The sequence below is a fragment of the Acomys minous genome, assembly GCF_964271855.1.
Source record: "Acomys minous genome assembly, chromosome: 2".
Taxonomy (NCBI): Eukaryota; Metazoa; Chordata; class Mammalia; order Rodentia; family Muridae; genus Acomys; species Acomys minous.
Genome location: NC_140484.1, coordinates 23,611,089 through 23,755,267, shown reverse-complemented (window position 1 = coordinate 23,755,267; position 144,179 = coordinate 23,611,089). Strand labels below are relative to the sequence as shown.

The 144,179-nt window shown below is 42.7% G+C and overlaps 2 protein-coding genes across 5 annotated transcripts in view; one reads left to right on the top strand and one right to left on the bottom strand.

The window, feature by feature from the left end:
• Positions 1 to 665, bottom strand: part of PPP1R3C (protein phosphatase 1 regulatory subunit 3C) — a 4,909-nt gene extending 4,244 nt beyond the window's left edge. For both annotated transcript variants that reach the window (XR_014775824.1, XM_084763978.1), the window contains exon 1: positions 515 to 665. Coding sequence is in view for 1 of the 2 variants with exons in the window: in XM_084763978.1 (XP_084620104.1) it covers positions 515 to 528 (14 nt within the window). In the remaining variant the exon portion in view is untranslated. The remainder of the gene's footprint in view (positions 1 to 514) is intronic.
• Positions 666 to 81,463: 80,798 nt separating this feature from the next.
• Positions 81,464 to 143,717, top strand: TNKS2 (tankyrase 2). 3 transcript variants are annotated; one of them, XM_084763759.1, is made up of 27 exons: positions 81,464 to 81,967; positions 91,251 to 91,475; positions 95,180 to 95,275; positions 97,225 to 97,261; positions 98,213 to 98,288; positions 98,586 to 98,680; positions 101,343 to 101,409; positions 103,930 to 104,116; positions 105,174 to 105,295; positions 108,204 to 108,295; positions 108,391 to 108,469; positions 111,520 to 111,691; positions 113,381 to 113,460; positions 117,342 to 117,487; positions 118,297 to 118,462; positions 119,502 to 119,721; positions 122,763 to 122,872; positions 123,648 to 123,836; positions 126,589 to 126,841; positions 128,086 to 128,168; positions 129,714 to 129,834; positions 135,076 to 135,173; positions 136,701 to 136,775; positions 138,057 to 138,162; positions 139,520 to 139,706; positions 140,925 to 141,081; positions 141,630 to 143,717. In XM_084763759.1, exons 1-27 carry the CDS (start codon positions 81,769 to 81,771, stop codon positions 141,690 to 141,692), a joined length of 3,501 nt encoding a protein of 1,166 aa, XP_084619885.1. In that variant the 5' UTR covers positions 81,464 to 81,768; the 3' UTR covers positions 141,693 to 143,717. The 3 variants fall into 3 exon arrangements, with proteins under 3 accessions (XP_084619885.1, XP_084619887.1, XP_084619886.1); XM_084763761.1 differs by lacking the exon at positions 123,648 to 123,836; XM_084763760.1 differs by lacking the exons at positions 108,204 to 108,295; positions 108,391 to 108,469.
• Positions 143,718 to 144,179: the final 462 nt, after the last annotated feature.

The following is a 144,179-nucleotide window of genomic DNA, read 5'->3' as shown; positions in this document are numbered from 1 at the left end:
TCTGCATTTATAGAAAGTTTTGGCATTGGGCAATTCCATGGAATCCTAAGTCCCTGCCAAGAGTTTAAAATGATAATTTGCTGTCATTCTATGTCTCGTTCTATGACAAACTAGAAGACAAGTGGGGAAAAACAAATGAATGCAAAATCGTCCAGTAACTTCTGCCTCAGCCTAAGCTACCTCACCAGCAATGTCAGGGTGCAAAGTAAACTGTCCCCAAGTGCTTGGTTTTTTTAACGCAAAGGCAACAGAGTCACTTCAGGAAGGAAATCTCAGCTAAAGCTGACTCACTAAGGCAGCTTCTGCATTGAGATACTGATTCCCAAAACAGGCGCTAAGAAATACCACCCGAACTCCACCCCTTCAAGGCCCCTTTGGGACGATTCAAGTTAGCCATCAACCTGGAAGGTCTCTATCTGCAGACAAGACAAAAACAGCACAAAACACAGAAGCCCCCAACGTCCCCCAGCTGCAGGCTCCCCTCGGTTAGGGCGTGGAGTTGCACTGAACCTACCTGGTGCAGCTCATTGGGTCGAGAGGCAGCGGCGACCGCGACAGCCGCACCCAGAGCAACTTCGCTCACAGCACCTAGCGGATGCAGCGCCGCGGTCCAGCCCGCCGACTGATCGGCAGAGGCCCGGGAGGCAGCTTATCAGAGCCGGACCACGTGAGCAGGTTTCTCGGACCAATCAGCGGCCTGATGGCCGGGCCAACCAGCTCGCAGCTGGGGCACGAGCCCCTGTCCCCTGAACGTGATCGCCGCGGGGCTGGCTGTGACCGGAGCGTGCTGGAAGGCCGGCGCAGTGTAGGGGAGCCCTGGGCCAGCGGAACCCAGCTGCTGTCCTGGAACCGCGCGCACAGCACGTAGCGCACGGCCACAGACAAGCAGCTGGCCTCTCCCAGCTGTGCGAGCCTGGCGGGATCTTATGTGGAAGTGCATCGGTCTGTGCAAAGTTGAATCTGAGCTCAGAAAGTTGTGGCTCCTTGCTTTGCGTGTTCAAACACCTTGGTCCAAGCAGAAAGAAGTTGGCTGACGTTCCTTTCTCCACAAACAACACCACACAGCCTCTCAAATGTTAAGAAAACACGTGAGGCCAAGAAACAAGGTGACCCTGTGATCTGTGATCTCTTCTCTCCTAAGACAGAGGCAGAGGGCCAGTCTGGACAGCCTAGCGAGACCCTGCCTTCTGAATAAGCAAACAGACACTTTGTATGTTGATCTCTTCGGTTTTCTTCTTGGAAGAGAAAACTATAGGCCAAATAAAGTTACTGACCTTGCTCCTTGCTATCAGACACATCAGGCAGCCCAAATCCCTGAACAGAGTTCTGACATCCTCACGCAGGAGGCAAGAATCGACAGTTCACTTCACGACCCTCCCAAGCCAGCTGCTTTCATTTGCGGTTTCCTTATTTTATTTTGAAACTTGAGGGATCAAATCAGCTGTGCAACTAAGAACTACAAGCTTATTAATCAAGTAAAATTTGTTCTTTCTTTGATATTTTAATTACATCATTTTCTCCCTGCAAATGCCCCTATATACCTCTCTCCCTGTTCTCTTTGAAAAATCATGGCCTCTTTTTTTTTTTCACTAGTTTTTGTTATCTGCATATATGTACAAATTGTTTTTATAAAGCCTAGCTCTGTGTGGTTGTCTAGAAGCCAATTAGAATGTGCAAAAAAAAGTCTGTGTCATTTAACTGTCAAACACGAGAATTGTTACAGTGGAGTGGAGAACAAGAAACCCGTGCTCACGGGTTAAGAATGCCTTGCTGTTCTTTCAGATGCCCAGAGGTCAGTCCCCAGCACCCAGATGAAGAACTTGCACTCACCTTGTAACTCCAGTTTCGGGGGATATGCCACCCTCCTTTGGCTCCTGCAGGGCCTGCACACATGTACACATACAAACACAAAAACACACAGTAAGTAAAAACAAAATTATTTTTTTTAAAAAAAAAATGCATGCTGAACATCATAAGGGAAAATAACTGGACATTTTTAAAAGATTTATTTTTCTTTTATACAGATGAGCATCCTTACCCGTGCGTGCGTATGCATACCACATGCATGTAGTACCCTCAGAGGTCAGAAGTGGATGTCAGCTCCCCTGGAATTACATGTGAGCCACCATGTGGGTGCTGGGAAGCAAACCCTGGTCCTCTGCAAGAGCAAGTGCTCTTAACCACTGGACCGTCTTGCTAGCCCTTGGGCTTTATTTCTGAAATAAAGCATCTGAGTAGTGGCAGGTCTTGTTGCCTGTCTCCAGTCAGCCAAAACCACATGAAAGGCCACAGTGTTTGGGGTTTAATCCTCACCCGAACCCAGGAAAGTTCTAGCCTCAGTTTCCTGATGTGCGGCACTGAGATGATAACTCTGTTCTGAGGAATAGGTGAAATGCATTTATTTCATTTTATTTATTAGCAGTGTCCAGTGTGCTCAACCCACGTTAGATCTCAAGGGAGTTCATGATTCTCCTGTGCTGTTTCTAGTCTCACCTCGGCAAAGTTAGCCCCTGAGTGAAATAGTGATCCCAGCCACCGTTCGAAGAGTCTTATCACGTGCCAAACATCTGCATTGTTAATACTCACATCATCCTGGCGGCGCTGCCTGTCACAAATACCGTCCTAGAGAAAGGAAAGCCACTAGGAGATCAATACACCTGGCCAGGACCTTCCAAGCAGAGCTGGGATCAGAACCGGCGAGATGCAGGATTGGTAACTCCTGTCTGCCTCATTCTGTCTTCCTTTAGTTAGTTAGAAGAGTAGGGATAAGGGGGCTTTGTGCGTGGCTGGCGTCAGAAGCTTTCTATTTCACAGTTGAGAAATCTAAATCCTGAAGAAGCTGCTTGCCGAAGACTGGTTAGGTCCGAGGCAAAACCAGAATCCTGTGCAGGCTTTCTCTCTACACAAGCCACATGTTGAGGTTAAGAGGGGATATTACCAGCTAAAGCCAGGCAACAGCACACTATAACAAGAATGTGAGTCGGGCGTGGTGGCGCACGCCTTTAATCCCAGCACTCGGGAGGCAGAGGCAGGCGGATCTCTGTGAGTTCAAGGCCAGCCTGGTCTACAAAGTGAGTCCAGGACAGCCAAGGGTACACAGAGAAACCCTGTCTCAAAAAAAAAAAAAAAAAGAATGTGCTATGATTCTCCTGAGGGGGCAAAGTTGTGCAGGACTAGGACATTGAATAGTCTCAGCCGAAATGTTAGTTCTTATTTGGGAATGCCGACAGAGGTAAAATGTTTTTGTTTTTGTTTTGCTTCTCTGTAGCTTTTGGGTTGCTTGTTTGTTTGTTTGTTTGCTTTGTGTTTTGGTTTTTCACAATAAACACAGAAGGTTTCTGTAATTAAGGAATAAATTTGAAAAGATTTTCAAGCTCTCAGATTCAGATGACATGGAGTGCCTCCGTGCTGGGCATTGGAAGCTTTTTACATACACTTCCATGGTTCCCTCCCACCACCCTCTCTAAGTCTCTGCTTTCTCTCCCGCCCCCTGGTGTTGACTAATGTTGTCAACGCAACTTTCTGTTTCAACTTCAAGGGAAATTTTTCCAGAAAACAGCACTCTTTCCTGAGAGAAGTCATGGTAACCTGTCCGCTTGGTGATCTGGGCCTCCCCTTCAAGCTCCTAGCTGGTTTTTACTGCCTTTCGTTACAGGATTAGAGGGACTGGAAAGGAGTCAGTGTTTTTTAGTTGGGTATTGCGTCAATGAAGAAGGATTAAACCAGGAGTTATGAAGAATTTTATTATTTGTGGGCTTTCTCCAAGTGTGGTTTGGCAGCACTCAAACGCTGCTTTGTCTTGCTCGTCTTCACATAATAAATCTATCAGCCGGGCCTTTTTAATTGGTGCAGTGTGTTCAGCACCATGCTGGGGGTTACTAGGAGTCACAAGCCACTGGCCTTGAGAATATTCTAGACTTTATTTGATTTTAAACTCAAAAGGTACCTCAAGAATGAGGGACTGTGTAGTTTGCACAAGTGGGGCTGTCCAGCCATTAGTTCAATACACCATCAGAAAGCTGCATTGTGCTTGTGGGAACCTCACCCTGGGATCCCGCAGTTACCAACTCATTTTCTTTTTCTTCTTTCTTTCTTTGTTTCTTTCTTTCTTTCTATGTGTATATGCATAAGCCTGCTTGCACATGTGTATATTAGGTATGTGTGTACATGTTCATGTCTGTGCGCACGCGCGTGCGTGCATGCGTGCGTGCGTGTGTGTGTGTGTGTGTGTGTGTGTGTGTAAATGTTGAATGTCTTCCTCAGGCCCCCACCACCACCTTTTTTGTTGAGACAGGGCCTCTTACTAAACCTGGAGGTCACTGATGACCAACAAGCCCCAGAAACTTAGCTCACGATAGCCCCAAACTCTAGCACTCAGCCAATCCTCTGCCTCAGTCCCCCAAGTAGCTAAGACTATAGGCACACACTGCCAACAAAATAACATGAGGGTTTTTGTTTGTTTGTTTGTTTTTGTTTTGTTTTTGTTTTTGTTCTTAGTCTCTTGGATTTATCTTGAGCAAAATGGACATCTGAGTGCTACAAAATGAGGCAAGCAATGAATAAAGTACAATCTGGGAAGGGGCCGTTCACCCCTCTTGACGGTGGCATATCCTAACTGCTGTGATGTCTCTGTATTCACTGAAGGGTGACGGTGAGCCTGGCAGCAAGCGCTTTTACCCACTGAGACATCTTGCCAGCCCTTTAAAGGCTTTAATGTGACTACCTGGAAGATGAAAGAGAGGAAGGGACCGTGCAGGGAAAGGAACAGAAATCAGCCAAAATGGAACTGGATTCACAGGAAGCATCAAAAGAAAAATCAAAGTGAGAACAAATAATATTCTGAAAAAGAATAAGAAGAAAGTATTTTAGCTCTATCAGCTTAAATTGTGCTATAGACTTTTACAAAAATCAACATCGGTACACAAATGCAGAGTTATCCGTGAGAGGAAGGGATACATACATAGACAGGCTTTCATGTCAGGATTTACTGTATGCTTCAGGAGAGCATTTCTAATAAGGAGAGAGGGAGATGGATTACTCAACACGAGGGCAGCTGACCAGCCTCGGAGCGGGGATTAGAAAGATGTGTGCAGTAAGTGGCTTTCATTCTCTGTGGAGAGGGGCCTAAAGATGGTGTAACACCATATATAACTAACACATGCCAGTAGGAAAGTCCTAGTCTGTTCTATGTTGCTCTAACAAATTGCCAGATGATGGGTAATGCATCAAAGAAAAGAAATTCACTTGCCTCTGAGTTCTGGTGGCCAGCAAGCTCAAACAGCGTGGCAGAGGGCTCCGGCAAAGGCCGACTTTGAACTGCATTACAACACAGCAGAGGGTGTCCTGTGGAGGAGCGTACTTGAGATCAGAGAGCAGGAGCATGCACAGGGGACAAGACATACAGCGAGGGAGGACAAAAGATGAAGGGGGACAGAGGGATAAACTCCTCTCTTTTATAACCAGCTCTGCCAAGAACTAATGCCTTCTTGGGAAATCTACTCTGCTTCTGGAGATCAGCTTAGCATCAGTCCCTTCGGAAAGCAGTCATGACCCAGTCACCTGCCATCAGGTTTAACCTCTCAAAGGTCCTGACACATCTCAATACCATTACATGGGGACAAGCTTCAACATGAGTTTGATACTGCTGGCCTGGCCTCACCCACCCTGGGCACTGCCATGTTGGTGATTTGGAGATTTTCTACTTTAACTCATAACTTTGGAACAAAGGGGAAAGTATTGGATGGGAGAGGGATTTTTTTGTTGTTGTTTTCTTCAATGGTGTAGCCACCATTAAGTTGTTTGTGGCCTAGAAATAATCATCCACCTGTATTCATTCAAGCAACCCTCATTCAGTTCAGGTTCACACACACACACACACACACACACACACACACACACACACACACACACACACTCACACATACTCTAATGGTTATAATTATTTTAAAATCTGTAATTAAATTGTCTCTTCCTTTTAGACAAAGTTGCAGCCAGGTGTGGAAGGCACACACCTTTAATACCAGCACTAAGGACGCAAAGGCAGGCAAATCTCTCTGAATTAAAGCCAGCCTGGTCTACATAGTGAGTTCCAGGACAGCTAGGGTTGCATAGTGAGGCCCTGTCTCAAAAAAAAAAAAAAAAAAAACCAGAAAAGAAGAAAATAATTTCCCAGGTAAGTGCCTCCCTCAGGCACTCCTGCAATAAATGGGAAGAAACACTGAGCACCACAACTGGACAGTGTGAAGAGTAAGAGTCTTTGGAACACAGTCCTAAAAAGTATGTCTTCACCAAACCTCTCCCCGCAAGGCTCAGGGATACATGTGGAAGAGGAGAAAGAAAGATTTTAAGAGTCAGAGGAGATGTATGGCACCAAGTAAACAGTGTCTTCCAGACATAACAGGACTGACACACGTATGAACTCAGAGAGATGATGACAGCACGAACAGGGCCTTCACAGGTTCCAGCCCAGATGAGGCCCCAGCACCGAGAGAGTGAAATGGACTTGGGGCCAAACCCTGTCTTAGTTACTGCACTACTACTTATAAAACAAGGCATTTATATGGGTCCCTGCCTCCAGAGGACCAATCCATGACCATCATGGCAGGGAGCATGGTAGCAGGCAGGCATGGTGCAGAAGCAGTGGTCAAGAGTTCACGTCTGATCTGCAAGCTGCAGGTAGAGAGTGCAAGACATGACCTTTTAAAACCACCAAGTCCACTCCTAGAGACACACCTCCTCCAAAAGGCCACACCCACTAATCCTTCCTAAATAGTCCACCAACTAGGAACTAGACTTTGAAATATATGAGCCTGTCATTCTCATTTTCATTCAAACCACCACACATAACCTAACCAAGAAGCTATTTATAGTTGATGCCCACTGGCAAAAGGAAGATTAGTTTTCTCCAATGGAGTGTCACAGGTCAATCAGCCACGCTCCAGAGAAGACCCTATGCTCAGGAGTAGTTGGCCACACAAAAAGAACTCGATTTTTCTTTGTGTGTATGTGTGTGTGTGTGTGTGTGTGTGTGTGTTATTTGGGTTTTTGTTTGTTTGTTTGTTTTGATTTTTGTTCTGTTTTTATATGGTGTTTTGTTTTGGTTTTTGGTTTTTGAAAGAGAGAGAGAGAGAAAGACATAAAGTTGAAGGGGAAGGGAGATGGAGAGGGCCCGGGGGGAGCTGAGGAAAGTGGAAAACATGATAAAAAAAAAAGTGAATGAAAGCTGGGCAGGTGGCGCACGCCTTTAATCCCACCACTCGGGAGGCAGAGGCAGGTGGATCTCTGTGAGTTCGACGCCAGCCTGGTCTACAAAAGTGAGTCCAGGACAGCCAAGGCTACACAGAGGAAACCCTTTCTCAGAAAAAAAGCAAAAACAAAAATATAGTGAATGAAAACAGTTTTAAGATAGGTAGAAAGGAGAGAGTATGGGAGTTAATATGGTCAATGTACATGATACGTTTGAAACGGAGACATATTTGTGAAACTCATAACCATGTTTTCTAAAGGTTAAAAGAAGTGTTAGAGCAAAGGCTGGATCTGCTTGGTCTGGGAGGAGCGGCAATGTAGCTCCGTTTCCTCCCGTCTGAGTCAGACACACCCCTTCCTGCCTGATTGGCTCTCCGTGCTGTGTGGGCCAATGCTGCCTACGCTGTCCTTACCGGGTCTAGGCAGCTAGTCACACCTTTGGTTTAGTCACATACTTCTTTAAGTCTTTATGTCCTGTGACATCTAATTCTGCTACTTTGCTTTAAATATGAGTAGCTCATGAGACGTAGCAGCTGCCTGCGTAACCAGGCTGCTTTATTTACCAGGCCCATATGGCCCAGTATACAGTTTTCTATTCTATTATGGGATGTCTGCGTTTAGCTATGAACTTTGGCTATAGGAAGCGTTTCAAAACACCTTCAGCAGAAGTGAGCCGCCCACTTGTAAGGTACCACAACACTTCCTTTAAATGTAACAAAATTAACCTCCTTGCCTAACTAGCTGTCCCCTCATACTCACAAATGACTCACATCACCCTGCTCCCAAGGCCAAACAGAATTGCTGATAATTACTTGCTCCAAGTGGTATTCCGTGCTCTGTGTTCCATTCTTTGTAACTAGAATTGGGACATAAAGCTTAAGAAGAAAAAGCAGATCTAGTCTAGGCCAGAGCCCTGTGTCAGAGAACTGTTTCCGCTGGCTGCTGCACACCAAGGATGTGATGGAAACTTCCAGCTCGGGAGCCTGGAGGAGGCAAGCAACTTTCCAAATACCACACAGTCAATTATTTGCAGTAGGGCTTTAATATTTTGTTTAAAATTGAGCAAATCTTCTAGAATGTCACCCAAAACTTCAAAAACACTCCTCAAAGCCAACTTTCCTCCAGGTGTTGTTTGCAATCCATTAGCTAACTATTGGCTTTTTTTTTTTAATGAGCAGCTGTTAAGCTGTTGTTGTTGTTGTTGTTGTTGTTGTTGTTGTTGTTGTTGTTCTGAGACAAATCTTTCCACATTGCCCTTGGCTGGCCTGGAACTCATTATGTAGACGAGGCTGGCCTGGAACTCACAGTGATCTGCCTGGCTCTGCCTCCCAAGTATTGCACCACCACACCCTGCTGCAACTATTAAACTTTTAAACCACTTAGAAAAGTTAGGATGATTTGAGAGCCACCAAGAGAGAGGTAAGTGCTTCCAAATGCCCTCACTTCCCCAATCAAAACAGGTTAGTCAAAACATGTAGTCAAAAGTGCTGCTGCTGAGCAAAATAGCATTTGGTTTGGTTTTCCTGTGCATTATTGAGGTTGGTTTTTTATTTTTATTATTTTTAGATTTATTTATTTTATGTATGAATTCTCTGCTTTCATAGACACCTGCATGCCAGAAGAGGGCATCAGAACCCAGTATAGATGGTTGTGAACCACCTTGCAGTTGCTGAGAATTGAACTCAAGACCTCTGGAAGAACAGATAGTGCTCTTAACCCCTAAGCCATCTTTCCAGCCACCTACTATTGAAGTTTTAGAACTCAGACAATTGGTGGTTGAAAAATATTTTCATTCTGAAAAAGAACAGAGGGAAGAAAATTCACAAAGTAAGAGCAGATTATCTATCCAGCATGCTACATCCTCTTACACACCTAATGATATCACTGCTAGCTATAATATAATATAATTATAATATAGGTCATATTTGCTCTACTTTGCCTTACTTATTTATTTAGCTTTCTAAGACAGAGCATCAACTATCCCATGTTGGCCTAGAAGAGTGGTTTTCAACCTTCCTAACACTGTGACCCTTTAATACAATGCCTCATGTGGTGGTGACCCCCAACCATAAAAATTTTTTTCTACTTCATAACTGTAATTATGCTACTTTTATGAGTCATAATGTAAATATCTGTGGTTTCTGATGGTCTTAGGTGACCCCTGTGAAAGGGTCACTCAACCCCGAAGTGGTTGAAATCCATAGGTTGAGAACCACTGGCCTAGAATTTGTCATACAGCTGAGAATGACCTTGAATTTCTGGTCCTTCTGTCTCCTCCTCCCAAGTGCTGGGATTACAGGCATGCACCACCCTGCCAGGATATAATGTTCATTTCAAATTAAATGGTATTATTATTATTGGGCATTTACCCCAAAACCTCTAAGTCAATATATCACAGAGACATCCACACATTCATGTTTGTTGATGCACTATTCACAATATCCAAGAAACAAAACCAGCTAGATGTCCATAAACAGATGAGTGGATAAAGAAAATCCAATATATACATATGGTAGAATTTTATGTAGCCACAAAGGAAAATGAAGTCATATCTGCAGGAAAATAAATTGAGCTGGAGATCATTATATTAAGCGAAATAAGCTAGACTCAGAAATACAAATGCTGCATACTTCTCCTCATATGTGGAACCTGAATTTTGAATTATATGTGTGTGTCCATATCCATGTATTTATGTATGCACATTTATGGGTCATGAGACTAAAAGAGGATCCTGAGAAGTGGGGAACAGACCTTAAGGGAGGTGGAAATTAAGAGACGGCAATGGAATTCATATTACAAGAAAGCAGAAGTGGATACTAGCTAGAAGAAAGGAAAACAGCTGGCAGTGGGGGGATGGGAGAAGAGTGGGAGAGGGGAAATAATGAAAGTGAAAAATGTAATGACACTTTTATATGGAGATGAGATGATTGTGAGAAACAATGACCTTCGCTTCATAATAAGAGTACCAGAGACTCAGAGCAGTGACATTAAAACAGTTCATTTTACGATCTTGTAAAGTAAGAGGTCAGCCCAGTGTGGCAGGCACAGCTGACTGGGTGCAGAGAACAGATTTTTAAACCCCACCCAAGCAAGTAACTTCCTCCTTTCTCATTGCCAGGTAATTAGAAAAGTACGATCTTACACGTCGTTTTCATTGCATCTTTCATTATTTATCTTTCTCTCAGCAAAAACCATGTGTGGGTTCATCTCTGTCAGAGACATGACCTTGCAGGCAAGCTTGGCCATTAGGAACACTATACTTGTACTCTCAACCTCAAGTTTGTGGGTTGGCTTTTGGGTTGGGACAACAGTTACACTGGCAGGCATTAGTAGGGGTCTAGGATTTTCCATTCTTTTGTAGTTGGGCCCAAGCTGTCTCAAGGTACCTTTGAAAATGGACTAACAGATTTTATTTCTGACAATAATGAAACCCATTATTTTGCATGATAACTAAAGGATAATCTTTTTTTAAAAAAAATAAGTCAGACTGAGAAAAATAAAACAATAAAATCACTAGCATTATGTTAACAAGAACAAGAGGTTCTTGCTTAATGCAAAACCGAAGATGACTCGTTATCACTTTTTTTTTCTTGTCTTGCTTCCACCCCGCCCCACCCCCAAATTCAAAGTTTGAGTACTATTTACTGAACAAGTCTCCTCCATGGTTGATATTGGAAGAGGTTATTATTTTGCAAAATCTAAACAGAAAAGCAAAGTTCGATTAGTAGTAATTGGGGTCAGGACTTGAGCAATAACATTTTATGTGTGATTGGCCCCATCTGTGCGAGTAATGTCCTTACAACCTTTATTCTATTTACTCTTCATTAAAGCCCTGCAAAGCCATTCATGATTCCATTCTGTCAAAGGGGACCCTGAACTACTGTGAAAAGAGTCACAGGAAGTGGACAGAATCAACTTTCCAGGTCAAGACCCAACCTCACGTGTACATTAGCTGGTCATTCACGGACACTGCACTAGGGTGGAGCATGAGCGGTCTGTTGGTCACTTGCCTCTCCATATTCATTCTGTCTGTAAGTCTGTCTGCTTCTACTGCCTTGCTCTTCCCCATGTCTCACTTGAACTGAATGGCCTTCTTGCTGTCTATCTTGTCCCATAAGTCATTCAAGGGTGGTCACAACCAACAAATAGCGCTGACCACAAAATCTAACAGCAATGACCCCCAAACTAAATCTACCAAAACTAGCAAGCAGTCGCATAATGGGATTTGACACCTGTGTCCAAATACTGTTCCCACCTGGAGAGTCCCTTCTCCACTCACTTTTCAGAGGTTCATCTTAGAAGTCATTTCTGCAGGAAGTCCTCCATGCCCTCCCCGACCCTAACAACCTTCTCTGTGTTTTCCATAAGGTCCTAGGGAATTTCTTATCATTTTGTGGAGCATCAACGTTGATAAAAGTTGGTCCTGTGTTTGTCTCCCCTGCTGGACTGTATGCTCCTTGAGAACAAGGTCAATGCCTTATTCATCTGCATATCTCCAGCACCTGAAATCAGGTCTATCCTGAACACATGCCCACCAGGTGAACTGGATGCATTATTAACTCGATGCGTATTTCCCAATGCCTCACAGATAACTGAGAAGATGCCATTGAACTGACATGAATGCTGGGAGTCGGCAAGTGGAGAGAACATTGACTGTCAAAAGATGCTTTGAGAAGCAGTCTAGAGAGGAATGAGGACCCCCCCAAAAAAAATCATAAATAAAGATAGTGTGCTACTAGTTTGGCAGGCAAGAGGAAGGGTTATTTCAAAAGTACCACAAAGCAGTGCCAAGCGAACAACCCAACAAACCAGACTTGGGAGTCCCAGCAAAAGTACAAGCTGTCCTAGGACATGCCAGATTTGTTTTCAGGTCACAAGCCAGTCCCCAGGACAAGGACCAGTGGATACTTGGGTTTCTTTAAGCAATAACTCATCGGGAATTTTTTTTTGAAAGCCTTTCTCCTCCTCTGGTGGCCCTTTACTGCCTCTGTCTGTTGTCCACCTTCTCCTTTTCTTCATCAGCCTCCCAATCTCCTTCCTCCTCTTTTTTCCAACATCTCCATTTGCACCCTTATCTTGCTGTTTGTGTAAAACCACCATTGACTTTCAAGCCTGTCAGACACTTCTGCTGTGTAATGAATGCACACCTCTAATTGTAGAAAGTGCACAGATCAAATGAGTGCTCACCTTGCTGGGCTATGATCTCCTGTTTGTGCCTGCTGTTCCTTCTCCTGGGAAGTCCTTCCCCTTACCATCCTTCAAGGTCCAGCTCAAATGTCCATTGCTACATTTTCCTAGTAACAGAGACAGAATGCCCTGTTCTCTTCTCTGTACTTTAGAGATGAGTTTGTTTAGACAACTAAAACAGATTTTGTAGCACTCAGTGGTTTTACTTTATTTACTTAACTGTCTCCTTTATTAAACTATGAACCCTTGAGGACAGGTACCAAATATCACCAGTGTCCATATCCCTTCCACCTCACAGTGCCTGAACATCGTAGGCACTCAGAAGAGGCTAGCTTATATATTCTGGATTCTAAGCCAACCACAGTGGCCCATGCTTGTAATCCCAGCACTTGGAGGCTTGACGCAGGAGACTTGCTATGCATTTGAGACCGTTGTTAGTTCTGGGCCAATCTGGAGCACAGAGTGAGACCCTGTCTCAAAAGAGAAGTGAAAGGAAGTAGGAGGAGAGAAGAGGGAAGGACTAAGAAATATCTCAGTTGGTAAAGTGCTTGCCTTATAAGCATCAAGACCTGAGTTTAATCACTAGGAAAGGGCAGGGCTAGCAGCATGCATGGAAAGTGACAGAACTGTGGGGACACAGTCAGGTACATCCCTGGAGCACATTGGCCAACCAGCCTAGCCTCCTTGGCAAGCTTACCTGGAGAATAATATCCAATGTTTCCCTCTGGCTTCCACATGAACGTGCACACCTATGAGCATATGCACATGTGCATTCTCTATTCTTGTTGTTGATTTTGTTCTCTAAAAGAGAGATTATTTTTAGTCTTAATATAAGACTATTATTAAGCAAATACCATACTTCTGGCATATAAGATGATCCACAACTTTTCTAGTTAAAATATACTGGAATATACTCGCCGTATAAGACTACCCTCTTCCAATGCACACCCTATGCAGCCCTTTAAGGTATGCTCTACACTCGACCCAAAGACTCATACCCTCCAAGTCAAATGGGCAGCTTCTGGTGGAGAGCCAATCCACGCTCACGTTCTCCTCCTGGGGGTACAGGGAGATGTGTGCAGCTAGCTCTTCCCTGCTTCATACTCCCAGCACAGAGCAGGGAATTGGCCACAGCACTCCCCACTATATGCGCTAGACATATGAAGCAAGGGGGAAGCAAGCTGCAGGTGGGTACCTGGCGCATAAAATGACCCCCAACTTAGGCACAGATTTTTGGGGGACAGGGGTTAAAAAGTCATCTTATACCATGAAAAGTACAGTTGGTTATACAGTTAATTAATATGAAATTTCCATGCATGTGTCAAAAGACAACTACAGGGTGTCCTGAGGAACATGACCTAAATGTAGAAAACTCAGGGAAGGCTCCTTGGTTGGGTAGTTGATACTCAGGCTAAAATTAGATGAAAAGAGAGCATCAGCTGGGTAAAGGGACAAGTATGCCAGACCAAAGGAAATGCTGCACTTGAAATACAAGGTGGTTTGGAAAGGGGCCTGTTGTAGACTTCCATGTAGTCCTCCAAATGCTCCATTTTTACCATGTATTTCACGCCTAGGGGGCCTCACTCACACAGACTTTGTCAATGGGTGTCTCTAAGCTATAGTTTCTGGTTGAGTTTGGTCAACGGCAGGAGAGCAGAAGGTGGGAAGGAAAGTAAAATTGAAGGATTTATTCCCCAGATTCCATCTTGACATATGGCTAGGGTCGGCCACTCCCTTTTACTCAAGATCATGGCTTCCATAGGAGGATCTTCCCCATAGAGCAGCTCCACAGCCTCTGCAAGGCTCCTCCACTTGCCCTCAGCACTAGAGGTAGCAACAGCCCCTGAATTAAGCCCCAGAGAACTGCACTTGGCAGAGCCCTCTCCAGTCCTACCCACCATCCTGTAATCACCCACTTTGATGATGCTCTTCTCCTGTCAGAAGTCTGACTGGCTTACAGGGTAAAAGAGAAGGTACATCAAGCAGAAGAAGGTTTTAAATTGTGAGGACTTCATTCTTGTCCTACTAGCCACGGGGAGCCATTGAAGATGTCAGTGGGTGAGGTAGATGCTTGTTTTGTTTGAAATGATCTGTTTCACACCTGCTCTGTAGAGTGGTGAGGAAAGAGGTGCAAGAGAGGGAACAGGAAGTCCAGGGAGGAAGCAATGAAGTCACGAAGGTGGCTAACAGTGGTCACGATGGGATGACTTGAGATTATGACACAGAACTAGAAGGAATGGGGGAACAATGAAAAGTGAGCAAGATCTCAAACACACCCCAACATAGCTGCAGTGGCCAGGGAGATTAGACCCCAGACCCTTCATCCTGCATCCAAGGCTGCCCAGCTCTTGTCACTGAGTTCCTCATGCAGGTTAGATGGCCCAGTGAAGTCACCTCTTATCCCAGGGTACTTTATGCCTGATATCCTCTCTCTAGCATGTTCTGCTTCTCATGCAAATCCTACTCATCCTCCAAGGCCCAGCTCAAAGATAAGTGATCCTATCAGAAAAAAAAAACTAATATAAACTGTTTCCCAGATACATGATTGTGTGATATCAACATCAGCTCATATAATAATCTGTTTTCATCCACTCCATTCTACAGCTGATGGTTGGAGGCTCAGAGAAATTAAATGATTGGGATTACACCAGGTTGGGTTTGAACCCAGGTCCGGATATCCTCAGGATGCCGTAGTTGATCCTGATCTAATGCTGCTTCTCCAATAATAAATAGTTAACTCCGGTGATGACTCACTGAATGACAGGCATCGTACCAAACTCCCTTCAGTTTATTTGATTTTCATAAAAAGCTTAGGTGAGAAGGCCAATTGAAATACTACCTTTAGGGATTGAAACAAGAGCAAAGAAAGCATGGAATTTCTTCAAATGCAACCTCACCCACAAAACTCCCTCCTCTTAAAGGGCACTGCAAGGCACATCACTGCCCACTGCTTCGCATCAGTGCTGGGTACCCTGTACCAGCATTTTATAACAGACAAGGAGGCCAATCTGTGGTAATTTACCATCCATTCAACCAAATCACCTGCCTGAACTCCTCCTCCCAGCCGTTCCCTGACAGTTATTTGCTGCAAGCAATCACTTGCAATGGCTTAGTGAGCGTCGAGAGCCTACCACATGCCATCAGGGAAGTCACTTAGCAATGAGGAGTGACAGAGTGTCACTTGGCATTTGTTCAGACTACACTGCTGGGCCCTCCAGCCAGGGCAGAGCGATCTCTCAGCCACTGGACCTTCTGAATCATGCTCAATTCAAGCCTAAAGACTGCGTTTAAAGGATTAGATTTCTTAACAATTAAGTCATTAAACAGTAAGTGCATCCATGAGGTGGAGAGTTGTCAGCTTTAGAAAAATCACCACGTACACTTTATTCTTTCCTGCTATACAACCTTGAGCCCATGAATGTCTTAAATAAGCTTTGGGTGTCTCATCTATAAAATGAAAGTGGTAAGAACTTCCTGCATTTGGGCTGTTTAGAACATTAAGTGAGATGATATTTGAAAAGCATCAGTAGAAAGGTGCCTGGGAGTAAACACAGTCGTAACTAGAGGCAAGCGTGGTACATTCTGCCTCTACAGTTTAGAAAGATTGCTAATGAACAGGGGGTTCAAAAAGAAGCCAAAAGGATTGTTACACACACACTGTCAACGTTGCTGGAGGAGTTTGACCTATGAAGCCTCAATGTATATGTCAGGTATGGAAGAGAAAGCAAGCCTCTCCTCGGCTCCAATGCTGAAATAGGACCGATGACAAGAAAAGTGATAAAAATAATAATAATAATTTTTTGCATGTATTTATGAATTTGTGTGTGTGTGTGTGTGTGTGTGTGTGTGTGTGTGTGTGTGTGTACACATGCCATATCATATATGCAGAGGTCAGAGGTGAAGGGATCATTTCTCTCCTTCCGCCATGTGGGTTCCAGGTATCAAACTCAGGCTGTGCAGCTTGACGGCAAGAGCCTCTCCTAGCCAACCCAAGACACAAACTTTGATTCACTAGAAGAGAAACCTTTCCAACAACTAGGCTCTCCAACAGTGAACTACAGTGAACTAGAAGCCCGGAGTGTTTGCTCATTAGACTCAGTTACAGTCTGAATCACTTCAATGCCTGTTTCCCAGCTGATGCCATTGTCTCTGGAGGCCAGAGATGTGACCTATCTGGAAGGAGTGGGTCACCAAGGGTGGGCCTCTAGTCCCAAACCTGCTCTGTTTTCTGGACTGTCACACTGTGGACAGCCTTCACCCTCACACTCCGCTGGGGAAGATATCTCCTGAGCCATCCCCATTTTAATGAACGGAAACTCTCTGAAATGGTGAATCAAAAAAAAAAAAAAGCTTTCCTCTTATCTGAGTCAGATAATTTAATCAGAGTAAGGCAGACGTGACTAACATGGGCTTGCTCAGGCAAAGCCTGTGAGCTGTGGCGGAGATGAAAGGGCTTTGTGAGGAACCAGCCTCGAAGACAGGAAAGTTTCATTCAAGGCAACCCTGATTCTACACTCAAACACAAATTGGGAAGTTGGATACCAAAGGATTCAAGGATTCTTAACACCAGGTCATTGATTCTGGAGTCCAAACTAATCCATCAGCAGCAGTGACTCAGTCCTGCGCACATCCAGGTAGACACCACCCCTGGAACTCTACTTGGAGGATTCAGGGCTGTCATCTTGGCCTCTCTCTAGGTAATGAGCTCACCATTTTCTAAAACTGGGTGAGACTCAGTTCTCATGGAATTGTCTTTAATTAGAGAGCAATTTCACACTCCTTAGTCAGTCCACAAAGGAAGATAATTCTACAAGTGTAGTGTAGATAAGTACAGGACAGTGACTCCCACAAGACCCTAAACTCTCAGTTTTAATCTGTTCATTCATAAAATCTGCTGGGTAAGACAAAATGCCAGGTGACTGAATATGCAAGGTGAAATAGCTTCAGGCCTGTCTTTTAGAACTTAAAGAGATGATATGTAAATTAGTAAGACAAAAGTAAACAGTGGGATTTCTATAAGGTCCAGATAGAGTGATCCAAATATGCAAATAGAAACTGTTTTCCTTCCTTGCACCAAGGGAGGGGTAGGACACCATGCAGCGGTAGGACATCATGCAGGGGGGTAGGACACCATGCAGGGGGGTAGGACACCATGCAGGGGGGTAGGACACCATGCAGGGGGGTAGGACACCATGCAGGGGAGTAGGACACCATGCAGGGGGGTAGGACACCATGCAGCGGTAGGACATCATGCAGGGGGGTAGGACACCATGCAGGGGAGTAGGACACCATGCAGGGGGGTAGGACACCATGCAGGGGGGTAGGACACCATGCAGGGGGGTAGGACACCATGCAGGGGGGTAGGACACCATACAGGGGCTAAGACACCATGGAGAGTAGGTAGGCCACCATGCAGGAGGGGTAGGACACCATGCAGGGGCATAGGACATCATGCAGGTGGGTAGGACTGGACGGATGGAAAACTATGATCTTTAGTTAGGGGTCAGAATGAGTCAAGGCACAAAAATGGAGCAATGCAGAGCACTCAAATTAAATCACTTAAGAGTGGGGTGTGAGTAAGGAGTGAGGAGTGGGGTGAAGCCAGATCACCAAGAATCTTTAAAATTCATATTATGAGGAGCTGGAAAAATGGCTCGGTGGGTAAGAGCACTGGCTGCTCCTCCAGAGGACCTGGGTTCAATTTCCAGCACCCACATGGCAGCTCACAACTGTTTGTGACTTCTGTTCCAGGGGATCGGACACCCTCATATGGATATATGCAGTCAAAACACCAATGTACATAAAATTTTAAAAACAAATTCTAAAAAAAAAAAGTCATATGAAGTTTGAGGTTTCTGCTTTGAGCAGTAGGAGCTGTTGAAGGCCATGAACAGGGAGCTAAGCATGTGTACGTTAGCTCACGTTGTCCTTCCCTTAGCCTTGTGGGTACACAGCATTATAGCCCTGTTCTACAAACAGAGCGCACTCCTAATCTCCATGCCAAGAAAACCTTGTGAAGATGTGGTGACCCCATGACAAGATACAACTAATACAATAAGCCAAATCCCAAATTAAACATTAGCACTATTTTACAGAGAAGAATTCCTTGGCTGTCTCTTTGAGATCTAGGAAGGTGAAAAGCACACTGTTGCACTCAGTAAGCAGTAAGGTTGGCGTTTGTGAGAAGGAGGGCACGGTCCCCGGCGTCTTTGGGATGTCATTTCACTTCAACACCAAGCAGTGTCTCTAATTCCTCATTCAAGGCCGGCCAGGCCGGAGCATCAGGGGCTCAGCATTACCCTCAGATGACCTCTGTCCTTTAACCCAAGGGAGTATGTGGGTCAAAAGGCAGTTTGGAATCAGAACTAGTTTTCACGACCACACTCCTTAAAGAAACTCAAGCTAGCGGATGGCATTTCACACTCTGATTTCCCATTTTGAGGGTTTCTCACTTCACATGAGCAATAAGAAACACGCCGGTTAATCTTTCACATTTCTTGTTTTGTGATTTATCTCCATTAATCCTAAACAGGGTCTGCTCTCCTGAGTTCCTGAAAACGATATGTGCAGACTATACCATGCCACAGCCCACGGTGTGTGTTAAATCAGAAGGTTCTATAAAGCCAAGTGGAAACCGGGTGTGTGGGATGCTGCCTCACCGTCTCTTCCTCAATGGAAGTCATTAGGGCATGCAGAAAAATGACATCCAAGAGTGGGAACAAGAAAAATGCCAGTAAACACTGCTGCAGACAGTGAGAATGGTGGTGAACGTGATGAGGGTGAGAGAGCCACAATAACCAGTCACAGGTGAGTGAGGAATTGTGGGTAAAACCCACCATAAGAAATGAAGTCTAACTTTATAAGGTCTGTTTGCAACAGGGAAGAGGGGGAGATGCCGTTTCAATGGCAGCATGGAAGTTTTTTATTTGAAAACTCCCCTACTCACCATTGTACCTTAGATGAAGTGTTTAACACTGGAAGAGCTGTGGCACCAAGCTGCCTTCCCAAGAGATCCTTCGAAAGAGCCTAAGTCCAGAGAACTTCTCTCCCAGTCCTGTGAGTGACACAGCAAGGAGTTGCTCTGAGCCAGATGGTAGGGGAGGTAAAGAGTGAGCAGGGTACCGAGAGACTGCCCACTAAAGCTTCCAGAACAGCATAGTAAGAAACAGACAGGACAGAGCAGCCCCTAGGAGAGTGTGGATCAGGCTGGGGGCAGGTAAAACCACAGACAAGCCACAGTTGAACGTAAGGGTTTATGAAGCCCATCATCCTGTGAGCCAACCAGATGGCCCTGTAGATATCATAATACCTGGGGCTCCCTGCCTTCATTTTCTATGTTTCTACAACACAACACCTAACACTGGGTGGAAATTTCCTTCTCCACAGTTCTAGAAGCAGAAAAGACCAAGACCAATGCTCCAGTAAGAGTATCTGCCTCCACAGTAGCACCTCTCTGTTGAGTCTTCCTAAGGGGAGGAGCAATGTGTCTCCACATGACAGAAAAAGCCAACAAAATGTTGGGTGAAGCCTCTTTACCAAGGGCCTAGTCCCATTGGTGAACTTCTTCATAGGCCTTTAAAGGTCTCCCAGCTCATCCACCATGTTGACTACTACCTGTGAGCTCATGGAAGCCAGAGCATCCTCCAAGCTTCTAGAAAGAGAGGGAAAGACAAAAGCAGTAGATAACCATATGCAGGGGTCCCTGTTTGTGTGCATAAAAACAAGCACTGGCAGGAAAAGTCACCCCATGCACCATGGGGGACAGCGTTTGTGGTGTTTTGTAAGGACCATGTCCTTATCAGAAGTCTGCTTTGTCTGACACTAATGTAACCACTGGGGAATCCTTTGTTTTTATCTTACTTTATTGTTGCCTATTGTCTTTGGGTGCTGGAGATCGAAACTGGGCCCTGAGGGCGAAGCACACATTCCACTATTGAGCCACCTCCAGCCCACTCAGGCTCTTTTGAGCTCAGTTTTCCACAATATATTTTCCCTGCCTTTTTGTATGTAGAGAGCATGTACGTGGGGTAGTTTGTACTTAGTTTTGTTTTGTTTTGTTTATCACATCTCACAGCCTATTCCTCTAATTAGAGTGCTTAGATCATTTTCAGTAATGCAATTACTTGATTGGATTTAAGACTTGTTGTTTGGGGGCTGGAGAGATGGCTCAGTAGTTAAGAGTACCGACTGCTCTTTCAAAGGTCCTGAGTTCAATTCCTAACAACCACATGGTGGCTCACAACCATCTATAATGTGATCTGATGCCTTCTCCTGGCTTGCAAGTGTACATGCACATTCATACATTAAATAAATCTTTTTTTTAAAAAAGACTTGCTTGTTTTCTATTTGTCAGTTGTTTTTGTTGATGCTGTTTGGTTTTTGTTGTTGTTTGCCTTTCTTTTGATTAACTGAATTTTGTGCTGGACCAAGGGCTTATTTTCCACATTTTAGAAGTTGCTCTAGAGTGGTTAGTGTGTATATTTCCCTGATTATAATATACTTTTAAGTAACATTAGCCACCTCACACGTAAGAGCGCTTCAGCAAAGGCATTTCTGCTTCTCTCTCCCATTCTATGATTGTCTGCTACATGTATTATTTCTTCTCTTCTGCCTGAATTATAAAGTCCACAAAGCATTCCATTTCTCCCTCTTCAGTGTTTAACCAGTGAATTCCATTTAATGACTCTTTTCATTTCAGTTATCAATTTTTCATATCTAGAAGTGTCATTAAGTTTGAGGGTTGTTGAGTATTTTTTTTCCTCTCCTACCATTTTATGTTTTTCTTGAAATACTCAGAAAAGGAGCAGCAATAGAAGTTCTGCTTTGCTTGATGGGTGCTTCCCAAGTAGAAAATTGCCATTGACTTAAGCTTGTTGGTAGCAAAGAACTTGTGAATGCTTTTCCTGATAGCAAAATGATATTAGCTGAACCTCTCTTTCTTGCCTCAGATCTATTGGCCAAGAAGTATTAAACATCTGGCAGGGTTTTGGAAAGCCTATCCTGTCTCTTGTTTATGAGGTGTGCTTTCATACCTTTTAGTTGCAAGCTAGCCATGGTTGCTTGGCAGCTAATAGTTGAAATTGTCTCTCAAATAGAAGAGCGTTGTCTGAACCATGCACTCCACTGTCTTCAATGGTGGTATCTAAAGCCACCCCACACACATGGGATTCTTGGCTTGCATGATATGAAGCTGTGGTCTCTCCTGATTCGTTTATTCAGCAAATATTTAAACACTATCTGTTATGTGTTGGCTACCTTCCTAGGTACTGGAGGTGGAATGGAGACTCAAGGAGGCCAGTGGGGCAGAGGAAGAAAAGTGTGACCGCTCTGTTATAACCTTGTGGGAAGGCGAAGGCTACCCATACACAAACGAGGTTAAGGGGATGGAAGGACTTTGGAAGGAAGCTTCTCTTTGCCAGTTTTATGAGGAGCTAGTGAAGATCTCTCTAAGGATGTGATGTTTAGAAAGCACTGAAATAAATCAAGAGTAAGCCATGGAGGTATGTGGGTTTATATAATCTAAATGCTATGGAGGTGGTTGTTTTATTGCCTTCTTTAGGGAACAGTAACAAGGGGGAAGGTTTGGACACAGTTGGTATAGAAGAAAATTAAGTATTTTCCTGAGGCTGGTTGCATCTGTACACAACAGCCTATTGGTATTAGTAAAACACACTGTGTCCTAATTACTGCTTCCAAAGGTTAACATTTTTAATGCATATGTTAATGTATATGCATTTGTGTATGCATTACCTGAGAATTTCATCAAATGCAGAATCCGCTCCAGGCTTTCAACTGACTCCATGATGGAAGTACCATTTAAGCTATAAAACTCAGCACCACCTGCCAAAACTAAAACAAAAGATTAACTCATGAAAGTCCATAGTTGTGGGAAAGTCTCTAATGTGCTAACCTTGCTTTTTGGCTTCTGTAGTTGTGCTTCTAGCTAACTGTTCTTGTTAAATAAAGTATGTCAACCCATAACATGGTTTTGGGGCTTAAAAACTCTGGGCTACACTGGGATCCCAAACACCCAGTGTAGTTGTGGCTCAGCTTAGTCCTGTGTTTGAGGAGTCCTCCTGGGTGGACACCCCACAGCACTGAGAGGCTCCCGGTGATGCTGACACTGAAAGTCCTCAGTCTTCTGGCAACCCCAGTTCTTGGCAGAGATGATCTGAAAAGCAATTTGATAACTGATAGCTATTTTCAGAAGAGTTGTGACATGAAAATGTGGTATTTGCAGGAGGGAAGAAATGGCTAGCCCTGAGAGGATGAAATTTAAATCTAAGCTCTCCCTATCCAGAATTTCATTCTGTGAAATTTAATCGGTGTTGTCATACAGAAAGCCAAAACTCCCATAGAAAATTGTGTATAAAGAATAAAGGGCCAGAAACCATAGTTGTATGGTAAACTAGTTGCCTAGAGAACTCAAGGACCTGGGCTCAAACCCTAGCAACACACACACACACACACACACACACACACACACACACACACACACACACACATCATAAATAAATTAGCACTTAATTGAGTAAAAATCCCAGTGGTCATGGTTCTTGCATGACTGGCCACCTATCAAAATCTCACCTAAAACACGTATTAAAAAGAAATGAACCTCAAATAACAACATTGCACTATATTTTTTTAAACCTAAAAGAAAGGATTTTGAACCCCTTCACTCACCTTCCCCCTGGTGCAGCAGTTCCCAGCATCAGCCACTTGAAAGACTCTCCAGAGTCCTTGCTCCCATCCCTAGAGCATGAGAGAGACCCAGGTGTCTTTGGTTCTCAGTAGAAGTAGCTTGGAGAACCAACCCAACTTGATCCATTTTCTTTCAGTGGAGAGGAACTGTGCATAGGAAACAGGGGGCTCCATCAACGAATCCAGTAGAAATCAGCTATGATGCCTGTGTAGCCTTGATCAAGCTACTCACTCTATCCAAACTGGTGCAACACTGGCCCATGGGATACAACAAATTCAGGAAGGGACACTCTCAGCAAACTTAAGTAGGTGAGGTAACACATACTTGAACTATGTCAATTTCAAAGCATCACATTGTACAGGTTGAATATAAAGCTACGCAATTTTATTTCTCAATGGAAAGCAAATAGTTAAAGGAAGTAATAATGAGGAAAAGTTACCTGGAAGGACAGTTTTCCCCACAAGTGTGCACAGAGAAAGGCTGTGTGGGTCTCGGCAAGAAGACAGCAATGTTATCTGGAAGACTGGAAGAAGGGCCTCTCCAGAAACCAACACCCAGTGGCAAGTGAACCTTGTGACTCTCAGACCCCAGAACTACAAGATAATATATTTCTACTGTTTAGTCAAGAAAATAAAAAGAACTTCAAAGATGTGCAAGGTTCTGCAGTCACGAACATGGAGTTGAGGAAGCTGGCCGGCTGTTGGCCGGTTCTGTTAAATCAAACATTTCTCCACTGCTGCTGATTGACCGTGTTGCCACGCCATGAATTTCAGGAGTGGGACTGTGGAGTCTGTGGCCAGGGGAGAGAAAGAATTGGTTGGATTTTTTTGTACTGTGGAATGCACGTTTAAAGGATTAGGGGTGTGGAGAAGTCCTGCAGCGTGAAAGTGCTCACACAGACTCAAACAGGGAAGTTAGAACAGCTGTGTGTGTCAGTAAAGCATGTCCCTCGGATGTAAGGGTGGAGGCTGGGGGCGGAAGCAGCCTCTGGCCAGCAGGAAGGCCAGGCAGCGGCCAGAGTCAGCAAGTGCTGTGTGGGCAGATTGGCTCATCCCAGGAAAGTTGCTTCCAAGAGGTATTGCAGGAAACCAAGCGAAGGAGCTCAGCAGCCAGTGAGCCACAAAAACTGGGTCAGGGTGGTGGAGTGCTCACGGAAGCATGCACAAAGCCCTGGGTTTGATCCCCAGAACTGATAAGCCAGACACATGGCTGTAATCCTACCATTATGGAGCTAGAAGCAGGAGGACCCAAAACTCAAGGTCAGCCTTTACTCCAGGCCAGTCTCAGATATGTGAGATCCTGTCAGTGATCATCGTCGTCGTCGTCATCATCGTCATCATCGTCATCGTCGTCTTCCCCCAATGAACGTACTCCAACCCCTTACATTTTAATATTGTTTCAAAATTCTCCTTTTCTTACTGTTGCTCACTTAAAAGCTAGCAAGAGAGTGGGGCGACCTCACAGATGCTAAGGACTCTTGCTGCTCTTGCGGAGGGCTTCAGATCACCACCCACACTTGGCGACTCACAGCCTCTTGTAACTCCAGTTCAAGGGGATCTGATCCCTTCTTCTGGCCTCCATGGGCACCTGCACTCACATGGTACACTTACACACACTCAGGTTCACACACATACACATAATTTTTTTTAACTTGTAAGTAATGTGGCATCACACTCAGTCACAACCTAGAGGCACAACCTAGACGTAACCGTTTCTGTATAGTTTCCCTTTTATGGTATACAGCATTAAAGAGGATGATCTTCTTTTAATTAAAAAGAAAGAAAACTACCAAAAGCACCTCTTGGGAGTGAAGATCTATTAGGCAGGAAAATTATAGTTTAAACTTATAATTCTCAAACTTTTGCTTACAGCAAAGTGATCTAGAAGGCATCAGAATGCCCGTGCACTCCTAAGGGCCTGCATCTGAAGAGTCTGTATTTGGGCAAGCTCCAGCTAATGCGGGGTCCACCGGCCACCCTCTGGTGACTGTTGCTCAGATGGGGATCCAGGACAGGATAAGGGACAAGAATGCACAGACTCCTAGGAGCAAATGAATTTCCCTCTCATGAACGTTGCAGTGTTTTGTTGTTATTTGTTTGTTTTGGTTTTTCAAGACAGGGTCTCTCTGTGTGTTAGCCTTGGCTATCCTGGACTCACTTTGTAGACCAGGCTGGCCTCGAACTCACAGCAATCTGCCTGCCTCTGCCTCCCGAGTGCTGGGATTAAAGGCCTGCGCCACCACGCCTGGCAACATTGCAGTGTTTTAAATGGATGTTCAAGTGTGCCACGCCTCTGAGGCAGATTGCTTGGCTTCCTAGTCTATTTCTCACTGTTTGGAAATACTCAGAGAAACATTTAAGGCCATCTTATAATGGAATCGTAGACTAAGTGGCTCGCTGAACAAAAGCCATGGCAGGAAGTGTGGTTCATATGGATGCTCTTGGGAGGTGTTATCATTACTTACCAATGTCTAGCATAAGATTTCCTATGGGGTAAAAAAAATTCTTTGTTTAAAACGATTATTTGGAAATCGTGTTTTCAGATTGTTTTGTTTTGTTTTACAGTTGTGTATGGAGTAGAAGTACTAGATAATTTAGGTAATTTAGGGGCTGAAGAGATGGCTCACAGGTTAAAAGCACTGGCTTCTCTTTCAGAGGACCTAGGTTCGAGTCCCAGCACCCACATGGCAGCTCATAGCTGTCTGTAACCCCAGGATCTGACCCCCGTCACAGACATGCACCTAGGAAAAACACCAATGTATATAAAGTGCAAATAAATTTTTTTAAATATAAGTTTTTTAAAAGATAGTTCAGGGGACTGGAGCTCAATGACTGAAAGCACAGATCCTCTTCTAGGGTTCGATTCCCTGCACCCACATGGCAGCTCACAACCACATATAATTGCTCGTCCAGGAGATCTGATACCCTCTTCTGACCTCCATTGGCATTCAAGCACACAGGTAGGACACAGATACACAGGCTGACAAAACACTTATACACACAAAAAAAATTAAAAATTTAAAGATAGCAAAGGCTCATCTGGCAAAGGCACCTGCCATCAACCTGGGTAGCTCCTCAGGACCCACAAGGTAGAAGGAAGGAACCGACTCCTAAAAGGTTGTCCTCCATGGCATGTGTGCTCACTCATGCATGCAAACACAACACACACACACACACACACACACACACACACACACACACACACACACACACACGAGAGAGAGAGAGAGATGATAGAGAAATGTGATAATTAACTCTCTCCCAAAATTCATAATAAAAATGTTAGAAATTGAGAGCTTCAGAGCCAGTGGCCCGTGTCCACCAGCCTGGAGGCCCAGAGGCAAATATATTCATCCCTCTGTGCATCTTTTCTTGTCCATCCAGCAGAAGGTTGCATTCATTGTCTGGTGCAGCTAAAACACAAGAAACCCAGGCATGATGAGACACCAGCAAGCCTAGCATCCTGAAGTCACCACAAGTTTGAGGCTAACCTGGTCTACATGGGAGTTCCAGGCCAGGCAGGGCCCATTATGAAACCTTGTCTTAGAAAATCAAAAACTAAAACAAAACACTGATTCAGAGTGAGGTAACTCACTCAGAAAAGTGCTTCCCTTCAAGTCAGGGAGCTTATTTTGATCCCCAGAAACCAGGTGAGAACTTGGGCATGGTGGCGTACCCTTGTGATCCCAGCAGTTGGGAGGCTTGAGACAGCTGAATGGCCAGGGTTCACTGCTGTTTAAAAAAGAAAATAGTGGAGGATCTGGGTCCTGGGGTCCTGCTCAAACTATGGCACCAGCCAAGGAAAACATAGGCAGTAAACTTCGAACCCCTAACCAGACCTAGCCAATGGACAGGACATTCTCCACCGTTGAGTGGTGAATGAGATCTGACTTTCACAGGAACTCTGGTGCCCCATTTCTGACCTGGATGGGGAGGCCTGGTGGCACTCAGAGGAAGGATAGCAGGCTACCAAGAAGAGACTCGATACCCTAAGAGCATATATAGGGGGAGGAAGTCCCCCTCTGTCACAGTCATAGGGGAGGGGAGTAGAGGAGAAGCAGGAGGGAGGGAGGAATAGGAGGATACAAGGGATGGGCTAACAATTGAGATGTAATATGAATAAATTAATAAAATAAAATAAAGAAATTTCAAAAAATAGTGAAATAAACAAACTAAACAACAAAATGAATGGCTCCTGAGGGACAGCATCCCAAGTTGTCCTTTGGCCTTCACAAGAACACATATGTATGCGTGCAATCCCCATCTACACACACACACACAAAAAAAAAATTAGATACATAGAGTGCTCAAACTAGCTACTGGCACAGATAATCTCCTCCAGCAGGAAGAGAAACTAGGAAAATACTTGCCCTGGAAATAATTCAATCAATAGACACCCCCTGAGCAACCTAACCAGGGGTAAATGGTGTGTCTCTTACAACTCGGGGGTGCACACTGGTGGCCCCAGAAGGCCTTGGTTAAGGGCTCGCCACAGTCAACATAATGATTTGAAATGTTTTGCTGAAAGCAAGCCTCTCTCTCCCTCTCGTTTTCACATCAGGCCCCTAAGCCACACAAAGTGCTGCTTCCTCTACTTGCTAGGTGAAGAGGGGCCAGAGACTGTGCAGTCGTGCTACAGGGTAGCACAAGCTCAGAAGCACAGAGTGACGGCCCCCACACCTGTACGTGAGTCCCCACCTCACTACTGCTACGCAGGAGACAACCGGTGGCCCTAGAATAAGACCAAGATTGGGCAGGATGCAAAACGGCTCTCTAATACGGCCTTGGTGCCATTCTCTGAATTTTGACCAAGGGTAACAGCCAAGGTCACCACAAAGCTCACTGTGACCTCAGAGTGGAACACCCTGCCTGCCTGCACCCTGGCTTCCATTTGCCAAGCTTCCATGGCACTTTTATGCCCCTGTCCCTAAATGCCAAGCTCTTGCAGCAGGAAGGCATTAGAACACGTGAAGCCGGTAAGGTATGCAGGTGACAAGTGCACACACCGCAGGTTGGCCACAGTCACGACTATATTTAGGGAGTGAGATTAACACGATCGTCTGTGGGAACGGCAAGTACTGGCACATAGGCTCGTTGCCTCGTGCCAGGGAGAGGGAGACTATTGGCGATGTGGAACATGTGCCGTGCCAACTGCCAACACAGTCACACCGGGAACCACAGTCTGAGATTTAAAGGGGAAGGAAGAGTTAACCCTTGTGGTCAGCCAAATGGCTCGTGGATGATAGCATCCCATGTGCCTGAAACTCCTGCACTCAGTCAGTGGGTCAGCATGGAAGCTCAGGGACAGACCTGGTCCTGAAGCTGAGTGTAGGGCACTGGGTGCTAGGCAGGGCCTCTGGTGTGGGCAGAAGGTTTCCAGTGGAGACAACACTAATCTCACAAAAGCTGCCAAGGCACCGTCTGGCCTGGGCATGAGTTGCCAAGTCTGTTCATTTAGAATCTTTTTAGTTATCTTCAGAAGAAGCCTTGTATATAGCTAGCAAGATACCCTGCCATGAGGAAGACAAAGGACATTCAAGATGAAAAACGTAAAGAGCCTCCATACGATTAGCAGAGGACAGCACCTGGAGCCCATTGAAGGGAGCAGTGGGGGTGAGAGTGTTAGGGCTCCTCCACACACACTGCACGGTGCTCTGAGCATCAAAATGCTTTTATTTGATCCTCCCCAAAACCGTGTGAGGAAACGCAACACTGCCCGTCTTTCTGATTAGAAACTGAGGCACAGAACATGTAGCCCATCCGATGTCACACAGCTGACTAAGCCTGGACCAGGGTTTGAACCTGAGTGTCTGGGCCTAGACTTAGCTACATGTTATGCAGTAATTTTTTTGTAAAATAAATTAATAATGGCCCAATAACATTGCAATTTTACCAGCTAAAGCCAGAACAAAATCTTTCTTTTATTTTATTTTTTTAGTGACTTATTTATTTTTATTTTACATGCACTGGTGTTTTGCCTGATTATATGTCTTTGAAAAAGTGTCAGATTCCCTGGAACTGGAGTTACAGACCGTTGTGAGCTGCCACGTGGGTGCTGGGAATTGAACCCAGGGCCTCTGGAAGAGCAGCTAGTGCTCTTAATGACTGAGCCATCTCTCCAGTCCAAAACCTTTCTTTAATATTCTCAGAGTCTCTAAAGGGCCTTGGGAAAAACCAGCAACTGCCTTTCTTTCTCACAAAAACTGCTCTTCTGTGGAAGAGTGACACTGTGGGTGAGGCCTGTAGAACACTGTGGGTGACTCCACTCTGCACTGTGGAGACGCTCCTCACTGACCATGTCTGGTCTTCAACTCAGGTCTCTCAAGTTAAGGAGTAAGTAAGCCTCCCAGCAACTGAGGATGCCCAGGCTTGCCAATGGAGAGGTGGCAAGGGCAGCGTCAGGCAGCCGCCAAGGGAGATGTTGCCCAATGTTGGCACTAAGTGACCTATAAAATGAGAAGGTGGCTCTTAAGAGCTGGAGATGGAATTGGAAAATCTATTAGAAATAAGATCCCAAGTATTCCAAAGGAGAACATTGTGTACAACTGGTGTTAGATATATGCACAGAATTTTTACTCAAAGCATATGGGAATATAAATTGGTCTAGCCACTAAGAAAATCAGTGTGGAGGTTCCTCAAAAAACTAAAAATGTAATTACTATATTATCCAGCTATATATTGCATATAATATATGTTATATATTAAAGGCAGCATACCACATATACGGTAGCTATGTTCTCATTAATCAGCCATGGAATCAGCTCAGACAGATAAAGAACACGTAGTCTATTCAACTATAGAGTATTATTCAACTATAACGAGAAATGACATTGTGTGATTTGCAGGAAAATGGATGGAACTGCAGGAAAATTCCATGGAACACAGAACACCATGCTAAGCAAAATAAGCAGACTCAGACAGAATTGCATGTATTCCTCCACATGCAGAATCTAGTTGGTTTGGTTTGTTTGATTGTTTGTTTTAAGTCGTGAAAGTAAATCATCTGAAGGAGAGGAAGACATCAAAAGGAAAAGGGTGGGAGAGGAGAGAAGAGAAGGTGATTGAAGGGTAGATATGATCAAAGTAGATCATTCACATGCGTGGAAACATCAAAGAGGACAATCAATGCCAGTAAAAAGAAACCATACTTTCTAGCCTTCCTGGGGAAGGTGTCGTGGTAGGAACTGTGGAAATGGAGATAAGTGAGGTACATCAGATCCCAGAATGAGAACAACCAACACCCACAAACCACTGCAGCACAGTATGGTGGGTAAAGCAGACCGCACCATGGACCGGTGCTGTGGGAGCCTTAGCAGGAGCTACCATGTGCACTCAGCCAATAAGGACAAAGCTGTGTTGACACAGTGAAGCCAAGAGAGCTGGACAAAGGACAAACAGGCTGCAGGAACACAGCAGTAAAGGTAGGCCCCAGATGTCACCCAACCAATCACCTTTCCCCTTTTCAACAAATGTGCCTGTTAATTACTTTAACTCTTAAGCATTTTCTCTGTGAATCCTATTGCTTACAGTTTCAAGGGAGAGTACTTGGAATTTTTTAACTCATTTATTTACTTGTTTTCTATTTGTGTGTGTGTGCCTTCGTGAGTTAATGTAAACTACATGTATGCACTAGCCCTTGGAGACCAGAGGAAGGTGTTGGGTCCCCCGAAACTAGAGTTACAGGCTGTTGAAAGCCACCATGTGGGGGGTGGGAACGAAACCTGAGTCCGCTCTGAGAGCAATAACCACTCTTCTGTTTTATTTTGTCTTGTTTTATTTTTTTTAAGACAAGGTTTCTCTGTGTAGCCTTGTGTACAGGAATGTTAATTCATAACATAGCTGTTCTGGCAAAAGATCACATCCAAAGATCTTCTAGGTCTGTGTGATCCAGCTGAAATACAAACACACCTTTAATCTAGGAGACAGAGGCAAACAGATCTGAGTTCAAGGCCAGCCTGATATAGGGCAAGTATCCGGTAAAGAAAAGCTTAGGTCCAGGCGTGTGGTACATGTCTTTATTCCCAAACAAAGGTAAAGTTAGTTTGTAGAAGGAAGCACCCATGTTTGAAAATGATGTTGAGTGGCAGAAAAGGTGATGATCAGAGATTTAACAGAATAGGATACGCACAATTCTCACAAGAAGAGAGAGGAAAAGGGAACCTACTTAAGAAGCAGTTTTACAGAGAGAGGAGGCAGTTTTTTACCAGGACAGTAATAGGTTGCACAGAGAGAGAACTCAGGTGAAGACAGAATGAACCAGAAAATGAAAAGAAGCTGGAAGATTAGAGCAGATTGCTGGGTTAATTTGAGGCCAAGCAGAGCAATTCGGGGATGAGAGAGAAGCCAGGTTGAATAAGTCAGCTGGGAGAAGCATTTGATCCAGAACAGCTGAGTTGAACCAGCCAGCCCAGGTTCAGAAAGAACAAGTAAGAATGAGCTTATTAAGCAGTAAGTCTCAGAGACTGAAAACACTCTAGGCCTAGGTTAGATTGTACAGAGGCTAGAAGCTTCCAGGACTAGGCCTAGGCTAGCAGAAGGAGACAGTAAGCCTCCCAGACAACAAATGAGCCAGGAGAATAAAAGTTACTTTTACAGCCGTGACTATCCTGGGCCTCAGATTCATAGATATACGCCTTCTGCCTCCAGAGTGCTGGGATTAAAGGCATGTCACCAGGCATTCACCCTTTAAGCCACCCCATACCTTGAATTCTTAATCTTCTGTAATGACAAAGCGCTAGGTATTTCTCAGCTGACTTTACTAATTCATGTTTATCTTCATAAACTAACATCCACAGCAGCCACCGGACAAACGGGGACACACACACACACACACACACACACACACACACACACACACACACACACACACTTCTCCTTGAGGATGAAGACCATGTGGGACTTTTCAGAATATTTTGTCCTTGACTTTGACTCCCTCTCTGCCTCCCTGATATGACTCCTTGAATTATATCTGTTGAGGTGGCATCCTTTTATGGACTATAGAAAGAAAAAAGAAAAAAATTCCACCCCCTTGAGGGGCTAGTGATCAGACCAATTCCCATTAACGTGGCTATGCCCTGTCACCATGAATGCCTCCTCCTTCCATGACAGGGTGTTGAGTTGACAGGCTCACTCAACAATAAAGATCTTAAAACTGCTCAAATATTTGTTGATTATTCTTTTTTTTTTTTGTAAGGGGGGTGAGGACAGGGCTAGAGTGATGGCTCAACAGTTATGAACACTTGTTGCTCTTTCAAGGGACTTATGTTCAATTCCCAACACCCACATGGTGGCTCACAGCCATCTGTAACTCCACTTATAAGGGATCTGATTCCCCCTTCTGGCCTCTGGGAGCACTACACACACGGTATTCAGACATACACATAGGCAAAACACTCAAATAAAATAAAATAAAATAAATGCATATACTTTTAAATCTAAGGAGAAGGAGTCTAGGAAAATTTTGAAATCTTATTCTGGTGAGAACAGGTTAGATGTTGAAGTTTCTCTCAACAAAACATCATTGTATTAATCAGTGTTCTCTGGAGTTACAGAGCTTATGGAATGAACGTCTGTGAGTGTGTGTGTGTGTGTGTGTGTGTGTGTGTGTGTGTGTGTGTGTTTGGAATTATAGGCTTCAGTCCAGCTAACCCAACAATAGGCATCTGTGAATGAAAAGTCCAAGAATCTAGTGGTTGCTTAGTTACATGAGGCTGAGTATCTCAGCTGGTCTCCTGTATAAGCTGGAATCCCGAAGCAGTAGGCTCCGATGGATGTGCTGACAACGTGAGGGTAAACAGGCAAAGAATGAACGAGCCCTTGCTTCTTCCATTGTACTGCTATAGACTTCCAGAAGAAGGTATGGCCCAGGTGGGCTTCAAGATCTGGATTAAAGGTATGTGTCATCCGGTCTCAAGATCCAGATCGAAGGCAAGAGTCTTCCATGCTCAAGATCTGCATCACAGGTGTGCCATCCATTTCTGGGTTGCAGTTCTTTCCAGATATAGTCAAGTTGACAACCAAGGACAGCCACCACAATCACCTTCTCCATAGTCCTGTCTCCGAGACCCGGCTCAATGTCTGTCCGTATCATTGCCAGTGAAAGATGGAACAAAGGAGTGAAAAAACAAATGAGTAAATGTCTACTCTACCTACACTTGAGTCACCATCGTGTGCTTGTTCTATGGACAGTAAACAATAAAAGTCCTCTTCTCTGATTATCACCAAGGGAAACCCCCTTTCTTCAGAAACCCCCTTTCTTTTCCCAGTATGAGTTCCCCTCGGTTCACACTCTGACAGCCTAAAGGAACTGCCCTAAGTCATGACTCTCAGGGGTTAGCAGGCATCAGCATCGCCCAGAGGGCCTCTCAAAGCATAGGCCACTGGACCCATCTGAGAGCTGCAGGCTTAGTGGGCCAAGAATTTGCATTTCTAACCATTTCCAAATCCTGGAAGCACACTTAATAAATATTCCTTCCTTCCTTCCTTCTTTTTTTCCCCCCAGACAGGGTAGCTCTGGCTATCCTGGGACTCTCTCTATAGAACAGACTTGTACTCACAGAGCTCAGCCTGCCTCTGCCTCCCAAGTGTTGGGGTTAAAGGTGTGCCCCACCACCTCCTGGTTAAAACATTTCTAAAGCTTGGCTTTTAATGTATCACTCACTGCTTTGAAATCTGAGTTCCACATAGAAAGTTCACAAACTCACGGTACATATGAAGTCCACGCTCCTTAGATATAGCCCCTCCGAAGAAGCTGCAGCCAAACTTTCTGGTCTTGTTTCCTTCTACTCCTGTAGGACCCCAATGGCCCAGGATTATGGAGGAAGAGTGGAGGCGAGCTTCAGCCCTGCACACCTCACATGAGAATGGCAGGGCTTGGCTCCCTCCCCCTCCCAACCTGGCTCCTTAAAGCCGCCCCCCCCCCATCAACTCTAGTAAGCATTTGTTACCTTGACAGTTATCAGGCTTCACTGCTTGTTTGATAAGGTACACACACACACACACACACACACACACACACACCTGAGTATGCAGATGAAGCATCTTCCAACACCCCTGCCCCGGCCAGTGGTACTTGGCCACACAAACCTTGCCCCAGAGATCCTGGCCACTTCCCCAGGGGCATAAATACCCCCCACCCCACCAATAAATGACCCGGTTCTCTGAAGCTGTTCCAAGGAGTTTGTTCTTGATGGTCTTTGTTGCCCACTCTCCACACTGACCAAGATCCTGCCTGCACCCACCTGTCCCAGCCAGGCTTCCCTCCCTTGGTCCAGCTCGGTGGACTCCCTCCATTCTCTAGTCCCACTGAGCTGCTCTTACCAGTCATCAACTCTCCATAGCCTTGACTGAAACTGTTCCTTTGCCCAAGGATGCCCTTCTCTCCTTTGCTGATGAAATCCTGTGCATCCTTGAAGGCTTGATGCAAATGCATCCACCTGTGTCACTTTCTATGAGTCCCTCGGTGCGTGTTGTAAGGCCTTTATGCATTCTCCTTGGATCTGTTATGTTAGTAGAGGTCTTTGACCCTCCGGCTATGATGTTGGATTCTTCCTATTTGATGCTCAAAGGTACATATGTGTGGTGAGTGCATGAATTCGACTGTTGTTGCTGGAATCTGGCTCTGGCCACCCCTCTGTTCCTGCTACTGGTCATCTCCATCAGATGGATTCAGACTAGACACACAGTGTACCAGACAGGTAAGTTTCATTTCAGAGAAATATAAAATACTCTCAGGAGGATGAACAACAGCCAGAAAGACTATTGTGCTGACCTCCACGTTTATGTAGGCTTTAAACTATTTTCTACTGTCTCTGGGAAAACCCCAAGGGTCCCTTTCACCTCCACATGATCCACAGGCCCACTTGTGAATAGCGATGGGACGTGATGTGTCTTTTTTACTTACCAGAAATACTTAGAACGTGTAACTTTCTCACAGTTCAAAACAGTCAGGTCTCACCCAGGGCCGGAGATATAACTCAGACATTTTTTACTAAAAGCCTTGAAACTGCACATTAAGAAGAATAAGAGTTAGGCATAGTAGTGTATGCCTTTAATCCCAGTACACAGAGTCACATAGGTCTCTCTGAGTTCAGTGTAAGCCTGGTCTACATAGTGATTTCTGGGCCAGCTGAGGTTAAAAGAGGAAAACAATGAGAAGAAAATAATCTTTAAAAGGGCCATGTTTACTTATCAGGAGGAAATGGCTGTCCCTTAATAGGCCTCAACAAAGCCCTGCTATCCCAACTTCCTCCATGTCAAAAAGTATCTGAACCTTAAGGAGGTTTGATCGTGGTACTTTTTATTCCTTTCACATAGTATTTCTAATCTATGAGGGGTAAGAGCGACATTGCCCCCCACCTTAAAATAACATGTTAGCAGGACCACAAGAGGTGGAGGCTGAAGCTGATTATGAGGAGGAGTCCATCCTCAATGTCCTTCAAGTATGTTAACTTCTAATTAGCTGCCTAACCCTGTGACCTGAGGCTCCCATAAAAAGCCACACCTACCTCACTGGCTAATCTTTGCTGTCAACTTGATTGGGTTTAGAATTATGTAGGAAACCTGCCTCTGCATCTGCCCGGTGAGGGAGGGTCGTTCCAGAGAGCTTAACTCAGGGGAGAGACCCACCTTGAATGTGGTTGTCACTATTGCAGGGATGAGGTCCCAGACTGAATAAAAAAGGAGAAAGTGAACTGAACTTGTCTCTTCTTCCTGACCAAGGACATATGACTCTGCCAGAACACCACAAATGACTATTTCCTTAAACTGTGAGGCAAAATAAACTCTCACCCTTAAGTTACCTTTGTGGTAGTAATGAGAAAAACAACTAATCCATCTGCGTCACAGATAAGCTGGAGCCGGCTTAATAGTCAAGAGCAGAGGACCCAGGTTCAATCCCAGCACCTACACAGCAGCTCACAGTCATCTGTAACTCTAATTCTGTGGGATCCAGCATCCTCTTCTGGCCTCAGAAAGTGGGTGCACAAACATTCAGGCAAACGTTCATACACATACAATAAAATTAAGAAGAAGAAAAGGCTTTAAGGTTCTACAGACATTCACGCTAGTTGACCAACTAGAACTCCCAGGCTGTGGGGAGTTGGAACACTACAGATCAGAACCCACACTCCCTTGGTGTATCTCTGGTCCCCTTCAGCACCACTTAACACCTATCCAGTATCTGGTTTGACTATTTGGTATAAATCCATTTGACTCTTAGGGATAAATATCATAAGCGGATATTGCAGTAAGAAGACCACCCACTGGGATTCCTAGATTCTTATTTCCCTGAGTAAAGGTAAGGACAGAGACACATAGATGGTACCAAGGACATAGGACAACAAAGAGAGAATTTATTGAAATTCATTGCAAAAGGCAAAAAGCAAATCCGAGAGAGGGATAACACCACTGAGAGGAAGCAGGACCATTAAAGATAGGAAAATACTTGGTCTTGTCTTATGGGCCATTTGCTCAAGGACCCACATCTGGATAGGTAGGCAGGCATCTCACTGTCTCGTTTAGTAGTAAATTTGTACAGCAGGTTGTCTTTCTTGAGACTGGTCATTTAGTCAGGCACCATGAGTCATTAGGAGCGGTGTCCCAGATGTTTATAGAAAATAAGTCATGACCTACTTGTTAAAATATGGAAATTTTATTTTCAGTTTTGATCTTCTGTCTCTACAATAACATGGCACTAGCCAAGACAAGTCATATGGCCAAAGCCAGCATCTATGGAACAGGAATATACCATCTCTCATCATGTTGGCAAAGCCACATGACAGAGAATGTGGAGGTATAACCTGACAGGGAGCCAATCAGGACACAGGGAGGAAATCAGCTGTAACCCCACTGACCACACAAAACACTTCACACTCGAGTGCCTCACTCAAACTTGTCTATCCTGCTCAGATGCTATGTGGGAACCCCAGACACTGAGTAAGTCTAATTTTCACTAATCCCAGACACTGGCTCCACTTCCATAAAATGGGCAGATCACTTTTTTCTAGAAAAGTCTAGAAAGATCTAGAGACCAAAAGCCCTATTTTGTCTGACCTCTTGCTCAGAAGCAGAATGCCTTTACTCCACTGATTCCTGTTGCCTTCCTTAGAGAAATAGTTGCTTTTGGTTATCATGAAAAATGCTTTAAAATTCTATTTACGTTCATCTGTATTATGTTTAAGATGCAACTAATGACTTTGGAATCTACTAGAATGTCAGCCATGCCTACAGTTGTTCAAACACTTTAAAAGGCACCTAGATAATAGACTGCCTAACACGAGCTATGTTTAGTTTAAAGCACAGATTTATGAACTTTGAACTTCCATCATGGGAGTGCTAGATTCAGCCACCGTGCTTTTAAAACCATCTTTTGCAAAGTCACTGTGTGTGTTGGTGACGCTCCAATTGTTAGAGAACACAATTTCATTCTTTGCAAAACTGTACAGAGCTGTGAAATTTCTCCACAGTCTAATCCTTTCCATTCATAATAATACTTTTCTTGAATTTTGATTACCTTTACCTAATCCAAAGGCTGATACGAAGCCCTGCCTAAACCAAGATGTCAGAGGGGCTCTCACGGGGTTTCCATGGCGGAAGCAGAAAAAAATCACCAGCCTCACCTCACCTTCTTTACACTCGTGCACCTATTCTGTTGCTAAGGATTGCATCACACTGTAGACCTTCTCCAGGATGGGACAATGACCTCGAAAAAGTTATTGTGTCTCTTTTCTTGTTTTCTGAGACCCTAGCCCACAGCACATCTCTAGCCAGTAATCTTCTCCTCCCACCTGCTCTTGGAAATCAACCAAGAAATCCCCCTATATCCTCACAGACTGCCAAAGAACAGAAGGCAGAGTCTGTGGAGCTCCCAGTCACCCCCACAGGCCTTCCTGGACTCCACGCTGATCTCTCCTGCCGTGCTTCAGATGGAGCAATGCGTTCTTCACGGCATAACATGCCTTGTGGTTTGTATATTGATTTGTCTTCTCATTTTACCTTCCCAGAGGATCTGCGCTCTCCAGCTCTTCTCAGCCACACGAACCTGTATTTCATACCTAGCACCTGGATTAATGTCAGTACACAGTAATCAAACATGGACTGAATAAATGAATATATGTACCAAATGATCTACTGTTATGTTCTGTGATTTTTTTTTCACCTATGCACTGCAAAATAAAAAAAAAAAAGGCAAGATTAACTCCCTTTTATAGTTCCCACAAAGAAATAGGACAATAAATGATAAAATGTAAATGCTCAATTCATCAGCCACACCTTGGAGCATTTTGTTTAACAATACAAGGAATGATCATCTCACATATCTGTGTTTTAACATGACCTGAGTAATTACAATAATCACAGAAACTCCAAAGTCTTTCATATCTTCCTGGCATTTTTTTTTTTTTTTTTTTTTTTTTTTTTTGTCTTTCTAGACCGTCTCACCTGATGTGATCAATCACCTGACTCAACAGTCTCATGAGAAACCTAGCCTACTAGCCAACTCTGGCTTAATTTCTCCACTTCCAGTACGTCCTTACTCATTAGAATTATTTCATTATTTTTGCTCAGCCTTACTATCAGTTCCAGAGAGTTTAAAATTAAATTGAAAACAGAAAGCTTAAAAAAAAATATGTCACGTAACTCTCCAGAGTGACTACATAAACTGTGTGCACAAAGCCACCAGCGTGAGCTGCCATTAACCACTGCTTTCAATATAATATTTACGTAAGAAGAGGGTAGTTTGTGAATAGCTGTGGTCTCCATCCCCATGCCATTCAAGTTCACGCAATTGGGCTATTCCAATCTAAAGGACAAATCTCAAATCACGACAGTCTGCCATCTTTCCCTTGGCAATTTTCTGGGTTTTGGACAAAGATTTAAACTGCTCTTTGCTTTTTGTTTGCAAGGGGCTAAGATGACATGTCTGGTATTTGCCTTTCATGATGGTTCCTAGACACAGAAGTGGAGAACCGGTTCTCCCTGACACAGCTCAAGAACAATACAGACGTGGACCCCTGGTCTGACCTTCTAAGGACTTTCAGACAAAGCAAATACACCTGCACAAAGTCAAATGTTTAAGGCAAAAGCTAAAACAGAGTCTGAGTTTTTAATAGGCTTACATAGCTTCTATGAGCTCATCAACTTGTCATCTTCCCCGCCTTATGTCTGACCCTCACTCACTCTCGTCAGACCACACCATGCTTTGTTCCTGCTGCCTTCCTTAGTCTTCACCTTTCAAGTCTCGAGGCATCGGATGCCTCTTCCATGAGACTGAGGCATCACCTGGTTGGATGTAATTGGAACTCGTTGGGTGCTCTCACTGCCTTACTGGGCTTTTCTTCTGCTGCTATGATGTTTCAGGTATGAGACATGATCCCCACACCCCACAAAAAAAAGTCTCCTGTTGAAGGCTTGGCCCACAGTTGCGGGTACTGTTGAATCATGGGTGTGTTGGCTTCATCTGGCTTTTAGATGAGGACTGTTTGGAGGAAGTAGGTCAGTGGGAGCATCACTTGGGAAGGTATCTTGTTTCAAGACTTTCTCTCTTTCTCTGCTTCCTGGATGCCAGGAGATAAGCAACTTTGCTGGACTGGGCCCTTCCATCACCATGTTGCTCTGCCTCGGCTACAGCACCATCACAATGGACCAAGCCTTCATAAACAAAAGTCTCCAACTTCTGGAGTCCAAGTAAACTTCTTCTCCTTTAAAGCATCTATCTCAGATGCATTGTTAGAATGATGCAAAGTGACTAACACTGCTGTATCCCACAGGTACTTACAAAACTTCCTGTCTCCCGTATCAACAGTCAGTTACCTCCCTGCATCTTGAGTTCTCATAATCATTGTTTGATTAGTTAAATGAATACATTTTCACACTTGGGAGCCACCTCTTAAGCATTTAGATTTCAGGACAAGCTGTGAACAGCAGATAACTAATATATCTTTTAGATGTCGAGGGTTATCAGTCAATGAACTGAATCAGGACTTAAGTTTGGGTTTTGTTGTTGTTTGGTTTGGTTTTATATACATTGGAGGCCTAGCGTTTATCTCAGATTTATGGCAGGAATATTAATTCTTCCCTGAGCCAAGTGATGAACTAGGGCCACAATAGAATGCGTCAGCACCTCCTACTGGGAGAAACTAGGAATGCAGGCACTCATTGAGGCATCTACTCCAAAAGGTTAAAGCCACAGCTTCCATTTTGTATTTGTTTGGGTGACTCTGTTCATGTACACCCGTGAGTTCAAAGCACAGAGACTGAGTGTCCACATAACCAAATGCACGTGGATGGCTTCGCTGCCCGGTTAAGCCTGAAAAAACATTACCCAAGATAGTTCATGAATGTATAACCAAACTTGAGAGCTACAAACATAATCAGGAGAGTATTCTGCACAGGGATTGGGAGAGCCAGGGACATTCAGGGAACTGGGGTCTGAGACAAATATCAAATGATGAAACGAGTGGCAGAACGGTGATCTTGGAAGTCATAAGCAAACAGAGTAAGGTACGGGTCAGTCAGGGAATTATGGAAAAAGTAAATGCTTAAAGTAGAAAGTGAGGTGCCGCACAGGACCTCATTCTTCACTCAGTTTACTATAATCAATGAAAAAAAAAGTTTTTTCAACTCCATTTAGAAACTCAGGAAGCCAAGTCATTGCTTCATTAACTCATGCACAAATTTTGTAAATAAAAAACATTAACTGACATGTAAAACAGCTGGGTTTTTAAATGTACACTATTCCTATTTACTATAAAGATGCCAGTTCCTTTCCTATTTGCAATCAAAACTTAATTTATTCTGAACAAATGTGTTTAAGGCAGACATAGAAGAATACCCAGGCAAGATGAGCTTCAAAGCTTTTAAGGTGGGCTCCAGGGATGACTCAGCAGTAAAGAGTACTGGCTGCTCATCTAAAGGACCTGGGTTCTGTTTGCAGAACCCACAAGGTGGCTCCCAACCGTCTGTTAACTCCAGTCTCAGAGGAGCCGATGTCCTTTCCTCAACTCTGTGGGCATCAGGCATGCACATGGTACATAGGCATACAAATATCTACACACATAAAAATAAATACATTGTTTTAATTCTTTCCTAATTTTAAGATAGAAGTATCTAAAGAAGGCCTTACTAGCCATGCAAACATATTATGAAGCTAACATGATCATGTTAACATGGCCCATTTACAAGAATTATCACAGCTCAATTAAACAGATGAAATACATCATTATATATGTTATATACACCAATATTTAATTTAACATATAAAAAAGAAATTATCACAAACAAGTAGGAAGAAAATTTTATTTAAATACATGACAGGGGTTGGAAAGATAGATCAGCAGTTAAAAACATTTGCTGCTTGAAGAGAAAAAAATTAATTGTAATTTGTACAGAAATTGTATTTCAGCAACATGACTACTCTGGCAATGGATCACATCCAAAGACTTAGATCTGTGTGATCCAGCTGGAATACAGACATGCCTTTAGTACACACCTTTAATCTCAAATACTGGCATCTATTTGAGAGCCAGACAAAGTGAGAAATCAGAGAAAGATTTGACAGAATGAGTCAGAGATAGGATACACCCAACTCTCTTGAGAACAAACAGAAAAGAGGCTATTTAAGAGTAGTGCAGGGAAAGAGAGTCACTTCAGTTCTGTGCAGTTAAGCTGAATGCAGTTGAGTTCATGCAGTTCCATTCAGTTTATGCAGTCAGTGATGTTCAGTTCGCAGAGTTCAGAGGCAGTTTTTCCCAAGCAGAACAATTCAGTGAGAAGTTGAGAGAAGCCGGTTTAAATCAGTAAGCTTGGAGAGGAGTTTTGAGCCAGAATGACTAAGTTGAACCAGCCAGGCAGAGCTCAGAGAGAACTGGAAAGGGTGAGTTTACTCTGCAGTAAGTCTCAGAAGCTGAAACATTCTAGGCCTAGGTTAGCAGAAAGAGGCTGGAAGCTGAAGCCTTCTAATTACAAAGGATGTCCAGAGATAAACAGAGAATTCTCATCAGAGGGATCTGTAATGGCCAATAAGCCATTAAATGCCCAGTGTCCTTAGTAATCAGGGAAATACAAATCAAAACAACCTAGATATCCCTCAACAGAAGACTGGATAAAGAAAATGTGGTACATTTACACAATGAAATACTACTCAGTTATTAAAAACAAGGACATCATGAAAATTGCAGGCAGATGGATGGAACTGGAAAAGATCATCCTGAGTGAGGTAACCCAGACCCAGGAAGACACACATGGTATGCATTCACTTGTAAGTGTACATTAGCCATAAAGTACAGGATAACCACACTATGATCCATAGACCCAAGGAAGCTAAGTAAACACGGAGGTCCCAAGAGAGGATGCTTGAATCTCACTCAGAAGGGGAAATAAAACAGATGGGGAAAGTGAATGGAGGGAGGGAACTGGGTAGGAGAAGGAGTGGGGAGAGGAATGGGGGGGGGGATGTGGCTGAGGATCAGATATGAGGACAGCAGGGGCCAGAGAGAGGGTTAAGAGAGAGAATGGAAATGAATGCGCAGGGCATCTCAGGGTCCGAGCTGAAGTCTATGGGGTGACCCTAGCTGAGACTCCTAGCAGACGGAGATAATGGAGCCTAAAGTTTCTACCTCCTGTAGCCAGTCAGGACTCCCAGGGGAGATAGGGGGAGACCAACCCACCAATATAACCTTCAACCCAAAATTTGTCTTGCCCACAATACGTGTAGGGATAAAGATGGAACAGAGACTGAGGGAATGGCCAACCAATGACTGGTCCAATTTGAGACTCACCCCATGGGAGAGAGCCAAGACCGGACACTATTAATGATACTCGGCTGTGCTTGTAGACAGGAGCCTAACATAACCATCTCCTGAGAGGCTTCATTCAGCAATGGATGGAAACAGATACAGAGACCCACAGCCAAACAATAGGTGGAGCTCAGGGAGTCTTGTGGAAGAGTTGGGGGAAGGATTAAAGGATCCAGAGGAGTCAAGAACACCACAAGAAGACCTACAGTGTTTACCTGGGCCCATGGGGGCTCACAGAGACTGAACCATCAACCAAAGAGCACATGGACTGGACCTAAATCCCCTACACATATGTAGCAGATGTGCGGTTTGGTCATCATGTGGGTCCCTAACAATTGGAGCAGAGGTTGTCTCTGACTCTGTTGCCTGTCTTAGGATCCCTTTCCCCTAACTGAGCTGTCTTGTCTGGCCTCAGTGAGAGAAGATGTGCTTAGTCCTGCTGTGACTTGATGTCAAGGTGGGTTGGTACTCATAGGAGGCCCCCCCTCTCTCAGGAGAAGGGGATGAATCAGGGGGGGTGGGGGGGAGGTCCTCAGACTTGAATCCATATGAGCAACCTGGCACCCAAGCCACGTCTGCCAGCTGCCTAGGTCCAGAAAGGTCAGCATCTGTGCCAGTAAGAAAATACAGCTGCCAGCTTTGCTTCCCACCGGAAACTACAGGATTCATTCCAGCTCATCCCAGAAGGGTCTGTCAAGTGCTCCCAGAACTAAAAAGGGGGATGACTTTTCTCAAACCAAGTCATAAGCCATGAGCTAGACTCAACTACCTGGGTGCAACTTAGTTGGGCTGAGACCAACCCCAGCTGCATTCAATGTAAGACACATTAGCTGAGTATCTATCATAACTTTCACCTGGGTGGGGTCCCTACAGGAGAGGAGCAGTGTCCCACATCCTGGCCCTATAGATGAGGGTGTTAAAAATCCTACCTGCAGGCCAATGGTGGCCTGAAGCCCACAGTGATTCCTAGCTCTCACGGGAACTCCTCCCCTTGCTGGGCTGGAAGAACAGCTTGACCCAAGGAAAATGTCAGTTCTAGAAACCTCTACTGCCTCTGAGTAGACTGTTCTCAAGGCAGCTCTTTCCCCCAGCCAAAGGAATCAGGTTGGTTTGGGTTCTGTTCAGTCTCCCCTCCTTGCTACTTAGATATCCCTGGGGTCATGAACACTAAATGGCCACAACCCATTTGCTCCCCAAAAAGACAAGACCCCCCCAAACCTGGGCTCGATGCTTGGTTCATAGGGCTTATGATATTTAACTCGGGACGAGATATGACAAAAAAAGAATTCCAAGGAAGCAGGCCACCAGCTTTATGGACTGTGTTGTTATGGCTTGAACCGTGAATTTATGTTGAAGCTTTAATCCCAATGTACTATTTGGAAATGCAGCCTTTTGAGAAATCATTAGGGTTAGCGCAGTGGTTCTCGGCCTTCCACACAATGCTGTGACCCTTTAATACAGCTCCTCATCTTGTGGAGATGCCCAAGCATACAGTTGTTTTTGTTGCTACTTCATGACTGTAATGTGCTGCTGTTATGAGTATCAATGTAAATATCTAATGTGCAGGATGTCTGACATGTGACCCTTGTGAAAGAGTCATTCAACAGCCCCCGCCCAAAGAGTCATGCATGATCCACAGGTTAAGAACCACTGGGTGGGTTAGATAGAGGGTTTCATGAAGATGAGTACCCCGTGATGAAATTAGTGCTCTCATAGGAAAGAACACCTCAGGACTCTTTTTTTTTTTCCTCCCTCTATGTGAGGACTACTGGTCAAGAAGACCCCCCACCCCCCACCCCCCATTAGCTACTCTTAGGCAAACAGGATTCAACTTTCAATTAACATAGTCCCAGGATCTCCCTGAAACTACTATCTAGGGTCCAGCTCCAGCATCTAATAAAACCACAGCTACCCACCCAGCAAAGATTGGAGACAGCTCAGTAAGGACTGCAGATACGCTGAGCGAACATTACAGAGGAGCCCTGTCCATAAAGAAAGAGGGGTTCTCCTGCTCCCCCACTTACTTCTCCTAGGGAGAGAATCAGAACCCGGTCCAGCCTTAGGCAACCTCCAGCCCTGTCCTCCTCAACAGCAACATGGCCTGATTTTGGAACAACTCAGGAACTCTTTGTGATGGTTACTCCAAATGTCCTCCAAGCTGCTCAGGAATTCACTCAGGGCCAGTGAGATGGCTAAGTTGGTAAATCACTTGTTTTGGAAGTAGAAGGGCCTAACTCAAATCCAGAACCCATTTGAGAAAGCTAGGTGTGGATGCGTTCTGTGACCCTCATACCAGGGAGGTAAAGACAGGATCCCTCGGACCCTCTGGCCAGCACTACATGGTGTGTTTTAAGCACACACACACACACACACACACACATACACACACACACACACACACACACACACACACACACACACACACACACACACGGGCACGAGGACCTGCTCACACAAATATGTTCATAAAAATAAGCAATCTTTCTGTTTTATAGCCTATGAGTATTGATATCCTTGAAGTCATTGTTTCATTCTGCTTTGCCATTGTTGGGTTAAGTAACATCTTCTGAACTCACCCCTATGCCTCCACTGCGTGGGAGCATCCCTCTTCGGTTTCCTCTCCCAGAATCTGCTCGTTGCCCTCCACCACGTAGTTCCTCTGGACTGCTTCCAGCCTCATTAGATCATTTTAAGGATTATCTTTGTCTGAATCTTCCCACATCCTCCCTCTGACCGAGAGCAACCCTCCCCCTGCCTGCCGCTACAGGCCCCAGAAGACTGCATTCACAGTGCTTACCCTTGTAGGGTGGACCCTCCTCATCAACAGCCGTCTTGTGCTCAGACTTGGTGGTTTTCAAAGCTCTTTCCACAGATGTTTACCTCATTTGATGGACACCCGAGAGGGAAGCAAGGCAGATTCTAGCATCCCTGTGATACAGGAAACACAGACCGAGACTTAACCAGCACAGGAAATCCATTGCACTGTGTCATAAGCTGTTCACAAGTGAGGGAATTGAACTGTGGTTCCTGAATTACATTAGTCCCTTGGACCACGACATCCATCCAAAGCTACGCACTCCATCTCCTATTAGTTGTCTCAGAGCAAAAGCCACCTCCTCCTCTTGGATTCAGAGTTAAAAACTACATCCTCCACAGTCTACATGACACGCCTGCATGGTGGACCTTCTTCTTCCCCCATGTTCCTTGGTTCCCAGTGGTGAGTCAGTTCTGCCCTGATGCCATTGCTCAAACTCGTAGCATCTCAGCCTCGGTCCAACGTTTCCGCCAAGCACTAAGCCATGCCCGCGACAGTGTTCCATGCACTTTGACAAACTGTTAAAGAGAAAAAAAAACAACTTGTTTTCAGTCTGGCCGTTTTCTGACTCACCGTCTTACACTGCCCTGTGATTCACCCACCCTGTTCTCTTTATTACTGCCCCTGCCGCTCCCGCTAATGCACTATGTCCCCCAGGCTGGCTTCAAACTCCCAGGATCAGTTAATCCCCCACTTACGCTTCCTTGAGGAGCTGGGACTACATCTGCTTACCACTAACCCACACTAAGACACCCTTTAAGACCCGATGGTAGGGCCAGTGAGATGGGGTAGCATATAAAGCTGCCTGCCACCAAACCTGACAACGTGAGGTCAGAGGTCAGGCCTATGGACCAACTCTCTAAAGTTGTCCTCTGATCTCCACCCACACATACACACTAAATGCATAAATGTAATTTTAAGCATTTAAAAGCAACAGGACAGGGCGGGCACACCTTTAATCAGAGCACCCTGTGAGTTTCAGGACAGCACGGTCTACGTAGCAAGTCCTAAACCAGCCAGGGCAACATAGTGAGACCGTGTCTCAAAAAGAAAAATTTTTATTTAAAAAAAAAAAAAGCTTAAGGCCTGATTTTTAGGTCAAATTTCTTATAAACCCAGCCTTTCCAATTTCGGGGGCGCCTGCTTCTTACCATTGTTTTCAAAGGCTGCTTTGTGTATACACAAACTACAGAGTTTCCCATTGTCCGAGAGTGTGATCTCATCTGTTACGACATAGCTAGACAAACCCAGAAGTACTTAGCCCACAGTACTTAGCTGTGAGAGGGATGGGATAGGTACACCTCTCGGGGAGGAAAGTGGCTGGGCCAGTCTTTAAAGCTGGGGGGGGGGGGCGGAGCTGGAGAAGATGGCTCCGCAGAAAAGAGCCCTGGCTCGGAGGACCTCCATTCAATTTTCAGCACCCTCATGGTGGTTCACAACAGTCTGTAACTCCAGTTATGAGGGTTCCTATGGCCTCTCGGCCTCCAAGGACCTCAGGCATATACATGGTGCAAAGACATACATGCAGCCAGAACACCCAAACACACCAGATAAAATAAACTGAGTAGGACCAACCTACCCCAGAGGGAGAGGAGGGGAAGACACATTATGCACAAGATGAGGTACACGTGTGCTTACACGTAATGTGAGAAACTGAGGGACTGTGAGGAGTCCAGAGTGGCGAGAGGGCAGGTTGGATGGGGCAGCACTAGGGGATAAGCTTGCAGAAGAGCCTGCATCACACAGGGAGGACGTGAGTGGCATGCAGAGGTGATGACCATGCGCTCAAGGAGGCGGCCATCTTTAAAGAATTCTCATATATATAATATGATCAGATCTGTGGGAACATACTAGATGCATAAAGAGACCTTATGGCACTGAAAGGAAGCTAAACCAAGTTTTAGGATTTAAAAATACATACAATAGCATGGAGTGTCTAGAGTCCACTACTATTTTCACTCGCTAGTTAGGAACCAATTGGTTTATTTCCTCAACAGGAAAATGTCTTCAGGATCAAGGCAAGCATCAGTCAGGATCCGTTAGAAGAAACGTAGCCTCAGTCCAGTGGTCAAGTGCATACGAGTCCGTTCTTGTAGGGAGCCTAGTCTTAAAGTGTTGCAAAAGTTGGGAGACCAAACACTAGATACTGAGATCATCTGGAGAGTGGACACAGTGACAGACTGTAAGGCTACAACCACCTTAACAAAAGCCAGAAAGAAACCAGGACATCAGAGTGGGGCTGGAAACTCAAGACACCACCTATAACAGAGAAACGAGAGACAAAACATCGACCTTCCCCCTCCCCCCGGACACCCCAGGGGTGAATGTGCCTGGAAGAGCAGTGATGCCAAAGAAGATTGGGAAACATGTCTGAGGCAGCCCCCCTGATATCTGAGGAGGAGAAAATAGGTATGGGGTCTCACAGCACACAGGAAAATGTATATACACAGTATCTCACCAATGAGCGGGCATTGTGCCTGAGAAAGCGAAGTCATTTCTCTCTCTGACCTTGGGAAAGAACCTGGTACCTCGGTCCCTCTAAACTGTCCAAATTTATTGTCCTTAAACTCTAGCCTTCCCAAGAGCAGGCTGGACCCACATGCGCTGGCATCTTCACTTCTGTTTACACTTCGGGCACTGGAACAGGCATTTCATCATCTCTGCCCACAGGGGCTGAGCTAGACAAATCAGCTTTCAATTCTGTGCACCTTTCACAGCCTCTGGACTTCGGAACTACATCCAGACTTCTGACCTTTGCCCAGCCCCTGCAATTTGTCTGCACTTCCTCATGTTAGAAACTCTCCACAAAACCAATAGAACCAGAAATAAAAGTCTCACCATGGTAAATACGCACTGCTGGCTGGTGCTATGACTAAAACCCGTGTGTAATGAACACTGGGAGGAATAAGGCGAGGAGGCACAATGGTGTGAGCCAAATCCTCATCTGACGCAGGAGATTGACGGGTCCCATGTAAAGCAGACCATCAAGATGGAGCTGCATGAGCCTGTTAATTAGAGACCTGAAGGAACCACCAGAGCTAAAGACAGGGATGACAGAGGGGAGATGGGACGGTCACCTTGGGTAGGGGCTGCAGGAGCGGAGGGTAGAATTCGCCTGCCTTCTCTGGCGTAGTTTCAGTCACCAGAGATACTGTATTGCCGTCTTGTCTTTGGCGGTTTCCTGCCTGGAACATGCTTTGCTCAGACACTCACTAACTCATCCCTTCCATTTCCTTCAGACCTTTCCCAAATGTCACCTCTATGAGGCCTTCCCTGAGCATCCACCCTGCTTAAAACAGCAACCCCCTCACTTTTTTTTTTCTTTGCCTCTGCCCTTACTGCTTCACACTGTTAATCCTTGAATGCTTTCCTTATTCACATGTCTTCCCTTCTGGCTTGCCCACTTACAGTGTAGCTGCCATGAAAACTGGAGCCCCGTTGTGTTTCCCAGTCTGTTTATCACATCTGGACCTCGATGGACACACTTGATGGACTCCATGAACAAAACACATGTGTTGTCCAGGGGGAAATTTTTTAATGACTGACAAATGTTTTTGAAAGACTCCCTTGTTTCTAGTTTGCTATTTTGTTATGTTTCGTACTGAGATCATTCTCATAGTGTCAACTGTGCTTGGAGTTTTCCAAATGGATTATTTTACATCCTCCTTCCGAGAGCCCCTTGAGTTCCCCCTGGAAAAGTATGAGGCTCATCAAGTGCAAGAAACTGATGCTGATGGACAAAAGAAATAGTCTCCCCAGGAGGGTACTCCCAACCCCTGAAGATAAGGTTTAAAAAAAAAAAACCAACCTTCCGAAGCCCAGAGCTCCATTAGGGACCTGACATGCCTGGCATTGGGATTTGCCTAAACACTTGAAGTTCGAGTCTAAAACACTGAAGAATTGTGAGTTAGACAGTATTGCTAATTGCTAATTATCTGTTAGATAAAGACTGCCTTTTCAGAGAGCTTAGGTTGCAGTCATGTGCCTCCTCCAATCTCTTTTGAAAAGACACCTTGTGATGGAGTCCGTCGGTACTAACAAGGGCTGCACCTTCCACTCTGCTTTAGCGACTCGGCATTGAATAAGTGACTCAAGTCAAGTGGATAAGGCAGACGAAGAGGAAGAGGAAGGAGCCCCACCTGGTACAAGGCTGCAGAGGTTGCTTTGATGTTGTGCTTGAGCGGCCAAAGGCTCTCCCTTTTATCTACTTCATCATGGTCAACATACTTTAGAATCTTCCAGCTTGCTGGTCTCGGGTTTGTGGATTAATGATTCCTCATCTGGTCTGCTCGCTCTCCCCTCAAGAAGTACTGCCCATCCCCTCCCCCTGCTGATTTGTCCTTTTTACTGAGAGCATGGATGCCAGGGTAACTATGGGAACGGCACCTGCCCTGTGAGCGCGGAAGAGCCAGTGCAGAGTTTGATATTAGCTAAATGGTTACTTGTTTCAATGTAATCTCTCGGTATGCGCTTGGGGAGTTTTGCGGGTAAAACTGCACCTGAAGGCCACTCACAAGTGTATAACAGACTGATGGTTGGCTGTGCAATGAAGATTTACACAGTATGAACATCAGGCTTTACATTTTTCTGTTTAAGCTACTCAGATTTGCTATTATTGTGTCACAAGAATAGCTAGACAGATTAACTTATTGGGGGGCGGGGCGTTACTTAGAGGAGCACGGGCACTAACAGACAGCTGTACCACTGGGAAGTCCTTTGGGCAACTACAGGTTCAAATTCTAGCTAGCCTTCTTCCTTCCCCCTTCCCCCACGTTCTAGCACCCTGCAAACTATGCAAACAGCCTCGCTGCTCGTATCACCACAGCCCTACCAATCATTCTGCTTCTTATTTCACGGACGTGACTGTGGCTGAGGGTCTTCTGCGGGTCAGCACAGCTTCTCTGCCACGCCCAAAGCAACAGACACACTATGACATGGATGTGCTCCCGTAAAACACTATCTACAGAAGAGACCCAGCAACGAGCTCTGGCCCCTGTACTGTGGTTTAACAACATCTGATACAAATGGTCAGTGTATAAATGTTCATAATCTACTTCTTTGGGCACTTTTGAAGCTGAGTTCAAATTTATTAAGAGACTTTAAACCAGTCCTTTTATCTCTTGTGTACACTTTTTTTAAAGCCATCCTAATAAAATATAAGGATGTTTATCATTTAAATGTTAAACATTTGTTTAAAATGTCTCGCTGCCTCCACTTCCTGACATGAGAGCTAGCTTGCGAATGTCGACCCTGAGGACAAACTTTGGGTCAAGTCATCAGTCACTGGCTCTTACAAGTGACACGGCTGCACATTTTGATCAAGCTGTTTAATATTGCTGAGGTTCGCTACCAATGGTTCCACAGATGTGTCCGAGGCTGAGGCCAAGTGCTGTGGCACATGCCTGTAATCCCAGCACTCAGGAGGATGGAGAATCTGAGGCCAACCTGATTCACATAAAGAGTTCAAGGCCCGTCTGGGTCAGATTGTGAGACCACGTCTTTCTCTTTTTTTTTTTAAGATTTATTTATTTATTGCATATGAGTGCTTTATCTGCAGAACAGGGCATCATATCACAACATAGGTGGTTGTGAGCCACCATGTGGTTGTTGGGAATTGAACTCAGGACCTCTGGAAGAGCAGGCGGAGCTCTTAACCACTGAGCCATCTCTCTAGCCCCCGAGACCACGTCTTAAAAAGAAAAAAAAAGTTACATTATCCAAGTTCATTTTTTGCTTTGTGTGTGCTCTTTGACATCAGCTTCCAGAGGATGAAAAAGTTAATACCAAATTTTCTAATGAGCTCTTCAGATTGGGCAAATTATCCAGGAGACAGATGGTTAACCCAAATGCAGCTAGTCCTAAGTAATGGGAGGGTGAGATCTTTGCCTCCTGCTTTTCCCAGCCAAAAATAATCGGTGACTTTCCACTTGATTGTGACATTTCTATTCCTGTCAAGAAAGAGGATGTAGATACTAAGTACTGAGATTATATATATACCCCCTTTTCAGGATTTTTTAATGTGCCATTATTTAAGTTAACGTTATTTAAAGCTGACAGATGTGACTTTTTCAATTATTTTTCTTTGAATAATTCTATCACCTGAAGCGTATTATAATTTAACATATTTTCACTTCCTTCACAGTGTCGATTTTTAAATTACGTCTGACGGAAATTGTGACAAGTTACTTGAAATGTTAAAAAAGGGTTCTAAATCTGTTTGATCTTAGACTGCTACTGCTGATGAACAAACCAAGACTATAGCCAGACCACAAGACACCCTTGACCTTCGTGAAAGCAGAGGTGTGGGAGGGGGCGTTCAAAGTAGCATGAGGAACAGCTAGTCGTGTCTTTGTCCCTTGCAGAACGTTTCTTCCGTCCTGTTAGGCCAGACTGTCTCTTCAGTTCTAGTAAGCCTTCTTAAGCCTTCTAGCCTTGGGGCCAACCGTTCTCTACAGAAAACAAAATATGGGGGGGGGGGGCGGGTAGGTTTTTGGTTGCTCTCTTGGGCTATAGAGGGTTATTTTCAATGGGAGTTGGTTATAAGTTATTATTGGTCTTATTTAGAGACAAAACAAGGTCGGACTCAGGGATGTCTCTCTTTTCCTTTATCTTCTATTCTTAGGTTTGGAGATAGATGCTGAAAAGAAAGACAGGGGAATATAGAAATATACAGGGAAGATAGAACAAAAAGTAGATTAGTGAATCTACTCTTCAACATAATGCCTTTAATTGTCACTCACAAGGTTTTTTTTTTTTTAATTCACTGGTATAGAATTTTTATATAGATGCAAAATAAGTTTAATTTTGGATACAGTGGTATAGAATTCAAACTTAAGATTATTCTTCACACATACATTGAATGTATTTCTATTCTAATATGTGGTATTATACCCATATAACTCAATTATAATACAAGATTTACTTCCAATACTTTGAAAGTGCTATTGCAGGTTGTTTAGGATAAATAAGTTATACAAGTTAATTGTTAGTTGATCAAATCAGGATAGGATCAATTACTAGTCTATTTTTGCCACAATAATATACATCTTAGGTGCAACAGATAGATATGATTCTATAGAAAGATAAGGTAAAATAGATAAGGACTTCAAAAACCTCAGAGACATACACAATATGGCATTTAAAATGTTTTTATTATTTCAAAGATTCATTGACAGAGACAGGCTAACTCCTGGCAACACCCAGCCTACCCAGCCAGAGGATGATGAGCATAAAAGAACCTCCTTATAAAGATGGCTTCGAATGTGGCAAACCAGCCACTGGGCAAAATGTCCTCATTTCTACCATAGACAGAATCCTGCCTAAAAAAGGGCAAGCTTGGATGCAGGCAGAGTCAATAGTTCCTGTCTCACAAATATGTCTGCCAGATATTTGGGGCCAGAAGACTAAAGATGATACTACAACATTATAGAGAGTTTTGGGTGACTTCTCAAGTAGCAAACTGTCTCTGTCATCTTCTCATTTGGGAAGCTGCTAACCTGCACCCCCTGTGTGTTCAGGTAATTAATTTTATTCCTTCTCAAGTCTCTGATGAGGTTGAGGACCAAATAGTTTAGTTTTACAATTAAGCTTAGTTGTTTAGGGGTTAAGATATTTTTAGGTCTAGATAGATGTTTTAAGTTGATAATGACAAGATATGATAGATATTGATTTACCTTCAGAATTCTAGATGCACCAAGATAGGAAAGATGTTTTTTGCAAGGCTGCCAAATACAAATAGCCAAAACACTAGGAATGTAACATTTATGTAATTCCTGATTGTTTCATGATTCTTCTTGCTGTAGGTAGTTTATTGTATATATGTATAATAATATAAATGTATATATACAAAATAAAAATATTTAATACATAAAATGAAAAAAGGAAAACAAAATATGAGAATAGAAAGGAAAACCATCCATGCTATGAGACCATTTTAGCCACCATAGTCACAAAGTGCTTTGGTGGTGACACTCAACACCCCTCACTGCTAAATGCTGCCCACATGGAGTATCCCCACCTAGTTACTGTCACTTGGCTCTTTGAAAAACACCTCTTAGTGTTAGAGATAGGAAACCTCCCAAGAGGGCCTTGTCCTCTCCTTGGACTACAGTTGCCTGTACTCCGCAGCCAAGTGCTGGAGTTTGGTGAAGAAAACAAACAGTCTAAGCCTGTAGTCCTCCCTCCAGGTCTGTCCCATTGCCACCACTTCCTGACAGGACAGCTAGCTCACGACTGTTGACTTCAAGGACAAACAGTGAGTCAAGCAATCGTGGATTGGCTCTTATAAGCCGATTACAGCTCTTTTTTTTTTTTTTTTTTTTTTTACACATACAGCTGTAATAAGTGTAGACTTACAGCTACATATTTTGGTCCAGTTGCATAATATTGCTGAAGTACGCTAGCGATGGTTCCACAAGCGTGACTGAGCCTGAGGCGATGGAGCCTAGGATGCCCCCACACACACACCCCTGAGTACAGTACTTTTTTGAAAGGGATTAAAGAAGGATCTTGAAGTGAGAGGGGGGAAAAAATGATGCTTATTTTCCAGGTAGGGTCTAAATGCTGCCACCAATGTCCTTAAAACAGAGGGTGAGTCGACTCCATGAACATCGGGGAGAAATGAGGGTATGGACAGTAGACTCCTAGAAGCTGCCAAAGCAGCTGACAAATCAAGGAGCAATGACCCTCACAAGGGAACTGAAAGCCTGGCATCTGCCTTCACTCCCTGGCTTTTCTCCTGGACTTTGGGTCACACCTCTGCAGTCACGGCAAGAGTGTCCACCCAACTTGTCTCATCCTCCTGAGGTACAGAGAGAGGCAAGTCACCAACAGCTGAGCTTCACAGGCCAGATCACACTCCATCCCCCGACGAGGGTCATTCTCCATGTCATCAAGGCTGTACCCGGCACAGAAGTGACGATCTTATAAGAAGCAGGCTGGCCCCTCCAAACTACGGCAGCAGCCAGGACCCCTGACCGCTTTGCAGGACCTGAGCTGACCAAACAAGCTACGCATTGACCAGGACTGCTTAACTCTGCGTACCTCTAGCCTTGGGTCTCAATTCTTTCTCTGATTAAACCTAAAGCGAATGCCAGTAGCCCCAAACAGACTTGGGGTCACTGGACTCCCTTATCTGTTCTTCCTTTCATAACACCTCCGCCCCTGTAATGAAGACTGAACTTATGACCTCACTCAATGCTAGGTGAGGCCTCATCGGTCCTCTCTTTAATTGACATGTTGGGATGGTTAGCCAAGCCTAGCCTGTGGGCACTGCTGCAGTCTGGACTTTAGCTCTACTTTCTAGATACAGATGAAGAGAGAGATCCGAGTGACTGAGCCCTAAGCTGAAGAACGCAGTAGCCCCCATGCTGGAAGCACTCCTGGCACTCTGATTTTGGACTTCTGGTCTCTATAACTGTGGGGAAATACGTTTTTGTCATTGTAATCCACCAAGTCTGTAGTGACTTGTTAGCAGCAGCCAAAGTGATGCTAACATGTCCTCAGAGCTTAGTTTCTCCATCTGTGAAGGAAACGATCTATGCCTTGCTGGGTTGTTAGGATCACAAATCCACAAACACAAAATAGGAGCTCAGTGTCCGGCATGGTAGACACACAGTACACACCAACAGCTATCCTGTTGCTACTGCCTTCCCCGCGTTTGAAAATAGAAAGTATAGGCAGCTTATCCCACACTCTGTTTTAAGGGTCGAACTAATACTCAATGGCATCAGCTTCATCTTGGGGAAGGAAATGCAATGCATAATTTACTCCAAAATGATGCCTTTCATAAAGAAGCCGTCTTCTTGGCCCACTGTGTCGGTGTCCACATCCATCCCTGCGATAATTAAATAAGCCACGCTATAGCTTTCCACAAATTTAATCATACGTTGACTATAAATTATATGTTCAAACTGGAAAATAAGCATCTCCAGCTGTTTTGAAGGCCCCAAATCTAATTGTGAACTGCTGAATTCTAGGAAAACTACACAGCTTTTAGGCATTCTGCAAAGTGGTTTGAGGCAGCACCACCTCTTGCTTACTTAGAAGCTAACTATTCACCAGGGCAGCTAGAGAAGCAGGGGATTCGCGTGGTAAGATTGTCTCCTCAGATCCAGAAGTGTAGTGGATTTGAGGAAAAATCAATTATGTCTGGTTTGGGAAAATACAAAAATGGAGAAGACAGCCGGACATGGTGGCACACGCCTTTCATCCCAGCACTTGGGAGGGAGAGGCTGGTGGATCTCTGTGAGTTCGAGGCCAGCCTGGTCTACAAAGTGAGTCCAGGACAGCCAAGGCTACACAGAGAAGCCCTGTCTCAAAAAACCCAAAAAAAAAAAAAAAAATGAAGACAGAGTCCTTAAGTTGGAGGGACACATAGGGCTGTGAAGGAGATCTCAGTTCAGATAATAATAGTGAGTCTGAAACTTAGTAAAGATCTATATTACGTTCCAGAAACTGCATGACACTCTCTGTGTTATCTTGTTTAATCTTCACAGTGGGATTGTAGCAAAGCTAACTTGGCCAAGATAAAACAGTATAAAAACAAGAGCAAAAAAAGTCAAAAAGCACCTGGGGGGGTGGTGGTGCATGTCTTTAATCCCAGTACTCGGGAGGCAGAGGCAGGTGGATCAGTGTGAGTTTGAGGCCAGCCTGGTCTACTGATTAAGTTCCAGGACAGCCAAGGCTATACAGAGAAACCTTGTGTTGGGAATAAAAATAAAAATTTTAAAAAGACAAAAAGCCAGATGTGTAACCCTGGCACTTTGAGTAGCTGAGGTAGACAGATCACTAAATTTGAAGACAACTTAGGCTATATGGTGACTTCAAAACCAGGGTATACTATATAGAACTTCAATAACTTTTAAGATTGACTTATTATATGGGTATGGGTGTTTTGCCTATATGTATGTCTGAGCACTGTATGTGCATGCAGTACTCCATAGGTGCCAGAAGAGGGCATCAGATCCCGTGGATCTGTAGTTACAGAGGATGGAGAGAGAGAGGTGGGTGCTGAGAATTGAAGCCAGGTTCTCTGAGAGAGCAGCCAGTATTCTTAACTGCAGAGCCACCTCTCCAGTCCTTTATAAGTTTTTTTTTAATATTCTTTAAATATATTAACAAAAGACAAAAGCACAACCCATAAAGCTCTTTTTTTATCTGCTCCCATCCAAGCCTCTTGCCATCTTCTAAAGCTCAGTAAAGGGCTCCTCCTCCATAAGACAAGTTACTCCAACTAGAAACTTGGAAGCAAACACAGAGGGCCCCACTTCCTGCCTCCCAGACCTAACTCGGTACAAGTGCATGTCAGTTCTGCCTTTGAAATACCTCAGACCAATAATATTCTTTCCTCTGGTGTTTTGGTCCCATCCAAAGCAGCTTTTTTTTCCCCCTTCTCAACAACTGGTAACAGCCCTTTCACTGATCTCACTTTGACCCTTCCCAATCTACAGTTGCCAGGGAAACATATGCCTGATAAACACTGTTCAGTGATATCATGTTGAAATTAAGTGAGAGCCAGGCTTGGAGGGACAGGGCTGTAATCCCAGCGCTCAGAAAGCTAGAAGACGGATGCAAACTTAAGACCAGCCTGGCCTATACAACCAAAAATAAAGCAAGAGTAAAATTAGAATAAAAATCCAGGCTCTTTCCCACTATTGGACGGGATCTAGCTCTTCATCACCAGTCAACCTCGCTCTCTTTCGTTGACGTCCTATTTGCCTCCAGCAACTAGCTAGTCTTTGAAATCTTCAAAAATACCAAATTCCCCCCACTTCAAGGAGTCCATATATGGTTGTCTCTCCAGCAAACCACTGCAGTCTACGAGTCTACACTTTTCCCTGTGGCAAACACAGTTGGAAATTCTAAAATGACCGTCTACTGGTTTTATGGCCGTACTTGGCATCTGAAGACATTGGTAATTTAATTCCTTCTCCTACCAAGGAGGAGAGAAGTTTCATGGCTTCCCACACAGCCGACCAGCTTTCTCGGAAGGGCAACGTCAAGAGCGTCCAGAAGGCAATTGATTAGGCCACTGCAAAGCTGGCGATGGGTTTAAATCGCCGCGGGGAAGAAACCGAGGGAGGTTTTCATGGGCACTGTTCAAACAGGCTAACATCAGAGTCCATCTGGTAGGAGAGGTGGAGAAAACTCGGAGAGTGTTTCCTGACAAAGCAGGTGATTTACCTAGCAGCACCCTGCTGTCTTTCAGTCTGCGGTGTGGGTGTAATTTCTGGATCAGCAGTAGCTATCTCGCAGCTACGAGGCAACGAGCTAATGAGGAGGAAGGGATATAAGGTGTCCCAGAAACCCGATGGGTAACATCCTAACCTGTGCTGCTTACCCCCTGATCTTTCTGCTACATAAGTACACCACGCCACTATTGTTACATAAGCATAAGCCAGTATTACAGCAGAAATACGTCTTCGTTGACACCGTATCTGCAGCAGGGATACTAAAATCCTATTCGAAGCCAGAAGCAGCTTCCTGGCATCGCTGGGAGCTGCTGGAGGTGGGAGATGGGAATTCTCTCCATTCCCCCACCTGCAGCCCACGACTGCCCAGGATCTAGTCCCTGACTTCCTGTTTCTTCCAGTTTTCACAATTTTACTTCTTGGATACTTTTTTTGGGGGGGGGAGGAGTTAAGAGACAGGGTTTCTCTGTTTAGCCTTGGCTGTCCTGGACTGACTGTGTAGACCAGGCTGTCCTCAAACTCACAGCGATCTGCCTGCCACTCCGGAATGCTGGGATTAAAGGCGTGCGCCACCACGCCAGGCTCTTGGATACTTCTTGAACCTTCTTACTTTCCCATATTTCGCTTGTTCAAGCTGCTAGGACTCAAAGGAAGCTTTTTTTTTTTTTTTTTTTTTTTTTTTTTTTTTTTTGGTTTTTCGGGACAGGGTCTCTTTGTAGCCTTGGCTGTCCTGGACTCACTTTGTAGACCAGGCTGGCCTCAAACTCACAGCGATCCTCCCGCCTCTGCCTCCCGAGTGCTGGGATTAAAGACCTGCGCCACCACGCCCAGCAGAGGAAGCATTTTTATAAGTATTTCACTTCAGTCTGGGAAGGCATCTGCCACCAAGCCTGATGACTTGACATAGATCCCTGAAGCCCCCATAGTGGGAGCGACAAGTTACCCTCTGACCCCAACAGGCATACCATGGCACACTGTCATATATCTAGAATGCATTTCAACACTTAAAAATACAAAATCAAGCGCTTGATTTTTCTCCCCGCCAACTGTTCCTAATGTTAGCTTTAATTAATGAAATTTCCATTCTCTTAATTAGTTATGACTTTCAAACACTTGAAGTTATACTCTTTTTTTTTCTCTCCCACATGCTGCATTTAATCCATTAGCAAATGCTGCTGGCTCCAACCTCCTACTGTATTCCAAACCCAATTATTTCTCACCTCTTCTAGCTTGGTCTCAGCCATTATTATGTATACCTAAGGCACTGCAACAGTTTCCTATTTGCTTTTTACCTTTGCCTCCCTATAGTCTAGTTTTCAAAGAACAGCTAAAATAATCTTTTTTTTATTTTTAATGGTAAAATTGTCACATCACTCTGTTCCTCAAATATTCCAATATTGTTTGGTTTGGTTTGGTTTTGAGACTGAGCCTTGCTATATAACCCAAGTTGGCCTGGAGCTTTCTATATAGCCCAAGCTAGCTTCAAGCCCCCAATCCTGCTGACTCGGCGTTCTGGGTGCTGGATTTGCAGGTGTAAGTCACCACACCTGGCTCCCAATGTCTTGAGGGGGGTAGCTTTTTAAGATTTTATTAATTTTTGTGTAGGAGTGTTTTGCTTGTGTGTATGTACGTGTATTGCATGTGTGGCTGGTGCCCAAGGAGGTCCAAAGAGGGCACTGGATCCCCTGGAATTGGAGTGACAGGCAACGGTGAGCTGCTGTGGCTTCAGGGAACATAACCCTGGTCCTCTGTAAAAAGCACAGTGTTCTGAACCACAGGGCCCTCTCCCTGGCCCCAGCCATGTAATCAAATGCAAACTTTTAAACCACTCACAGAGCTGTGTGCGTTCTGGCCTCATCCACGTTGGTGGCCACCTCTTGTCTTTCCTCCACCCCCCTCCTTTGCTGGCCTCCATTGCTGCCACCCAAGCAGCTCAAACACACTTACACCAGGCGTGGCCCGTCCTCCGTGTCGCTCTCTTTTCCTGGATCACTTCTTCTCCAGACACATTTCCCTTACTCAGTTGGATCGCTATGCGGTTATCACCAGGCTGGAGATTATATGTTCTATAAAACAGACGACTGCTATCACGTCTGCCCCTTACCATTTCTCTACTGCACACTTTATAACTAGGCTTCACATTTTACTCGGCACTTGCGAAGTTATTTATTGTCCCCCCCCCATGAATGCGGACACCAAAAACACACATAATGTTATTTATCTCTAGCACCTCTTTTAAAAAGCCTGACATAAAATGTGGGCTTAATAATTGTATTTATTGAATTAATAAGCTTCCTGTAGATCTATCCTAAACTGAAGCTATACTGTCTTACCATTCTTCGCTACTCCCTCGTCCTTTTCTGAGTTAATAGCTGAGGTAAACTTCATGCCCTACCCACACCTGAGTCTCTTATCTTATTTTTATAATAATAAAATCTATTCACTCATGTAGGAGTAGAACCATTGATCTACTCAGTCCTGGGGATGAGTCTAAACCAGCCATGAGAATACTGTTCTGTTTTTACCATGCTCATGCGTTTCATTCAGATGAGAAACAGGGAGAAGCCTAACAAAAATGATCCATCCTCAAATAAAAAGACAAAGCCCTAGAAATAACATGAGCTTTGCAGTTATCATCTTGTCCTTCCTTTTGGACTACAGATGTGAAAAACTGGATACCCTTTTCTCTCTCTGCAGCTCCTAACAGTTGGCTCCTTGTCTCAGTGACAAAACCTGAGAGTGGGAAAAAAAAATAAAATAAAATAAAATAAACCCTGGGAGCCAGGGTAGGCCACCTCCTTTCAGTGTTGGTGACTATATACACTGCTCCGCCTACCAAGGAGTCAGGCCAGAGTCTCCAAGCCTGCAGCATGCCTAAGGGAAATGCTAGGGGCTCTGCCTCCTAGTTCACAACATAAGGAAGACATAGTTTTCTTCTAACATGGACAGTGGCTGTTTCCTTTTTATGCAGCCATTAGCTGACTTTCTTGGCAGAGAATATAACCTTTCTCAAGATGGATTTGCAGCCTTGGAGAAGCATTAACCAAAACAAATAGCCAAATATCTCAGTCTTTCTCAGTTTACACCCATACACACACACACACACACACACTCACACACAAGACACCTCGGTGAAACAAATCAAAGGGCCAACTTCAATGTCCCTTCCGTCCCTGTTCAATAGCAAGTCATCCTGTTTTTACTTTTCTCTCTTGTCTATTTTCTTTCCCTTCTACATAATTAAAAGAATTTGAGGGTTAGGGCTGGAAAAATAGCTCAACGGTTAGGAGCACTGCATGTTCCTCTGGAGGAAGGACTTGGGTTCGATTCCCACCACCCACATGGCAGCTTACAACTGTAACTCCAGTTCCAGGGAACCAAAGGCACCAGACATGCATGTGGTGCACATGTACATACATGCAGCCACATGTACATACATGCAGGCAAAATACCCATACAAATATAAATTATTTTGTTTGGTTTTTTTTTTTCGAGACAGGGTTTCTCTGTGTAGACCTGGACTCACTTTGCAGACCAGGCTGGCCTTGAGCTCACAGAGATCTGCCTGCCTCTGCCTCCCAGAGTGTTCAGATTACAGGCGTGCACCACAACGCCCCACAATGAATTAATTTTTAAAAGAATCTTTTGTCACCCACAACCACTGTTTTTCTTATTTTCACTTCCTGCCTTCTGTCTAAATAAGAAAAAAAAATTTAAATGAATCTAAATTGTGAGTAACCTAAAATTGAATCTTAAGTTAAATATATAAAAATAACATAAATAAAATGTGATTCATTTGATAATTTAGTTCTTACAAATCTGAATACAGGTGTTTCATGTCCATTGTAAAGTGATTTTTAAGGATAAAATTTAATTTCTTCCTTGGGAGACCTACTTTAGAAGTTATTGTATTCTGTCAAAATCACACTTTAATAAGATGATTAAAATGAACTAAAGTAAACTCTTCTACCAGAATCAATGGCGAGAGTTTACTAGGCAATGCGGGATTCCAGCTTCCTTTGCAATCAATCCCAGTGTCAACTATCACTGTCTGTTCCACTTAATGAGTAACTAGCTGAAGAGAAAGGTCTGAGTTTGATTGCAGTATTATATGTGCTGACCAGACCACTAGTATTTCTACTTTTAACATAGTTAAAGAGTAACAGACATGATTTTTTTTCAAGGCCATGGAAAAGTACCACTAGAAGAATTATTAAAAAGAAATGTTTTAGTTACAGGTTACCTTACTTTCGTGTTCTGGGTTTGATTTGATTTGATTTTATTTTTTTCCTTAAGATCTGCAGAGGACCCAGTGAAATGGAGAGTTACTAACACTTACACAAAGATTGGAGTATTTAAGCCTTGGATATCTAATATAACAACTGGGTCAAGCAGAGTCAAACACACGCAAGACTTCTTTTTTTTTTTTTTTTTTTTTTAGCCTTTCCCTAATATGCATGAAATATTTCATTCATTGCCTAACACCTACTGTATTTCTTTCACATTCCATTATGACATGTTGGATCTATGCTTGTGTCCTTGCTGTTACACACAGCAGCAGCAATGTGTGTGAATGTCCCTCCCATACCTCAACTGCATTGAGTTGCATAGTTTCTTTCCGATGCATGATCTTATGAAATATATTGTCTCATGGACTGTGTGAGTATCCCACTGAACGTCTTACTCTGCTGTGCGTTGTTCTTAGAGACAGGGTACCATGTGGCCTCAGCTAGCTTCGAACTCAGTATATAACGAAGACAGGGTATCATGTGGCCTCAGCTAGCTTCGAACTCAGTATATAACGAAGACAGGGTATCATGTGGCCTCAGCTAGCTTCGAACTCAGTATATAACGAAGACAGCCTTGAGTTCCTCATCTTCCTGCCTTCGTCTCCCAAGTGCTATTTTGTTGTTGTTGTTGTTGTAGTTGTTTGTTTGCTTGATTGTTTGTTTTTTTAATCTGGGGCTTGGAGGGTTTTTTTTTTTTTTCCTTTTTGTGGCTTGGAAGAACTATAAAGTCAGCTACAAATTACTTCTTAACAAGGTAAAAATCAAATGTGAGATTTTGTAAGTCAGATATTCCCAAACTTTATCTCAAGAGATAGATGCCAAGCAAATAATGATGAAAGAGGGCAGAAACACGCTTCCGTGAGACCTTCAGGGGCGGAGGAGTGCTCCAGGTCCACAGGGCTGGGTTAATCATCATTTCAAGTCCCATCATCCTCAGTTGCCTGTGCAAGGCCTCACCCACATTTTATTTATTAACCTTTTAATTCCTATTCCCTACTTCCTCCTCCTTCCTCCCCCTTTCACCCTCTCACCAGCAACCGTGCCAATGAGTAAAAGGAGTACTTGCCTGTATGTGTTCTTGTAAAACATATTATATCTGCATAAAGATAACTCTTTCATCCCACACTATGCTCGTACATTCATTTATAGCCCATGCTTAAATCTACTTAGCTGCTTCTAATTCTTGTCTTGTTCCCATGGTAACCAGCCTCCACATTTTACCTAGCCATTTTCCAAGAGGACATGGGAGACACCACCCAAACACCGACCACCATAAATAATAATGCTAAAACCAGTGGTACTTGTTTTGAATTTCCACATGAACAACCAACTTTAAGGTGAAAGGTGTCAGCACACAGCCCCTTGCTCTGGGACTGCTGATTCTGCCCGCCATGAGCAGACCCAGAGGTTCTCGATATGGACGCGGACAGTTAGAGAAACGGGATTGGGAAGCACAATCTGTACATTTTGTTTTGTCTTCAGAATCTAAAGTAATGCAACAAGGATTAGATATAACTAGACAACAAGAACATGTGCTGTTTTGGTCCACTAACAAAAAGTAATTGCTTTGTTTTGTTTTTTGAAGCAAGGTTTCCCGATGTGGTCCTCTACTGTCCTGATATTTACTACGTAGACCCAGCTGGCCTTAATCCCACAGAGACCACCTGTCTACGCCTACCACAAGAAAAAAAAAAGAATAATTATGAAAATTATTCAAGAGACAAGTGCTTCATTCTGTTAAGAAAGAAAAAAAATCCACTATACGTGCGGCATATTTTCAAATGCCACGGCCAATGAGACGGCTCAGAAGGTGATGCGTTTGTCTTGTCATGGCCTCTGTCCTGAGCGCCATCTCTGGAACCTGTGCAAAGGTGGAAGGCCTCTACAGAGTTATCCTCAGACTCCACACTTGGGCTGAGCCATACACGCCAAAATGAAGACATTAATAACAATACTCGTAAGTGAGAAACGCAACCAAACTCTGCCACATAACAGCAAAACTCTTAGAGCTACACGAGGCCAGATGTTTGAAGTATCAGCGTCTGACCTGACAGAGCCAGATGTGCTGCTCAGGGGAGAATCTCTGCCAAATGTCTGGGTTCACATTCAACCCAAAAGTCCAAAGTTATCAAAGTTTGCCAAAATGTGTGCTCCTTTCTTTTCAATGTCAGGAATGAATCCCAGGAGTTTTGCATCCTTAACCTGAGTGTTCTACCAGGGAGAGAGCCACAGCCCCCCTCCATTACTGGTGACTCATAATTGTAAATTAGATCTAATTTAGAAGAAACCAAAACCTTGCATGCAAAATCTGACCTAGGCTCACACACCCATCACCAAACCTATCGCGTTATTAATAATGTTAATAATAGCCCTTGTTATGAAAATGTTAATAAAGTTTTAAGCCTAAAGTTGAAGAATTGCATACATCCTAAAAACCTCAGTGAGTGAATAATGAACTGCACCAGTTAAACATTAACTGTGGCTGGGACTGTAGCTGGCTGGCAGAGCATCTGCCTAGAACAGTGGTTCTCAACCTGTGGGTCATAGCCTCCCTTTTTTTTTTTTTTTTTTTTTTTTTGGGAGGGGGTCACCTAACACTATCAGAAAACAGATATTTACATTACAATTCACAACAGTAGCAAAATTACAGTTATGAAGTAGCAACAAAAATAATTTTATGGTGGTGGTGGGGTGAGGTCACCACAACATGAGTAACTGTATTAAAGGCTCACACCAGGAAGGTTGAGGACCACTGGCCTCGAATGGGCAACATCCTGGGTTCAGCCTCTAACCACCATAAATGATGCGAGCAGGTCACTCATAAAGACACACTACCACAGACTCCTCCATCTCAAGGCCACCCTTTCCCTCTTCCTTCCTCCAAATGGCCTCTGTCAAATATTCTGCCACAGAATCCTACAAAGTCAGCCTCTTCCTGCCGTGGTAGAGAACAGTCAGTGCAGACTCAAAGCAACGCATGTGAGTTCGCTGTCCGCTAATCTAATGGCGCCTGAACCAGGGAGCAAAGAGCAATATCCTGCCCCACGCCCAGCCTGCCCTCTGCTCTCTCCGATTTCAGATCCAGACATAAGATAAGCAGTATCTGAGTATGGCTTTTGTCTTGTTGCTTTGGTTTGGGGGGTTGTTTATCTGATGCTCTGGGGTTTTGGGGGGGTATTTAGTACTAGAGGCTTACACACGCTAGGCAACCACTTTCCTACTAAGCCACGTGCCCAAGCCCTCCTTTTCATTCCTTTGTTTTGTTGAGACAATGTACATAGCCCTGCATGGTCTAGCACTCACTATATAGGCCAGGCTGGCCCTCGGTTCACAGAGACCCTCTTTCCTCTGCCTCCTGAGTGCTGGGCAAAGCTTTGTACGTGCCACCATACCCAGCCCAGCCTTTCTCTTTCACAGCCTTAAATCAAGGGCTGCAGTTTGCCTTTAGGCTGGCTGAGCGCTCACATTCATCTCATTTGCTGATCCGTGTGTAGAGCTATTTCCACTAGGTGGCGTTCTTCACCAAGAAGTGTCAGAGGCGAGCTGCCTTCTGGCAGTTTGAAACCGTCAACCTTACATTTTACAGAGGCAGGCAAATACATGCTGTCGTGTAATAGACATTCTCCAACGAGTATCAGCCTGTGCTTCTCTCTTTATGCCTTCACGCTGGGGAAAAGGGCAACATGTGCTCTCAAAACAGGGAGGAGAACTTTTGTTTCAGAATGATATATATGCCTGCATGAATATCCGAGGGTGTCCGACCCCTGGAGCTGGCGTTACAGTTATAAGCTGCCCGGCATGGATGTTGACAACTAAATCTGGGTCCTCAGCGAGAACATTAAGTGCTTTTAACTGTTGAGCCCTCTCTCCAGGCCCTGAAATCAATCTATCTCTCCCTTTCTGTCTTTCTGTTTTGGCTTCATTTATTTTCTGTGTGTGAGCGTCTTTCACACATGTATGTATGTGCCCATGTACATGTCTGGTGCTGATGGAGGCCAGGAGAAGATCTTTATCACCTTGCAAATCATTGTGGATGCTGGGTCAACAAGTGCTCTTCACCACCAAACCATCTCTCCAGTGCCCTGAAAATGTTCTTAAAGGCCGGGCAGTGGTGGCGCACGCCTTTAACCCCAGCACTTGGGAGGCAGAGGCAGGCGGATCGCTGTGAGTTCGAGGCCAGCCTGGTCTACAAAGCGAGTCCAGGGCAGCCAAGGCTACACAGAGAGACCCTGTCTCAAAAAAAAAATGTTCTTAAAGAAATGTAAAGTAATGGGGCTGGAGGGGTTGGAGAGCTGGCTCGACAGTTAAAGACTGCTTGTCCAGTGTGCACCCAGGTCAGGGGGCTCCCCACAATCCATAACTCCATCTCCAGGGGATCTGACACCCTCTTTCAGCCTCTGTGGGTACTTGCATGCTCATGTTGTACACACACAAAATTGATTGATTGATTAAAGTAAATCTTAAAAGAAATGTGAGGTATCTGGCTGTCCCTCTCTTGGCTAGATTCCCCAAGGACTCTATGCCACGAGATACTTGCTCATCCGTGTTTATGGTTGCACTGTTCACAACATCCAGGAAGTAGGCAAGGCAACACACATGCAATAGAGTCTTAAGCAGCTGAGAGAAATTTGAAATTATGTCATTCGCAAAAACAAACAAACAAAAAAAGATGCAACTGAGAATCACTGTGTTAAGTGAAATGAGACAGACTCAGAAAAATTATCACATGTTTTGTCATATATGGAACCTAAATTTATGTGTGTTTGTATGTATGGTATGTATATGTCTTTGTCATAAAACTAGGAAGAAGATGAGAAAAAGAGAAGAAATCTTTTTTTTTTTAAGATTTATTTATTATGTATACAGTGCTCTAGCTTGCATGTACACCTGCAAGCCAGAAGAGGGCCTCAGATCACATAATAGATGGTTGTGAGCCACCATGTGGTTGCTGGGAATTGAACTCAAGACATCCGGTAGAGCAGACAGTGCTCTTAACCTCTGAGCCATCTCTCCAGCCCGAGAAGTCTTAAAGGAGATGAGAAATAGTGAAGGTACTGGAAAGCATGTGATAGGAAAGCCAGCAGGGCGCCTGACTGGTAGGAGGCAGGCAGTCAGCTACACAGGGAGAGAGAGCACCAGGGAAGGCAGTGGAGGAAGCAATAAAGGAGAGCATGTATAATGACACATGTGTGTGAAGATGCCACTACCTTGTGGTCTTTGTATGTACTGTATGAGGCTAGTGTCAATTTAACAAAATCTCTGACCACCTTGGAAGGTGGGCTATTGAGGACGCCTGTGGAGATGTATCTTGATTGCTGTTAGTTGATGTGGAAAGACCCATCTTAGCTGTGGGAAGGACGTCTGGGTTATACAAAGGAAGAACAGAAGCTGAGCACCAGCGAGCATTCCTTACGCCCCGCCTGCTGACTGTGAGCGGATATGACGGCTGCTTCAAGCTTCTGCTACCTTGACTCCCTGCCATGATGGACAGACAGATGGCACCTTGAACTGTGAACTAAAATAAACCCCCCATCCCTTACATTGTTTTTGTAAGGATATTTTATCATAGCTAAGACCCTAACTTAAAAAAAAATTAAAAATAGAAACGGAGGTATGAAGTTGTACCCAGAAGACCAATGAAAGGCAGATAAAACTCTAAAATTATCTTTGAGTAACTGTTGGTTATGTTGTCAAATCAAAAAGCACTATTCTTGAGGCTTGAAGAGATGGCCCAGAAGTTAGGAAGGCTTACTGATCTTGCAGAGGATCAGGGCTCAGTGTCCAGCAGCTGCATGGCGCACAGACCATCTGCATTTCCAATTCCAGGATCCAATACCCTCTCCTGACCTCTGCTGGCACCTGTACATACATGGTGCACACGCATACACTCAGGTACACCATATCACCATAAAGTAAAAAAAAATATATATATATATATATATATCTTTTATATACATATGTATTTGTTGTAATTTTGAAGGATGTACATCATATATATATGTATTAAGATTAAGGTACCACTCAAACAAGCACTTCTGTACAGTTAGAATGAAACCATGGAGCTTCACTCATGATTTCACTATGAATTATATTTTTATACACTTATCTACCCCGAAAGAAAAAACAAGAAAGAAAGAAAAACATATAGGAGCCGTGGCAGTGGCTCAGCAGTCAAAAGCATTAGCTGCTCTTCCAGAGGACCTGGGTTGGATGCCTGGTACCCAGATGGTGGCTCACAGTGACCTGTAACTCTAGCTCCTGGGGATCCAACATCCTCTTCTAGTATCCATGGGCACTGTACACATATGATGCACAAACATACATGCAAGCGAAACAACTGCACACATAAGGTGAAAATAAATAACTTTAAAATTAAAAAATTGCCGGGTGTGGTGGTGCATGCCTTTAATCTCAGCACTCGGGAGGCAGAGGCAGGCAGATCGCTGTGAGTTCGAGGCCAGCCTGGTCTACAAAGTGAATCCAGGACAGCCAAGGCTACACAGAGAGACCCTGTCTCAAAAAACCAAAGAAAGAAAAAAATGTTTATTAAAATTAAAAATGACAATTGATTTGCTTCATATCCTCTTTCATTACTACTTTTGTCTGCATTTCATCCTTCCTCATCACCCAACATTACCCTTTGTTGGTCTCCTTTCTAAACGTTTTACCATATCCACATTTACAGCTACTCGTTTATGTATGTATTATAAGCTAGGATCTGCATAGGAGAAATAACATGTTGTTGGGTTATTTTCTAAGTTTGGGTGACCTCATTTAATATACTTTCTAAGACCGTCCATCTTCCTGCAAGTTTGGGGATTTAATTTTTCTTTAGAGCTGAATACTTTATATATGTATCAGATTTTCATTATCCATTTATCTGTTGATGAACATATATGTTCCATTTCCTCACTGTGGCAAATAGAACAGCAGTAAACAAGGCTGTTGGGGGAGGGGAGCACTTACCATGTTTTCTGAAACATAAGATGCACTTTTTTTCTCCCCACTTTTGGGGTAATTCACCTCTTTGTTGACAGTGATTGAACCATAAGGTGTACCCTAAGTTTCCCCCCACTTTTGGGGTCCATCCATCGGACATCAACAAAGAGGTCACTTACCCCAAAAGTGTGTGGGGGGGGCATATTATGGTCTGAAAATAGGGTTCTCATTAATAAAAATTCAATGTTTTAATACTTAGAAGAGATTAGCTACTGCCTCTCATAGTTGGTGTATTGTTTATATCTTTTCTCCATCAACAAAGATATGTACAGATAAAATCTATTAAATGGAATTTACTAGACTTGCTTCTTCCAAGTGCTAAATTTTGTTATTTAGTGCCTAATGCCTTAAGCATCTTTTTAAAAAAGATTTGCTTGCTTGCTTATTTTTTAGTAAATTTTTTATTTTTAAAAATTTTAACATTGTTACATGTTACTAAGAATTAGTGATCAGTGACAGCTATTAAATATTAAGTTGATATGGTATTGGAAGAAGACATACAGATCAATTATTGCTGCTATCTGGAATACAGTTATGGAAATCTTTCCATATTTTTTGGACCATAAGATGCAATTTTTCACCCACAAAACGGGGGGATTAGGGTGCACCTCATGGTCCAATTGCTGTTTTTACTGTCTTTCTTATTTTACTGTTCTGAAAACTGGGTGCATCTTATAGTCAGGTGTGTCTTATAGTCTGAAAAATACAGTATGTGGCACTGTAGCACTCTTCTTAATATGAGAGTACTTAGTAAATGGTGCTAGAAGATTTTCTTATTGTGAAAAAAAGATAAAGAAAACGAATACTTATTTCATATTATACTCCAAAATCAAGTTCATAAGGATAATAATTTAAGTATAAAGGAAAATTTGTTTAACTTATAGAAAAATGAGAGCTTGGAACAATATTTGTAAATCTTTAAGAAAGCATTTATTTACTTACCTTGTTGGGAGTTGGATCTCTCCTTCTACTTGGGGACTAAACTCAAGTTCTCAGGCTTGGCTGGAAGAACCTTTACCACTGAGCCATTTTGTCACTCCTGAAGGAAATTATATCTTTATGACCCTGAAGTACCAGTCCAGAAAAAAAAAGTTATCTTTATGACCTTAGAGTGATGGAGAATTCTTGACAGAGGTACAAATGCTACAAGAAAATAATATAAACTCAACATTAAAACTGAGACATCTCATTGAGAAAGTGAAAAAAAGAATTAATCGCAATTTGGGAAAATATATTTTCCACAAATATAATTGATGAAGGATTTAGTGTCCAAAATATATGAAGAATTTCTACAGACAACAAATGGCATACACAATAAAAACGGACTGGAGACAAATAGACATTTTACTAAACAATAACAATAAAGAGATTATGAATATATGAAGAGATACTGCTACGATCTGAATAAAAACATCACCTTCAAAATTCATGTTGAAACTTAATCTTTAATGCAACAGTAATAAAATGAGTGATTTGGGGTGGGGGAGGTAATTAAGACCTGAAGGTTCTTTAGTTACTTTTCCCATTGCTGTGACAAAATATTTGACAAGAAGCAATTTAAGGGGATGCCCCCCAGAAATACCCCCTCAAATAACACAACTAAGCCATTGCTCTTGGTTGCCCACCAGAGCTTGATTGTAAGACCTTATATAAAGACACTGAAGACACTACACACAATTTGGTCACAGGACATGAAGAAATCAAGTTGGTACTAACCAAAAGCTTCCTCCTTGCTTTCATAATGCTGGATGGTGTTATGCTAGATATTAGGGGGGGAAATTAATAGTCTGAGCCAACTATGAACCCTGTGAGCTACAATCATGACAAACATGGCAAGATATGCCCATGGGTACAACAGTGGCATAGATGTTACAGGAGAAATCCAACTACTTTCTTCTTAGATTTAAGGCCTTCTCTAAAGGAGGAAACACATTCCTGGACCTGTAAATCTAGCCAAGAACCAATAGTTGGGGAGCTCATGGGCCCCAGGGGCGAACTTTCTATTACTTTGCTAAGTGGACACAGTATCACACTGCCCTCTAAATTTGTATCTCTGTCACCATAGTTTAATACAACTATCAGACCTCCTCAGAGAAAGTTCTCTTTGTGGTGGATAGTAGTTAACTTAGAGACTCACAACTGGTCAAAGGGCAGAGAATAAGAGTCTGTGGCGAGCTTAGCCACAAATGAGACATCTACATCTCTCCCTTCCCCCAGGCTCGGAAGGCATCAATGGAGGAGGGAGCAGAAAAAATGTTAAGAGTGTGAGGTTAGGCAGGACTGCAGCCAGTGTCTTCTATACACAGCAGGACTTTTCTATCCTTGAATTCATAGCATCTATGGTTGCCTGAAGAAGAGCTGCACACACAAGATAAACCACTCCACAGTAAGCTGCACATCAAGAGTCACGCGGAAGGAAAAGAGGCTCACAGACCCTACCCCTAGCTGAGGTGTTGGTGGTGATTGGTGGCATTCTGGGTATGAAGAAGTGTTCTTTAAAATAGTGTCCCTCTCTGTAAAGTCAACCATGCTCCAGTGAGTGACCCCACACCCATGAGTATATAGGCACCATAAACTGGACTGAGGGATTTGACTTAAGAGGAAAGAGGAGGAGAAGGAAGAAGAAGAAAAAGAAGACATAACATATACGTACAAATAGTGGTATATAGACTTAGGAGGTGTCATTTATGAATACACATACACATACACACACAGAGAGAGAGAGAGAGAGAGAGAGAGAGAGAGAGAGAGAGAGAGAAACATAATATGAATTAAAGAAATAAAGACCACGAATTTGAGAGAGAGAGCACAAGAGAGGAGTACATGGGAACTTTGGGTGGAGGAAAGGAAAGAGAGAAATGATATAAGTATATTATAACCTAAAAATATCTTTAAGCATAAAAAAACAAAACAAAAGAAGACAAAATGTTGGAGCGGGTTGAAGTGGTTCCCAGAGAAGTTAGGATTGAGGGGTAAATATGAACAAAGTACATTGTATGCATGTATGAAATTCTCCAAATTAGTAAAATATGACAAATTTATAAAGAAATAATTTAAGGGAGGAAGGGGTTGGTTTTGCTTGTAGTGAAGGGGTATAGTCCGTTGCGGTAGGGGCGACGTAACAGCTATAACCAGATGCAGCTTATCACTTCACATACTCAGTCAGGAAACAGAAAACACCAGGAAGTAGGGCACCCTCACTGACGCACTTCCTTTAGTGAGAGCTCACCTCTTAAAAGTTCCACAACCTTCCACCATCAGCACTGTCCATTAGCAGGAGACCAAATATTCAAATCCACAAACCTACAGGAGACATTTCACATTCAAATGATACCACTCTGGTGCCCATAGCCTTACGGCCATTTCATAGTACAAAATGGATTCAACCTCAAAAATCCCTACAGGGGGCTTTATCAGTCCTAACACTATTCAAAAATTCTAAGTCCAGTCTCTTCTGAGATTCAGTGCAGTTTCTGTGAGCCCCTATTACATTATAAACTAAGTTACAAAGTTCCAGTGCACAATGCCACGGAGTAAGCCTCCCTGCTCTTAAGTGGAGATGTGGGACATAACAAGGAAAAGTTACACAAAACAACAACCAAATTCTGTAGCTCTACATCACATCCTGGGTGTGTGATAGAATCACTCGAGTTCTATACAGCTGGGTGGGCTTTTCCCCTCAGCTCTGCCATCCACACAGTCTCTCTCCTCTCTCCTCTCTCCTCACTCCTCTCTCTTGTCTCCTTTCTCTTCTCTTCTTCTTCTTCTTCTTCTTCTTCTTCTTCTTCTACTTCTTCTTCTTCTTCTTCTTCTTCTTCTTCTTCTTCTTCTTCTTCTTTCTCTCTCTCTCTCTCTCTCTCTCTCTCTCTCTCAAATGTCACTCGATGCCTATGGCTTCTCCTGACAGGTGACCCATGATTCTGAGATCTAGACTATCCTGGCGTCTCTGTTGCAACCTCAACTGGTCCTTTCCAGCTTTATCTGAGTGGGTGTCATGGCCTCCTTTTAGGGGCTCTGACACTGATGTACATTGCATGGCTGCAGATACTCTCAGGAACCTTGGAAGAAGCATCCACTAAGGCCTCAATCGTGTGTCTTTCAAGCGGACACATAGTTCTTTTTCTAGCTTGGAGCAGAGCCTAGCCCCTTAGACCACTGCTGTAGGGTGTTGTTCAGCATTGGTGGGTGGCCTGGGTTCTGTGTCTGGTGAGCTGGTCCAGGAGCTTGCATGCTTCCAGATGAGAACTGATGGAGGTCAAAGGTCCTGTCTCTCTCTCAGGACAGTCTAGAGCATTTTAGGGTGAGGCTAGGTGAGGTGTGGGGTCTCTCCAGAGGAGGTTGAAATGATTTTCCACCTGGTGTTACAGCTTAGCTCTTTCAGAATGAGATTGTTGGTACCAGATGTCAGTGCAGACTTGGGAGCTCTACAAGCCTGTGATACCAAATTGTTACAGCCCTTTATGCTGTGCTAAGCGTAGCACAGGAAGCAGGCGAAAACCTAAACTAGCTAGAAGGCAGGTCTGGTGAGACGCCTAGCAGGTGCTTCCCCCGTGATCAGTACTGAGCTAGCAGCAACAATGGAGCAGGCATCAGAGGCTGCCAAGACAGCTCCACCATCGCCTCCTGACCACCGGCAGTCAAGCCCCAGGCATCTGGCCGTGATTCTCCCCCAGAGTAAATGCAGTCTCAGATGGTCATGGTGGAGGAAAGTCTGGAGCAGGAGACAGCAAGCCAGCCAACCTTTATTTATAAACCTTGGGCAGTGGGGAGAGGGGTTTGTGGGTGGATGTGTCTGATTCACTGGGGCTGGAGGTGCCAGGACACTTAATCTACATACAGTGGTATACTACCTCATTTACATGCAGTAGTACAGGGTCCTATCACAAGAAAGAGGACACAGTAATTATCCTATGGGTGGGGGAATAACTTCCAGGTATGGTTAAAGGTCATTTGCTGAAGGCTAGGATCTCCTTACCATAGGATAGGGTGTTTACAGGAACTTGCTTGCTGAACAGGTTCTATCAGAAAATGGTGAGGCCTGTAATCTTCCCTGAGGGCTATGTGATGCTCCTTAGAGAATCTAGGGGTCCCCAGATCAGGGGAAGAGAGAATCCTTCTGAGAAAGGAAGCCCATCGTAATAGACTGAGCTCAGTTGCCTATATGGATACTCCAGACTTGAGCCTCGCCAGGCATGCCCACAGTAGGGCTCTCTGTATGCCTTGTCGGCTGATCTTCAAGACTGCGTTCTTAGGTGGTTGATTTTGAGCAGGGAACACTTACAGCTACATTCTCAGTTCAGGCTCCGTCATTTTCAACAATTTTAATGCCCCACCAAACTCTGCTCACAGACTTCTAGAGCTTTTCTTACCCAAAGTTCCACATTCCTCCAGTTCCTTCAGCAAACCGGTTGCAAGTGCCTAAGAGCCACAGTGTCAGGCTGATCTCAGCGCTGGCCCCATGCCTTGGTTCTGAACTCTGCATTCGTTACTTGTTGCAAAACACTTGACAAGAGGCTTCAGAGAGGAAGGGTTTGCTTTGGCTTAATTCAAGGGAATCCAGTCCAAGTGTTCAAACACACCAGCCTATGGGAGACACTTCACACTCAAACCACACAGACAGCTTGAGTTTGATGAGAGAGCATTCTGTCACCTTTCCAACTCTCTTTTCCTTCTTTCTTTCTTTCTTTCTTTCTTTTTTTTTTTTGGTTTTTAGAGATAAGGTTTCTCTGTGTAGCCTTGGCTGTCCTGGACTAACTTTGTAGACCAGACTGGCCTTGAACTCACAGCGATCCGCCTGCCTCTGCCACCCGAGTGCTGGGATTAAAGGCGTGCGCCACCACCGCCCGGCTTCCTTCCTTCTTTCTTTATATTTATATATTTTATTTATTTATTTTATGTATATGAGTGCCCTATCTGCACATATCCCTGCAGGCCAGAAGAGGGCATTAGAGGGTATAGATAGTTTTGAGCCACCACGTGGTTGCTGGGAATTGAACTCAGGACCTCTGGAAGAGGAGCCAGTGCTCTTAACCTCTGAACCATCTCTCCAACCCTCTTTCTTTCTTTTTAGTATTTGCAAATCTGACATCATGCACCCCAATTGTACTTACCTCCCAGTCTTCCCATGTCTGCCCCACCTCCCCCATGACCTCCACCACTACCACCAAAAAAAAGGGGGGGGGTTAGGGAAGAAATTCATTTTGCGTTATCCATATACTCACTGGAGCATGGTCAAATTCCTAGTGCCCAGCCCCGCAAAGGAGTATGAATCTTTCTCTGTCTCTATCCATGCCAGAAGCATGGCTCAACTGAAAAAAGCTGCCAGGCTGCTGGAGAGGGTGGAGAAAGCCCTCCTGTGCCTGTGGATTTGAACATGGCTTCAGGAGGCAGCCCAGACCAGTGGCATCCACATGGGCCACAGACATCAACGTGGCCCCTGGCTGTATCAAGACCACAGACTCACTCATGGTCCTCAATGACCGCACAGACCATGGGCCTCATCATGGCCTCAGGTGGCTGCACATGCCACATACATCAACATGGCCCCCAAGGCAGCTAAGCCCAAGGACATCACCAAGGTACCGGTCATTGCCACAGACTGCATACATCCACATGGATCTCAGGGTTCATCGTGGCCTGGAGCAGCAGTGTAGACCACAGACCCCAGCATGGCCTCCAGTGGCATTGAGGACCATGGTAGTCCTTTGAAGAGGTCCAATCCAGAAATGAACCTTTCCTCCTCTTGGCCTTCGTTGGTGTACAGAGCCAGGGGGATCCATCAGCAGGGCTGCAGACTTGAGGACTGAGTCCTCCTCTGCATAAGGTCCAGGCTGCTGTACACCAGCCTGCTGACCCTACTGGGCAATGACAGCATTTCAACCTCAGCGCTCTCTCTCTCTCTCTCTGTGTCTCTCTCTCTCTCTGTGTCTCTCTGTCTCTGTCTCTGTCTCTGTCTCTCTCTCTCTCTGTATCTCTCTCTCTCTCTCTCTCTCTCTCTCTCTCTCTCTCTCTCTCTCTCTCTCTCTCACCTGTCACTGCTCTCACATTTCCAGTTCTGCCTTTCTCCATAGCGCACATATCACTGCATTTTTCTAGCTTTCCCATCTCCCCACCACATACCAGATCATTGTGGTAGCATACACAGCCCTGCATCCCTTCTTTCTCATGAGCACACTTAAATTTGATATTTTCTGTGTGACAGCACGGTCTGGTGCTTTGTATTTACTTATTAATTATTTTGCTCCTCAAGATCCGGTTGCTGCCCAATAAGCACATTTTCTCATGCACTTGTCCTTGTTGTATAAACCTTGCTCTACTTAATTTAAAGTTAATTGGTTAAATTTTTTTTTTTTAATGTGCTGGGCGTGGTGGCGCACGCCTTTAATCCCAGCACTCAGGAGGCAGAGGCAGGTGGATCCCTGTGAGTTCGAGGCCAGCCTGGTCTACAATGTGAGTCCAGGACAGTCAAGGCTACACAGAGAGACCCTGTCTCGAACCCATCCCCCCTCACCCTGCCTGCAAAAAAAAAAAAAAAAAAAAAGCTGAAGCCTGGGCAGGGGAGAAGCAGGTGAGCTAAGGTTTGTGGGCTTTGGGGACAGGCGATTCTTGGGAAGAAGAGAGATAGAGTAGAAAGAAGGAAGCAGAGCTGCCATGGAGCACGGAGAGAAGCACATGGCGGCATCAGCATGGCTGGAGGAAAGCAGACCAGACGGAAAGCGTGGGCGAGTATTTATGGGGTATTAGAAGGGAAGTAGCCCAGATAGGCTTGAGTAAAGCAAATGGCATGGGACGTGGGGCTGGGTGGTAAGACGGTCACTTAGGGGGTTCATATCTGCCCAGTCTCAGGTAAATTAAGGCTTATCTAAAATCTATCAGGTGTCTGTGTCTTTTACTGTTTGATATGGGGTTAAATAAAACTGCAGTAATAATTGTAGGCTATTAATAATAAACATTCTTAGCATATTTATGTTTATTACAAAGTTACTCCTCTCTAGATTACATAACAAGATGACATGCTAGAAACAGAGGACAGACTCCACAGGTCAGACACCACGTCTGCCAGTACCCTAGTCTGAGATTTCCTAGACTTCCTAGTGTCCAGAACTGTGAATAAATATTTATGACGTACCAAGTCTCCAGTGTATCCTTTCCTTCTCCCCCTCCTTCCCCATCCCCTCCCCTCCCCCCCCCTCCTCCTCTCTCTCTCTCTCCTCCTTTCCCTCCTTCCTTTCCTTACTCCCCTAGGGATCAACTCAGAGCCTCACACTGGAGCATCTGTATCATACATAGACTGATGTAGTCAACTTTATAACTCCCCATCTTCACCATTTTCAAGTATATAACAGTGTTGTTATGCAATCTGCTGATCTCCAGAACCTTTTCATCTTATAAAACTGAAACTCTTATGTACTGGCTGTTTTCATGTGTCACGTCGACACAAGCTAAAGTCATCAGAGAGGATGGAGCCTCAGTTGAGGAAATGCCTCAATGAGATCCAGCTGTAGGGCATTTTTCAATCAGTGATCAATTAGAGAGGTTCCCAGTCCACTGTGGGAGGAGCCACCCCTGGGTTGGTGGTCTTGAGTTATAAAAGAAAGCAGGCTGAGCTAGCTACATGGAGCAAGCCAGTGAGTAGCACTCCTCCACGGCCTCTGCATCAGCTCCTGCCTCCATGTTCCTGCCGTGTTTTGAGTTCCTGTCCTGACCTCGTTTGAGGATGAACAGAAGTGTACGCTACAGAAGTGTATGCTGAATAAACCCTTTCCTTCCCAACTTGCGTTTTGGTCATGGTGTTTTGTTGAAGCAACAGAAACCGTAGACACTCTTATCACCACTACGTAGTCCCATTTCATCCCTTCAATAGTACTTAACAATTATTCTGTCATTTGACCATTTTCACACCTGAGGTTATGAAACACACTTCTTCCCAATCCGTGTTGGAGCCCTCATCTCTAGCGCCTCAGATGTGACTGTATCCCAGGCTGGCGCCCAACTGTGGGAAACTTTTGAACTTCTGAATTTCTTGTCTCTGCCTCCTGAGGTCTGAGATTTTTTTTTAGGCAGGCAATTTGCTTATTTAGTGCTGGACATGGAACAGAGTGCCATGCACGTGAGGCAAATACCAACAATGGGGCTACTATACTCTGACGCCATCCCTAGGGAAGCGTGAACCCACAGGACAAAACCAAACTCGGCAAGCCAACAAGGGAGGGTTACTTATATCAGTATGGGTGGGAGGTCACCTACAGGAGCAGAAGCAACTCCAAGTCACTTCACCAAAGTCCCATCTCAGCATGGTGACAGCTCATGAAAGCTGGAGCTCAGAAGCTCAGTTTAGAACACGCAGGCCGCTCAACAGATTGGAATCTATCTATCAGACAGCCCCAAGGAGAGCCTGAGCCTCTCCTAGGCAACATGTCTGCCTTAGTGTCCTATTGCTCTAAAGAGACACCATGACCGTGGAAACTCTTTTATAAAAAGAAAGCATTTAATTGGCACTAGCTTATCGCTTCAGAGGTTTAGTCCATTTTCATCATGGTAGGGAGCTTGGCAGCCTATATAGGCAGACACGGTGCTGGAGAAGTAGAGGAAAGTTCTACATCTGGATCTACAGGGAACCGGAAGAGAGCGATACTGGGCCTGGTGTGGGCTTTTGAAATCTCAAAGCCCACCCCCCAGTGACACTCTCCCTCAAAGATCACATCTACACCAATAAAGCTATATCTCCTAATCCTTCAAGTAGTGCCACTCTCTGATGACTAAGCATTCAAACATGGGACCATTCCCTTTTTTTTTTTTTTTAACTTTCTTATTCAAAGCACCACATTGTCCTTACAGATGGAGCCTAGCGAATCTCATCAGTTTCAGAGACTTCCTGAAGAAAACCAGTTGTTTATGTCCTGAACTTCCCGAGCTTGACAGCTTGACAGAACAGCCTGTGTCTTGAGGAGTTTCCTTCCCAGGTGGGATGTTTCATTTCTGAGGATATTGCTGCACAACAGCTATATCTGTTACTTACAGCTACATCTAGCCAGGACAACTATAAGAGTCCTACCAGGTGAGCTAAGGTCCAAGCTCCCTGGGCTCCTTACACAGTGAAGATGCTTGAATGTGGTAAACACCGGGGTGTGCATGTAGAGGAAAGATCATGTTAGGAGGTAGCCATCTATAAGCCAAAAGAAAAAGGTTTTGAAGAAGTCAAAGCAAACCAACATCTTGAACAACAACAACAAAAAAAAAAATTTCAACCATCTTTTTAGTGGTATTTTGCTAAGGCAGCTCTCTGAATGTATACAAGTAAATCTATTTTTTTGTCTTTGTTAACTGATCTATCTTATTTAACATTATATCCTCTGTAATCACCTACGTTGGGGTACATAATAAGATTCCACTTTTCTGAAGGCCGAGCGTTTTCCCATGATATGCATTTGTCACACTTCACAGTCGCCCATTCATTGGACATTTGGATTGTTTGTATCTCTTTGCTTTTGTGAGTAATCATATTATGAGCGTGATGGTGGAAATATTTGAGACCCTGCTTTCAGATTGTTCGTATACTCAGAAGTAGCTAAGATGGTAGCTTTATGCTTAAATTTTTAAAAACTAATTAATGAATTTTGTGTTTGGGTGTTTTGTCTGCACACCATGTTGCCTCCTGCCTGGGGAGGCCAGATGAGGGTGACAGACGCCAAGACTGGAGCTATGATTGTGCTCCACTATGCGGGTGCTGGGAATTGAACCCCGGTCCTAGGAAGAACAGGTGGTGCTCTTAACCACTGAGCCATCTCTCCAGTCCCAATGTTTGGTTTTGTGACCAAATTGTTTTCTATAACAAATACACAATTTATGATCAAGAGTGCCAAATGATTTTAATTTGTCCTAGCTCATCAACATTTATTATGTTGTTTGTTTATTTTAGAATAGTCATCCTCATGTGGTTTTTAACTGCCTTCCTCTAGCAATCATGTGATGTTTAAAAAAAAAAGTTAAGTTAGGGTTGGGAGATGGATCAGTTGGCAAAGTGCTGTACCAGGGTGATGTTGTTTAAGATACATATTGGAAGGAAATACATAAGCAGAAATTAATAAGTAAAAAATTGGGAATATATTTGGCAAGTAGATGAAATGAAGAAAAATGAGACACAATCACATAAGTAGTGTTCTAATCATTAGGCATGTTCATGAATGTTCATTTTATTAATATGCACCAGTTTAAATTTACGCTAAATAGCTTAAGAACATGATTAGAAAATAAATATATAACAACGCTCACATTTGCTAAAACGCCCAAAAAAGTGTGCCTGCTTTTCTCCCACAGCAGTGAGTCAACGCTCCCAAACAAAAACTGGATTTCCTGAAAAACAGGTTAAGTCAATTCACAGGGGGAAATGCTTGTCAACATGCCAAAGGCCAGCGCTTTCATGAAAGCAAAATCTCTATGTACCTTTCTTTCAGGTTCTTTAAACAAGCTTATACAAAAAGATGTCACTACTACCTTAAATATGAAAATGAATTGTGCGCTTGCATTCTTTGATCACACGGAGAAAAAAAGAAAACTTGTCTTGATGTGCATGCTCAGTGTAGCGGCACATTGGCCACATCCGGTACAATACTGATTTATATATAGATCCTGTAGTCAGCACTGAGCTAATAATTTACTATGGGAAATGCAGCTAATCAGAGTCACCCCCACGCCCCAATTGTTGCTTTAGAATTGAAATAAACTGCCATCGCTTTCTTGATTTATCTTGGGGATGTTCTTTTAAATTTCTCAGGAATAGCAACGGGTTCATCCCTGAGACGAGGCTAATAAGAAAAACAAAAGCAGATGCGGAGGGTTAAGTGAAGAGACAGAGTAAAGAAAACGGGCGGGGGAGGGAGGGGGAGCAGGACTCTCCCGGGGGGAGGTATGGAAGCAAATATATAGAAAATTTCCAGACAAAACCTTGCAAAAGAAAATGCATAACCAGAACAAAACTTGCAAAGATTCGTTTGCGGTGATGGGACTCATCTTGGGAAGTCTATGCTTTTACGGGAAAAAAAGAAAAAAAAGGATAGCAAGCCCTCTCTTTTTCGGCCGAGACTCCGTAAAGATGGCGGTGGGCAGAAGCCCCTTCTCTTCCCGCAACCAAAGGCTCTCCGCAGCACATTTCCCACAAACCCCTCCGCGGGGCCCCGCTTGCCCAGACCGGCCCGGCCGGAGTGCAGCCACTGCGCACGCGCGCGAGCCGACGTCACGCGCGCTCCCAGGACCCGAGCGAGCTGGCAGGAGTGGTCTCGGCAGCTTCCGCCGCGGCCGCCGCGTCGCTTCGGGGCTCGGCGGGCGGGTTCGCGCTGCCTCCGCCGCGGTGGGGCAGCCGGGGGTCACGGAGCCGAGCAGGGGGCGCGCGGCGGCGCGGCCATGGGACTGCGCCGGCTCTGGTGACAGCGGGGAGCCGAGCGGCCCGGGCCCTGAGCGCGTCTCCCGCGGGGGGCCTCGCCCTCCTGCTCGCGGGGCCGGGGCTCCTGCTGCCTTTGCTGGCGCTGCTGCTGGCGGCGGCGGCCAGGATCATGTCTGGTCGCCGCTGCGCCGGCGGGGGCGCGGCCTGCGCGAGCGCGGTGGCCGAGGCCGTCGAGCCGTGCGCCCGCGAGCTGTTCGAGGCTTGCCGCAATGGGGACGTGGAGCGAGTGAAGAGGCTGGTGACGCCCGAGAAGGTGAACAGCCGCGACACGGCGGGCAGGAAGTCCACCCCGCTGCACTTCGCCGCAGGTATAGACGCCGGCGCCCCCCGCGCACCCCACTTGCAGGCTCGGGCTTGCAGGCCGCGAGCCACGCAGCGCTGCCCTGTCTCCGACCTTTCCCCGGGACTCTCACCCTGGCCACCTCTCTCTCTTTCTTCTCTCGGGGCTCGTGATCAGGGTGGGGTGAGCGTGCTCTGGGGAAGTTTTCTCTTTTTTCTTTTGTAATCGTGGGATTTTGTTTGTTTGTTTGTTTGTTTGTGTGGCTGAGTGGGGAGGGGGCTTTGTTTTGTTTTACTGTATCGACAATACCTGCACCGACTTCCGGTCTTGCTACCCTGAAGGGCCTCTGCACACAAGAAAGGCTTAGTGGACCTTGTGGCTTTGAAAGATTAATTATCTCAAAAATTGCCCCCCTTCTTTGCAAGTTCCGTTGTAACTCTTACCGATCCCTTAAATTCTAGCGGCCGCCGTAAACTGTGAAAATGTAATTTAGCAGTTGTTTTATTGGCTATTGGCTCGTTAGAGTTAATTGTCTTACGTTTCTAGCTAGACTAAAACCGGAAATAGGCAAGTTTGGGAGACCTGAGATCTACTTAGGCTGAGTGTGGGTGGCCTCTGCCACACACATGCACAAGTTGGGGTGGAAAGTTAACAAGAGAGACAAGACAGGACAAGCACTTCAGCTTGGATCTGGGATTTTTGAGTCATCTTGAGATTTATTTAGATAGTCTGAAATTAGTTTTAACTACTAGGTTCTCTTGATGATACCAGAGTGCTAAAGTTTGTTGAGGTATTCAAAGTAGTCAGGGGTGAGAACCAGCCCATAGACATAAACCTTTTGTGCTTTTCATGTAAGGGATAGTTTGTAACTTTTTAACCTCACGAGCCACAGGTTATCAAAAAAGGTCCTCGTAGCTTGGTAACATTTGATAAAGCACACATTAGGATTGTTTAGCAGTCCTTTATAAAAAAGATACATTTTTATCTTTTTCCTTTGGGCCAGGAATGGTGGACAGATGAGCGTGAAAAAGATTTTCTTGTTCGCAGACGTTGCTTTTACAGTTATACCAGTTGTAGGTCTGTTTGCTTTGACTGTCCCTATTTTAAAATGTACAGGCTGTCACGAATCATGCGTCCTTAATTGATTGCCCCCTTTGGGAGCCTTTTTAAGAGGAAAAAGTTTGGGGAAACTACGGTTGGGCCAACTAGAAATGGCCTGTGGGCACTGGGAAGAAAAGTGAGAGCCGGAAGCCAAATCTCTGTTAGTAGTGTTGCCTTTCTTCGGCTAATTTGAATTGTCCTGCTTGACCATTTAGCCAACCTATTTGGCAAACGGTCACAACCAACTGCTACATAATCCAAAGGGGTAATGTTACTTAGATTATGTTCACTTGATAAAAATAGCCAAGGACGATCTTAGTTGCCACCTTTCAAGAATTTGATGTATTAATGAGTTCATGTCTGAAAATAGTTGTATTTAGAGGTGTGGGTTTGTGGTGTGGCCTTGTTGCTCCTATACCATCCCACCCTCAACTCTTCCCCAGCATGCCCCTCCCCCCCCCAGGATGGAATCTAAGACCTTGCACATGCTAAACAGGTGTTCTACCACTGAATGGGGTAGATTGTACCTTGCGCTGTCCCAGAATATCAAAGCATATTCTACATGTATTTTATATTGTTTGTCCAGATTGAAGTGGAAAATTTTTTTAAATCTTTTTTTTTAATTAATTTATTCTTGTTATATCTCAATGGTTATCTCATCCCTTGTATCCTCCCATTCTTCCCTCCCTCCCATTTTCCCCTTATTCCCCCCCCTCCCCTATGACTGTTCCTGAGGGGGATTACCTCCCCCTGTATATGCTCATAGGGTATCAAGTCTTGAAGTGGAAATTTAAATGTCATAGGGACCAACTCACCACACGTAGTTGATCTGTATGGCCAGTTACAGGTTGTAAAATTAAGATATGGACAGGTGGTGGTGGCCTTTAATCCCAGCACTTGGGAGGCAGAGGCAGACAGATCTCTGAGTTCAGGCCAGCCCGATCTACAAAGAGAGCCAAGGACAGTCAGATCTCAGGTACACAGAGAAACCCTGTCTTGAAAAACAAACAAAATGGAGAGCCATAGATGAAGATGCCTGGTGTGGACCTGCACACACACATGTGTTCCCTACCACACAGAATACAGAAATAATCACTAAAGAATTGGTGTGCGATCACAGTTTTAAAGGTCCTACGTTTAAGCCCTGCAAAGAAAATAAGGCGCTTCTTCGGTAATGGCTTTGCAAGTTTTTAAATCCAGATTATTAGCTTAATGAGGCTCTGATTGTTTCCTTGCCTGGGTATGGAACCCAGAACCGTGACCCTACTAGACACATGCGGTACTGCTGAGCAACATTCTCAGCCCTATTTATCTTTAATTACGTATACCCACTAGCATTTTCTTTGTGGGTAGTGCATTACCATTTGTGTCTATGTAAGCATGTTGTTGGATGCTCAGTTTGTAGGTGGTGGACTTGGTAATTGCCTGGCCAAGCAGTTACTTGTGTTTGTATTTTATAGGCTTAGAGAAGCCTCCTCATTCTTTTAGGGAAAAAATAAAATAAAATAGCCAATTAAAGTTTGGAGGTTTAATTGAGGAGGGCAGGCATGCTTTGTCAGTAGGAATAAGATGTGTGCATGCTACAGAAAATAAAAAAGGTTGTTGGCTTTCTACCCCTGCTGAAAAAGAAAAGAAAAAACACAAATAAACCCCTTAATTCAGTTAATCAGTTGTTCAGACCTTATGAGAATTAATTCATTAGTGATTAAGATAATTACCTAAACAGGTACTTTTCTTCTGTTCGCTACTTTTTATGAGTAAACTAGATTATACACTTCTAGAGAAATATGATTTTTAAGAAGTCATTTCTGAGGAAACGATTACACAGAACTGATTTCCTTATTCTTTCCCTGCCCCCAACTACACAGATACAGGATATCAGCTGATTCTTTCCTTTTTCACCAAGCTCTTCTTTTGTGAGAATTGGCTTTCGTGTCACCATTTGTTTTTGGTTTTTTGAGACAGGGTTTCTCTGCGTAGCCTTGCCTGTCCTGGACTGACTTTGTAGACCAGGCTGGCCTTGAACTCACAGCAATCCACCTGCCTCTGCCTCCGGAGTGCTGGGATTAAAGGCCTGCACCACCACCGCACAGCTGTGTCACCATTTGTTAATGCTTGTTACCAGAGAAGAAATTGGGATCCTTCTTCTAAAAGTGGATATATTAAATGTCTTTACAACAAAGAGGGATATACTTAACTAATTTTTCCTTGTTCTGATTCTTTTTCTTTTGCTCTCAAATTTAGGAAGCCTTTTCTTTTTGTTTTTTGTTTTTTGTTTGTTTGTTGTTGTTGTTGTTGTTGTTGTTGTTGTTGGGTTTTTTTTTTTGAGACAGGGCTTCTCTGTGTAGCCGTGGCTGTGCTGGACTTGTTTTGAAAACCTGGCTGATGTTGAAGGCAGAGTGATCTGCCTGCTTTTGCCTCCCTGAGTGCTGGGATTAAAGGCATGCGCCACGGCCGAGTCTTAGGAAACCTTTTCTGAAAGCATTTCCTCCAGATGGGTACTGAGTAAGTAGAGAGAGGAAATAGTAGAAGACTGTATCCATAATGCCGAGAGGTAGTGATAAGAGAGGGTCAGACCTGAAAGCAGTAAATTTACTGACTCCCTAAAATTTTCCTTCTTGGCTCTCAGTACCATTCCTAGTTTTCATTCTTAGCTTTCTTTCTCATGTCATGGTATATTAGTTAAGCAAACATCAACAAACTATTAAACACCTTATCCTCTGAAGGACTCCAGGGAAAAAAAAATGATGAACTTAGACATTCACAGCTCTCGCCCTATATGGAGTTCAAACCCGGGATCTGGGTTTGGTAGTACATGTTAGTAATTTCAGCCCCTGGAGGCTGAGGTGAGAAGAGCTTGAGTTTAAAGCTACCCAGACCTGAGACACTGTGCAGAGAGGACGATGGAGGTTAGTAAACCATACGTTAGTTTACAGATCTTAGTAAGTGCCGGAACACTGCTGTGTACAGCCAAGACACAATCCCTGCTCTCATGAAGCCTTTTCATCTTAGCAAAGGAAAGGAGACAACCACCTAGTGTTAGGTGATAGCGTGTGGGCGGGCGGAACAGAGGCTGGTTAGAGGTGGCCTTGCTTGGGTGGTGACTTTTAAATAGACAACAATAGATGAGGGATGTACATTCCAAAACAAGGGCATTCTTGGTGGAAAGGCGGCACTTAGCAAATCCCTGACATATTTGACAAACTCCAGGGAGCTGCACCATAATGAGGAGAGGGAAGAGGGTGTGAAACTGCACCAACGGCCAGTTCGTCCAGGGCTCTTTGTAAATCACTGGGAATATTTGAGTTTTAGTTTGGTGAATTTTTGTCAGTGGTAAGGAAATATGATGGTGTTATCTTTTGGTTTTTTTGTGGGTGGTGGTATTTGTAGTGTGAGGTTTTTGTTTGCAGAGTCTCACTGAGCACAGGCTACCTTTATGCTTGTCATCCTTCTGCCTTGGCCTCTGAAGAACAGACTGCTGACGTGTGGCGCAGCACTGAGATCCTGGACTCGGAATTCTATGAAGTGTTCATCATTACTTTTCCAGTATTCTAGTTTGCTTCCCATTGTTGTGATAAAACACCATGACCGGAAGCCACTGGGTAAGCAGCTGGCTTACACTTCTACATCACACTCACTCAGGAAGGGAAGGGAGGGCAGGAACTAAAGCAGAAGCTGTGGGGCAGTGCTGCTTACTAGCGTGCTCTCCACAGCTCCTTCAGCTGCTTTCTTACACAACCCAGGACCACCTACCCAAAAGGGCTGGGCCCTCTCACATCAATCCATCAATCAAGAAAATCCCTACAGCGCTCAGGAGGCAGAGGCAGGTGGATCTCTGAGTTGGAGGCCAGCCTGGTCTAGAGTTTATTCCAGGGCAGCCAGAGTTACACAGAGAAACCCTGTCTCTGGGAAAAGAGAAAAAGAAGAAGCAAGGCGGGAGGAGATCATGATGATGTGCGCACTCTACAAGCCAGTCTGCGCAGGCTGTTTCTCAGTTGATTCCCTATGTCGAGTAGACAAAAACAAAACAAACAAAAACCAACTATCCAGCAGACTAAGTGTCCCTCGCACTATGTAGTGTCTAACAGTTTGTTGATATTTGCTGAATTACTATAGTATTAGAAAAGAGACAAAGAAGAAAAATTACAAAAGAGTAGCTGTTCGAGCATCTGCTGCCACATGTGGCCTATGATGTTTGTTTTTAAAGGCTGTTGGAAGTAGAAATGAGAGAATGGTTTCTGAGAAAGAAACTGTGGAAGAATGAACTTGGGGAGATTGGAATAGGAGGAGGCAGTGGAAGTGTAGAAGAGCTGAGAACATGGATAGATGCATTTAAGGGATCAAGTTGAAACATTCTAGAATGTAGGTGACAAGTCTAGACTGGAGGTTGTGTATCTAGATGATACTTACGGCCATAGGATAGATAGACTCATCTAAAAGGGGATAGAAACTTGAGTCTTACAGAATCCCAGCATTTAGATATTGGAGAGAGAAAAGCCCTTGGGAGATACAGATTTGTCCAAAAGGACAACTCTTTATTACCATTATTATTTTGTCTTTATTTGTATGGGCATTTTGCGTGTGTGTGTGTGTGTGTGTGTGTGTGTGTGTGTGTGTGTGTGTGTGTGTATGTGTGTGTATGCACGCGCGCGCGCAGAGAGGTACTGCAGAGGGTGTCAGGTTCCTTGGAACTGGAGTTACATGTGGTTGTGAGCATCTATGTGGGTGCTAAGAATTGAGCCCATTCTCTGGAAGAGCAGCCAGGGCTCTTAACTGCTGAGCCATCTCTCCAATCCTGCAGAACTACTTCAGCTTTTTGTTGTTGTTGTTGTTTTGATTTTGGGGTTTTTGCTTTGTTTGTTTGTTTGTTTGTTTGTTTGTTTTTGAGACAATATCTCTGTAAAGCTCTGGCTGTCCTGGAACCAGCTCTGAAGACCAGGCTGGCCTAAAACTCAGAAATCCGAGTTGAACTTTATCAGTGTCACACCTCTACCTCTCCCACAGTTCGATTGATGACCCCTTATTATTCAGGCCAAACCTCAAGGTTATCTGACTCCTCGTTCAGTCCTCGTTACTTTTGCTCTTTCTCACCACTTTGCCCTATTCTCACCCCATAGCCAACCCATTAGGAAACTATGCTGGCTCTCTACCTTGGGGTATCCAGAATGTTCCACACATTGATGTGAGCAGTCCTCTCAGGGCATATGGTTTGAGCCCACATAATCTTTCATCTATTTTACTCACACAGCTCCCAACACAGCAGCCACGGTAGTATGCCTCAGTCCTGCAGTGACTCCTATTTTCCACATTATTAAAAAGCCAAGTTTGTGTGGTCTTCAGTTCAGCTCTCTCTGTAGACCAGGCTGGCCTCAAACTCAAAGAGATCTGCCTGCCTCTGTCTCCTGAGTGCTTGGCTGTGCCACCACCATCCCTCTGTCCTTCTTGTTGCCTTACCTCCTATTAAATTACTCCTTTCTCACTGCTGCACCCACTGTTAACCAGTGGGTCTGAGTGTTTGTCAGCATCTTAGTGATAGCTACAGAGACCACCATGTTTAACTTCGTAGTTTTCCACACGCATATTTTAAGCACTATCATCCTGCTCTTTTTCATTGCCTCATAACATACTTATTTTATATATTTATTGTGAGAGGTGAGTTTGCAGCTAAGAGATGGTCTTGCGCCAGGTGTGGTGGCATACACCTTTAATCCCATCATTTGGGAGGCAGAGGCATGCAGATAGATGTGAGTTCAAAAGCAACCTGGTCTACAAAGTGAGTCCAGAACAGCCAAGGCTACACAGAGACCTGTCTCGGGGAAAAAACAGACAGACAAGATAGAGGCTGGAGAGATGCCTCAGAGGTTAAGGGCACTGATTGCTCTTCCAGAGGTCCTGAGTTCAATTCCCAGCAACCACATTGTAACCCACAACCATCTATAATGTGATCTGATACCTCTTCTGCAGGTGTACATGCAGGCAGAACACTGTGTACATAATAAAAAAAAAAAAGAAGTTTAGAAAGAGGGGAGAGAGAGAGAGCGCGCAGAGGACCCATGAGGTAGCTCACAGTCATCTATAACTCCAGTCTTAGGGGATCCAGGACCCTCTTTCCATTTCTAAGGGCTCCTGTGTGTACGTGGTACACATTCATACACGCTCAGGCACACAGCACACACGCACTTAAAATGTTTTTTAAGCAGAGCTTTAGTTTATTTATTGGTTTATCATATACACCAGAGAAGTGTCACATAGTTGGTATTTTCTTATAATTTGTTAAATGAATAAATGGGACTGGAAGACCAGGATTATGACTGCTTGTGCTCTTTGGAGACAGTATCTCAAGCAAGAAGGTGTTTAGTCACATACAGCTGAATGTGGCCATTGTAAGTGATCTTGTCCAAAACAGCTATTAAAAAGAAGCAGATGCTGGCTGAATTTGAGAGAAGACAGGGAGATGACCCTTACATAGTGGTTAGTGTAGGAGCAGAGCTGGGACTGTGAGTGAAGAACTGTGCTGGTGGGCTCTAGGGAAGGACCCAGAGCAGAGGGTAGAGAGTGGTGGAGAACGTGAGGAAGGACGTAGGGACACTTCCCACATATAACACAATGTCAGCTACCCTGCATGCCTGGCTTTATAGCCAGTACTCCAAAATTAACTGTCTCCAGCTTGGACCAGTTTTGTGAGTTTAGGATCCGCAAAACATACTACTTAGTGGGCATTTGTCCCTTGAGCATTTCTAATTAATTATTTCCTGAACCAAATCTTTCTTAGTGTTTCAGCAAGGCTTTTATTGTTGTGATAAAACACCATGACCAAAAGAGCTTGGGAAGGAAAGGGTTTGTTTTGTTTATACTTCCACGTCACAGTTCATTACTGAAGGAAGTCAGGGCAGAAGTCCAAACAGGGCAGGAACGTGGAGGCAGGAACTGATACATGCGCCATGAAGGGGTGTGCTTACTGGCTTGCTCAGCTTGCTTTGTTCTAGCACTCAGGACCACAGAGCTCATGGATTTGGCACTACCTACAATTGGGCTGGACCCTCCACATCAATCACTAAGAAAATGCCCTACAGCTGCCTATAGCCAGGTCCTACAGGGACAGTTTCTCAGTTGAAATTCCATCCTTTCAGATGAGCTTGTGTCAAGTTGACAAATAAGTAAACAAATAAAGCCTAGTTAGCACACCCACAAACCTTGTTTATTCTGTATCTCAAGATGTACCATAATAGCCACTGGATTCTATTGATTTTTTTTTCTCTTCTTTCTTCCTTTAGTTATTTATAGTTTCGTGTGCAGTAGTAAAAAGATTGAGACGTCACCCAACTGTCCAGATCAGGATGGAACTAGTTAAACTTTGATATTCCAATAAAGAAAGTGTTTACTAGCAGGAGGTAATTTCTAAGGTATTAAAGATTTTAAATAAAAAAGAAGAATATGCAACTAGTACCTTTTAAAACTATTGGTTGGGGGTATAAGTGGAAATATGTGGGAAAAGGCATCTGTGGGAGGCTGGGAGTAGGAATGGAAGGAAGGCCTCACAATATGTGAATGCACCCCAGAGAGAGTATTTCACTGGCACCAAATCTGTAAACCAGTATAATTGTTACCACCAGACTTGTTTGCTTCATTTGATTTGAAGGTGCTTGAGCAGACTGGTATCTAACTAAAGAAGGACCCGCTATCTAGAAAGAAGTTGTTTGTGTTGTGCGGATACCAAGATAAAGCTGTGCATTTCACCACTCACCATGTAGACAAGTACAAGCTGTAAGCTGGTCTTGCTTTGTTGTTGCCTCATAATCCCTTGCTGGAGCAGAAAGAGATTCTACAAGACTTAAGTTTGTCACTACTTTATTAGGTGTTCACTTGCACACTTCATTACATACTGTGAAGTGTCTGAAAATGTGTGCACATCAAGTATGCAGAACTTGGTATTTACAATTAGAAATGTCATTATATGGTTGGAATTATTTAGGGTTTGAGCCTTTGCCTTCCCTTTGGAATCAGCAACAACTAAGGCCCCTGCCAGTAAGGTGCTGTGGGCTACTTAGCAGAGGGAGAGACTTTTAGCTTAAAGTTAGTTGTGTATATTTCAGGTCACCTTTTCAACAGTTCTTGAATTGTTACACTTGTTACTTCCCATCCTGAAACATTTTAGCATGGTTTCCCATTTTCCTTGGTAAACTTAAATGTGGGCAATTGTTTTCTTCTAGGCTTTGGACGGAAGGATGTAGTTGAGTATCTGCTTCAGAATGGTGCAAATGTGCAAGCACGTGATGATGGAGGGCTTATTCCTCTTCATAACGCATGCTCTTTTGGTCATGCTGAGGTAGTCAATCTCCTGTTGCAACATGGTGCAGACCCAAATGCTCGAGATAATTGGAATTATACTCCTCTCCATGAAGCTGCAATTAAAGGAAAAATTGATGTTTGCATTGGTAAGCCTGTGTTTCTTTTTCAGAATTTTCTAGAAACTCTAACTATTTTGAATGTAGACCTAAGTTGTTAGAGTCATCTCATGATTTAACCTAACCTTTTTCCCCCCTCTAGCCCTCACTCTAACTACTTTATTGAAATGTGTTCCTAAAATCTCAAAATTCTTTGTTTTGAGGTGCATAAAGAATAAAATAATGGCAGTTTAGCATGGGGACACACACCTTTAGTCCTAGTACTCTGGGAAGTAGAGGCCGGTGGATCTCTGAGTTCAGAGTCAGTCAGAGCTGTACAGAGAAACCCTGTCTCAAAATCAAATCAAATCAAAACAAAAGAACCAAATAAAGACATTGCGGAAATGAACGTTTAGTAATGGAGGTTAATGGTTAATGCATTAGTTGGTGTGTTAAGGTTAATGTTCTTTTCACCTTGACACCAAGTAAAATCATGTGGCAAGGCTGAACTCGAGTTGAGGATTGCCTCCATGAGGTTGGCCTGTGGACATTTTCTTAATTGTTGATTGATGTAGACAGGTGAGCCTGGGCTTTGTAAGAAAAAGTAGCTAAGCAAGACAGGAAGCAAGAGTTCCTCCATTGTCTCTGCCTCGGTTCCTGCCCTTAGGTTTCTGCCTCCAGGTTCTGCCTCAGCTTCTCATAATGATAGAGTGTGACCTGTAAGCCACATAAACCCTTTCTCCAAATTTCTTCTGTCATGGCTTTATCCCAGTAACACAAACCTGACTAGAACAGTTAGCCAGATTCAGGTTTCAAGGCTCAACTTCTGGCAGAAAAGTTAGGAAAACAGAAAGGGACTTTATAAAGAACTCCCGTTGTGGTTTGAAAGCCTCGTTATCCAGGCGCTGTACAGTAGGTTGCTCAGACCAGCCTTGACCTTGCCGTTCTTCTGCCTCCACCTCCCAACGAGCTGAGGTTAGAGGCCTGAATCACCAGGTCCAGCTGAGAGTAATACTAATAACGACTAGGTAGGATAGGTAGGTCAGGAAGACTAGTAAGAAGATAGAAAATAACCTGGGTATGACAATCCAGTAAAGAAACATTTAGTAGAAAACTTACCAGTCACTTAGAAAACTTGGGCCTAACAAGTGAGATGGGATTTGCTCAACAGGTTGGTCACCAGCTTAGAATTATGTCATAATGTGATTGGAGAGTTTTTACTTACTTGGTAGTTACTTTTCCTGAACCCAACAGAATTGGGTTTTGAGGTCATAATTTAGCATCGTTTTATTTTCATGATGCAGAACAGGAGCACTTAAAGTCCTTAATAGCTAGAGAGCCATATTTGAGCACTCTGAACCTGGTATCTCTGTGTAGAACTCCTGTACCCCAAGTCCCCATTCACTGTAGTATCAGAGCCACTAGCTTTGGTCTTAATAGGTCATTTACAAAGATAGCAAACTGGATTACTTAATTACCTCTCTACCAGTTCAGCTTTGTTTGGTGTTACTTCAGGCTGTTACTGGTCCTGTGCTCAGTCTGTTCTTTGAACCACATCCCTCATACCTCAGTCTCAGACAGATTTACTTTTATTTTTGTAATGCATAGTTTCCAAATACAGTTTATAGAACTATAGAATCAGTCTAGTCGCTGAGAGCTTCCAGTGTAGCTAGTTCACATTGAGGCATGCTATAAGAAGAAAATACATGTCTTTTTCAAAGTCTTAATACAAAAAGATGTCAAATGTTTACATTTTATGCTGATTATAATGAAGATTTAGGCTATACTGAGTTAAATATGTTAAAACTAAATTTTTTAGTATAGGTGCTAGAAAATTTAAAGTTATGTGTTCACATTTCTGTTGAACAGCAGAATTACAGAGTACCATGAAGTAGAAATTAACTTTATCACTACATAGACAGAGAAACCCTGTCTCAAAAAACCAAAACTGGGGGGGTGGGGGGGAGGCAGGGAGGGAGGAAATAACCTTAACAAAGGGCGGGGTGAAGATGAGAGGGTGGGGTGGATAACAGTTGAGTGGTAGAGTGTTTGCCGAGCACTTGAGGGACCAGGATTCAGTTAGAACTGCACACAAATAAGTGCATACTCCTATACACAAACAGGATTGGAGGAGTCCTTGTAGGTTTGCCTGCTTACTCATAGATGGAAGTCCTGGCATATCTTTATATACAGGCAACAGTGGAGTGTACGAACATGAGGCTCTTTTATGTGCCTTCATTGTACTGAAACAATTTAGCTTAAGATTTGTTAACCTTAGAGTGTTTGTAGCCAGCTCTCAGGAGGCAAAGGCAGGCAGATCTCTAAGATTGAGGCCAGCCTGGTCTATACAGTGAGTTCTAGGTCAGCCAAGGTTATACAGTAAGACTGTGCCCTTTAAAAAAAAAAAAAAAAAAAAGAACTAGTATTCGAACTAAAAATTCAATGTAACCTAAAAAACAGAAAAACTCAGCTGACGTGTGTGTTTGTGTCCCTTCCTCTGCTCACATATTTTTGAGTAAAAATTGTGCTGGTAAATAATATTTTTGGGGTTAGGGATTTAGCTCAGTGATAGAGCACTTGTCCTGGGTTCAGTCCTCAGCTCTGAAAATAATAATAATAATATTTTATACTAAATTTGGTTTTGATGTATACTTAGCTACTCTATGTCTATGGCTAGTAGCATACCTTGAAGTGTGTGGTACCTGCTTCTGTTAGTTAACTAACTAATTTAGTTAATTTATTCAGTTTTTCTTAACAATAGAAAGATGATAATAATGGTCTTGAGGAATCAATTGGAAGAATAACATTTTCTTTCTTTAAAAACAAAAAACTTAGGTTTCTCTATGTAGCCTGGGCTGTCCTGGCACTCACTATGTAGACCAGGCTGGCTTAGAACTCACAGAGATCTACCTGCTCCCCCTCCTGGGAGTGCTGGGATTAAAGATGTGAACCACCACACCCAGCAAACTTTCTTCTTCTGCGTGTACGTGTAACGCATGCTTATATTCACATAGCTTTAAATCCTGCAGCACTCTGCCTGGACTATTAGTGTTAGACATTTCATGATAGAAGAGTCTTTCTAGCATAGGCAGGGCTCCTTTGCAACTAGGAAAGCTTCCGAATCAGCACTCCCTGTCCCCTGCATCGCCTGTCACCAGCAGTATAAATAGTCAAGAGAAGCCTTACATTGAATTGAGGAAATTTACCATGCTTTTAATGCATTAACTAATTAATGCATTGAATATTTTACATTTTCTTAAATTTAAACATCATATTAAGATACAGAAAGTCTTTAAATAATTTTGAGAATTATGTCCTGGGACTATTATTATATTATGTTAAGGACATGTATGCTGGGACACATGTATGGAGATAAAAGTGCAACCCTGTGAGCTTGGTTCTTTTCTTTCACCTTTAGATGGGGTTGAACTTGGATTGTGAGGTTTGCACAGTAAATGTCTTTACCCACTGAAACATCTTACTGGTTCCTGTACTATAACTATTAAAAAACTGATTTATAGCTGGGCTTGGTGACACACAGCTTTAATCCCAGCACTGAGGCTGCAGAGGCTAGTAGATCTCTGAATTTGAGGCTAAAATGGTCTACAAAGTGTGAGTCCAGGACAGCCAGGGCTACACAGAGAAACCCTGTCTCCAAAAAAAAAAAGAAAAGAAAGAAAAGAAAAGAAACCGCTTTGTTAACTCAGATTGCCATGGCTGCCATTTTGAAAGGTAGTACTGGTGTTTTTTTGCAGTGCTTTTACAGCATGGAGCTGAGCCAACCATCCGAAATACAGACGGAAGGACAGCGTTGGATTTAGCAGACCCATCCGCCAAAGCTGTTCTGACTGGTGAGTCTGTGTGCTTCTACTTATTCCAGGAAGGATGAGGCTACCTAGATGGGCTGGGTAGGCGACTGCCTTTTGCAATTAATGACCTCAGTAGAATTTGTAAACAGTATCAGTTAGTTCACTTACTGTTTTGCTGCCTCTCGACAGTTGAATTTGATTCATGTCTAAAAAAGATAAAACTTTTTCCTTTCAAATTTTTGTTTAGGGCTGGAGAGAGGGCTCAGTGGTTAAGAGCACCGCCTGCTCTTCCAAAGGTCCTGAGTTCAATTCCCAGCAACCACATGGTGGCTCACAACCATCTATAATGTAACCTGGTGCCCTCTTCTGGCACCAGCAGACAACACTGTATACATAATAATAAATCTGTAAAAAAAAAAAAAGTTAAAAAGTTTTTTTTTGTTTAAATTTATCATTGGCTGCAGGGTATAATAATGTGTATTCAGGATATTTAAAAACTATCTCCAGGTTTTCACACAATTAATATATATCTATATCCCTTTATATACTATTATATTTTTAGTGTAATGATTTTTTTATTGGAATAATTTCAAAAAGCACTAATTTTCTTATAGTCATTTCAAATTGGGATTTGGGGTATATTTTAGTGCCATGAGTATGACTATTATAGCTATATAATTCATTTCCTTGGAATCGTTGACATGGGTACAGCTCTAGTTTAAGCTAGCAGGCTTAGTTTGAACTGCATCTACTTCATGTGTTTTCCTTTACTCAGTATGCTGTCCATTAAAGCAACTGCCATATTATTTGTTGGATTCTTTTTATAAACATTTATTTAGCTGGGCATGGTGACGCACGCCTGTAATCCCAGCACTCGGGAGGCAGAGACAGGTGGATCTCTGTGAGTTCGAGGCCAGCCTGGTCTACAAAGTGAGTCCAGGACAGTCAAGGCTACACAGAGAGACCCTATCTCAAAAAAGAAAAGAAAAGAAAAACACATTTATTTATTGTGTTTGTATGTGCGTGAGAAAGAGAGCGAAGAAACCTATATGTGCACGTGTGAGTGCAGTGCCTAAGATCAGAGTGGGTATCAGAGCCCCTGGGACTCGGTTGTAGACAGTTATGAGCTGCGTATACCAGGTGCTCAAAACCAACCTGAGTCCTCTACTCGAGCAGAGAGCATTCTTAACCCCTGAGCCATCCTTCCAGCAGTATTTATTGGATTCTTACCTGGTGTGCAACTGCTAGAGATTATGTTTGATCTAAAAGGAAGAAGCCTGAGGGGTTCTGCTGTAAGCCTTTCTGTTCAGACTTTGTGATACTTCTTCTGCCATTGCTAAGAAAATTTAGACTAGTCCCTGAAGACTTCTGGAGATGTGAATTGTCATTGTAACTATCAATTCTGTGTTTGTTTCCTCCTTTACTATTCTGTTATTCTGTGCCTTGAGCAATCAATCTAATTCAGTATGGTCTTCAGTTTGGATATTCTTTCAGCAAACCTTTCTACACCTAGATTTGTAAAGATGGTAGTCATTATGTTTAATTAGTGGTACTGTACACACTTTCATCAATTTTATAATGTTGCTATGTGAGGTTTTTGGTGTGCGTGTTTGGTTGGTTTGGTTTGAAGTGGGTTTTTCATTGGTGCTGGGAATTGAACCCAGAGCTTTATGTATACTGTGTAAGTTCTCTACTATTCCACTGCTGAGTTGCTTTCCTCCATTTGGGTTTTGAATGAAGTGGTGGACCACCACCCACCCTCACCACCACCCACCCTCACCCCTACCCAATTTCACCCCTACCCACCCTCACCACCACCCACCCTCACCCCTACCCCCCTTACAAGTGTAATGTACAAGCCTAACTCAGTGTCAGCTTTGTCAAAACTTTCTTTTGGACTTTTATCTGTACATACTGTTTTTATAGTTGTGGTCATAAAACTTTCACTGATTTTTTTTTTCCTGATTGTCCTCTCCTCCCCTAATTCACAGGTGACTATAAGAAAGATGAACTCTTGGAAAGTGCCAGGTATGTGCTGCTTTTACATGTATGTGCCATGAAAACTTCACAGTGAGGGAATGGAGAGATGGCTCAGTGCTTAGGAACATTTGATGCTCTTGCGGAGGACCCAGGTTGTATTGCCAGTGCCCACGTGGCAGCTTACAACCATCTGCAACTCTACTTCCAGAGGTTCTGAAACCCACTTCTGACCTCCTGGAGCCTTGTACATGGTATACATATGTGCACATAGACAGAACACTCATACACATAAGATAAAAAATAAATCTTTAGAAAGCAAATTCCAGGCCGGGCAGTGGTGGCACATGCCTTTAATCCCAGCACTCGGGAGGCAGAGGCAGGCAGATTGCTGTGAGTTCGAGGCCAGCCAAGAGTACCCAGAGAAACCCTGTCTTGAAAAAGAAAGAAAGAAAGAAAGAAAGAAAGAAAGAAAGAAAGAAAGAAAAAGAGCAAGCAAATTCCTTAGAAAGCTAGATGTGGTAATGTACACCTTAATCCCAGCACTCAGGAGGCAGAGGCAGGTGGATCTCTGTGAGGGGATGGAGATGGCTCAGTGGTTAGAAGTGCTTTCTCTTGCAAAGAACCCAGGTTAGTTCCCAGCACCCACCTCAGAGGGCTTAGAACTACCTTTAACTTCAGCTCCATGAACATATGATGACTCTGACACCCCCCCCTCTCTCAAAAAGAATAGAAATAAAATATTTAAAAAGAAAGCAGATTTCACTGATAGTGTCTAACAGTTGTAATCTCTGCACATAGGAGACAGAAGCAGTAAGCCTATTATGAGTTCAGGGTATCTTGGGCTACGTAGAGTTCCAGGGCAATCTGTGCTATCGACTGTAACAGACTTCATTTTAAAAAATTTTTTAATGCCATAAGCATACTTTAAGAGAAGACTTTGTTTTAATGACCACAATACATAGTATAGACTACTGACATATTTTTAAAATGTGTTTCTAGGAGTGGGAATGAGGAAAAAATGATGGCTCTGCTTACACCATTGAATGTCAACTGCCATGCAAGTGATGGCAGAAAGGTATTGCTTTGTGATTGATTCTATGTCATCTGGTAGTGGGACTGTTTTCTTTTTAAATAGTAATTGAGATGCTTAAACTTAATAAAATTTGATTGATATCATCTCTGTATGCAGCCAGGAACTTTAAACTTTTATGCTGTGTCTCCTATATATGTTAATTTTATAAAATAGAATTGATTGTTTATTAGCAATGAAGTCATAGTCAAGATTTTCTTGTTTTGTTTGGGTTTTCCCTTTTCATACATTTTATATACAGCCATTATGTGAGTTTCATTGCATTATTGTTTACTGTTTCAGTCAACTCCATTGCACTTGGCAGCAGGATACAACAGAGTAAAGATTGTACAACTGTTACTGCAACATGGAGCTGATGTCCACGCTAAAGATAAAGGGTAAGTGTTGACGGAAAGGAAGATGCCTTGCTAGGGTCCTTGTAGCACGCTGTATTTTACAAAGTACTTTTTCTGTTGCTGTTTAAACAAGTTGTTCGTGTTTGTTCAGCTTTTATAAGATGCAGGTTGTTCTGAGGGCCATAGGGAGTTATAGAGCAGTCAGCCTGCCACTCACAGTATAGTACATAGCTTATGAAAGATGCCTGATAAATTTGAGTGATAAGTAGAGACTGATAGATGGAATTATTGGAAAATCCTTTCATAGCTTCAAGGTGGTGTTGAGTTCAAGAAAGCAGAGTAGAGGGCAGGGTGTGCTACTGCCTGTCTGTAATCCTGTAACTGGGAAGGGTAGAGTCAGCAGGACTCAGGAGCTCAAGGCCGTATTTAACTATGCAGCAATTCTGGGCTATATGGAACCTAGACTTAAAAATAAACATAACGCAGAGTTTAGGGAGCATCATTCTGTAGCAGAATGTACATGTAAGACGCAGTAACCAAGGCAACTCTGATGACACAGGGTTAAAGTCCCAGCTTCTTGGGAGGACAAGGGAGGATGGTCACAAGTTGAGGCCAGCCTGGGCAACTTAGTAATGTATTCACATCCCTTTCTTCCTCCCTCCCTCTTGTGAAAGGAGGCTAATGTAGCTCAGTGGTAGCACACAGAGGCCTGGGTTCAGTCTTCAATCGTGCGCATACACACACACACACACACACACACACACACACACACACACACACACGCCAAAGTAAACTAGATAAAGCAGATGATTCACATGGGACAAATATCAGAATTGGAGAAATAACAGCAAAACGGCAAGTTTTAGAAGTTTTCATCTATTAACATAAGAAACTCAACCCTGTTCTTAAGCATTTTATGATTTGAAATGAAGAATGGTTGTTTTATCCTCAAAGGCCCTTAAGGAGAGGTGCATTCTGGGATAACACATGTTGGATGTTTTGGGGAAGAAGGAGACTGTCCGCAGAAAGACCCTAATCTGAGAGTGAGCACTGTGAGCTGCACAGCTACGATCTGTCACAGGGCTACAGGAGAGGTGAAAAGGAAGGCACAGACAGACACTGCAGTGGAAGAGGAACAAAAAGAAAACTTACATCCTGGAACTAAGTCAGTTAGACCCACAGTACACAAAGTGAAGTATTGGGGGCGGGGGTGGAGAAAACATGTTCTAACTTTTAGAGCTCTTTCTTTTATGGGACTATGTGGAAATTCAAGCAGAAGTATTAGTGACTGGCAGCGCAGTTGGCTTCAGGCAAGGAGTGAGCTCTGCGTTACCAGAGGCTGCCCTGCCAGTTGTTGTACCAGTTGTAACAGTGATCCTCAAGAAGAGGGAGAAGCTTAGAGGTGGAGGCCAGAGAGGTTCTGCTGTGCAGGACTTCTCCCATTCCATTACAGAGGCACTTGACTTGAGGGTACTGAGGACTATAGCATTTAACTTACACAGTTGAAAAGATGTTTCAAAGAAGAAGTAGCTAGTATTCAGAATAAATCTGGAAACCGTCTAAATATGAGTCAGGCCAACAGAGGGAAGGAAATGTATACCTGGGAACAGTACCATTGGCTCAATTTTCTTAACAACTATATTTTATTATGAACATTTAAAGGAGCCTACCTCTCTTACAACCCGACTAACGCAAACAATAGGAAAAGGAGATTAAAGAGCGCAATAATGAAACATTAAAAGGATATTAATTCTGAGGAACAATTCTTCTGGCGTAGTCAGCAGGACCTCAGCAAACTAGCAATCCCACCAAAGTTGCTGCTGGAACCTGGAGCAACCGGAACCTGAAGCCTCAGCTGGAGTCCAAAGCCTTGAAGCTTTCTCTGGAGCAGTTCTCTCTAGGAGTGTCTCTCGAAGTGCAGGGATCAACCGCCCAAACAATCCAAAGTCCTCTTTCCTCTCCTCTTGTTTTGGGCTCATATATAATACACACACACACACACACACACACACACACACACACACACACACACACATACATATATATATTATCCTCTCAGAGTCTCTATTAGGATGTTTTTAGCTGGCAACATCCAAGCTACCCCACAAAGTGGTTCGACTTCTAAGTGGAAAAACATCCAACTCTCTCACAAGTCTGTTCCCCATCCCACACTTGGGATCAACACAAAAACATGTTTCTCTCCTACACAGTACATGTACAGGCACACAAGGAATTGTAAGGCCAGAGAGAAGCTGAGATCTTGTGTGTGTTGTAGGACCAGGCACATGCCTCTAGTCTGGGGAAGCAGAAGCAGGTCAGTAGCTATGAGTTCAGTACCAGCCTGGTCTGCATAGTTCCAGGCCAACCAGGACTACGTGGTGAGGCCCCATCTAAGGAAAAATTAAAAAGTTAGAACTGTCTCCTCAGAGCAAGAAAGAACAATGGTATTAAAACAAGAGTCCCTGTAAGGGTACTCACCTTCATAAGAGTGTAGCTAGTACTTAGAGAATAAGTTGGGTCAGAGGTTGTTTCAGAGGTAGGAGTTTAGTAACATTATATAGACCCAAACAAGTAACCAGTAGTAGTAGTAGTGGAGAGAAAAAGAATATAAATTTCAAAGAGATTCAGGAATTATAATTTGTAGATTGCCTTAGTCTTAGGGACTCTGTTATAATGGGCTTTTTTCTGCTCACTCTCATTGTAGTGACCTGGTACCATTACACAATGCCTGTTCTTATGGTCATTATGAAGTAACTGAACTTCTGGTCAAGGTTAGTTCTTTTGCACCTTAACTATGTCTATAATTATTTGGAATGCATATTGTGTCTGGCTTACTCTTTTGTGGGTGCTTGGTAGAAAGTGGGAATAATTATAACGTGCAGGTTATTAATACGCTAGCATTTGACTTCCTTCAGATTTTTGAGATACCATGCAATGTTAAATATAAAGTAGTAGCACTAAAGAGGTCATTCTAAAGGTGTTATCTAAGTTGGGTGTGGTGGCTCACACCTTTAACCCCAGCAGAGGCCTAGGCCAGTGGATCTCTGTAAGCTTTAGAGCCACGCCTGGTCTACAGAGTGTGTCCTAGGACAGCCAGGGCTACACAGAGAATCCTTGTCTCAAAAAAACCAAAAAAGAAAAAATAAAAAGGTATTATCTGAGGTGAGGGAGTAAGGACTTACCAGAATAAGATGGAAACGTGTACAAGGGTCCTGCGCAAACACCAGGTTGACAATACTTGCTAAAGATTCTGGCTAGAAGACATTTATTCAGTGACTGCATTCCATGACTCCATGACCAAAACACTCACTAGACCTAGGAACAAAGGGCACCAAATCACATCCCTGTGTTAATAATGAAGCATGACACCAACACACAGAAAGAGTACGGAGAGCTAGCAAGGTGTCTCTGGTTAAAACCCATTGCTGCCACCCCTGATGACCTCAGTTCAGTCTCTAGGGTCCACGTGGTAAAAGAAAACCAACTTCTTCAAGTTGTCTTCTGACTTCTACATGTGTCCTGTGGCACATGCATGTGGTCTGCACACAAAAATAATTTAATTGTATAATGAATGCACTTAAAAATTTTTTTAAAGAATAACATGGTTGGCATGCGCCTTTAATCACAACACTCGAGAGGCAGACGAATCTAGAATCTCTGTGACTTTGAAACAAACCTGGTCTGCATTGTGAGTTCCCAAGCCAGCCAGGTATACATAAGTGAGATACTGTATGAAAGTATCACAAATAAATGAAGAAGTTTTTTTTTTTTTTTTAAGATTTAATAGGTCATTTTCTCACCTTTCATCTTCATAGCCTCTAAGTGCAAGAAAACAAGTGATCTGAAGAAGGAGAGGTTCTGTCAGATTCCTAATTAAAACATCTCTCCTGTGTTGACTTTTCCTGTGTGTTGACTGCTTTTTCTTTGCTTGGGAGGAAATGTCAGAAAGTCTAACAGATTGCCAGTATGTTCGGCTTGTAACTTTATTGTGATCCAGATTTTAATGTTGGCTTGATACAGAGTTAGAGGCTATAAGCTAAATGATTTTCTGGTTTTAGCTCTGTTCGTTTTCTTTATGTATGTGGAGGGAATGGTTGAGGTCATAAAAATACAACCAATAGTGAACATGTAAAATCCAGTATGAAGCGCCATAGCTTCAGAATAGGCACTCTAACTGTGCAGTTCATCGGGACTACATGGCTTTGGGTTTTCATTTGTGAGTTATTTACAGTAAAGTTTAACCATAAAAAAAATTAGAAAAGACATAAAAAAATTGCAGATTGACATGAAGCTTGTAAGTGTGGACAAGCTTTAGTCGAGCCAATATGATCAAATATAATCAGCAAAAACCTGAGTTCACAAAAATGCTGCAAAAGATGTGATGGTCTACCTCGTGTTTTAAAAATTCTAGCGTTCGGGTGCTGAGAGATGGAGTTAAGAACGTACACAGTCTTGCAGAAGACCACATTGGATGCCACCAACAGCCTTTTAACTCCTGCTCTAGGAGAGATCTGATTACTTCTTCTCACTTCCAGGGGCCTTGCACTCAAGCACATACTCACACACAGACATATGCAGGTGCACGAAATTAAAATGTTTTTTAGGGCTGGGGAGATGGTTCAGTGATGCAGGCAGGAAATTATATAATAAATAAATAAATAAATCTTTTTTTAAATGTTTTTTAAAAAATTTACCCCCTCAAAAAAACCAAAACAAACAAACAAAAAACCAGTGCTTTTAAGTTGCCCGAGTATAACATTTGGCGTTAACTATTTAAAAGCTTTCTTAATTCTGTGCTAATGGAATATGTCGAACGACATTTAGGAGTCTTGTTATTTAAGGTCCTCCTCCCTGCTGCCTTATTCTTACTATTCTCCCTGCTAGAAACAGTCCAGTTGACCTGTAACAGGCTAAGTAAAGTACAGTGAAATGAAACCTCCTCAGCAATAAGTCTCAGGGACATTAATATGTGAAAGAAGCTAAACGTAAGCGGTCCACTGATTTCATTTTATAAAATTCAGGGACACATAAATGTGATACTAAAAGAATGGGGCAAAAATTGCCAATGAAAGAAGCATTGTGTCTTGTGTGATGGAATGGGTATGTGTCTGTCAAGGGTCGTTAAACTCCACTCACTGAGAGTTGTGCTTCCTTGTATGTAAATTATACCGCCAAAGGGAAGGGAGATGTTTGCAGACCTTACTTTCAGCTCTCACGTTGTTGAACTACAGTGTTGATAAGTGTAAATTCTCTGAAGAAGTGAACATGTGTGTGCACCTTCTCCTCCCCAGCATGGTGCCTGTGTAAATGCAATGGACTTGTGGCAATTCACACCCCTTCATGAGGCAGCTTCTAAGAACAGGGTTGAAGTGTGTTCTCTTCTCCTGAGTTACGGAGCAGATCCAACACTGCTGAACTGTCACAATAAAAGTGCTATAGACTTGGCTCCCACACCACAATTGAAGGAAAGATTATCGTGTGAGTATACAAGTGATGTTCAAGATGATTGTGTTGGTCCACACCTTTAATCCCAGCAGATGCGGATGAATCCCTTGAGTTGAAGGGCAGCCTGGGTTACATAGTGGGATCCCGTCTCAGAAAAAAGTTTTCTATTCATCTAAGATATATGACCTCAAAGAATTGAGCTTTTTTTTTTCCTTGCCCAATTTACTTTGGGAATGTATAAGTAGTAAAATCTTTTCTTTATGGATGAGTAACTTTCTTTTTAGCATAGTTTAGATTCTGTGTAAAGATATATTTGGGCTAGTTTTCCAGTTTATGAGCTATAGATGATAGCCCATGGATTTTACTCATTTTTTTTTAACTTTCTAGTTAATATTACTTCAAGAATTATTTGTTGTCTTGTAAATACAGTCCCCAGGTTGTGGCTTATAATATTGTTTACGATCTTGGCCAAATTCTGTATAGCTAAAATAAATATAGTTTTCTTTTTAAAAAAGCACTTGATTCAAATATAGTATTCTTACATATAAATGAACTAAACTTATATTATTCTAGAACAGTAAGTGATAATGAGTGATTTTACAAGTCTGATAAGTAAAAGAGAAACATTGAGGAAATGCTTTCTTTAATTTTGTTCATCCTGGGAAGCACTTGACAAACAGGTGTGTTCTATCTGCAGTTACCTGATAGGTATGAGCAAGACTGTCTGATAGCTGTGTACTAGCATGGGCTTGTGGTCACCCTCTCTGCACAGCCTCAGGACACTCTGGGAATAGAGTGTAATAGTGTAGAAAATCACAATCCAGGTAGAAAATATCAACAGACAGTAGATCTACTATGGCCTAAATTGATGGTTATATTTGAGAATAAATTGAACCATAACTAAGGAGAACTAGATTCATTGTGTCTGTTATTAATTACTGTTATCCATAACTATTTTAGACTATAGAGGCTTAATCTGACTATTCGGAAATTATTTTGAAAATAATTACAAGAAAAGTATTAGTGTTGTGCGAGGCAAGTCTCGTTACTGTGATAATTTTCATGCAGATATAAATGCTTCTTTGTTTAGATGAATTTAAAGGCCATTCATTGCTGCAAGCTGCACGGGAAGCTGATGTTACAAGAATCAAAAAACATCTTTCTCTGGAAATGGTGAATTTCAAACATCCTCAAACACATGAAACAGCTTTGGTAATGTTTCAGACTTAAGCTTTAAAAATACAGTAACCAAAAACTAATCATGATGTCTTATTTAGTGATGGCATTGTTTGTACAGTACTTGTTTGTTGGTGGGTTTGCTGTTAGGGGTTCTGTTGTTGTTGTTTTGGTTCTGAGTCCAGTATCTTGCTGTATGAACCCAGGTTGGCTTCGTATGTGTGTGAGTCCTGCCACAGCCTCTCAAATGTTGAAATAGGCATTTGCTTCCTTGCTGAACTAAAGTCAGTTACCTGTCTGTATATAAAGAAGAAAAAATAAATAGTGTAGAAAAATAGATAACTTAATCTCCCAAAACATTATACTAGTAGTTTAAGAGCCTATCTAGAGAGAAAATTTTCCTTTGTTCTCGCATGCTTTATGTAACTTTATTGTAGACATAATATACAGTTGGTAATTTGTGGTTTTCCACAAGTTTGAATAAAGTACCTTAGAGTTATTTCCGAACTGAACATGATAGTGTATACCTGTAGTCTCAGGACCCAGGAGGCTAAGGTAGGGCCACAAGTTTGAGGCCAGCCTGAACCATACTAGCAAAACTATCTCAAAAAGTCAAAGGGAGGCAAGGGCATGGGGTGAGGGAGAAGAGCTCTGTGAAACTGCAATAAAGTGCTTGTGCGCAGTGAAGTCCAGGAGCTAGCTGAGATCAGGGTGAAATAAAGAAGCATGGTGAGACGCTACCTTAAAAGTAGAAATTCCTGGGAAAATAGTGAACTCTTATATAAATCTCAGAATGCTCCTTTCATAGAAGGAAATAAGTAAAGTAGGTTGTCTGGTAGATAACTTGTTTTCTTTCTTAAGCCTTAATATAAACTGTGAAAATTGCCACTTACCTTATTTTTAACCCAAGTTAAAAGAAATTAAAACTCTAGACTAATACAAAAATGTTGATGGGTGTGGTGGCACACACCTTTAATCCCAGCACTCAGAGGCAGGTGGATCTTTGAGTTCAAGGCCAGCCTGGTCTGCAAAGCAAATCTAGAACAGCCAAGGCTACATAAAGAAGCCCTGTCTCAAAAAACCAAAAAAAAGTTAAGCAGAAAATTAAGACCATATCGGCATTAAACTGACATGGGGAAGCTTGGAAAGACCAATTTTTATAGTGTGAAAAATCTAGTACATTTGTACCTCATTATCTGAGGAGGGTCTCTTGCAACTCCCCAATCACTGACTAAATTACAGATAGTACTAGCCCTACTTATATCATTTTTCTTCCATAGTTTAATTTATGCTTTGTGCGTAATAAGATTAGCAACCTTTCCAGTAGCTCTTCTTAGTAAACCTCAGCATACGGTATCATTTCTACTCTTGTGTGAGACGAAACTTTTCAGTTAACAAGAAAGCACTTTACAGCTTCTTGGTAGATCACAAGAACAAGCAAAGCTACCCCACACTTTAGAGCCACTGAATAGGACGAGCATTTCTTGAACACAAGCACTGTTTACACTTCAGTTGATCCTGTTGATAACACAGCTGGGAAGTTAGTAAGATGTAAGTAAGATATGCAATCTGCACACTCTGACAAAGGTGTGGTTCACATCCCAGGGCTGCAGCACAGGATTTCATCACTTTTCAGAATCATGTTTATTTCTGGAGCTTCTCTGTGTAATAGCAGAAAATAAAAGCAAAAGAGCACAGAAGAAAGAATGTTGTTCTGTATGTTGTTTTCATCTCAGTAGTCTGCTATAAGCATCATGTCTTTAACTGTAAAACGTTTACGTATTGATGGGTGGTTTTTGTGTAGTTTCATCTTGGTTTCCAGAGATTTCTTAGGATGTACAGTAGAGTAGGGGTCTAATTTATAATGTGTGTGATTAAAAACTTCTTGGAAATAAATTTTCACTACTTTTTTGTACTCAGAATAAATGTCCTAGTGTTATTACCCTTAGTGTGTCAGTAGAATTATGTGTACCAGTTAGACTTGATTTTATTGAGGGTAAAGGAATGATTTTGGTGACTGCAGCAATATCAAAAATGAATTAGGAACACAATAGTGAGTAACTGACAGTTTATGACTGGTAACAGGAGAACAGATTACATAATCACTGTATATTTAGATCTATAGAGCAACTTTGCTTTAAAATTTTAACCAGAATTTTTAGCCTACAATTTTCAGATTTTGATTTTAGCAAATATACACATTGATTTGGTCAATTATCAATCAGATATTGAATACCTGTTGTACTCGAATATAATCCTGGATATTGAGATTGCAAAGTTTTGTGCCATAATCATAGATAAGAAATTTATAAAGGCAAAGCCCTACCTCCCATCTCTTTCCCCCTTTGATACTCAGAAATGGCTGCAGCCACAAACAGTGCAGTTGTGCCAAACAGAAAAGTGAAGCTCCTTGTTCTGCTGTAGCAGCTAGTAAAGGAAGAGCCTCAACTTAGCAGCTGTCTTATCGGTGCTGTTAAAGCAGCAGAATTAAGGACAGGTGGCAGGCTTTCTTCATGTAGCAGCACACAGCCGGGCTGAGGGTAAATAGCCTAGTGGTGGAGCGCTTGCCTCCATCTGTGAGGCTGTAGATTCAGTCTTTAGCACTGGAAAAAGAAATGCCAACATGTGAGTCTTTGCTTAACCTTTTAAATGTAACATTTTTCATCCTACCAATAGTAGCTTTTTCAAAAATGCAGGACAAAGTTTAACCAGAATATTTAATGACATCTTTTTAATGACTTCTTTAATGTGGGACTTTTCCTGCCATGTCAGAATTTGTAATTACTACACATTCTTTCCAGTAGAAGAGCTTTCAAGAGCCAATTCGGGTAAAATAAAACAAAAGTTAGATTGGGATTATTACCCTTGATTGGAAACACTAGTGTTCTTAAGTGAGAATGGTTCTGTATGGTCGTTGATTAATGCTACAATTTGAATTATTTAGCATTGTGCTGCTGCGTCTCCATATCCTAAAAGAAAGCAAATATGTGAGCTGCTGCTAAGAAAGGGAGCGAACACCAACGAAAAGACTAAAGAGTAAGTATAATTTTAACCAGTAGGTGTTATTGCCATTTTTTTTTTTTTTGGTATGGAAAACATACTTATTGTGTGGCTGGCTTTTTCTCTTTAAGATTCTTGACTCCGCTGCATGTGGCTTCTGAGAAAGCTCACAATGATGTTGTTGAAGTCGTGGTGAAACATGAAGCAAAGGTATACACCATTTCTGGTAATCTTTGGTAATCCTGTGAGTCACTTTCTGTGTAGTGGGTGTCTGCCTCCTTAAACTATTCACTTTATCAAACATGGTTTTTTTCCTCTTCATTTACAATTCAAAACAGCTGCAGCCTGAGGAGTAAAGTACTTGCCATGGAGTTTTGAGGACCTGAGTTCAGATCCCCAGAACCTATGAAATGAGTTAGTACTCCTATGGCGAGAAGGGAGGCAGAGATGAGAGAAAGCCTATACGCTTGCAGGCCAGCTAGCCTGGCATGTCCAATACTGAACCTGTCTCAAACAAGGTAGGTGAGGAGCCACACCCAAGGCTGCTGACCTACACACACGCACACGCACGCACGCCACACATATATATGCGCGCACCTCAAAATACAGAGGCAGACTGAGAAAGAAATCTGTGGACAGCTTCCCAAATCTAGTTTTTTGTTACTGTTGGGAAATGTGTACATTTATTCATATGTACAGTATTTCTGTTATATCCTTCCTTCTCTGTCCACTTCTAATCCACTGGTCAAAGTTATCCTTGACTTTATTTTAAAACAGTACACACTAGAGCATCTCTTATCTCACCAAGAGACCAGTCTTATCTAATTTTCTTTGCTGATACATACTTGAAATTCCTTGGTTAGTATAATGCCTCATTTTTACCAGTACTGGTTTATACTTTGACCATTTCTGTAACTAAGACAAAGAACTTGAATAGAAGCAAAATAATTGGACTAAAACCAACATATGTAGCCATGTTGATAAATTAAGATTGTTTAGATAGCATTTGTATGTAGAGCATTTTACCCCTTGAATAACTAACTATTCTGTCAAAGCTGGAAATCATTTTCTTACTAGGTAACTTTAAAATATAATTACTAATGAGTCCTGAGAAATGGCCTAGTGTGTGAAGCACTTGCCATTCAAGCCTAACTACCTGAATTGGATTTCCTGGAATCCATGTGAAAAGCCAGATGTGGTGGCACACAGCTGTTATCTCAGTGTTCCTCCTGATTCGTGGGAGACAGACCCGTAAAATAGCCAGTTTACCAGCCAGCTAGCAGAGTGCCAGTAACAACAAGAAGACCCTGCTCAGAACGGTGGAAGGTCCCAAAAGATGTCCTCTGGCTTACACTTGCTCACACACACATAACAATTAAAAGTTCAATTTAAAAAATGCTTAATAGAAAGTATACATAGCAGAAATGACAGTTAACAATTTCCAGTCTTTAATCCAAAGAATTTTTGCCTTCCTCAAAGACAATTTTTAGTGAAAATTCAATATATGTACAGAAATGGAATTGCTGAGCGTGAAGGGAAAAGAAAGGACAGAGGCCCTGAGGTCTTATCCTCACTGGGTTCTGCAGGTCAGTTTTCTTACTTGTTATTCCTTGGATTTCTACCCATGCAAGGAATCACTTAAATTTTTTAGGTCTTTTTGTTTTTGTTTTTGTTTTCCTGTTACCTTTAATGTCCTTATCTCTGATTTTGGGAAGTTCTTGATAATGTATAACTGTTATTTTTCCTACTGTAAATTACTGAATAAAATAAAGTTCATTTCTGCTTGACTGCTTGGCATCCTCATTTGTCTCTGCTCTGTGCCTTCCTGTTGATTGCTTTTTTTCTTACATATGGCATGTTACTTTTGAAGAGTATACAGGCACACGTTGAATTTGAGCTGTGAAACTCAGTGAGACAGTCGTGACTAGAGACCACTCACTCACTTTTATACAGGAGTTGGTGGTTTCTAAAAACCCATTTAATAGTATGAAGACTGAGAAAGTCCCAGGTAAAGCAGCAAAAGTTGTTCACCCTAATATATATTACTCGAAGCTTTCAAGGTTTAAAAAAAAATCATTGGTTACATGTGAGCAAAAATTGTCTTGTTTTGTTTTTTAAATGCATTGGTGTGAGGGCATCAGATTCTCTGGAACTGGAGTTAAAGACAGTTACAAGGTGCCGTGTGGGTGCTTGGAGCTGAACCCTGGTCCTCTGGAAGAGCAGCCACTGCTACTAACTAACCACTGAGCCACCTCTTCAGTTGCCTCCCCCCCCCCTTTTTTTTTTTTTAAGCCCTGAGCATTTTGATTGGGTTTTCAGTTCTATAATCATGGACACTCATATTCTGGCTTTGTGCTTATTGAGGTCTTGCTACATCCACCTCCAAATATTCTCTGATAACATGAGTATTAATTGGCCAGTGTATCAGAAGACACTGGTGAACATAAGATTGCTTAATTACTGAAGAATTGTTTTTCATAGAAAGGCAGAATGGAAATGAGATGGTCTTAGAGGTTATCTTATTTTCTTGTGAAGAATTTCATGGATTCTATTTAAAGAACCACAGGTAAAGGCAGAAGCGGGTGGTGGATAGCTGACTGGTAGATGGTGTCAGTGTATAAATCCCTGAAGTCAGCACCTAAGAGTGCTTCGTCTCAGGCACTCTCTGCCCCCAACAGTAACAGCCATTTAGTATGATGTTTTGGAGATGAATCAACAAGTCAACAGTGCCTTTGACATATATTGCTGGTGAGTGTTCCACTGTGGATATTCAGTCTGCTAGTCACATAATACTCTACACGATGCGTGGTATAGATCAGTTAAATAGGAATGAGTGTCTCAACACTAACTTAACTCACCTCTGGACTTGTTTGTTTCTGGCTGTTGTATGTCTTGGAATCAGTCATAAAAATTCTGTACCGCAAAGACCCATACAATTTCATGGACACAGCCTTTTTAGTCAATGTCTAACTCTAAACAGGGTGACTTATACATGCTTTAATGCTAAACATGACTTCAATGTTTAACTTATGCTTGGCAACCCACATCCAGAGTTGGAATTCAATCTGATATCAGTCTTCGTGGATTGGTGAATTTTTTGAGGGGAAAAAAAATGCCTACTTTGGCACTGGACAGTTGATTTCTTAAAAAAATAATCATAATCATAATAGAGACTTTCACTAGTAAGCATTAAGTATACAACTGAATGATTATAGGTGGTTCACCACAATGCTAATTTCAGTGTTTCCTGTGTTGTTAAGGTTAATGCTTTGGACAGTCTTGGGCAGACGTCATTACACAGAGCTGCACACTGTGGTCATCTGCAGACCTGCCGCCTGCTCCTGAGCTATGGGTGTGACCCGAACATTATATCCCTCCAGGGATTCACCGCCTTGCAGATGGGAAATGAAAATGTGCAGCAGCTGCTTCAAGGTATTAAGTGCTGCCGAGACATTCTCTTTTAGAGGTTAACCTTTAAGATTTTTCACATATCAGGTGTGCTGCATAGGAATTGGTGATAAACAAAATTTTTGAGAAATGTTGGCCTTAACTTATTCTTAGCTCATTATATTTGATACTTTAAATGTCATTAAATTATAATTATGACTTTTGTTCAGTAGCATATTCTGCCAAGTTTCTCTGAGTAAATATGGGGCACTCAAGTTTTAAAGTTAATAAAGCTGATTTGCCAGGCATGGTGGTCACATCTTCAATTCATTACTTGGGTCACAGAGGCAGGGACATCTCTCTGAGTTTCAGAACAGACAGTGACATAGACCCTGTCATCTTTTTTCTTTTCATCAATTTTTTTTATTTTTTTATGTTTATTTTTATTTTAAGAAGCTAAGCATTAAGACACTGTTAATACCAGCATTGGAGAAGCTGAGGCAGAAGGGTCGTAAGTTAATTGCTCCCTTGGGTATATAATGATGTAACCCCCCAAAAGGGGGCCCTTAAAACACTCTGGTTAATCAAGTAGGATGTGGTAAGTACTGTTTCTTAGAGCAAGAAAAACATTAAAAGATAGGGTCTTTTTAACCACAGCAGTCCTGCTGGTGACGCTTCCCTAAGCACTGGGCCTGCTTCGTTTGTTCTTCTAGATCTTGGGTATAAATGCTTCCTCTGATACCATGTTACAATAGGAGCCTTTCCATCTGTCCCTGGCTTTATTGTTTTTTTCCTCTGCTACTTTCCCACATTAGTTTTTGTTTGGTTCTTCCTTTGATATATGTCTGTTTTCTTTAGTTCTTTCAAGGTTTAATTTTTATAATTAAATCTTTACTTGGAACTTTCTTTGTATGCACTCTTTTCAGAAATTTTAATTGAGTTGTGAGACACAATTTTAAACTAAAAATGACTAGCTACTTTCTAATCTAACTTCACTCTTTAAAATTGAAACAAAACAAAACCCCTGAAGGCTCAGGAAATAAAAGTGATTTGTGCCAGTTCATATAACAAGTTATTGGCAGAACCATGTTTAGATTTAGATTTCTTTCCGGGCTTGTACATAGCTTGTTTATCAAGTAGGTAAGCTTTCACTTTGGTTATGCTTCTTTCTCTCTCTCTTTCTTTCTTTCTTTCTTTCTTTTTTCTTTTTAAGGGGGCGGGTGGGGTTTTTTGTTTTGTTTTGTTTTTGGTGGTGGTGTGGGTTCTTTGTGTAACAACTCTGTCCTGGAACTTAAAAGATCCAACTGCCTTTCCTTCCCAAGTGCTGGGATTTAAAGGCATGTACCACCACTGCCTGTCTTAGTTAAGTTTCTTTACACTGCTTAAATGGCATTTTATACTGAACACATATATATTTTGCTCAGTGATATTCTCAAAAATTTAATAGCCTTGCTAGGTGGTGGTGGCATATACCTTTAATCCCAGCACTTGGGAGGCAGAGGCAGGCGGATCGCTGTGAGTTCGAGGCCAACCTGGTCTACAAAGCAAGTCCAGGATAGTCAAGGCTACACAGAGAAACCCTGTCTTCAAAACAAAACAAAACGTTTAGTAGCCTTACTGTTTTCCCCCATGTTGATAAGCTAGCAAACTTGAAAACTGCTTTTGTAAAAAGATAACCGTTGAAGCTTGGCCTCATTTTCTACGTGGGCGTTAAGCACTTTTCTCCCCTTTCAGAGGGCATCTCAGTAGGTCACTCAGAGGCCGACAGACAGCTGCTGGAGGCTGCAAAAGCTGGTGACGTAGAAACTGTAAAGGTAAGATAAAATCAGATTTTTCTTAATCTTTGGTTTCTATTTTGGCATTGTTTAATAAGTCTGTAGCAAAGAGTCTTATTAAGAGGGTAAAAATACCAATTCCTCTGCAGTAAGAAACACTGAGAAATTGGGGATAGGGACTAGTTTCACAATATATTTTAGACATTACCACATTCACAAATGTTAGTACTTTTCACATAGTATCAAATGCAATTGTCTTAAAGAACTTACTTGTCCCTGTAAGAGAAGACTGGGGGCTGAAGAAACAGTTGAGACGTTAGAAGCACTCGCAGCTCTTGCAGAGGCCCTACGTTCAGTTCCCAGACACACATGGTAGCTTACAGCCATGCATGACTCTAGTTCCAGGGATGCAACACCCTCTTCTGACCTCCATGGGCACCTGGCACGCATGTGGAACACAGACATGCATGCAGGCAAAACATTCGTGCACATAAAATAAGGTTTTAAATATATTTTAAGGAACAATATGTACCAGGCATACCTAGTAGGCACACCTATTATCCTCCAAACACTAGGGAGGCTGAGACAGGAAGTTTATGGGTTAAAAGACAGCTACTTAGGAAGACACTGTCTAAAAGCAATAGCAGGAAAAAGAAGAAAGTGTGTTGTGTTGCTGTCCATTACTGTTTATATATGAAACACAAAACAAAAGGAACCAAGTGCCCCTCTGTACAGGTTCCTTCTGGTTCTTTCTTTTACCACCTACTATCTCTGGAGCCATTGTTTATACTGTGTGAGCACAGTGTTGGCACAGCTCAGAACCATTCAGTTGTACTCAGCTGAGCTGAAAATGTCTTTCTCCCACAGAGCACCCGATTTCTTGTCACTTCCATCCCAACAGCAGTCTTCCCAGTCACCTTCCCTCCAGTTCTGTTTTGACTAGTGCTGTGCACACATTGATGTCTAACTGTCTGTACTGGGTATTCCTGTTATATACGAAAATGTCTATTTGGAAAAGCAGGATTTAAAATCCAAATAATATAAACCAGAATTTGACTCATCTGTTTCATGAAGTAAATAATTCTTTAATGTTGTAATAATGTTGTTTCAGTTTTCAAAACAAAATTTAGAAAACAAAACTCTTGGATTAAAGAAGCCACCATTTCCATGACAAGCACTGTGCTAGCTTCTTTGCCCTCGGACTCTCAAATCACTGGGAAGCTTATCTCCATTGGCCTTCTATCTTTGCCATGTGACTGTGCGGATTCCCAGGACAGAAACATTGTCTGTATTTGTTTACTATTGCTCCATGAGGTTCCATCATTTTCTAGATAACAGGAACACTCCAGAAAAACAATGTGTGAAAGGAAGGGTTTGTTTGGGCTTACAGTACAGGGTACAGTCCAGTATGATAGCAGGTGCATGAAATAGCTTCTCACATTGCATCTGCAATCAGGAAGAAGAGATCAATGAATGTGAATTTTTAGCTCATTTCTCTTTTCTTACTCAGTCCAGGACACCGGCCCAGGGAATGGTGTCAGCCACAATTAATGTGGATCTTCTTACCCTGATTAACATAATCTAAATGGTCCCTGGCCGGCAAGCTCAGAAGCTAACCTAATTCAAATAATCCCTTGGAGGCATGCTAGAGGCTTGTCTCCTAGGTGACCTAAGCCATGCAATCTGACTGTATTAACTGTCACAGTACATAATATCAGAATGAACAAAACTAAAGTGAAAAGATGTTAAACTGATGTTTGGTACCTGCCACATGTGCCAACAGCTGGTTTGCAGTGGACACACTCATTCCTAGATCATGTTTCAGACCCTCTGAAACATTGCTTTAAGACTAGAACCTCAGGGCTGGAGAGATGGCTCAGAGGTTAAAATACTGACTGTTCTTCCAGAGGTCCTGAGTACCAGTTCCCAGAAACCACATAGTGGCTCACAACCATCTATAATGAGACCTGGTGCCCTCTTCTGGCATGTAGGAACACACACACAGAGAATACTGTATAAATAATAAATGAACAAATCTTAAAAAAAAAAAAAAAAGACTAGAACCTCATTCATCAAATCTGGCAAGTGTTTCATGAGCTCAGAAGAACTTTACCACTTCAGTGGCTCCCTTTAGGATAAGCCCACTGATGGGGCTTACTGAACTTGTTCTCTCTGATTAGGGAGAGAAGGAGGAAGATGCAGGAGGAGGAGGCTGATATGTATACAGTGCTCTGCCTGCGTGTACACCTGCAGGCCAGAAGAGGGCATCAGATCTCATTATAGATGGTCGTGAGCCACCATGTGGTTTCTGGGAATTGAACTCAGGACCTCTGGAAGAGCAGTCAGTGCTCTTAACCTCTGACTCTATAAACATTGTGATCTGTTATATGTTTTATTTCCCCAAATTCTCTGCATAATACTCAAGAATATTTAGGATGTTGCTTTTGATTGAGCTAGACTTACTCATCAGAACCAAAGAGCACAGGAAAATAATTTTGGTGATCATTTTCTTAGTTCTTCAAGGATCATATATAACCAGCAACATTTTCTTAGTCCATTATATACAGTACAGTATGAGTCAGTCCTTGTCCTTTTTTTCTTTTCTTTTCTTTTTTTTTTTTTTTAAAGACAGAGTTTCTCTGTGTAGCCTTAGCCTTAGCTGTCCTGCTATCTTGCCTCACTTTGAAGATCAGGCTGGCCTCGAACTCACAGAGATCTGCCTGCCACTGCACCTGGCATGATTCATTGCCTTAAATGTGGTTCCTTGGCCACTAGATAGCCTAGAAACTTGGTAGGAATGCAAATTACAACCCCAGATACTGACTTACAGAATTTGGAGATAAGACCAATGTACATTGAAATTGAGAACCACTAGTCTGCAGCATTACTTCTCAAATTTTTACTGTGCTTGTAGATTAAAATATAGACTTACTGTATGGTTTTGTTTATTGTTTGTTAGAAAGTCTTACCATGGAGTCCAGGCTGGCTTTGAACTCATAATCCTCCTGCCTCCTACTTCAATGGTGGCGTAACAGGCATATACTATCATGCCTGGCTTATAATGCAGAGCCTGGGGGCTGAGAGTGGTAGCATATGCCTGTAATTCCAGCACTCAGCAAGGCAGACAGGTGGATGTATGTGAGTTCAGGACCAGCCTGGTCTACAAAGTGAGTCTAGGACAGCCAAGGATATACAGAGAAACCCTGTCTCGAAAAACAAAGCAAATGGATTTAGGACTCTGAATTTCTCCTTTCAGTGCTGCTATGACCTAGTGGCACCACATGTGCTTACCACCAAGTGGACATTATAATTAGTCTGAGAAGTTAGGTCATCAATGTGTGTAAATGAAATAAAACAAAGCAGATGTTTGAAATTTCTGTTGTATTAAAACAGGCATGAAAATAATGTTATTGTTATATATAAAAAAAATCCCAAATCATTCAATTTGATCAAGACTCCAGAGCCAGATGCTGGGGTGAAACCCTGCCAGCTCAGAGAGCAGAGAAAGCACCTAGCTGACCTTCGTACTTGAAGGAAACAGAAACTAAAAGCCCAAAAAGTCAAAAGGCCAGCAGCCCAAGGCCAAAAACTTGCTAGCTCGGCCAACAGCCCTGGAGCAGAAAGCGAAAAGCCCCAGAGCTAAAAGCCCAAGAGCTCCTTTTTTTTCTCCAAACTGTTTTAAATACCCTTGAACTCAAAGTCTCTCTACTTAATCCCTGTTGGGTAGTTTCTTGCTCCGCCTCTTGCCCTAGGGTTAACTTTATTAAATCCTGTGTACAGGAAGCTCTTGAATTTAAAGGTGTGTGCTAGGGCTGAGCCACACCAAACAAGAAACAGATTTTTACAGTTCGCATAATCTCAGGGTTCACAATGGGATCAAGTGCCTGCAACAATATGTGTGTGCTGTGTTCAACCTGCAGAAACTCTGTACTGTTCAGAGTGTCAACTGTAGAGACATTGAGGGACGCCAGTCGACACCTCTCCATTTTGCAGCTGGGTACAACAGGGTCTCTGTGGTGGAATATCTGCTGCAGCATGGAGCTGATGTGCATGCTAAAGACAAAGGGTAAGAAGTAACTGCTGGCTCTCTACCATGCCTTTGTATGACCTTTTGGTGAAGATACAAGAGGACTTTATGATAAATTGTAAAAATGTTTTTTTTAAACATATTTGTTTCATAACACTGGTTCAATGAAAGCTTATTAACTTCAGTTAATAGTGTATGCTGAGTATGGTGGTCTACACCTAGACTCCAAGCACTCGGGAGATTTCAGACTAATATGAGCTATAGTATGAGACCTTTTCTTAAAACAAACAAACAAAAAACTATAAATGGCTCCAATTTATATAAGATTGACTTATATAATGCTTTGTCATGTTATAATTGCAAAGGAAATTTTATTTATGTGATTTTGATTCTGATTAATAGTTTTCAGTGTTCGTTGAGGTAATTCTAAATTTTTTTATCTTGAAATTACTGTGGTTAAAAATACACAATGCTTGATGTTAACTGTGTGTGAATGTTATCATAATCTCTATATTTAAGATGTTTAAAATTCAGCCAGGCATGGTGGTGCATGCTTTTAATCCCAGTACTCGGGAGGCAGAGGCAGGCGGATCTCTGTGAGTTTGAGGCCAGCCTGGTCTACAAAGTGAGTCCAGGACAGCCAAGGCTACACAGAGAAACTCTGACTCAAAAAACAAAACAAAACAAAAAAAAGATGTTTAAAATTCTTCCCCCAAAAGTCTTTTCCTGCTTCCCATGGGTTTGAGTGCTACAGGGTATGACCAGTATACTCCCTTAGGCAGTGCAAGAAATGTTTTTGATTGGTTATATATAATTGCTGAGATTAAACCATTTGTTTACCTTTTCAGAGGCCTTGTTCCTTTGCACAATGCATGTTCTTATGGGCACTATGAAGTTGCAGAGCTTCTTGTCAAGCATGGAGCAGTAGTTAATGTAGCCGACTTGTGGAAGTTCACACCTTTACATGAAGCTGCAGCAAAAGGAAAATATGAAATATGCAAACTTCTGCTGCAGGTGTGCTTAAGTACTTGGCCTTAAAGCGCTCAGATTGTCTTTCACATAATGCTAATATAACGTTTAAACCAATGAAAGTAGAAAAAAAGTAATATAATACTAAAACTAGATTTCAGAAGAGTTATGAATATTTTTGTATTTTGGTCTGCGTGTATATTCACCAGCATAGGAGATTTGTTTGTATAGCTGCCTATCATGGGATCGTTCTGGTTGCCATCCCTCTTGCCTGTTTGGTTATCTAACCTCAAGTTACTTGACTCATGTGGTTTATAAACCCAATTTGTTTAACATTTTGTAAAATTGATGATGCTGGTCTAATACAAATACAGATACTCTGCTGTAAAATATTACATCCTAGATTCATACATACAGTGTTTATAAAAAAGGAAAACTGCAGCTAGGTGTGGTGGTGCATGCTTAAAACCCAGCACCTGGGAGGCAGAGGCAGGCGGGTCTCTGTAAGTTCAAGTTCAGCCTGGTCGACAGTGAGTTTCCAGGAGGCTAACCAAAGCTGCACAGTTGACATTCTGTTTTCTTAAAAAAGGAAAACAATGTAATCATACACTGTATGGTAATTCAATCAACAATAGGCTCCATATTTGGCAGTGATGTCATAAAATTGTAAGGGAGTGCGGATGCAGGTGAGGTAGTAGAGTGCCTGTCTGGCATGCACAAGGCCCTTGGGTTTATTGCCAGCACCACATAAACCAGGCATGGCGGGACATACCTGTATTTGCATTGTGTAGGAGGTAGAATGGGAAGATCAATGGGTCAAGGTCCTCTTCTACGAACTATAGAGCACATTTCAGACCAAACGGGGCTGCATGAGACTGCCTAAAATAATAATAATTAAATTTGAAATTATATAGCTGAAAACTTACTTAGTTTTTTGTTCTTAAATACATACTTAAGCATTAATAACAATAACAATCTGGTTAGATTTAGTATTAAGTACCCACCCACCCACCCCACCCTGTCATGGCAAAGCACATACTAACCCACTCCTACCACCACCTCCCCCTTTTTTTCTCATGCCTAGCATGGTGCAGATCCTACAAAGAAAAACAGAGATGGGAATACTCCTCTGGATCTTGTCAAAGATGGAGACACAGATATCCAAGATCTGCTTAGAGGTGATGCTGCTTTGCTGGATGCTGCCAAGAAGGGTTGTTTAGCCAGAGTGAAGAAACTGTCCTCACCTGATAATGTAAACTGCCGTGACACCCAAGGTCGGCATTCTACACCTTTGCACTTAGCAGGTAAATGAGTGAAACTAGATTTAGGCTGGTGACATCTAAGGTTATTTTTGTTTTTATGATTCCTTTGATAGGGGCCTGGTCTGGCGCCTGAGGTCAGAGAGCAGCTTGCTAGAGTCTATTCTTTCCATCCTGTGGGTTTCAGCACTCAAACCCAGGTTGTCACTCTTGGCAGCAGGTGCACGGACCCAGGGCTAAGAGTCATCTTTACTCTAAGTAAACTTGAAAAATGCAACTCAAATTAGCTGTCAAAGCATAAACTCTGTGTTTATATATTAAGCCATTAGCTGAATTTCACTTCCTTTAGTGCTGATTAGATTCATTAAGAGCGTTGGGGGCGGCGGGGCGGAGGAAGCTGGAGAGATGGCTCAGAGCTCTTCCAGAGGTCCTGAGTTCAATTCCCAAAAACCACATGGTGGCTCACAACCATATGTAATGAGTTCTGGTGTACAGAAAGAGCATTGTATACATAATAAATAAATCTTTAAAAATAAAAAACAAAAAGCCAAGCATGGTAGTGCATGCCTTTAATCCCAGAACTTGGGAGGCAGAGGCAGTCAAATCTTTGTGAGTTCAAGGCCAGCATGGTCTACAAAGCAAGTCCAATACAGTCAAGTCTACACAGAGAAACCCTATCTCAAAAAACAAAGAAAAACAAAAATAAATAAATAAAAAGAACAATTGTAGGGCATGGTGGCACCCACCTTTAATCCCTTGGGAAGCTGAGGTAGGCAGATTTCTCAGTTTAGAGCCTGCCTGATCTACATAGTGAGTTCTAGACAACCAAAGATACATAGTGAGACACACTATCTCAAAAAAAAAAAAATTTTTTTTTTTTTTAAGTAAGAACAGTTGAAATTGATTGGCTCTGCCAGTGCTCTGAGCTTTGGAGTCCTTTCTTTGAGATCACTACATTGATTCATATTTGAAGAGAGTTTTGAAAAACTTGCCTGCATAAGCCAGCCTTTTTCATAGAAAACAAAAGTTTTCAATTTTCTAGTGATAGCTAAGTGTAAGCAGCAAAAATTAATGTCTTAAAAGACTTATAACGGGAGGATACAAGTGATGGGATAACAATTTAGTTGTAATCTGAATAAATTAAAAAAAAAAAAAAAGACTTGTAGCCTAGGCCGGGCATGGTGGCACACCTGTAATCCCAGCACTCTGGGAGGCAGAGACAGGCAGATCTCTGTGTTCAAGGCCAGCCTGGTCTGCAAAGCAAGTATGGGACAGCCAGGGCTACACAGAGAAACCCTGTCTTGAAAAACAAACAACAAAAGGCTTGTAGAGTTTCATAGACTTCTTGCCAGTGGTGTCTTCCTAACTGTATTTATATAGTGTGTATTCATGTACATATTTGTGTGCTTGCCAGAGTCCACCTTGTGTGTTCTGTGCATCAAACTTAGATCATCAGGCTTGGTGGCGAGTGCCCTTGCACAAGCCATCTCAGCAGCCCCAACTTTTAAGTGTTTTTGTGATATATACAGATGGGGGGCTTGCCTTCATGCATGTCTGTGTACCTCAGGTGTGCCAGATAATAGGTCAGAATAGGGCATTGGATCCCCTAGAATTGGAGTTACAAATGGTTATGAACTGCCCTGTGGGTGCTGGGAACCAAACCCAGATTCTCTGCTAGAACAACTGCTCTTAAGTGCTGGAATATCCCCGCAGCTCCTAATCTAGAACATTTGACAGTACTATTTTCAGTCCACTTTGTCTTTGTATGTGTCTGTTCACGTCTGTGAAGAACTCATTTATAAAGGATTTGCTATGCAGGCACGAGAACTTGAGCTCCCATTCCTAGCCCTGTGGGGGAGGGGAGGGCAAGATACTGCATCTCTGGAGCTTCCTGGTGACTTGACGAGTTGGATGAGTGGGCTCCGAGCTCAATGATCTCAAATGATGAGGTGGGACAGTCTTTGAGATGCCTTGGGGTAAAGGACACTTAACATAGAAGCCTAACAACTGAATTCAGCATTCAGGACCCACATATGAGAGGAAAGCCAATCCCACAAGCTGTTTTCTGACCTTTGGTGCACACCATAAGCATGCACAGACACTAAATCAGTAACGATACAAAATTTTAAAAATGGAAAGTACCTGGGCCTTGTGGCGCACGCTTTTAATCCCAGCATTTAGGAGGCAGAGGCAGGTGGATCTCTGAGTTGCAGACAGAATTCCAAGGCAGGTACAGCTACACAGAAAAGCCCTATCTCAAAACAAAACAAAGTAAAACAAGTAGAGAGCAACTGGGGAAAACACTATATTTACCTAAAATCCTTTCCACAGTCAACCACATATACACACAAACACTGCATTTTGTAAACAATTTCGATGCTTTAAATCCTTCCATGGGATGACATGTGCACTAAGATTAACATTTTTAAAATTACAAACTTACTTTCTATCTGTAATTTAGGTGTCTAGAGATATTTTGCCATAAGAGAGCTTGCTGAGCTGGCTGGCAAGGTAATAGATTGTGCCATGCTTCCAAACAGTAGCTCAGTCTTTGGTTTTAGCCCACGCTACGCTTACTCTACTGACCTGCAGAGATAGCGTCTAAGCTCTGTGTCCAGACTGAAGCATGCCTCTACAACGTCCTGAGAAAGAGTACATCCAGCTACTTTACAGCCGGATGATTGGGTGCCTGTGGTTTTTTGGTTTTGTTTTGGTTTTGGTTTTTTTGGAGGTTTTTGTTTTTGTTTTTTTTTGTTTTGTTTTTTTTGTTCTTTGGGGTCATACATCTGAGTTTTTAGGATGTTTTATGTAACAACCATGAAGACAAGGCCTTTGGTAGAGAAATTTTAAATGGAAAGATAGACAAAAAAATCTTTGGTGGGTTTCCAAAACCAATGGCTAACAACAACAGAAGCTTCTAACATTTTAGGCTGGGGGAAGACCTTTTTCCTAGAAGGTAAAATACCAGTAATTTCAGATTTATATAAAATTTACTAAAATTCATTTATAAATATAGAACTATATGAGCAATATGTGATTTTTCTACATTTATAAGTGAAATTAATGTTGCTTCTTTCCTGAATTAGCTGGTTACAATAATTTGGAAGTTGCAGAGTATTTGTTGCAAAATGGAGCCGATGTCAATGCCCAGGACAAAGGAGGACTCATCCCGTTGCACAATGCAGCATCGTACGGGGTAAGTGCTGTGCTGTCCTGATGGCCCTCTATGCCTTTCAAGGTGTCAGGATCACAGGTCACATGGAGTTTGAAATGTTTCCTTGTTTCACAAAGAATTAAATAAGACATTAAGTAACAGGAGTTTTAGTTTTTTAATCTGTTACAAGCATGCTGTATGATATGGCATTATATTTCTGTCATTTGTTATAGTATCCTCGGCACCTGTCCCTCATTTTGATGAAATACTGATGTGTGTATCTGTGTGTCCAGAAAATTCATAGGCTTCATAGGAATCTTTATATAGATTCAAATATATTGTTACTAATTTCTAACAACCCTGAAGATTCTAGTCAGCATTGGCCATTGTCAGTGGTATAGTTTGAATAACTGAGGAAGGCTACTGATTTGTAAATTTATAATTACCAGTTATAATACAAGAATTAGTTAGAAATCATTGCGTTACATTAGTTTAGTGTATGGATTCTGAATTGTAGTTTTTAAGCAACTATACATAAATTACAATGCTGAGAAGGAATAGCTTTCCTTTTCATTTCCAGAATAAGTTTGCAAGCAAGAGAGTAGATATAGAGCCAGGCTTTGTTTTGTTTAAGGCAGGGCCTATCTACATAGCCCTGGCTGTCCTGGAATCCACTGTGTAGACCAGGCTGGCTTTGAACCCAGAGATATCTGCCTATCTCTGCCTCCTGAGTGTACTCCCAGCTCAGAACCAGTTTCTTAAGAAGTAAAGTTCCATAAAATATTTCCAATTGTAACAGGAATATTTTCTTTTACAGCATGTAGACGTAGCAGCTTTACTGATAAAGTACAATGCGTGTGTCAATGCCACGGACAAATGGGCTTTCACACCGTTACATGAAGCAGCCCAAAAGGGACGGACACAGCTTTGTGCTTTATTGTTGGCCCATGGAGCTGATCCTACTCTTAAAAATCAAGAAGGACAAACACCTTTAGATTTAGTTTCAGTAAGTGATGGGCTCTTCGAAAAATCAGAAACTTCACATGACATGTATAAAATGTCTGCCTAGTGAATGTGGTTTTAGCCCAAATTTAAATTTAAAAATCCTTTGGTGTTTTGATAAGTAGATAATAGGGCTTTTGATCAGTTATTGTATACTAAGTACTTTGGATATGGGGCAAAGAACAGTAGTTGGGAAACAAGACAGGCCCAGGCCCTCTGTAAATGCTGTTACAATACATACTAGACTAAAGGGTCTGCCAAGTTCCCCAGTTAAGTGTATTGCCGTCAAGGTGTAGTCACAAAGCCTGCTATTAGCAGAGACTGTCTTTCCTCACTGTTTCTCCCCACTGTTGTTCTTATCTTACAAGAACTGTCTGTGAGTGCCTGCCACCTGGCTCAGCCAGTAAAAACACTCGCTGCCAAGCCCAGGAGCCACAGTGTAATCCCAGGACCACCTGGTGGAAGAGAGACCTGACTCCCACAGGTTGTCTTCTGACCTCCACATGTGCATCTTGGCACATACACATGCACACAAAATAAAATTTTATTTTTCCATGACTGCTCATGTAGGAGCCGCCTTTGTAGCTCCCAAATCTGGGTCAGTCACTGGAACAGGAGTACTTCCTTTTCCTTGCCTCTATCACTGAGATCATTGGCCAGAACAGTTAAGTGGAAGGAAGGAAAATTTAATCCTCCCTGGATCTGTGGGACGTGATCTTATTATGCAGTAGTTCTGGCTGGCCTGGAACTTGCTGTTTATCGGGCTGGCCTGGAGTTTCACACCCATCTTTTTTTTCCCCTAAGATTTATTTATTTTTATGCATGTATGTATGTGTCTGTGTGCATTCATGTACGCCACTTGCATGCCAGCAGAGACCAGAGAGTATCAGTGCCTCTGGAACTGGAAATACAAGAGGTTGTAACCACTTCATGTGGTTCCTGGAAACCAAATCTGAGTTCTTTGTAAGAAAAGCAAGTATCTTTAACTCCTGAGCCATCTCCAGCCCTTTGCGTCCATCTCTTGCCTGTCTCCTGAGTGTGCTGGGATTATAGGCATGGGCCACCACACCCTGCAAGAAACATCTCAGAGATGGGAAAGATGGTTTCTATCCCAACTGATTGACCAAGAAACTCTGAAAAGTTTAGCTGCATTCAGATTTAAAGAGATGTTCTCTAGCAAGCTGACTACCAAACCATAGTTGCATGAGGATTTCTTGGAAATGTCTCTTTGGTTCCAAGCTAATTTAGAAGTAAGCATTTAGAGTTCATTCCTCCCATGCATTGATTCACCAGATCAGTGAATTAGTGGCAAGGAAAATAGAAAGCTCTAGATGACATGCACAGACCCTGAGGAGGTGGACCACTGAATAAAGCATTCATTGTTCAAGTGCGAGAGCCTGAGTTTGGATTCAGAGAACCCACATACATTCTGAACACATGGTATGAGCATATGTGGGAGAAAGGAGGCAGAGATAGGAATCCCCTGGACTGCCAGGGGCCAGCTAGCCTGGCATCACAGTGATGATCAGACCATCTTAGACAAGGTCAAAAGCGAGGGCCCACACCAAAGCTTCCTCTAACCTACACACATACTGATTTGTACACTCATGCAATCATAGCAGTTAAACACACATTCACAAAATAAGGTTTTAAAGATGGTTTGAGAGAGTGAAAGCTTGTATGAGCTTTAGAGTGAGACAGGCCTGACTACTGCTCAGCTCCACCACTTAGTGAAGCCTAGATGTGTCTTCTGTAAGGAATAAAGCACAGCTGGCTAATACGTAAGCACTGTGATACTATCTGAAGCCTTTAGGTAGCTAGGTACCAAAATGTAACCCAGTAAATGGTCTTTTATAAATAAGCAAATACTAGATACAAACTGTAAGGGTCAAAAAGTGGACAAGTTGAGGAGGAAGAGAAAGGTAAGGGTATGGACACTATAAATGACTAAGCCAGAAAGCAACCCTGTTGATGATTCCTTAGCTTGTTTATATATTATTTTGTAATTGTTTATTGGGGAGAGAAGGCTGCAGTGTGCTTCAGTATACCAATAGAAGTCAAGGGATAACTGTGGGATCAAACTTCATCAGACTTAGTGGCAGCCACCTTTCCACTGAGCCATCTCTCCAGCCCATTAGTTAGTTTATTATTTGAGCATTGTAAATGATTGAAGTGGATATAACACTGAATTTAGAGACTTTCTCATAGCAATTAGATTAAAATTATCTTTTACCAAAAAAAACAGGGTTTTCTGAGTTCTGAGTAATAAATCACTGTTTTCTAAAAACTGCAAATAGTTCCGTTTGCTAAAGGTCTGTATAGATTGAATTGCCAATGTCAGAGTTCATTATAGTAAGGCTAGAAGCTCTTACGTTTTCAGATTAGTAGTTCTGTAATTAGTAGTTCTGTAATTTTAGTGCCTTTTAGTTGTCTCAAAATTAGCATTTTGTTCATTATACTGTGCAGGGTTTTTATACTTTGCAGGGTTCATTATACTTCAGCAGGGTTTTTTGCTTAATTACATGTGATCTGGAAAGGGTGTTCTAAGTTATATTTTCTATTTAGTGACGATTTAGCTAGCTGGGTATCAGCCTGTTTGTTTCACTCTTAAATTTTTCTAGTATTTCTCAGTGTCATGGTAACAGAAGTGGTGTGAATTTGCTAGGTTTTGTCCTATTTTTATTGCATCTTATTGGTCATAGAAGAATTGTAAGCCTTGTTTATGACAGATTCCATCTCCTTGACATGTATCCTAGGCAGATGATGTCAGCGCTCTCTTGACAGCAGCCATGCCCCCCTCTGCACTACCCTCTTGCTATAAACCTCAAGTGCTCAACGGTGTGAGGAGCCCCGGAGCCGCTGCAGATGCTCTGGCTTCAGGGCCGTCCAGTCCGTCAAGCCTTTCTGCAGCCAGCAGTCTCGACAACTTGTCTGGGAGTTTTTCTGAACTGTCTTCAGTAGTTAGTTCAAGTACAACAGAAGGTGCTGCCAGTTTGGAAAGAAAAGAGGGTGAGAAATTTTGTAAAACTAACCATAACTCATATTGTAGCTCCATGTTTGTCTTTTAGACTGATAGGAAATTGTCCTTTAAATCTTTTTTTTTTTTCTTTTTTCTTTTTCTCTTTTTTTTGTTTTTTTGTTTTTCGAGACAGGGTTTCTCTGTGTAGCCTTGGCTGTCCTGGACTCGCTTGGTAGACCAGGCTGCCCTCGAACTCACAGCGATCCGCCTGCCTCTGCCTCTCAAGTGCTGGAATTAAAGGCATGCACCACCACGCCCGGCCCTTTAAATCTTATATACAACTCTTTATATGAAATAAATTAATATAACCTAAGAGTATTCACCTTTTATTTTCTTCTATTATTAATGTAAATAGGATTCCTATGGAAACACCTTTCAAGTCAAAAATTGATGAGTAGGGGTTGGAGAGATGGCTCAGTGGTTAAGAACACTATCTTCTCTCCCAGAGGTCCTGAGTTCAGTTCCCAGGAACCACATAGTGGCTCACAACTATCTTTAATGTGATCCGATGTCCTCTTCTGGCATGCAGGTGTACATGGAGATGGAGCACTCATATACATAAATTTTTTAAAAATAATAATTGATGAGTATCGCTATGGACATTTATTTATTATTTACAATTGTGTGTGTGTGCACAACTTTGGGGGTTCTTGTGGGGGTTTGTCGAGACAGGGTTTCTCTGTGTAATAATTCTGGCTGTCCTGGAACTCTTCTTTATAAACCAGGCTGGCCTCTAACTCACAGAGATCCACTTGCCTCTGCCTGTGCTGGAATTAAAGGGGTGCACCACCACACCCAGCCTCAGAGGACAACTTCATATAGTAGGCTTTGGGCGGGGGTTGTTTGGTTTTCTGATTTTTAAAGATGAGGCTGAAAGTAAAATTTAAAATGAAAACACAATGAGAAATGTTTAAACTCAAGAAAGGCCACTGGTTAGCTGTCATGCTGAGCATGATGGCACCTACCCAGACAGGTAGATCTCTGAGTTTGAGGTCAGCCTGGTCTATGCTTCCAGTTCTAGGCTAGTCAGGACTACACAGTGAGACCCTGCCTCCAGAAAGAAAAAGTATAGCAACTTGTTGGTTTTAGTATTATATAAGTGGTTCTTAGTGTTTTTGCCTCATCAATACTTCTTTTACATGCATAGTGCCATCATTGAGCTTTTATATTTACAGTGTTGTTGTACTGTACATTATTCTCATGTGAGATTTTGTTCTGCACTTTCTTCTCCCAGACTCAGGAGTAGATTTCAGTATAACTCAGTTCATAAGGAATCTTGGACTTGAGCACTTAATGGATATATTTGAGCGAGAACAGGTGAGTAGATGAATTCTGCTGTTTGGTTTAGTGTATGAGAGAAATTCAAGAAAGCCCAGAAACTGCTTCTAAATTACTTAAACATTGTAAGGTACTGGGAAATGTTTTGTAGGGTGTCTGTTGTTTTTAGTGCTGGGCACTGAACTCTGGGCCTCCTGCATGCTGTACTGTGTTCTGTGTACTGTAGCTCTGAGAGTGTTAAGAGACTGGAAGTCAGTCACTTCCTGAGTTGGCTTGTCTTTGGAGTCTCACTTAGTTCATTATATCTAAAAATTGACTATATGTCCTAATAGAACATCCTCCTTGATAACATGGTTACCTGATTGAGACCTTGAATTAAGTTACCTTTGAGCTGTTTCTTCAGTTGTATTATTCAGTCATGACACACACTAAGCCTGACATTCTGCTACATACTATGGACTCGAATGTGAATGTGCCAGTCATACATTAAAGCTTTTCTGGGTAGCCCCGGTTTAAAGTGGTCCATCAGAATACATGTACTTATTCTTATTAAAATTTACTTAATGTGTATGAAGGCTTTGCCTGCATGCCTGGTGCCCATGGAGGTCAGAAGGGGATGCCCTGGCCCTGGAACTGGAGTTATAGATGGTTGGAAGCCACCGTGTGTGTGGGTACTGGGAACCGAACCCAGTACTCTGAAAGTGCAACAAGTTCTCTCGTAACCAGTGAACTGTCTCTCTAGCCCCTCCATGTACTTACTTTGTTGCCACTATTGTCATGATTATTCATAGACTTTATATGGTAGACTGAACCTGCAGTAACCTGCAGTCTAGTTATGGAGGTGGAGGAGAAGCATAGGAGGTTACCATCTGTCAAAGGGTTTAGTAGTTTAAAGAAGAAAAAGATTACTATTAACTGGACTGTTGGGGGTGGCTTTATTGAAATTGTATAAATGAAACAGGATTAATGATTTCAAGTTCATGAAGCTGAAATAATGTAGATAAGAATTTGAACAGTGAAGCCAGGTGTAGTGGTGCACACCTGTAATCCCAGCACTCAGAAGGCAGAGGCAGATGGATGTCTGAGTTCAAGGCCAGCCTGGTCTGCAAAGTAAGTCCACGACAGCCAAGGCTACACAGAGAAACCCTATCTCAAAAAACAAAGCAAAACAGAAAAGAATTTGAACAGTGATGCAGAGGCACACTTAGTCCCCATCCTGGAGGAGCCGTGCGAAGCACTGTGTCAAGGGTCAGGTGTCGAGTGGTTGGGAAAGCACAGTGAGAAGATGACATGTGAAAGGACGTTTATGACTCCAGCTTTTTGAATTTGATAAATGATTTGTTTCCTATCAAGGCTATTAAAGATAATATTAAATGGAGCTGGCAAGGTGGCCCAGGATTTGATTCCCAGCAACTGTCTATAACTCCATGGGGGCGATGGGGAAATGGTTGTGATGTCCTCTTGTGGTTGCCAAGGGCAATGCATGCACAGACAAAACATTCATATACATAAAACATATTATGAAAATATTATATGAATATCACATGAGCAAGCATTCTGAGTAGTTTAATTGTCTTTTATAAGATCACCTTGGATGTGCTAGTTGAGATGGGGCACAAGGAACTGAAAGAGATTGGAATCAATGCTTATGGACATCGACACAAGCTAATTAAAGGGGTTGAAAGACTGATCTCTGGACAACAAGGTATTGTACTTTAATAACTGGTTGACAATTTAACTCTTAGATGAAGGGAGCCCTCAGTGTGATACTTTAGAAGTCTGTTTTTTTATTTTTTATTTTTTATTTTTTATTTTATTTTAATAGGAAGGGCACTAATAGAGGTTTGAACCCAAAAAGGCCTCTGCTAATACTCAAAGGATTATTTTAGCTCTTGGATAATGAGAAAGTATAATTAAATGAGGTTACTCTAGCTCTAAAGTATTGTGGTTTCTAAAGATCAGAAGCAGTTCTCTTGTATTAACATGCTAGATAATAATTAGGTATTAGACAGTCCATAAGATAGTATTGTAATGTTTCCATAGGTAAATTTATAACAGCATGGGTGAAAATCTTAGAAAAGAATAATTTTTCATTATGTTTTAGCTGAAGGAAAATACAAATTACATTCACTCAACAGATGTTAACACTTGTGTATACCAGAGATAGGTAAAAATTGTGAATTATTTTAAGAGTCAAAACTACATTTTACCTTTAAGTTTTACCATTTAATTTAATTTTACCATTAAAAATGGAATGGTGGTTTACCCTGGTGCTCACACACCACTAATAAGAACGTAAGCTAGTGCAACACTATGGATATCAGTAAAACAAAATAAAATTATGATTCAGCATGACCACCCATGGGCATATATTTAAAGGAACTAAACCAACATACAACAGAGGTAGTTGCATATCCATGTCTATAGTTACATGGTTCACAAGAACTAGGAAACGGAGCCAGCTTACATGTCCATCAACAGGGAAATGGATAAAGAAAATGTACACATACACAGTGGAATTCTAGTCAGCTGTGGTCAGTGAAATTATACATCTGCAGAAATCTAGCTCGCACTGAAGGTCATTATGGTAAGTAAAAATAAGCCAGATTTGGATAAATACCATTTGTTTTCTTTCATGTGGAAAGAACTTTAAATGTTTAAATTTGTGCATGTGGGGCATGGCAGTAGAAAGGGGATGGTGAGAACAGGGAAGAGCAGGAGAGGATAGTGGGACAGGTGCTGTACAAAACAGAAAGGGAGCTGGGCGTGGTGGCACACACCTTTAATGCAGCATTTGGGAAGCAGAGAGAGGCGCATCTCTGAGTTCCAGGACAGCCGGGACTAGAGAGAAGCCCTGTCTTTAAAAAAATAAAAAAAAAAGGGGCTGGAGAGATGGCTCAGAAGTTAAGAGCACTGACTGCTCTTTCAGAGGTCCTGAGTTCAATTCCCAGCAACCACACGGTGGCTCTCAGCCATCTATAATGAGATCTGGTGTCCTCTTCTAGAGTACAAGCACATATGCAGGCAGAACATTGTATACATAATAAATAAATAAATCTTTTTTAAAAACCAAAAACAAGGGACTAAAAAGAAAAGAAAAGAAGGATGGGAAAACAAAACAGAAAAGAAGACTGGGAACAAGAAAGACCAATAAGTAAGAGAGGGGAAGGGCAGGAAGGAGCAGGGCGAAGGACGCGAGGACAGACAGAGTCAGTAATGCATGTTCATGAAGGGCTGGGATGGAACCTGTCACATGTTTTGACATCAAAACAGGAATAAATTTTTTAAACTTCGGTTTTTTGAGACAGGGCTTCTCTGTGTAGCCCTGGCTATCCTGCACTCTCTTTGTAGACCAGGCTGGCCTTGAATGCACAGAGATTGGCCTGCCTCTGCCTCCTGAGTGCTGGGAGTAAAGGTGTGCGCCACCATGCCCAGCTTTTTTAAACATCTTAAAATAGGAGGTATGCAACTGGGATTTAAAAAATTCTACTTATAAAAATGAGACTTTTCAGGATGGGGAAGAGTGTGTACCGGTCAAGATGAGATCGGGTGGTTTTGTTTTGTGGGTACACTTTAGCACCACCTGCATTCAGTACCTGAGGAAGCCAGAAGAGGGTATCAGATAGATACTCGGGAACAACAGGTATATGCAGTTAGCCATTGCCGTGTGGGTCTGGGAACCAAGTCCTGGGAGAGTGGCAGGTGCAAGTCCTAACCACCAAACCATCTCTCTGGCACCTGAATCCACGTCTTGAAGAAGGAGAAGGTGAGAAGAAGAAAAGAAGAGACCATTTAAGGTTGAGTTGATTGATGCTAAGAAATCCTTTAAACTGGTAGAAACTAGGGCTTCGTGTTGAAAATATAAGGTCCTTCTAGGCTTTGCCTAGTATAGTGACAAAATTTTGAAATGTAAAATGTAAGAACAACCCACAACTCCCTGGAATATTAGAATATAGTATAGGTATTCTAATAGCTATATTGGCTGGGCATGATGGCTCATCCCTTTAGTTCCAGCACTTAGAGGAGTCAGAGGCAGGAGGATCTATGCATTTGAGGCGTGGTCACATGGCAAGTTCCAGAACTGCAAGGACTACATAGAGAGACCCTTAGTATTAGTGTCCTTTTAAAACTATTTTATTGGATTCTTATACCTCTACCTCCCTTCCAACCATTATTCCATCCTAATCCCTTCCAACCCCCCAATACTAGGTAGGAAAGAGAGAAGGTTAGAGAGGAAAGGGAGCATAGACCTCTATCGGCTGCTTCCTGCTGTTTAGGGACATTGGTTCCTTGGGGCTAGTCCAGTCTTCATTGTCAGGATATTTCCAACTTCTCACCAAACTGCAACAACAGCAACCAGGAGCAGCAGCTGCCTCTTTGGAGCCCCCCTCCCCCAGGCTCTCGCATTTACACTCTCTCCTAAATCCCAGAATTAACCTGTCTGCAACTGGCAAAGATCATGCTAGTGCACTAGACAATCATAATCACCAGCAGTGAGGCAGCCCCATATCCCACACCTGGGATTAAAGCAAAACCACATTTATGTAACATAACATAACTGGGTTTTTAAAGAAACCAAAACTCTGACTACACCTGTCTCAAACAAAAAAGAGTGAATAAGGCCTACCACCACAACTGCTAATCATATCTTTCCTGTGTGATAGTGTCATGACAGGATACACAGTTGCAGGAAAAAGCTGTACAGGTAGCTGCATCCTAATTGTTAACTCTACATTCAAAGGCCCTGGAATCAGTGATAGAATATCTACTGTCCAGGTAACAGAAGAGAAGGCCCGATGCCGCCCTGACCCTGTAGTCACTGACCTGTCCCACTCCTGTGTGTGGTGGAGAGATGTGGTTTTAGGCTCATTGGCTGAGTCCGGTCTGATATCAGACTCTGTTCTTCATAAAGTTGCCATCCTTTGGTATCAGTTGAAGGCAAGATTCTCTGTTTACATGTCATTTTGCAAGTGAGTTAGTGAGGTCCTCTGACAGGCAGTTAGTTGCATTGGCCCACCAGCATTCCTTGACCTTCATTGCAGGTCACTGATTGCTACATAAAGGGTTTGTCTGTCTTTTTGAGAAGGCTTGATTGGTTGGCTTTCATGGGAATTGGGGGGGGGGGGGGGAGGAGGGGGCCAGGTTGTGTGTGTTATTTTGTTTTCTGAGGCAGTTTCACTAGGCTGGCCCCAAACTCAAATAATCCTCTTTCCCTGCGTCCTGGGACTACTGTGCCTTCCTACAGTAATAAGTCTCTGCAGTCTGCCTTTGTGTTGGTCCTGTTTTTCAGGCCATATCTCAAGTTTCTTAATTTCCTGAAGTTCCTCCATGCACTAGCCCTAGCAGTGATGGATTCACTTCTACCAGAGAAAAACTCAGAGAGATGGCAACAATATTGCAGATATGACAAATAAATTAGAAATTTTTGTTTGAAACTCTATTAGTACTTTTTATATAATTAATACATTAAAACATGTTTCTTGACTGCTAAAAAAGCATGGCTGAGGATCTGGAGCTATGACTCAGCATCTGGTTAAACACAGTGGCTGCCCATTCAGAGGACCTGTGTTCAGTTCCCAGCATGGGCATACTGGCTTACAACTGTCTAACTCCAATTCCAAGAGACCCAACATCTTCCTCTGCAACTCCAGATGTGAGATGGTTCACAGACATACATGAAAGCAAAACATTTGTACACATAAAACTTTTAAATAAAAGAAAGCATGACAAATTAATTACAGAAATAATCTTTTTATCAGTAGTCAGGTAGCAAACTTTATGGACTTATTCTAAGATGGTTTTTAATTGTCTGAGGCTTTTCAAGTCCCCATAGTTCCTCATAGTTACAGAAAGTGAAAGGGTTACATTATTAAAATAAAAGTCTGAATAGTTAGTAAAGGTAATTTGAAGAAAGTATGTTTATAAACTCATTTAACAACAGAAGAAAAGGAAGAGGATTTTCGTAATAGTCCCTAAAACCACTATAACCTGTCAGAGTAAAATTAGTTCTTGAAAGCCAGGCGTGGTGGCGCACACCTGTAATCCCAGCACACTGAGAAGCAGGGGCAAGCAGACCTCTAAGTTCGAGGCCCACCTAGTCTACAAAGTGAGTCCAGGTCAGCAAACCCTGTTTTGAAAAACCAAGGGGGAAAAGATTAGTGCTTAAGGGGCTGGGGAAATGGCTCAGCAGGTAAATGAGCACCGTATTTGCAGAGGATCTGGGCTTGGGTCCCACACAGCTGCACAGCTCACTGTAATTCCAGTTCTAGGGCACATCCTCTATGGTCTTTGAAGGCGTTCACAAGGTGCACATGCACACATGCAGACAAACATAAAATGAGTATTTTTAAAATTGGTGTGTTGTCTTGAAAAACCAAAAAAAATGTGTGGGGGGGGGTACATGTGCAGAGAGAGCTATAGAAATGGCTCAGAGGTTAAGAGTACTTGTTGCCCAATTAAGAGAACCGGAGTTCAGATCTCAGAACCAACATAACAATAAGTTGGGTAGTTGGCTCTTCCTCAGCTCTAAGGGATCTGACTCCGCCTTCTGGCCTCTGTGTGCACAGGCACGTGCACACACACATGTACAGTCATACAGACACAGACACTGGTAGTCTGAATATGATATGCATCGTGGTTTTTATCCTGAAAGGGAAACATTGGTACATTGAAAGAGAACATTGGTAGGAAAAAAAGGGGGGGAGGTACGGTCCAAATGACGCTTGTGTTAATAAGTTCTGACAATTGTAGTATATTTACATAAAGTACTATATAACTCTAGGGAAAGTTGGGTGAGTTGTGTGCCTGCACTTGTGCATTCCTATAAATCTAAGTTATTATGAAATTAAGATTTGATAGAATTGGTAGTATTAGATAAATCATGTAATTGTTTTGGGTTGATGCTGTCTTACTGGCAAGTTTTTTACTTCTTCTTTTCATTTCATAGGTCTTAATCCATATTTAACTCTAAACAACTCTGGTAGTGGAACAATTCTCATAGATCTGTCTCCTGATGATAAAGAATTTCAGTCCGTGGAAGAGGAGGTATGTTCATCTCTCTTAAGTAAATGGGTAAGATGGATCTAACTATTCACGTTGACTCAGAATTTCTTGCTGTTTCCTAGAAATTTCCAGATCTATTTGGACGTGCATTTTGTTTTGTAGAATGCCCCTCTTTTCACTACCTGGAAAATTTGAAAGTATTTACAATGCATTTCTTTTTTTTTTTCTTATTATCTTTTTCTTTCTTTGTTTGCTTTTGTTTGTTTTGTTTTGTTTTTCGAGACAGGGTTTCTCTGTGTAGCCTTTGCTGTCCTGGACTATCTTTGTAGACCAGGCTGGCCTGGAACTCACAGCAATCCGCCTGCCTCTGCCTCCTGAATGCTGGGATTAAAGGTGTGCACCACCAACGCCCAGCTACAATGCATTTCTTAATTAACCTTAGTTTCAGGTACTTGGATTACTACTTCAGTTAATGCTGAACCAGAATTCTGTCAGAGAAAAAGGTCACTGGTATTTGAAAATAATGCTACTGTTCACTCTCTTATGAGGGCAACTATGAATGAGGAACCTCAGACAGGACTAAACATGTAGATAGTATATTGAGTATACATGGAATATATGGAAATTTTCTGTTCTGGCTGTCTTTCCAAAGAATTCTTCAGTCCAGTGGGGCATGGTGGTGCACGCCTTTAATCCCAGTACTTGGAGGCAGAGGCAGGCCAATCTCAGTGAGTTTGAAGCCAGCCTGAGTTACGCAGTGAGTCTAGGACAGTCAGGGATACACAGAGAAACCCTGTCTCAAAAAATTAAACAAACAAAGAATTCTTCAGTCCACCGAAAAATCTTTGAAGAGTGCTCCCACTCTATCCACCACGCCCCCTTTTGTGGCTTTATTGAAACAAGGTCTCACTGTGTAGCTGTGGCTGTCCTGGAACTTACTCTGTATTCTGGGCTGGCCTTGAACTCAGATCTACCTTCCTTTGACTCCCCAGTGCTGGGATTAAAGGTATGTGCCATTATACCCCGCTGAAGAGTCTCTGATGTACACTGCCTCATTGGTATGAATTAAGCACAGATAGAAAATTGAGTGAGATTTAGTCCTTAAGCTCATGCTCCCAAGGGAATACGTGTTGTGCTTTATTAAGCTAACATCAGCACAAATAAATCATGCTTTGCTTTTATGTTTAGCATATCTTGCATTCTCTTTTGCCTTAGTTTACATTATGTAACTTTTCACCTATAAATATGTTTTTAGGACGCGTAATAGTCACCTCTAGATAGTACTCACGCTAATCCCAGCACTCCAGAGGCGTAGGCAGGTAGATCTCCTGAGTCCAAGGCCAGCTTGGTCTGTAGAATAAATTCTAGGACAACCAGGACTACACAGAGAAACCCTATTTTGAAAGAAGAAAAAAAAAGTACACATGAGTTTATAGAATTGATGTCCTTTCAGGAAAAATATTAAAACCTATCTTGATTCTCAAAAATGGAATTAAATGAATCAAAACCATGGTCCCCAAGTTAGAAAAGACAAAACTAATGTGTATGTTTTAAACTATCTTCCATCAGATGCAGAGTACTGTCCGAGAGCACAGAGATGGAGGTCACGCAGGTGGCATCTTCAACAGATACAATATTCTCAAGGTAATGAATGAAGATAAAGTTTCCCAACACACTTACTTTCCATGGCCCAAAGCCTTAAGTAACTGTGATAAGAACTTAGTGATGTGTCCACCACAGGACCAGCTCTGACATGGCTTCAGGGACTCTTACTGGATGGGGAGGGCTGTCCTCCAAAACTTTAATTCCCAAAAAAAGGGTCTGTTCATTCTTTTCTTTTTGGACAAGGTCTCACTGAGACCAGAGGTGTGGGCCACCATGTCCAGCTGTTTTTATGTTTGATTTATTTTCAGGTTAGATATGTTAGCACACAGCTTTTAATCCCAACACTCAGAAGGCAGAGGCAGGCAGGTCTCTGAGTTTACAGCCAGCCTGGTCTGTAGAGCAAGTTTTCAGGACAGCCAGAGACACAGAGAAACTCGGTCTTGAAAAAAAAAAAAAGAATTTTAAAAAAACAAAACAAAACCAAAAAAAAAAACCCCAACTTATTGTACAATATCTAACACTGAAGATGACGTAGTGTGCTATTGTTACATCTACAGTCAGGTCATTCAGGCAGGAGGGGTTACTTTAGCATGAAACCAGCAGAGAGGCTGATTTTACAAGTATCCTATTTCCTCCTCCTTATGGTATTTCAGTACAATATTTAATTTTTTGTGTTAAATTGGCTTTTTCTTTCTATTTTATACATAAATAAAGGTAGGTTTTTGCTAGCTATGGCCTTGATTACTTGTTACCACCTTTTGAATTAACTTTGTTTTGTTTTGTGTGAGTCGGTACTAAAACTGCGACTCCGGTATGCTCGTAGGGACCACCAGGGCTGTAGTACTTAGTACTGGGAATGCCCATTTTGACCATAGAGATACTCCAAATGAGACCAGCTTTCATCCTTAAGCCTTCTCCAAACAAAAGCAGGAACTGGAAGGGAAAGGAACAGTAGGAGGGATGGGGGGGGGGTGGCGCTGTTTCAGATCTCATTCATGTTGGATGACGTCAGGAGAGCAGGGTGTGTCAGGGATGATTTCATGTAACTGATCCTTCCTAGCTAAAGTAATTTTGAAGTTAAAGTATTTCATGCAACTTTCCAGTATTCTTTGCCCCTTCCTGGCCATGTGTAGTCTTTTTTTTTTCCCCCTTTGAAAAAAGAATTTGTTACATGTGTGTAAACTCATACAGACACAAACTGTGCACAACCACATACATGTGCAGGTCTGAGGACAGCATCTGGGAATTGGTTTTCTTTTCAGCCATGTGACATTTTTTGTTAAGATAAAAGGTATTATTTAATTTTTCTGGTTTTTATAGATTCAGAAGGTTTGTAACAAGAAATTGTGGGAAAGATACACACACCGAAGAAAAGAAGTTTCTGAAGAAAACCACAACCATGCAAATGAAAGGATGTTATTTCATGGTAAGTTTCTCACCCTGTCTTCTCTGTAAGATTGTAGCTCATGTCTTCTTAGTGAAGATAATGTTTGTATAACTTCTGCATTTGTATTCATATTTTCAGGGGTTTCTGTTGTTTTTGTTAACATACCTTATAGCAGACATTTTTATAAATTAAGATTACCCCATTAGGGGCCAACAAGATGGCTTAGTAGTTTTGTAAAAGCCTTGCTGCATAAGTCTAATGGCCCGAGTTCAGTCCCCAAAATCTGTGAGAGAAGGAGAAAAGTAAGTTCTGGAATGTGTCTGGCGGCACACTGTGCAGACCCATACAACACTCCCAACCCTGGTTTTTATGTTCAGTACAGTTTTGGCTAACCCTCTCTTAGCAAGGATGAGAGGAAGGAGCAGTATTTGCCCGTGGAATTTTCTATAGTAGGAATTCTTAACTCCAAAAATTGCAAGCCAGGGTCTGCAGACATGACTTAGCAATAAAGAGAACATACTGCGGGGCTGGAGAGATGGCTCAGAGGTTAAGAGCACTGACTGCTCTTCCAAAGGTCCTGAGTTCAATTCCCAGCAACCACATGGTGGCGCACAACCATCTATAATGTGATCTGATGCCCTCTTCTGACATGCATGTGTACATGTAGACAGAGCACTGTATACATAATAAATAAAATAAAATCTGTAAAAAGAGATCACATACTGCAGTTGCAGAGGTTACTTGCGGTTAGGTTTCTAGCACCCACATTGAGTGGCTTGAACCACATGTATTCCAGCTTCAGAGAATATAGTACCTCTGCCCTCTGCAGACACCTGCACTGGTGTGCACAAACCCACATAGATACACACATAATTAAAAAGGAGTTTGGGGTTTTATTGTTTTGTTTTTTGTTTTTTAACTAAGAAATGGAAGCCAGGTGGTGGTAGCACATGTAATCCCAGCACTCAGAAGTCAAAGGCAGGCAGATCTCTGAGTTTGAGGCCAGCCTCATCTGCAGAGCAAGTTCCAGGACAGCCAGCGCTACACAGAGAAACCCTGCTTTGAAAACTTAAAAAAAAAAAAAAAAAAAGGCAAGCCAGCTGGCAGTGGTTCATGTTCAAGTATTTAACATCCAGGGGGCCAAACGTGGCAATCAAGTCCTTTAACCCCAGTACTCGGAGCCAGAGTCGAGTGAATCTTTGTGAGTTTGAGGCCTGTCTGGACTGTATAGTGAGTTACAGTACAGTCAGGGCTATGTAGAGATACCCTGTCTCCAACATGAGGGCTGGGTGTGTAGCTGAAAGCCCTGGGGTTTAATCCTAGTTCCTTAGAAAAGTTACTTCTCGGAAGCTTTAGTTTTGTGTTTTAAATTGTTGCCCATCTGTTTATATTTTAGGTTCTCCTTTTGTGAATGCAATTATCCATAAGGGATTTGATGAAAGGCATGCATACATAGGTGGCATGTTTGGAGCTGGAATTTATTTTGCTGAAAACTCTTCCAAAAGCAATCAGTATGTGTATGGAATTGGAGGTGGCACTGGATGTCCAATTCACAAAGACAGATCTTGTTACATTTGCCACAGGTGAGAGATTGTTTCTTATTACTTGCTTTGTAATAATTAGATCATAACTAATTACATATTTGAGAAATAAGGAAGACAGGACACACCTGACAACTTGAGGGATCTAGATTAAATTTTGTCCCCTCACAAGTTGCGATAATAGCTAATGTTTACCAAAGCATCTGAATGGGCCAGTATGACTCTAAGCAGTTAACCTGCTTAATTCAATTTCTCATTTGAATACTTGGTACTCCATAAAGAATGCCAAAGAGAGCCCACCATGGTGGCACATGCCTTTAATCCCAGCACTCAGGGAGGCAGAGGCTTGCAGATCTCTGAGTTCCAGGACAGCCTGGGCTACACAGAGAAACCATGTCTTGGGCTGGAGAGATGGCCCAGAGGTTAAGAGCACTGTCTGTTCTTCCAAACGTCCTGAATTGAAGGCCCAGCAACCACATGGTGGCTCACAGGTACAAATAAATAAATCTGAGAGAGAGAGAGAGAGAGAGAGAGAGAGAGAGAGAGAGAGAGAGAGAATAAGAGAATGAGAATATCAGAATCAGATATGGTGAGACATGACTTTAATCCCAGCACTTTTCTCTTGCGTGCAAATGTGGAAGGTGTGTATGGGGAGTGGTGGGTTAAGACAAGTCTCACTCTACCCCAGGTTGGCCTGGAACTCATATAGCACAGGCTAGCCTCAAACCCAAAGTGATCCTCCTGCTTCAGCTTCCTGAGTGTTAGGATTCGCTGTGTCCAACCTGTTTTATTCTCACTGCCATTACTGTATTTTTCAAACTATAAGATGCACCCAGTTTTTAGAGCAGTATAACAAGAAAAACAGCAATCTGACCATAAGGTGCACCCTAACTCATACACACACACTTTTTTGGGGAAAAGTGCATCTTATGGTCTCAAAAATACGATATTTTTCTCCCTAAGTTTTTAGGCTTATTATTGTTATTATATTTGGAAGTCCCTTTTGGGTATGAATTAACCACCATTCCCATTTTGGGTCACAAATTCATACTATACATTCTAATTCTGTAAATTGAATACTTAAATTTTACTTGTCTCTGGTTGAGGTTATTATAATAAGCAATGTTCTCATTTGTCCCCTAAGCTGTTGTTAGAATACAATACTTAGTCTGGAAATATGTTATTAACATAAAACTTTGCTGTTCTGGGTTTGTGTGTCCACTCTGTTTTCAGGGCCATGTTTTCCTTTTCCTGTTTTAGGCAGCTGCTCTTTTGCCGAGTGACCTTAGGAAAGTCTTTCCTACAGTTCAGTGCAATGAAAATGGCACATTCTCCTCCCGGCCATCACTCAGTCACTGGCCGGCCCAGTGTAAATGGCCTAGCGTTAGCCGAATATGTTATTTACAGAGGAGAACAGGTAATTCAGTTGTATTTATCTTCGACAGTGCATGGATCTTACATGGACGGGACATGCTGCTTTAACTGGATTTGGTTGGGGACAGGGGAGATAACATGAAGGCTTAAAAATTTACAAATAGAATCTTTATCATAAAATTTTCAAAATCAGAAAAGAGTCATTGGTAAATCTAACCTATTCGAAGTTTGTCAAGTGATACTGGATCTTTTCCCCCTCTCTCCCTCCCTTCCCTCCTTCCTTCCTTTCTATAAAATATACCAATGGTGTGTGACTCTTTCCTGCTGACACTGACAAAGATGTAATGGAAGCCAGTGTAGAGCAGTGTACTAAGTCAAGGAGGGCGGCAGGGGTCCTCAGTGACTCACAGCAGACCCCGAGACCTGCCTGCTGTTGAGAAGCTAAAGACTGGAGTCAAGATGGAGTGTTTAGAGACGTAGCCCAGGGAGCTCCGCTCTGCAGGACTCCTCCAGGTTAGCAACACTTGTACAAGGACGTCTTAACATGCAGCGAAACACTCACCAACGTGTGAACTAATCTCTCTTTTCCAGGCTTATCCTGAATATTTAATTACTTATCAGATTGTAAGGCCTGAAGGTCTGGTTGACGGCTGAAACCAGTTCCACCAGACCTACCGTTCTGAAGCAGCTGATGGCCTCCTCAGTTTCACTCCTTGGCTGGGAAAAATTCATCCTGACTACAGGCCTGTGGCAAAAACGACACAAAATGTGAAAGAAGCTTAACATTCTGACTTGATAAAGCTTTAATGATGTACAGTGTTTCTAAGTATTTTCTGTTTTCAGCACTTTAACAGATGCCATTCCAGGTTCAACTGGGTTTTGTCTGTACTAAATTATAAACAGTTAACTTGAATCTTTTATACGTTGTGTATTGATTCTAACAAAAATGGTAATGCCCTTGAGAGAACTCATTTTACTAATCAGTACTGTGTTCTTTAAAACACAGCATTTACACTGAATACAGTTTCATTTGTAAAATGTAAATAAGAGCTTTTGTACTAGCCCAATATTTATTTACATTGCTTTGTACTATAAAGTGTCCTAGGGCTGCAGCGGTTTACAGAGTATTTTCCTAGTGTTGTTCATCTGTGTTTCATCTGTCGTTGCCTGAGTGATCGCTGCATTTGATTCCGGGGGGCTAGCTACTCAGCTGCTAATGGAGACTTAGTGGGGAGACATTGACTTACCAAATTTAATTTGCTGATGGAAGCATTTCTCTCTCAAAAGAAATCTTTCTCATGTAAGAATTATATATATACTCTGGGAATTTAATTGGGGATGTCTTTGTATCTACAAGGCACACGTTCCAGAGAGCTCTGGTGTGAAATGATGGGGACTGGTGGCCAAAGAAGTTTCTTCAGTGGCCTTAAACTCTGGGACTTGCTTCAGAGAGGCCCCTGATGTTCTGAACATCCGAGCAGAGCTTCCTCCAGGTTGTCAAGAGGCTGAGCCCTAGCTCCTGAACACGTAGTGCTTGGGTTGTGGAGTGGAAGTTAAGCTTTAGACATGGGAAAAGCAATCCTTCCATCTAAAATGGAGGAACAGCAAGTGGGTAGCTTTTTTATTTTAAGTTTTTCTTGATCTTATGACTGTATGTATAGCCAATCTGTTCATCACTAGTAGACACAACCCAGAACCATAAATATGAGTGTATCCATCTGTAGGCAGCCTCTGGAATGGGCAAGCCCAGTACTTCCTTCTCCTGTCAAGGCATTCTGCCCAGTTGGGAATACACTGTCACAGGCTTATGCTCAGTGTGGCAGCTGTGAAAGAAGCTACTTTCAGGAAAGGCCACTTCTGACTGTTCGCTAACGTGAGCCTTGCACTCAGCATCTTGCACAGAGGCCTGCCTGACTGCGCGCCAGGATACTCAGAAATCAAGGAGAGAGTTTTACCCACCTAAGTCTTTGTAAATGGGATGTCCTCTTACTCTCTTTACCAACTTATCTTTGCTTTACATTTTAATTGGTCTCTTTAATTACCTGGTTCTTTATAGAAACTTGTACAAATAGTTGCTCGAAAGTCAAGTTTATTGTCCTATGAGTTAAGAGAAATTAAGAGGTCAAGTCCTGACCTGGAAATGCTTTTACACAGCTTTCTGTTAATTACAGATATGATTCTAAAATTATCTCTTGGAACATCAACGTGGTATGCCAAATTTTATATAAAATTTTCAGGTTCTGTAAGCTTCTGGTTTTATAGTTAAGAGAGAATGAAATGAATTAATGGGGTTTATATTTGCATACTTCTCTAAGTTTGGCCTATATTAGTCTACGTATGATCTGGGATTGTTTTTCATGTAAAATCATGATCTACTTATAAGCTGTGTTACCTCCTCTAACCCATTGCTTACTTGTGTTTTCCACTGTGGTTAATGTGCTAGCATGGCAATGTTTATTGGGACCTGGGTGTTTGGGGGTGTGTTTTAGTGCTTTGCATGAAATATGTTACTTTATAATGATGGAATTGCTTTTTCTTTTGCCTTGTGATTTTTTTTTTGAAGTGAAATTTAATTTGTGTGTGTGTGTGTGTGTGTAGTGCTCTTCTGCCCATCTGAGTGTCTTACTTGTATCACATTCCATGCCCTCATTTAATTCTTAATAAACTGTTTACTTGTTTTCTGGGTAGCATGGTAATTACTCGTAGTATAAATGTGTTGAATGGCCTTGAGAAATTCATTGAGATTACAGTGAATTATAATTGCAAGAAGACAATGTAGTTTTGAGTCTGTAGTGACAGGGTGCGGCATAAATGTAAAATGTTGAATGTTGTGGCCATACTTACTCAGATGCTTTATGGTGACGGTAAGATGTGTTTGAACGTTTATACCATCCAGTATGATTTTGGTAGTCCTTAAAATTCATTCATGAAAATCAGTCTGCTTAACTTATAAAAGAGAAATATATTTTTTGTTTTCTATGTCATAAAAACATTCTTGATAAGATAAATCCCAGTTAGTCATATTTTTTTCTCTAAAAGGAAAAAAAGTAGTGTATTTTATATTTCCATATGCTAATGATCTGTATGTAATCAGTCCTCAAAGTTCCATAAGAAGAGAGTGATGGTACAAGTATCCCTAAA

Excerpts from the sequence above, each read along its gene's own strand:
- TNKS2 (XM_084763759.1), top strand. The coding sequence starts at position 81,769 with ATGTCTGGTCGCCGCTGCGCCGGCGGGGGCGCGGCCTGCGCGAGCGCG. Across the intron at positions 118,463-119,501 it reads TATGCAAACTTCTGCTGCAG|CATGGTGCAGATCCTACAAA; the intron begins GTGTGCTTAAGT and ends TCTCATGCCTAG. Across the intron at positions 139,707-140,924 it reads TCTTGTTACATTTGCCACAG|GCAGCTGCTCTTTTGCCGAG; the intron begins GTGAGAGATTGT and ends TTCCTGTTTTAG.